Source organism: Ixodes scapularis, unplaced genomic scaffold (genome assembly GCF_016920785.2).
Source record: "Ixodes scapularis isolate PalLabHiFi unplaced genomic scaffold, ASM1692078v2 PGA_scaffold2__306_contigs__length_199485367, whole genome shotgun sequence".
NCBI classification, from domain to species: Eukaryota; Metazoa; Arthropoda; class Arachnida; order Ixodida; family Ixodidae; genus Ixodes; species Ixodes scapularis.
Window position 1 is genome coordinate 125804519 of NW_024609857.1, and position 144179 is coordinate 125948697.

General features: G+C 46.6%; 5 protein-coding genes across 6 annotated transcripts; 3 read left to right on the forward strand and 2 right to left on the reverse strand.

The window, feature by feature from the left end:
• The first annotated feature begins 18332 nt into the window (after positions 1 to 18332).
• Positions 18333 to 80595, forward strand: LOC8039194 (membrane metallo-endopeptidase-like 1). Of its 2 annotated transcripts, XM_040207928.3 has the most exons (4): positions 18333 to 18459; positions 21331 to 21455; positions 30301 to 30363; positions 75827 to 80595. In XM_040207928.3, exons 2-4 carry the CDS (start codon positions 21372 to 21374, stop codon positions 77948 to 77950), a joined length of 2271 nt encoding a protein of 756 aa, XP_040063862.1. In that variant the 5' UTR covers positions 18333 to 18459; positions 21331 to 21371; the 3' UTR covers positions 77951 to 80595. The 2 variants fall into 2 exon arrangements, with proteins under 2 accessions (XP_040063862.1, XP_029822350.2); XM_029966490.4 differs by lacking the exon at positions 18333 to 18459 and having other exon boundaries at positions 21237 to 21455.
• A 9206-nt stretch (positions 80596 to 89801) lies between these two features.
• Positions 89802 to 95466, reverse strand: LOC115317305. The gene is made up of 5 exons (XM_040207932.1): positions 95314 to 95466; positions 93621 to 94785; positions 92760 to 92795; positions 90994 to 91097; positions 89802 to 89888 (listed from the first exon to the last, which is right to left on the reverse strand). The coding sequence occupies exons 1-5, from the start codon at positions 95464 to 95466 to the stop codon at positions 89802 to 89804; spliced, it is 1545 nt and encodes a 514-aa protein (XP_040063866.1).
• Positions 95467 to 104959: 9493 nt separating this feature from the next.
• On the forward strand, positions 104960 to 105903 carry LOC120838160 (the record flags this gene model as incomplete). Its single annotated transcript, XM_040207934.3, has 2 exons — positions 104960 to 105267; positions 105681 to 105903. Coding segments are annotated over 2 exons (531 nt in total), but the record flags the coding sequence as incomplete, so codon positions are not given.
• A 7331-nt stretch (positions 105904 to 113234) lies between these two features.
• On the forward strand, positions 113235 to 115754 carry LOC120838159. The gene is made up of 2 exons (XM_040207931.3): positions 113235 to 113641; positions 114353 to 115754. Exons 1-2 carry the CDS (start codon positions 113356 to 113358, stop codon positions 114922 to 114924), a joined length of 858 nt encoding a protein of 285 aa, XP_040063865.1. The 5' UTR covers positions 113235 to 113355; the 3' UTR covers positions 114925 to 115754.
• Positions 115755 to 122508: 6754 nt separating this feature from the next.
• On the reverse strand, positions 122509 to 123960 carry LOC120838158. The gene is made up of 2 exons (XM_040207930.1): positions 123939 to 123960; positions 122509 to 123802 (listed from the first exon to the last, which is right to left on the reverse strand). Exon 2 carries the CDS (start codon positions 123650 to 123652, stop codon positions 122738 to 122740), a length of 915 nt encoding a protein of 304 aa, XP_040063864.1. The 5' UTR covers positions 123653 to 123802; positions 123939 to 123960; the 3' UTR covers positions 122509 to 122737.
• Positions 123961 to 144179: the final 20219 nt, after the last annotated feature.

Below are 144179 nucleotides of genomic sequence, written 5' to 3' on the forward strand. Positions count from 1 at the left end.
GGTTTAAGAAAAAATTTACCTATGAAAAAAATGCCCTTCTCCAGGTTAGGTACGCGAGGTTCTTTTGCACTACGTATAAGGTGGCAAGTTTATTTCGGCAGAGCTTTTGGTAAAACGGAGTCACAAAAGTAGCTATACTTGGCGTCAACTATTTTGTGCTGCATTATAAAGCCAGAGTAGATTCCACAGTGCGTGCTTCAGCAGAGCACTGTTTGTTGTGAGAGCATATGTGGTTTAGTGTTGCATCCCATTTGCATAATCTAGAGAAACTAGCGCTGACAGAGTTGGAGCACTCCAAATATTAACAGCCGACTGTAGAAGCATTGAGAGATGCACACATGCGAACTGTGCATTTCTTAAAGGTGGGTTCGAGCAAAGGTAAAAACAATATCTATACTTACGGCGGCCATACTTGCCTTTCCCAAGCACGACCACTTTTCCCTCGGTAGCACCATCCAGTAAGAAGCACCAGCAACACGCCCATGAGACGCCGCCGCCTCCTGGATTGAATGACGACCCGCCTGAGGTCTTGGAAGGAGATCCGGAACACTGCTTTAGGCCAGATGTTGTATCTGGTGGGGCAGAGACTAAAAGCAAAAATTAACGAATTTATCTGAAGCGCTACATTCCTATAGGACAGCAGTATTTTTTTAGGCCAGTGATTCGCTTTAATTAAACACAAATGGTTGGTTTATATTATGAACCATCAGCCCCTATTTTTCTTAAGTGTAACGCAGTGTCTAACGTTACGTCCGACGGAACCCGAAATAAAAATTAAAGTTACGCCCAACGTAACTGTCAAGCATTCGAGTTACGTCCGACGTAACCCAAAATAAAAATTAAAGTTACCGTATTTACTCGAAAATAGGTCGAACTCTATTTGTTGGACCCACCGAGAATAAAAAAAAACAATTCAAATATAGGTCGACTTTTTTTTTATTTTTAAGAACAGGGGAAATTTTGGGCAAAAGAAAGAAACCTTTATTTACATCACTTCACAGCTTGGTAGACATCCTCGCAAATCCGCCACAATACTTCACTGACACCGTTGTAAAATGACGACAAGAAACGAAAGAAGGTGCGAAGCAACGAAAGACAAACTACAAAGACGCAAACGAAGCCGCCGTGTCGCCATGAGCAACACGCGAGCCGAGCCGCCTCAAGCAACTAACAAAAGTAACATCTTTTTTTTTTTTTTTTTTTTTTGTGCGCGTTTGCGAGGATGGAGGACAAAGTGCATGGCGCATCGCGTTCCTCTCCTTCCCCATTGCCCAGCAAGGGGAACGCTAGAGGTGCGATGGCGAAATCTAATGCCCCAAGAGGTGCGCGCGATAGCGGCACCAGCCACCGCTGTTGTTTTCGGTTGTTTAACAAAAGCTTTTGGAAACAAGAAGCGGCGCAGCTCTACGGCAACGCCGGCTCGGTGACTCGATAGCTTCATGCCTCCGGTACGGTCGCAAAATTTGGTCGCGAATGTAGGTCGACATTCTTTAGTCACGATTTCCGGAAAAAAAAAAAAAAAAGGTCGACATATATTTGAATAAACACGGTAGTCAGCTAGGCGACGAGACACACATTATGAAAGCGATTGGTGCGAGCGATCAAGGTGATGAGCGACGTTTTCTAGAAGCCCAGGAACCGAGCGGCGCAAGCAGCGAGAGTGAGAAATCTTCGTCGCTCGGCGCCGGCACTCGTACCTTCTCGTCGTCGCTCGTCTCGTTGATCGCTATATTGCTTACATGCTGTTCAGAAAGGTGCTCTAAGTGGTTACCATTGCATTGGGACCAGCCTCGCATCCAACCGTAACCAGTCTTGACTTTTTTTTAAGCCGCCCAGGTAGAAGTTAACATCGTACATACATCGTTTTCAAGCATGGCTCCTCGTTCATTGCTCGATTTACTTTTTCGTAAATGACAAACCGCAATGAAGCACAATTATTCTAGTTCAAAATTGTCACGAACACTTGGCTCGCATGCTTACACTGTAGCGCACCTAACGTAATTTAAAAGTAGAACGAAAACGGGGCGAGATTCGCTTACCGCTTCACGGAAACAGAGTCCTTCGGATCCTAGGCCTAACGGCCGAAATCGGAAGTCGCCTGCGGTCCGGCGATCGGACGAGTTGAGCCGGCCGCGCTGTGCTGACCCCGGCTGACCACGCCTGGTTGAACCATGAGAGGCGTCGTCGAGTTGAGAGCCAGAGACGCAGTAGAAACGGACCGTAAAACGCAGGAGCCAGCGCCAAAACCGCTACGTCTGGCTGCGTCGCCATCTCCGCGACGACCGGAAGCGTGTAAACCGGGACTGGCCGGGAAGTTAGAAAAGGCGCGGCAGCGGAAGCCACTGGGCGGAAGCTTTACGTTTCGGTTTCGCTTTTCTCCGACATCGGCCACGGTCGCGGGCTGGTATGTTTGCGGCTGGTTACGACGACGCGAGGGGCCACGAAAAGACGCCGAGTTGGCCGAGTACGAGTCACGGCCCACGATACGAGCAACGGGCCATTTGCCCCTGTCGACCGGCGATGCGGTATCCGCGGCTTAGTGTCACGATCGGTTTGTTGCCGTGCACGTTGACTCAAAGCTCGAAGTTATGCAGTTCCGTCAGTTCCGTTCCGGCACCAGCCGCACCACGTTTTCCGGTGCATCGCACGTGGAGGCCTTTCGACGCATTCAGTGAACGTAAAGATCGCGCCCGCTGTCTTCGGTGCTGTGGAAGAAGTTGGGAGACGGAAGAAGCATCAAAACCAAGGCGTTTAGGACTCCAGTCCGGGCCGCCGGTCCACTCTGAACGAGAGGCGACGTGTGTGTGCACGCTTTGAGGAAGCCTCCATGTTTCGCCGCGCCAGACCTCGCCGATCGCGACCAGACCCCGAGTCCGAGAGGCTCTTGCGCAGCCAGGAACGGCAGCGAGGTAGGAGCTGCTCGTTCTGCGCAACCATGCAGTGCTCTACAGTGCTCGGAGCTCTCGTTGTCATGCGTGCTTGCTCCGAAGCCTTTGTGACCCCTTCGGACGCGCAAGTCGTACTTCGCAAAGGTTTGGACGGGGCCGCCCTCACCGAGCAGCTCCGCTAAATTCCGCTTACTTATGATCGCAATAAAAGCTTGCGTTTGTTCTCGGGAAAAAAATTGTGGGACCGCTCTCCGCGCCGCCGACGAGGTTGGCCGCCGCCATGTTCTCAGCTGTTCACTCGCTCCCGCAGCGAGCGCCTTCCGATGATCCTCCCCGTTCCAAAATGCGATGCGATCTTCGTTTACATGGGCTGAATGAATGCGCCCTCGCCATCTCGATCCACCTCTGTCTAGCGACTTTAATGCGATGCGCTTTGCGCATTATGCCGTTTACATGACCGCATATTGAATGCGGCAACTGGATTCAATGCGACTAAGTCGCATTCATAAACGCGGCTTGTGGTATTTTTCGACATGTATGATGTATGTAACGATACCGGTGGTAAACGATGGACGTTTTTGTTGGAAGATGGCGGTCGTCTTTCTGCATGTATGGTTTAGTTATACCGGTGGTCTTGTGGTATAGGCGTTTCGTTGGAAAGATGGCGGTCGCCTACGTCATCGGACGCAAAATCATACCAGCCATACCGAGTCATATCGGCGAGCAAACCGGCTGCCACTATAGACAGACCCGGAGCCATAGCGGTGCCGGTATCTCCAGTTATGGAGAACGCAAAACCAAACTAGCAGCATGTATAATAACAATAAATTATGGTGGTGTCATACCAGGACTGTACAAGCAGCAGGTTTGTTTCTTGTACGTTTTTCCAATAGGGTGCTGTCTGTTCCTTCCTCGCGCCGGAAGGCACACGGCAATTTGAACGATCGCTCACCCGATGGCGCTGCGTGTCCGCGAGGCAGCGATTCCACTGTTCCACACCCAAGGTCAGCGCGTTGTACGCCGCAGATTAAAAAAGGAAGTGAAGAGCGGCATGCCTGCTTTCGCATTCACAATTCATAAGAAGTGCTTAGGTGCACCTCGAGCCTTTTTTTTTCCTAACTCCTTCTGATCCCACCTTTTCCGACGGGAGCAAGTACTGGCTCTTTTCAAACAAGCCGGTCTTCAACTCAATTCCCCAAAGTGCAGATTCGCTAACTCCCAAACCAAGGACCTCGGTCATCTAGTCGACATGCAAGGCATACAACGCGACCCCGACAAGATAAAAGCGGTCCAAGATTTCCCGACGCCTTAATCACCAGAGGATGTGCGCACTTTTCTTGGACTTTGTCCATACTCCTGACGTTTTATACACCAATTCACCCAGATTGCTCCCCTCATGACAAATTTGCTCAAGAAAAACCAACCTTTCCTGTGGCAAACAGCTCATCAGGCTGCTTTCTCTCATTTGAAGGATACTTTAACTTTAGGCCCCGCTCTAGGTCACTTTGACGGCTCTGCCCCAGCTGAACTATACACAGACGCAAGCGGCCATGGAATCGGTGCCATCTCAGCTCAGCAGTAATCAGGCCAAGAATGCTTTATCCCCTATGCCAGTCGCACTCTCTTGCCATCTGAGCAGAACCACAGGGTAACAGAGCGCAAGTGTCTAGAAGTTGTGTGGCTTATAACAAAAGTTCTTCCACACCTTTTTGGTACGGGGAACTTCTTAATGCGATAGCATTCTTTAGCTACCCCCCCCCCCCCCCCCCCCTCCCCGGTTTCGTGGACCTTTCTGGCCTCCTATTGCGCAGTAGGTTCCCCGCGGAATTCAGCGGAGAAATATAGACTTCACGTGACCTATGCAGCAATTTAGTTTCCACGCTAAATTTGGCTACAAAGTTAATGTAAAGTGACCTTTGCACCAAATCAGTTTCCCACTAAATTTGTCGGGAAAATTGATATCATGTGACCTGACGTCATGATGTCTACAGAAAAATTCAGGTTCCCCGCTAAACATAGCTGAAAATTTACGTGACGTGACCCATTCACCAATACAGTTTCTCTGCGAAATTTAGCGGAAAAATTGACGTCCCGTAACCTATTCACCAATTTAGTTTCCCTGCTAAATTTGGCGGGGAAATTGATATCACGTTACCTAGCGTCCCGGAACATACAGACAAATTCAGGTTACCCGCTAAATTTAGCGGGAGAGTTGACGTCACGTGACGTATGCACCAATTCAGTTTTCCCGCTAAATTTGGCGGAAAAACACATCACGACCTTAAAATCATTTATTCACCAACAACGCATCGATGTTCTCGACGTCGTCCTTGTGGTGGTACTAGAGTTCGCCTTAGAGGTCGTCCTTGAGGCCACCTTAGAGGTAGTCCAAGAGGTCGTTTTTGACGCCGTCCTCGACGTTGTCCTAGACGTTGTCCTTGAGGTCGTCCTAGACATTGTTTTTAACGTAGTCCTTTAAAACGTCGTCCTCAACGTCATCCTAGACGTCACCCTTGATGTTGTCCACCGCCTCGTAACAAAAAAAGGAGGTAAACATGACGAGTGCTATCGGAATTTGTAGACAACCAACAACGGTAGTTTCCGCAGCCATTTTTTTTGTCATTACCGATCACCATGCTCTGTTGGTTGTCGTCGTTAAGAAACCATGTAGGCCGCCTTAGACGCTGGGCCATCCATCTCCAGAGGTACAAGGTTAAGATCATTTACGAGTCGGAAAAACTCCGCCAAGACGCCGACTTCCGTTGACCCTATTGATCAAACGGCGGACGACACCGACGTTCCTATTCTTCATATCTCTCCCTTTCTAAACATTGCGAACGAACAGCGTCGTGAAGTGGCTCTGCAAACCATCATCAGTCAAATTACAGCTCGTTCTAATTCCCAATCATCTGGATTTTAGACGGTTGAAAATGGTGTTCTTTGCAGACATAATTTTCGACCAAGACAGTCAGGCCTTCTTTTTTCTTGGTCATCCCTAAACAACTCAAATGCACAGTTCTTGACGAATTGCTGATTGCCCCAACATCTAGTCATTGAGACGTTGTTCGCACGTATGCACGAGCTAAGCATCGATTCTACTGGCCTGATATGCATAGAACCATCAAGAGATAAGTTTCGTCTTCGGACTCCTGCCAAGGACGCAAAACTCCCCCTTCCAAGCCTGCTCGTCTTCTACATATTCCGGCGCGGATCTTCTTGGTCCGTTTCATGCCTCTTCTTTCCGCAACGGCAGGATTGTGATTGCTGTTGATTACGCTAAACAATACGCGATCACTAGGCCCCTGTTGACAACTACAGCTGTCAAGGTAACACACTTTATCCTAAGAGACGTCATACTCAGGTAACTCCCGCAATCGTGGTTGCCCATCTGTATCACGAATCGTCGTCGAAATGTTATATGTGTGTGCTACCCACCACAAGAGAACCCACCGGCTATCACCCGCCAACAAACGGGCTCAAGGAACGCCCAAACAGGTCGCTTGCTGATATGCTGACAATGTATATCTCGGTCGATTATCGCCATTGGAACGCAGTGCTTCCTTACGTCACATTTGCTTGCAACTCCTCCCGCCAAGACACTGCCGCTCTTTTTTACCTACTTTTTTGTTATGAACTTAACCTAATGATAGATACCCTCCTCCCGCTGCCAACTACCCCTACCCTCACAGACCACGCGTCCGATGCCGTATGCCGCGCAGAAGAGGCACGCCAACTGGCACGCCTTCGTACACTAGAGTTTCAGCAGCGTCAGTGTGCCCGCTACACTCCCAGAACAAAGGGTGAAGTCTTAATCCCTTTGTCCCATATAATACATCCCAAAGCTTCAGTTCGACGTACAGCACACCGACGTCGAACTGGTGCCTCCTACCTTTACGAGGGTCTTGATAGCAATCCGATATAACTCATTAAACAGCAGGAAAGGGGGGGGGGGGGGGGGGGGGGACGCGGGCTTGAGCACCCGCTGTCATTTTCCAGGGGTTGCTGGGCAATATGCTGAGCCCCCGTGCATTTGGCTCAAGGCCTCCCTCTACCCCGTACGGGCTAAGGGGGCTGCAATTCTAGTCCCCTAAAATTTGAAAAAAAAAAAAAAAAATGCTAGTCGGTTTTAGTTTAGAACAGCTCAGACCTAGAGGTGGAACAAAACTCAGTGGAGCCTCTGGGTCCTGGCTTTCTGACGTCGTGCCGATCCCCACAACCCCACCCCCCTTATCTTTTTTTCTTCGAAGGGGAAGCGGTTTTTCTAGACGAGCTGTTGTTTGTGAGCTCGTTGTAAAAAAACTGTGCCAGAGCAACAAAGTGTAAGCGTTGCCTCCCACCCTCCTTGTCGGAGGGAGCAAACAGCTGTTGACGTTGGCGGTCCCTTTGAGGTCGCTTCTAATTGAAACCAGACGGAAGGACGGCCACGGGGTTCTGTATTGTACTGGGGCACCCTCGACGCGTTGTACAGACAATCGTTAGTTGGAACGCACGCAAGTGTTGCCGAAGGCTACACGAGCAACATACATGCTACACATTATTGTTTGTATATTTTTGGTCTTTTAACGCATTTCCATTTGGAAACTTTCTTCCGAAACGACAAGTTTAAAACAAGCAAAAATAAATATCGGTGAACCTCCCGAAGCTTTTTTTTTCTAACCACTAACAGGCGTTTCAAGGAGCCGGCTCTTGAGATGTCCCCCAAAAGTTTTCGAGAGGCAGTGACTGCAAGCAACTGCTCTGGAGCCCGTGTCTGATCTGCCAGTGCGAGACACCTTTTCTGCCATCGAGGGATATGATCACTGCAATTCTTTTTACGAGCCTCTGAGGTATGACTTTTTATTCTTAGCTAGAAGCAGTGTGGCCAAGCTGCGGCTCTTTGCGTGTTAAAGTGCGGCTCGTGGCTCCTCAGTATTCCTAACACGCCAACCCCTTCCTTTCCCGCGTCCCTCCTGTCACATGAGCACTTCCCCAAGAAGTGGAAAGGAACGAGTTTTAAATCGAGACAGGTTGCGGTTTCGTCCTGTGCTACCACTACCATATTTACGTGCAGTTGGACTGCTTTTGACTTCGATAGACCTAAAGTAGTTCAAGTTTCATTTATTGGTCTAAAAAAAGTTTGGACCCCCCCCCCAAACCAACCCTCTTTTTTTTTCTCCTGCTTTTTCTCTTTCTGGCGGCCCTTGGAAGTTTAGTGGTTTTGTTTGCGGCTCTTAGGCCGGGTTAGCCTGGCCACCCATGTCCCATGGCTTAGAGTAATACGTCTAAATGGCTGCGAAGTTCTAAATTACTGAACTTAGAAGAAACAAGACCATTTCCAAAACTAATGGAAATATTTTACCCCTAAAACAGAGCATGTAGGAGAGGAGTTTGAAAATACCTCCTTGATCCTTATAAGAGATGCCCGTGAATGTGCCCAAAATGATAGAGTTTGCTATATTACAATCACATTTAGTCTTAATTACTTCTTGCATTATTTGTATGCAGAAGTCTGTTAGTTTGGGACACGAGAGTTCGGTTATTAGAAGAGGGTGGACGAGGCGGTTTGAGCCCTAAATACTTTAACCACCAAGATTACTTTGTTGTATGTTTTGCTTTATTGTTCAAGTCCCCATATGTAAGATATGAGTAAATAAATGAATTGAAAAAAAAATCAGTAATTAAGGGGTCATGAAACGATACAGGTGTACTCGTCCTAGTCTGAATGTATGGGCACACGGTATAGGTAGTGATAATAAACCTTCCATAAACTGTAAAATATTAATGTTTCTTTTTTCACTCCACACCCCCTTTTTTTCGATCACTAGCCCCCGCCCCCGCCCCCCCCCCCCCCCCATGTAAAATACACTTCCGGGGTCGCTGTTAAACAGCCAAAGTACGTATCAAAGTCAACAGAAAGAAACAGGTTTTCCTGTAGGGTCAAGAAAACCCCGATTATCTATTTTTGCAGACTGTAACACGTGCATTAGCTATTTTAATAAGTTGTACTACTTGGCTATTCATTCGATCGTGAAAGTTAGTACTGGCGGTTGGAGATCAGTGTGCTTTACGTCGAACTGAAGTTTTGGGGTGTATTTTATGAAACAAAAGGTGTAACACAATACTTTTTTTTTTTTAGAGTACGACCAATTGCAAACACTTCTCCAAATGAGATGTCATCCCATCTATTTTCTGTCTTCTACGTTTTGATGTTTCTTCTCTACCCCAGCCTCAGGGTAATTGAACATACAAACCTTCGTTTCTTATTCACCGGGTGACCTTGTTCTAGTATGGACACCAGAACGACCAGTAGGACTCTGCCAGAAGATGTTTCCACGATACGGCTGCCCATATCGCATCCTTGCACGAGCTAGCGACGTAACTTACGTTGTTGAACCTTTGTCATCGTCTCAAAAGTAAGATAGAAGGCGATCACAAGTCGGCAGCGTACATGTTATGCGACTCCCCCTACAAAAATATGTATGGACGTCCTATGTCCATACTTTTACCGTTCTATTACCCCTTTGTCCATCCTATGGATTCCTGTAGACAGTTCTTAGACCGTCTATGTACCACTGGTTTGCCACAGAATGGACACAACAACGCTATAGAGATCTTCGCGAAAGAAAACGTTTTTCATTCCTTCCTATTTCCGTTCTATGGTCCTGGTGAGTCTATGGACATCCTATTGCCTCTCTATGGTGGGAGCTATATATTGGTACATTAGTGAAGTGATGCCGGGTAGACGTTTTCTTTAGGTGTAGCGAGGTGTCCGAGTTAAAGAGTTGTTAATTAAGTTTCGGGTATCAATATGTTACATTGATGTCTGGAGGCATATCCCACCTCAGGGTATATTCATTGTGGAGATGGAAGTGTTTAGTATGTGCCGGAATAATGTTTTTACTTTCTCAGTGGGAGGTAGATAGATATATGTGGGTCGCTGTGGCCCCCGTAGATATTCGCAACTTTCACAACCCATAGGGGGCGCACTGGTGCCTATCAAAATTGCGGTCATTTGGATGATCGTCGTAAAACAGCGGTATACTAGGCTGGGTCTGCGCGCGACGCGTAAGTAATTCTAGTTGTGCTGTATACGCGCAGTATCAAAACCCTACTCTATGTTTTTTTTTTCTTTTTTTCACGCTAGGAAAGTGTAGGCAAGCCATTTTATTATGAGGCCAATCATCCAGGAGCTAGGGAGTGCGATTCTCACACCGCGGTACCACCATCGGTTAAAGTGGCTTCTCTATGGACCCCGTAGGGACTCTGTGCAGACCCTGTATGGCTTCTCTGCAGACTCCACAAGGAGCCCGTGTAGACCCTGTATGTCTTCCCTGTGGACCCTGTATGGCTCCCTGTGAACCCCGTACGTACTCCCTATAGACCTTGTATGGCTTCTTTGCAGACCCCTAAGGACCCTACACTCTTTAAAATAACTTTTACAGAGCACGTTTTTGCGTAAAAACAAATGGGAAAAAGCTCTTTTTGTAGAAACTTTTATTGGAGATATTACAAAATGACGAGGGCGTGATGTTTGCATACACTTTTAGCTTACAGGGTCTTGCGGCACAATTACTATTTCTTTTTACAGCCATGCCTCACCGGCGACTTCAGGTAGCGCGTCCCGACTTGGGTGCGTCCTAACTTCGGTTGCAATTCGCGGCGCGTCCGCCTGGGAGGCGGGGGTTGGCATCCCACTTCTACCGTATATGTTTCGGCGCCGAAGTGGCCGATTAAAGCCAAAGCAGAAAACAGTCACATGCTGTCGAATATCGACAGTCCCAAACCAACACACGCGGTCGTGGAGTTATCCGAGTGGCCGCTGCGGGTAGAATGGTGGCGTTGCGGTGCTATTAGTTCGGTTTTCGAGTACAGATCGGTGCTCTTTTTCAGAGCAAGCTCTTTAGCGTTTCTCAACTGACTTGCTCTAGAAACGTTGGTCGGTGCGGACCCCGTAGCAGACCCACTGCAAACTGAGTGGCTTCTCTGCGGACCCTGTAGGCACTCCCTGTAGACCTTGTATGGCTTCTCTGCAGACCCCATGAGGACCCTGTGTAGGCCTTGTATGGCTTTCCCGTGGACTCCCTAGGGACTCCTTGTAGACTTCGTATGGGTTTTCTGCAGGCACGCTATAGACACCGTAAAGACCCTGTGTAGACACCCTATAGAGTCCCTATGGGCTTTATATGGCGTCTTACCATAGAGAGGGTATAGGATGACCACACATCGTCCATAGAATAGGACGTCCATAGAACGTCCGTTGGCCAATATTCTATAGGGCAGCCATAGGACGACTTCACGGAGGCAACAAAGGTCGTGGTCTGCCTATAGACGCCTTTTGTTCTGCCTATGGACGCTGCTCTATAGAACGTCCTAGAAGTGTCCATACATATTAGAGCGCAGCTCTTAGGGGCCCGTTTCCGGCTTGAGCGGCGTCGCCGTCGGCGTCGGCGTCGCCGTCGGCGTAACCGCGAGGTCACGTGACCCCCCCGAGGTCACGTGACCCCCCCAGGTCACGTGACCTCAAGATGGTCACGTAAACCACCCAGGTCACGTGACCCCCTGAGGTCACGTGACCTCAAGATGGTCACGTGAACCACCCAGGTGACGTGACCCCCTGAGGTCACGTGACCCCCTGAAGTGACGTGACCCCCTTGAGGTCACGTGACCCCCCTAAGGTCATGTGACCCCTTCAGGTCACGTGACCCCCTGAGGTCACGTGACACCCCTAGATCACGTGACCCCCTGAAGTCACGTGACTTCCTGAAGGTCATGTGACCCCTTCAGGTCACGTGACCCCCTGAGGTCACGTGACACCCCTAGGTCACGTGACCCCCTGAAGTCACGTGACCCCCTTGAAATTACGTGACCCCCTGAAGTCACGTGACCCCCTTGAGGTCACGTGACCCCCTAAGGTCATGTGATCCCTTCAGGTCACGTGACCCCTGAGGTCACGTGACCTCAAGGAGTCACCTATCCCTCAGTACGCTTTCATCTTCCTCCTCAAGAGCTGCGCTCTAACCGGCGTTACAGGGAATTGTAAACGGCTTTCATTTTTTTGTAAGGGTCAAACCTTATCTGCTTGCACCAAACGACTAGACGCCGTTTTCGTCCGGAGTGGAATAATTTACGAAGAGGAAAACCACCGGACGAGGGTAAAGTAAAGAGGACGAAGTTGGAAACTTTGTGTTCCGGGAAATAACGATTATTTTTCTATGGTTCCTTTCTCTCAGTGCATAATAAATCTTTTTCATTTTCACTGTAACAATATGAATTTGTTTAACAAACATAGGCGCCTATTTAAAATAATAAATAAAAATAGAACGTTAACTGATTTTTTTTCTACTGCCAAACTTGCCGATGTAATGAGGGCGTTGAACATGATTTAGATCAGGGCTGCAGAACTCAAAAATGACGCGGGCCAAAGAAACGTCTATTGGGGACTACGCAGGTTTTTAATAAATGAGAGACAGGTTTTCAATATCTGGCATCATCGCACTGGTTGCCGTCTTGAGCATATCTCGCAGTGCCATGTCATCGGGCCGCAGAGGAAGTGCCCACGAGCATGACGCACCCCGCGGCCCGCATGTTGTGCACCCCTGATTTAGATGAAGCCTCATATCGAAGCGCCACCAATATGTGCCCAGTATTGGCTAAGATTGGTATTCAAATCTTATGTGATTATGACATAAAAAACACCAACAAAGACGTGGCCTCGCTAGGCTTGCTTTTTAGCATCGTTGGTACGAGCCGTGATCTGGACGATTCCTGGCCGGTTTGGCGATCACCGATTTGAAGGCCCGAATTTTATTGCGAATGGCACAAGGGGAATTCAGTATTTAAATCCTTGTTTGGCGATGCAACAGGTGGGCCTGTTGCCGAGGTACAACCTTTAAAGGGCCTCATCTGACTGGTGCTATCACAATCATAAAGTCGTAATTACTCAGGACCACGTCTGTAACACGTTTTGTTCACACCCACTACGTTGCTTTAACTGTCGTCGGCTTCCCACATCCGCAGCCCTAATGATTAAGTCTTCTTACTTTAAGAATGCCGCAAAAGGACTGATTCAGCCACCTTAATAATTTTTTGTTGGTATGCCATATTCTTTTACATGGATAAAGCTTTGTACGCGATATCTTAGTACTAAAAATATACCAACAAATAAATAAATAAAACTAATCTCAGCCATGTCAGCTTGAGCAGTGGGGTCCCGTATTTTCTTGAGCGTCTACAGGTAGTGATGAAAGTTGGCCAACAAAATGGAACCACTGAAATCACTGCAACGCAGCTCAACTCAAGATGCGCGATTATGTTTTACTGGATAAAAAGATTGCGCCACGTATTACACCACTATCGCTCCAGAACAGTGATTAGGGTGACCCTTTTCCTCGAGGTAAAAAACGAGATATTCCAGCGAAAAAAATGGGGGGGGGGGGGGGGGGGGGGGGTGTACTAAAGCCTTAGATTGGGTGAAAACATTTAATGAAATTCTATATGCGTGCTATTTCTACATGGTTATGCATCCGTGTTATATCCAGTAACTAAAAAAAAAAGAATCCTACACACGCGATTTTGCGAGAGAAAAGGTGTTTGTGGGCAAGAACAGTTCTAAATTTTACTCTCTGGGTAAATATTTAAAAGTACCTACGGTTATTAGAGCGCAGCTCTTAGGCGCCCGTTTCCGTCTTGAGCGGCGTCGCCGTCGTCATCGCCGTCGGCGTAACCGCGTGGTGCATTATGAGAAATATCCCATCGTGCACTGCGCCGGATTCTCGTGACGTCACGTGTGGAGGAAGGAGGACGAGGAGGAAGGAGGACGAGATTCTGAGTGAAAAGGTCCAACGCGTCAAAAGGTCCAACGAGTCAAGAGGTTCAATATTGGACCTCTTGACGCGTTGGACCTCCTGACGCGTTGGACATCTTGACTCGCCGTCGATCTCTTGACCCATATTGGATCTCTTGACTCGTGCCTCGATGTTTCAAGAGGTCCAACGCGTCAAGAGGTCCAATACTCCCAGAGTTTGTTTTTATTAATATTATGTTGGATTGTCTTGGACAAGTCAAGGATTTTGACGACGGATTTTGCCGACGGCTTTTTCGCTGACTGAGCCAGGTAATGCTCACGCATTAAAAAAGCAGACAGCAGAGATGCTAACAATAAAGGCGGAGAAGAAAATGTCGAAAAAAAAGCAAAACGTTGAGCTTTGAAGTCGTTTACACGGCAGGGGGGATCTCACGAACACGGCTTTGATACATCGTTTCTGGCCGGTGATGTAATCTGTTCGTGCGTATGACCCGTGATTTGCTTGGTTTCTGAAGCGACTGCTGGGCTGTGGTGTTTGCATGCTGGGCACTGGATTTGTAAACACCGGAAATCATTGCTGTTATAAACTGTCAAGCTTATAGCACCATTCGTGTGTTGGGGACCTGTGTGCCTTCTTTCTTCTACCCCTGACCACAAAGTCGCAAATCTGCATCTCCCGTGTTGCTCTCCCCCGCGAATATCGAGATTTGAGATGAATTTTTTTAGGAAGTGACTACTCGACATTCGGTTCGAAATAATTGTAAAACTTTTTTGAACACATCTTTCGTCACACACAAAAGGTATGTCCATAGTTATTTCCTATTTCGACGTCTACCATCACACCAAAGCACTATTACGTTGTTTGACATCAGGATAACTGAACGTAGTTCTTTTTTTTATTTCTGTGACATCATTTTCAAAAGTTGTAATAATTGTTTAAATTTGTTCACATCTCGTCAAAATAGCTTCCTTTATATTTTGAAGTGCTTGGTCTTCAAAGAACTTGAAGAGACAGTTCGCCCTGGCGCAGCATGGCATGCAAAGTTAGTCATTTTTAGCCATGGCCTAGCACTGGACAAAGTAGAGATCTATCGGCTTCAGAGATCGACCTGCTTTCCGACACGAACAGTTCTTTAATCGACTTAAATCTCTATGACCAAATTTTCTAAAAATAATTGAGCAAGTAACCCACCATCTTACAATTCCAACCGACTAACACATTGCGTAATTTCAACTAAAAGTAAATGCATATGATATCGACAAACCGGTGTTAGGTAATTCGTGTCAAGAATGCTAAATCATGAAACGTTCAGTTTCATGGTTTATTTCACAGCATTCTTAAAAATAAAGATCAGTAAAGGAGTTACATATCGCTAGCATAAGTATTTGTGAATGATTTCTGCTTTTAAGTAAGCCAACGGCTCAAATTAACCTGCTATAGCTTGCACCGGTCATAACGTTTCAAGGAGACAATGCTCGCATTCATTAGCAACACTCTATTGGACACCAAGTGGCATAATTTGGGTTCGTTTAGAGACGCCCTCCATTGATATTTGAGCTTCTTCCCATGTTGTGTTATTTGCCTCTTTAGTGAATCGGTGAACTCAGTGAATAAAAACTAAAGCATTAAATAGTAGTGCATCATATTTTTAATAAAACATACAAAAGCCCGGGACTGGACAAAGTTACCCAACGAAGTATTTGCGTTTACAAATACTGAGATACATGAAAGGGAAGGCTAAATGCGAGATGGGGGGCTGAGGTACATTTGTATTTTATATCTCGGGAATATGAGAGACACTTCCGTAGAAATGGTATAAATAAGTCCTAGAACAGAGGTACTAGAACAGAGATATGAAGTTCTACAAGTCCAAAATGTGTCGCCAGGCACTATCCATGATTTAACACTGAAATACATATACATTGTGACAAATAGTATTTGTCTACTTGTCTCCAATGGCTATGTAGTACTTGTAAGCTCCAAAATGATTAAAATAGGTGAAACAGTCAGTAACCGTCACACGCAGTCCCCCCCCCCCCCCCCCCCCCCATTTATAGCAATATCATTATAAACAGAGAAGATAAAAATAAGACTCGATGGACCTCTTGACGCATTGGACCAGTTGATGCGTTGGACCTCTTGACTCGATGGACCCCTTGACGCGTTGGACCTCTTGACACAAATTGGACATTTTGACTCGTTGGACCTCTTGACGCGTTGGACTTCTTGACTCGAATTGGACCTTTTGACTCGTTGGACCTCTTGACTCGGCTGTCACGTGGCTATTGGACATCTTGACTCGTTGGAGCTCTTGACCATAAGCGGGAGGACGAGGCGGAGGGGAGGAGGAGGAGGGGCAGGAGGGGAAGGGGGAGGAGGAAGGAGGAGGGATGAGGAGGAGAGAAGGGAGGGGTAGGAGGGGAGGAGGAGCATGAAGGATGAGGGGAGGAGGAGGAAGAGGAGGGAGGAGTAGCAGGTAGGATGAGTAAGGAGGGGTATACCTTCCCCTCAGTACCCTTCCCTCCTCCTCCTCAAGAGCTGCGCTCTAATTCGGCTTTACAAGGTGTTGTAATCGGCTTTCATTTTTTTTTTTGTAAAATATATTTGTAGCGAGAGGCATAGTATCGGTCTGCTTCTACTCGCTTGGTGCCGATTTCGAAGCTATGGACTCCTGCGAAAATGGTACATGATTCTATATAGGGACAAAAAGACGGGGCGGCAGAAGTGGGCCTCAAAAACAGGACTGTCCCGGCCAAAACGGGACGTCTGGTCACCCTAACAGTGAGGCACATGTGAACTGGTCGGTAAACGTCCCTAAATAAACGTTTGTGAGTTCACCTTCCCGCTGTACACAAAAATAACCGATCACGGTGAGCAATATAATTCAAGCGAATAATCTAGCACATTATTAGGAGAAAAATAAGCATGACGTTTTATTTTGCTCATTGTCCCAATGCAGATCTTTTTTTTGCCTAATTTTATTTTCAGATTTATGATTTGATGGAATCCCATTATTCTTCGCCGTAACTGCTCATCTCCGGGTTTTGCAGGAAACTCACATAAGGTTTTCAAAGTGTTCCTCGCGGAGCAGTTGACGTCCATATCTAGAATAAAGAAAGAACCCATCGCTCCTACGTGTGGCCCAGGCGTTAAGTTTAATCTCGAGAGTGAACAACAAACGCAATACGTCGGACCAGTTTCTTTCCCAATAAAAGAGAGAGAAAAATCGGAAAAAAAATGGCTGTCATTATGGCATTTTTTAAAAGCGTTCTGAATGCAAAGCATGTAGAAAGTCTTTTCTCAGATCCACTCGAAATCACAGTTTGTTGGCCATTCGGGGGAAAAAAATGAACAAAAACTAAAGCCGGTAGCACTGAATTTCAGCACGTCACCAGAAGAGGCAAACGCAGAACATGTATTGCAAAGGAGTACTGCATCTCATCATTTGGTTGGGACTCGTCTTCAGTCAGTGAGGAAACCAGCCGAACGTTGACTCGTGTCAAATTCATGCCCCGAATTGGCCTCTTCAAATGACGCAGAAAAATTCAACCCTCTGGCCTTGTTGTTTAGGAGGCGTTGGCCGAGCAGCGAAAGTCGGTGGAATCGCGTGCAATCGGGGATTGCACGCTCTGCTCTCCAAGCTCCATGGAGCTTAGATTCCAGACTCGGATACGAAGTCTCCGAGCTGGACTTCTGGATATAACACATTAGAATATAAATCAGTAGTCACGCAGTTTGTTAGTTACTTCGGTTCGAAGACTGAACATGTCCTTATATTAGGGTGCGTTCATACACACGCTTCTGCTACTCGGAGGAATTCGTGCTTTTGTTTCCTTTGAATGTTCTTCTTGTTTTTGTTTTTTAGACACTTTTAATAGTTTTGGCGACAGCTGGTTAGCGTCGACGCCACCCGCGTCAGTGTCCTTTATTGTTCTAGAATTTAATAGTTACTAAAATTAATTGCCGGTATATGTTGGCGGCCCTTGATGCAACGTAGACTGCGTCATTCTGTACTAGAAGGAAAAAAGTAATTAAAGCTCCCAATCTTTTATGTTCTCCTCTCTACGGGCACCGATATAGATATGATACTTCGCTCCGCCGACGCAGATGTTAGTGAAAAAACTGATTACTCTTAAGCGCCGTTCACACTCTTGCAACCGAGTACGACCGAGAGAGACAAGACCGGTTTTTAATCCTCTTGCGACTTCTTAGGACCGGATGCGATGTAGCGGAGCTGGTCCTAAGAGATCGCAAGAGGCTTAAAAACCGGTCTTGTCTCTCTCGGTCGTACTCGGTTGCAAGAGTGTGAACGGGCCTTTATGGGAAGTGTTAAAACGATATGGCGAAAAACCCCGTGACTGACCGGACGAATGATGTCCAACGTGGCGTAAGCTGTCACGTCATGAGGACATAAATACTGTGTCCGATATACCTGACCGATGACGAGAACGGGGTTCCCCGTGTAGCGGAACTTACGTGCCTCCTGCTTCGACTATTTGAAGAATGTCTGGACAATTCGTCGCGTCGATGACGTCTCCTCAATGGCCCGCGAGCTTCGTATCTTATCGCGCAGTTGTAAATGCGTGGCCAGGTTGAACGCTGGGCGATAAAAGCTTGCAGACGTACCCAACTTCGGCCACCTATAGAACTGAGACGTAACGCAGCGTTGGTGGAACTCAGCAATGACTCTTGCTTCGTGCGAACAGTCTTGCTCTTGCCTACAGAGCAACCAAGGTACATCGAAAAGCACGGAGGAATACGCGCCTATGCAAGATTTTTAAAATCCGGTAAGAAACAATTATATTCATTACGTTTGACACACCCAGGGAAATAGCGGTTAATAACTACATTGAAACGCCACCTATATGAACTTCAAGAATCTGCGTGAGTTCTCGAAACTTCACGTGCGCTGACATGCTAGCGCCTACCAAATTGAATTAATAATAAAAGAAGTTTATTCTGAATTTTTGTAACTAATAGCACATTACAGCAGTGACTGAAACGAATGCGGAGAGTAGGTCGTCTGCTTCTTGCTAAGGGGTTGCCGTGGCGTCAGGACGGCGCCGAGTTCTGATTGACTTTGCTTAGAAGGGTAGTGGGTAGATCTCCATGCTAGATACCTTGAGGTCTGCCCACTATTTAGTTTCAATTAGCCTATACGAGCTCGGCGTTCTGACCGAGACATCGAGGAGAAAGGCATAACATCACTTCAAAATGCAACTGGCGTTGATGTGGACCCCCTTTTAGAACTATTAGGCGTGTGTCTGAAGGCGACAATGGTAGCACACCAAGGACATCAAACAAAAAATCTACAAAAAAAAAATGTTTGCACACCGCATAGGAGCCCTTAACGGTGCAAGATTTGTGGCAGCCTAAGGGTCAACGTTTGACAAAATACCATTATAATCTGTCAAAAGTTAACCCGAGGCTGTTACATATCTTAATCAATTAGTCCGCAATTAATTTATTAGTCGGTAGTTTGATCGATCAATTTCACGACTCTAATTAATGGGCTCCACTCGCACAGAAAGGGCTAGGAATGACAGATGTACGGCAATCTGCTTATTCAATTATTTTTTTTTTCCAACGGGCTCTATTGGCGATTGCAACGCAGCTGTTTCGCGACAAGCAGACAAATGACCTCCTATTTCAAATACTCATCGCTAAAATAATAATAAAACAAAATATATGTGCCAAAATAGTAATTGACAAGAGGCTTACCTAATGATGTACAAGAATTATAGTTACTGGCCGACTAAGAAAAGCAGGGCCCGACAACTCTTAAGCATCTCATTATCGCTCCGCACCCAATCACATCGCGGGATTAGCCGATAGGAACGTCGAAGAACCAATCACAATGAAAGACGCGCGATAAAAATAGGCCGCACAGTGAGCCCTGTCAGCCACTAGAAAAGCATTTTCACGTTTAGTTTTCCCCATCGTTACTATACCTCGTTTCAGCTTAGGTCCGAGCGCGGCCGATGTTACGAGCCGAAAGGCTAATCAAACAGCGCAGAAAACGCAACGCCATGGCGTGCTCTCCGCGCCTGATAGGACTAGCCGGCGAAGGAGCACGCACAGAGAGACGGCGAATACCGGCTGGTCCTATCAACTGCAGAGAGCACGCCATGACTTTGTGCCTCTTTCGCTCTTTGATTGGCCCTTCGGCTCATAACATCGGCCGCGCTCGGACCGAAGCTGAAACGAAGTATAAGTTAGCTCAGATACGAAACGGCCCATAGAAACGGCCCATAGAAGCGGCCCACGAGCAGTACCCTCATCGCCTCCCCCCTCCCTCTCTCCTTATGGACCGCTTCCCGTCGATCGACGCGCCACCGTTTTGCGGACGGCTGCTGTGGACGGCTGCTGTGGAAACTGCAGTGTATTCAGTGGAACGTACATGTTTTGAAGCACAGCGTCTAGATGGCGCTTCACCGTACTCTCTATGGAATATACGCAGTTTTGAAACAAAAATCTAGATGGCGCTTTAAACGACGGGAGGGGAGTGAGGGGGTTAGCACACTACGCGGGAGTTCCACAACTGAGCTAATCTAGTAACATTAGTTTTTCCTCAGAGAACGCAGTAGGCCGCTCACCGCGGTCTAAGGGGTACCCCCGCAAACGACAAAGCGTATAAGACGACTTACCCAAAACCAACTAAAATATTGCGTGAGAATAAATCGACATGTTCATGAAAACGGAGCCCATCTCGCGCCCCGTAGGCGACTGGTGGTAAATGAAAAAATCCGCTCGGTCCGGGTTTCGATTCACGGCCCACTAAGGTAACCATTTACTCTACTGATTGCTAGCTCCTGCTTAGCTAAGTAAGTCGAACGCTCTGCTGGTCTTGGAGAGGCCCTGGGATCAAAAGCCGGACCAGGCGGATTTTCTCAGCGGTCAATAAAGCAATATGAACATCCAGCATGACGAGTTATCTCTGCGTTACTGAAAGGACGCTAATTGAAAGAAAAAAGGATGGATATATAGAACCCAAACAATGCAATATAATTTTTCTCAAGTGGCATGACCATCTTTGTTTAAACAAAAATGCTAAATCCAAACGGGCAGTTTTAGATGGCATCGCGCACTACAATCGGTGTTCACACAAAGATACTTGCGAGCCTGTTGGCCCAGTGCCCCCTCTTTGTTGTTGATCATGAAGCGACAACCTCTCTCGAAGCGTTGCACGGTTGTTTCCCGCATCGGATGAGATGCCGTTTTTGTGACCAGCTTGGTTCTAAAAGTGAGGCAATTTAAAATGACCAGCGCCGTCCACAGAGAATCACGCGTGGAGTTCCCAGGCAAATTACGCTCGGAAGATACCGGAAATGAAACCAAAACCATCTCCGCGTATCTCAAAGCACCGAGGTCTACAAAAGTTCGCCCCACAAGGAGCCCCGGTGCGACGTTCACCTGTTATCGGGCTCCCCGTCGTCGTCATCGCATATTTCCGAGCTCGCCATTTGAAATGCAGTGCCGAGAGAGATGCGCGAGGAGGACGTGGAGAAGGTAGCAGGGAGGGAGGCTCCCGTATCTAATCTTCCCGGGTCCCAATGCTCTACACACGCGCACGATACATAGAGATACGGACGAATGGCCTGGCAATTGCAGCCCTCTCGTCATTCGCGCTCTTTTATTTGTTTTGTTGTTTGGTGCAGGTTGAGCGGCGTTCAGAAGACCGCGACCGCGAGCGTCACGGATGCACGGGAGCTATCGACGCGATGTCGATTCTTTGACGTCGCCAGGGGCGAGGCCCGAGCCCGCGATGCCACCCACATCACAGGTAAGATGTCCGGCGATGCATCATTTCCAAGAATGAGGTTCTCGCAGTGGAAAGGCTTAGGTCTTGGATTTGCGGTGGCTCGTTTCTTCGCGCCTTTTTTGGTGGCTTTGGAAGGGGGTAGGTGGATTGCATAATACGAAGCCTAAGCGTGGCGGCAGTGTAAAACGGTCCCCGGTTTGGAGTGTATGTCGGAAGTGCACGCGAGGGAGACTCAAGGTCCGAACGTCTTTGAAGCGTTCAGGCCTTGAGTCGATTTGCTGGAACGGAACGGAGCGGAACGATCGCGGTTTTCCCGTTTTATTATTTCGGCGGAAGGCGCGGTTTGATGGGTGCGCGCGCGCCCCAGTCGGGGTTTAGGAAATCACGGACGTTTACGGTAGGCTGCAGTGGTAGAAAGTAAACTCGAGAAACGTGAAACATAAAACAAACTCGAAAAATTCGACGATAGTCAACGGACCTGTCGTGGAATGCAAGTTGGTGCCGTCTGTCGAACGATAAGGTATCGTCACGCTTATCGTATGCTTATGTAATATTTCCGATCTAAAACCAAATTAGGGCAGGAAGTCCTTAATAACAAAGAACGCGCAAAATAATGACATTTTAACCTTTCTGATTTACTCACCTTGTAAGCTTTTACGACAATTTTAAATGCTACGTGACGCCAGCGTGGCATTATATCTTACTACCTCGACAGCGTGCAAGGAACTCAGGGTTACGATAACATATCTGTGGTATGTTGAAATGGCGTTCTAGCGAAATGAAAACTACTTTGGCGCTTTGACATTTATTTAGAAAAAAAAGAGAAAACTACATGCGATTGCTTTAGTATGAATATGATACAGCTCTAAAGATCGATGATTAAGAATGAAGGCCACACTTCTCAATTTTTTTAAAGCTCACGGAGCAATAAGAATAATAGTTCCGTAATGGTTAGAGCACAATTTATTTATTTTATTTGATATAAGAAATCGATTAGGTAGTCTCATAACACTGCTATGTAATATTGCACTTGAAACAATTATTTTTTAGCGTCTCTGAAATTATAGTGTCGGTGAAAGCAGCGTGAATGGCAAATTTATAATATATTAGAATGTGTTAAAATTTTTATATAAAGAATCATTTATTTGCAGACCATCAGTGGCAGAGCAGTGAGTAGTATGATGCTATTGCCTTGGCATACACAAAAAAAAAAAGTAGTAAGCTTAACGGCAGATAGTCTAGTTTAATTAAATTGTTCTTCCCCTCTCCAGAAGGCTCCGAGACGGATGATCTGCCCTGCTCGGTTTTTATTATAATATTGCTGGTGACATTCACGTGCCATTCTATCATATTAAAGACAATTAGAATTAAAATATTTGTATACTATACAACTTAATGGGGGGTACGTAATAAGCAGTTTTTGACCTCGTCAAGAATTATGAATTATATACTGACTGGAAGATTGATTTTATTATCTCGAATGCCAGAAGGCAATATACGCTCAACTTTACTCGGAAAAAAATCACGCAAAATCATTTTAATAAGAGTCTCATAACTTATAAAAAGAAAATAAAGTGATATAGGTTTTAAGTGAGTTTCCATGAGTTTATTGAACATAGTAAAAACAATTTGTTTTCTCACAAGGGCATTATTTTAAATATTGCTCGGGTTCACATCGCGTGAGAAATAAACCCTTGATCGGTTCAGGGCTTCAAGTCTCCCTCCTGCCGGGGGGGGGGGGGGTCTCACCTCACATACCTTGGGGGGGGGGGGGGGGGGGCATTGTGGCAAACTTAAAAATACAGTATGTATTTGTAAATAAAAAATACAATAAGTATTGCCGTATGACAAAGTGATGTAATTAAAAAATACAGCGCTTACACTAATACCACGATCCACGCAACCTATTAATTCCTAACAGACGCTTGAGACTAAGTGCTGACAACATGGTCCGACTCCGCCACTACATACATTTTAAATATTTGTGGGCTTGTGATGCGAAAATATCTGGCACCTAAAAATAGATAAAGTTTGCGCGCTCATTACTGTTTTTCGCCAATTCGGGAGAACCACTCTTTCCCTGGCTGTCTGGTATGGTGTTGAGGCCGCAGACCAGTTTAGCACGATGTATCTGAGCTACCTCCACGGGCTGGTGTGATGGAGAGATAGTGGGGGTCTTTTAGTTTCCATGTTCAGGTTGCGATACCTGACAACGTCACGATTCATCGGAAAATGTACTGCAAAGTGTCTGGTACCGTAAACGGCACGTTAAACTCAAACTCTTTACTGTGAAAGTATGGGCTTCTGGAAGACAACTTTTACAAAATAATGTTCTGTATATACTTTTATTTACTTAGTTCAGTTGCTGTTGACCCTGCTCGGCCGCAAAGGGAGAAATACCGTATAAATTATTCATTAAAAGATTACCATCGTCATGGGCACGATTTCAACTTGTCGTCATTGAACGTAAATACACAGTACAAAATGTGCCCAGAGTACGCAGAGAGGCACGCACAAAATAAAAACGAGTTAAGATGTATAAGTACAAAGCACAACACTGTTACCACAAAAAAGCTATCGCCGTTTTTGCAGTTTTTCTTTTAGAATCGAAAGGCTGTCATCAAAACTACTAATATCGTTGGAAGTGCATTAACCTAAGCGGTGAAATTTGTTGCCCACCAATAGCGTTTCGAAGTAATAATCGAAAGAGCTCCAATGTCGTATTCGCCCTAACGGCGTCGCGCAGTTTACATCCTGAAAAGCATGGCAACGTTGTGAAGGTTACATAAATGTATAGCAACAACCAAGCGTACATATATATAAAACAAAAATTAAATAATATGCAACTAATTAACAAAAGTATGAGTTCTTAAAGACGTATTGTTGGCGGCTCGTTATACAGCACATGCAATTGATATAGCATTCATCCTAAGATGACATCTACCCGACATCAGCAGCGACAAAAGAAACTATATATATACCGCACAGGGTCACTGAAGAATTTTCCAGAACTTCTCCTGGCCTTCCGTCTAACTGCATGCTTTGCGGGCTGGTGCTCTAACCTGAAGCGCAGAATGTCTGTCTGACAAAAGCCACGACGTCACGCACGAATCTGGGCAAAAACGTTGCAGTGGTGGACCGTTCACCTTAATAAACAGCAGTGTCGATAGCCTCGTTATACACAGCGATGACCTCATTGGCGTCATGATAATGCTCATCACGCTGAACCCTCGTTCACAGTCAGTAGTTGACACGGGAATACAGTTCACAGCCGTCACAACCCCTCGGAGTTTCTCAGGGACATTTTTGCCCCCGTTTTCAACATACTCTCTGAAGCCGTGTTGAGTTTTTTTCTCCTCTGTGCTAAGCGAGTTATTCTGTCCTTCCCGTAAAGCACGTCCAGCTCACCGGGCCAGGTTGAGGGATCTAACAGCCGAATGTCTTCAATCAGCTCTCTGTAGACTGTCACATGGTGGTCGACACTGCTGCTGCTGCTACGAGAAGACTGAGTGGTGAGAAGTCGTGTCCTCATGTTGTCGGCCAGGCTCTGGTAGAACTGCGTCGAGTTAATAGCTCGATCGCACTTTCGACAGGGATGCAGTTTTATATCTTTAAAGCACTTAGCCTTCACTGCGTCGTTGACCTGCACTGACATTTTCCCGGGGCGGACTTTTCTTGCTTCAAAAACTGCAATCTGCCTTGGCACCAAGTTGTGCGCCGCTGGCAATGTTATGGCACGCACCTGAAAGTTCAAAGGAAGTTCTGAGATCTCGGCCAAGCTGTCATGGAGCAGTGCCAAGTTCTGGACAAACTCAACTGACGACAGACTTTCTGCAAGCCCTAAATACTGTGCCTTCTCTTTGGTGTCTCGCTTGGGGTCCTCGGAACACTTAATGAAGTGAGCGTACAGTGAAGGGTATGATGTCATGAGAGCATTCACAGTCCTGAAGCTTGACACCACCCACCTTGTATCCAGGACTCTCCCCACACACAAAAGGGAGGCGTTCAAGTCCTTTGCACAGCTTTCGAGTTCTCTGCGGTTTTTTTTGAGAACTGCTGCACAAGCAGCAGAGTTTGTCCATGAAAATTTTGAAGTGATTGATACCTTGCACGTCGCCGACTGTATCTCCGACTGCCAGCTCAAGCCGGTGCGCCGAGCAGTGCCATGTGATTAGGTTAGGAAATGTATCCTCTAGAAGCTTCGCAACTCCTGAATGTTTCCCAAGCAGCACCGATGCTCCGTCGCAAGCAAAAGTAACTAGCTTGTCCTTTAGCACGTTCATACTCAAACCGTGCGAACTCAGGAAAGTCAACAGGGCCTCCTTTATACCATGCAGCCGCCGTCCCACCTGTCACTTCCACAAGGTCCAGAAAGACAGTAACTGGCTGTAGGTGACCGAAGTCGGAGCGCAGATATACAATCAGCGTGGAATGCTCACTGACTGTAGTGCTCTCGTCAATCAGCGCAGAGAACTTTGCGCCGTCTTCTATAAGAGCTCTGCACATGCTCTTCTGCATTTCATTTCCAATATGATCAACAATGTTTGCACATGAGACATTTGTGTGCAAAACCCTGCCTAGATCCATACCATTCGCAGTCTGCACGTCGATTTCATCACTGAAGTCACTGAATGGGCGGCAGTTTTTCGCTTGTTTGTACGCGATTCGGAATATTTTTTTTGTGGCTTCCTGATGTTCATTTAGCTGCTCAGAGAATGCTTCTTCAAGCTTTCTTTTCTTGGCTGTCCTGTCAATCTCCAGAGCCTTGATGTGGGCATCCGATTCCCTGTGCTGGTAAATTGTTTTCCGCAGAGCTCTTTGTTGCTTCTGTTTGCTGTCACCGGGTGCCTTGACTCCCCCCTCTGCCCATTCGAGGGAATTTCGACCAAGACTGCCTAAATGCTCAACTCTTGAGCATGACAGGCGTTTTAATTTTCCGTCCACGAAGCTCAACCACTCATTTTCTTTCTTGAAGAACACGCTCTGCTCCAGGTTCCAGCACTCGGGCAGGTTTGAAATGTTAGCGTCGCTAAGGTGATCACAATTCGTTTCGGAGGAAGGATGCGCACCCTCATTAGTTGCAGTCGTAGGCACTTGATTACTGTCCTCGGCAGCACGATTTACAGAAACAGCGCGTGGCACAGGGCTAAAAAAGCTGGTTAGCTTCTTGCTGGCTTTCGTAGTCATGATATTAAAAGTTCAGCATAGCAAAATTTAGAGATAAAGTCACGTTGCCGATGGTCTTGAGGTAGACGGGTATCCAACAAAATCTTTTAAAGTGTCTTGGTATGCGAAGGCAAAAGGGGAAAACAAGGTACACATAAAAACACGTCAGACACTGACAGCGTCAGCCCTGGATTAAGGGGGTGGGGGCTAGGGACGCTGGAGCCCAGGGCCACACCTGAAGAAAAAATGGGTGGGGGCCTCGCTCGGCTCTCGGGGCGGGGCCAAGAGGAGGTCCTCGTAGGGTGCGAAAGACACCCCAGAAAAGAGGTATTATTGCCTTTTTTGTGTGTTTGTTGCTGGCGTGTCAAAGAATCGCTTTGGTCGTAAATCAATTTGACCTGTGAAAGTTGCCACTCGTTACCAGCGCGTCCGAAGTACTAGTGGCATCAATTTCCTGTCGGCTTTTTTAAAGGCTTTTTCCTCTACAGGGTCATTTTACTTTTCCGGCGCCAGCCATACTTCGTTTTATCTCCTGTTGAACCACAACGGAAGGCTAGGGATCCTCCAGAGTCAATCAAGCGCCAGTCCAGAGGTGTCGTCACGCACTAATACACGGCCGACCTCGAGGAGCCAGGCGACGTCGCTTCTGAACTTGCGCTTGATTGGCTGTGGAGGCCCCTCGTCTTCCGCTGAGGTTCGACACAGGAGAAAACGAAGTGGGCAACAAAACTTTTTTTTTTCTTGTTTGCGGGTCATTAAAAACCGATATTTCGAAGGGGGGGGGGGGGGGGGGGGGATCATACTAAACGTCTGTACTTTCTGGGTGGCAGTGGGGTGTATTCAAGCCTCAATCTTTGGCTTAACAACAGAAAACGCTTTACGGTGGCCGATAGTTGAGGGGTCCCTTTTAGTTCGAGCGTCTGTAAGCACTCTATATTTTCTTTTTGCTTGCCATTTCGCTTTTCGGATAGCGGCACGTTGACAATCGCCTAATCCACATTCTTTCTTTTTTTTTTTTAAATACACCAGACATGGACAACTGCAACTGCGAAAACGCGTGTCCCGCTTGGCGCACGTGAATGTATCATTTGTTTCAGATAAAATTGCCTCTTTCGAGAAAGCATCCCAGGCGAAAATTTTCAACTGGGACCAGCTGGTCCCAGTTGCAACTGGTTTATGGAACAATTCCCAGTTGCAACTGGTCCCAGTTGGAGTCGTTCAACTGGGACCAGTTGGTCCCAGTTGCAACTGGTTTATGGAACAATTCCCAGTTGCAGCTGGTCCCAGTTGGAGTTGGTCCCAGCTGGAATTGGTCTCAGTTACAACTGGTCCCAGTTGGAGTTGGTACCAACTCTAGCAACAACACGGCACAAAATGGAAGGTTGACAATACTTTATTGTTAAAAACTTGGAGAATGAAACTAAATAGGTTTGGTGACGTACACGCTCCGGGTTTAGCCACTTGCTTGCGACGGTTGAATCGCTTTTTCAGAGGTGGTATTCATGAGATGAAGGGAGATCGGCCGCTGGCGTCTGTTAGTGAAGACGGCCTCAGCTTCTCTTCCCATTGCGTGAAGAAAGGTGCTCACCCGTGATCCTGCGTTGCGCAGGTGAAGTCCAGATAAGATGCGGTAGCGCTCCCACCTTGCAATCTCTGTCACAACAGTCGAACATTTTCGAGGTAGACCTCCCGCCATTTTCGCCATTGTGCTCTCCGCGGCGTGTTCTCTTCCGTCCGGTCTTTCCTGGGTGCCCTCCGATCCCTGAACTGCATCTTTCCATCCTCGAAGTTCACCGCCGCCATCGTGGTGTGTGTACAGTTAGGTCCAAAGAAGCGCAGCTGTAGTTTTGACATTTTCATAACGACGCCAACATGGGCGATGGTGACCCTTCTCGACCGCGTCCGTCCGACTCCGGCGTCAGCATAGGCAGCGCCATCTGTCGACAGCGCGTACCACTAATCCGCACCCGCGTGCCACGGCGGCCGGCTAGCTCTGATTAGTCAAAAGATAAATTTATTTATTAAAAGAAAAAAAAATAGTGTAGGTATTTAAATAAATGTTTTAATATATTTTAATAATGCACTAAATGTTCATTTAGGTGAACACATTTTGTCACTAATTATATTTTCCAATTAAAAATTATTTAGTTAATTGAAATTTTTATATTATTTTTAGAAATATATAAATTTACCCCAGTAATTAAAACTCCCTATTTGTATAAATCTAAAAATTTTAGTGTTTTTAGTTTTCTTCATTAGCAAAGGTCAATACACCCCCAACTTGTCCAAATTGTTGCCCAGTGTGAACTGGGAACGGGAAAGGGATTTGAAGTCCGACTGGGAATCGCTCCAACCAGTTACTTTCCTAACTGGTTCCAGTTCACTCCATTCCCAACTGGGAGTCAAACCAGTTGACTCCCAACTGGGAATGGTTCAAACCAGTTGACTCCCAACTGGGAATGGTTCAAACCAGTTGACCCCTCAGCTGGCCCCAGTTGGACTCCTATTGGTCCCAGTTGGGACCAGTTAGTCCCAGTTGATTCCCAGTTGGGACCAGTTAGTCCCAGTTAAAACCAGTTGAGGTGCCAACTGGTCCCAGTTAGAAATTTTCGCCTGGGATATTCTATGCGGCCTACCCCAGAGCACGGCCCTGCCTAGAGAGAACACATCTGGCAATCATTCTCAAGAGCCACTTGCTGCGCGGAACGTCTATGGTGGCAGGAGTCACAAACAGGGATTTCTGCGCATAGCCTCTTGATTGCTTCTCCTGGGTTGAAGGCGTGCACATACGCACGGATAACGCAGTGACGTAGCGTGTTTTTTTTTTTTTTTAGAATTGATTGGACTAGCTCATTTTCAAGCCTTAGTGTCATTCACGTGCAAAGGGGGATTTCTTTTGTTCAAGTTTTCTTGGGAAGGGAGGCGCGCTTGCCTCGAGCGCCCGCGGCCGTCATTTCCGGGAGATAATTTTCCCGCTGTTTTGCGGCGCGGCGAGGCAGCGGGAGGGAAGCCCAGCTCCTGCCAAACCAAACCGGCATCTCCATCTCTGGCTGGTGGGGTGGGACAGAAGGGCCGGCTGTCGTCTGCTTCTCCGGTACATGCGCAGTGTCGCGCTCCCGGAGGCCGCGCCGACTGGCACCGCGATGTTACAGTGTAGGGATGTGGTAGGACCGTAGGAGAAAAGGGTCTGTCGTCTGCCTGGACAGCATGCGCGCAGCCTTTTTTCACCCCTTTTCCCCAACCTCCACAGTGCACACCAAGTCAAACCACCAAGCCAGGCGTGTTGATAACCAAAAAAAAAAAAAAAAAAAAAAAACAAATGGTGGGAGGTTTTGGACCTCCCGCCAAAATTGCTGGGGGTCCGGGATCCCCCGAGACCCCCCTGACTTTAAGCCCTGGATCGGTTTCCTGACATTTATTTTACATACGCGCTCATAGACGCGCAGTAAAATATTGACGACACGTGAAACAAAAAGGATCTAATTGAATTTAGCGACATTGAGATCAAGGCCTATTCCGCATATGGTCTATGTCTTAGCAAGAATATATATATATATAGCATCAACTTGCCCCGTGAAATAATATGCTAGACGATTGAAAAGATATTTTGGGTGACCAACACAGTGTCCTTTGTGTTGATGTTGATGTCTTCTGAAAAGTGTGTAATCCTTCTTGGTTTTACTTCCTTCCCACACCGCAGTCGCCGGCTCACGTCACCAACGGACGGCCGACTGTGTTCACCGTCAGCGGAAACCTTCCAGAGGTGAGTGACCGACATTTTTACCCGATGGAATAGGTCATGTAACAATGAGGGTTCGCGACTGAAGTTGGAATTTCTGCTTGAAAATATATATAAAGTGCGCGTTTGGGATTGTTTTTGAAGAAACATGAATGAATAAGACATATAGAGTATTATATTACAGATGACGCCCAGGACGTTGTTATTGATATATTTGATTCTGGAAAATACCGTTTTTGGAGGATGAAGCGGTGATTCTAGGAAGCCACCTGGGAAAACTGCAGATACTCTTTCTCATTCCCAACATTTCAGGTGCAATCCAAATAAAAGCACGCGTATATATAGCCTGGAAAAACAGTTAGCTTGAGCAGGGCATTCGCTGTTTTTCACACTTTACACTTGCGGTTTAGTGTTGGATCACACATTTTCCAGCCTACGTTTGAATCCTTCAGTTACGAATGGGTCGTTGATGATGATGAAGTTCGGCCGCTTGCAACAAGGGTCCTGATGGCGAACACGTTGCGAAGTGAAGTTCAGTCAGGTGGTATTAGACTTTAACTTAGATAGATTTATTTAACATAGTAAGTTCACAGTAGTGGGCGCGACCAGACGTCGCCGCCCGGCACTTTCCGTCCTCCAAACCCCCGACAAGGAACCCAACCACCACCCAGCTCAATCAGTCTCAAAAAACCTCTCCTCATAAAAAAAAAAAAAAAAAAAAAATTGGTTTGCTCTGTATGTTTATGCAGCCTTGATGGAGATACGCCACAACGGGTAATCGGTCTCTTAGCTGTAGATGAGAAATTTAGCCAGTGCAGCACAACCGCTAACCTTGGATTTTTAACTTGCATCACGCAGTAGTGATCACACGAACGCGTGCCGGTACGAAACTCATCCAGATCGAAACGAGCGGGGGCGGCAGGGAATCGAACCCAGGAGGCTCCCAGCGCAAGCTTTCGCTCCACGCTCCGAGCTGAGACGCGTTAGCCCACTCGGCCACTTCCTCCTTTTTTTTTAAATTGATCTTTATGTACATGTTCAAAAAAATCGTTCACACTTCCTCATGCAATCGAAGTGCAGAAAAAGCACAAAAGAGCATAACACAGAGTGCAGCGTGCAAAGTAACACAAAGCGACACAACAGTTCGCGTGTCTAATCCGCAGTTCAAAGGCCGCAAATGCATAGGCAGTACTGACCCTGGAGACCGCCGCAAGGCAAATGGCGTGCCTCACTCGGTGATGGCAGAGAACCCGCGCACCCGAGCCGAGCTTTCAGTACGTGTTTCCCAACACTCAAGCCCCTCCTGCTCTGTCGTCGCAATCAGCGAGCTGGCATACACAAAACCATCCAAAAAATGCCTCCACGCAGGTTTCCCTCCTTCGACAACATGAAGGTGGTCCGTTCTTGACCTCCACAGCCCGTGCAAACCAAGGATGGTCAGAACCTCAAAGGCTCGACTATCTCTTCCCGTCCCACACTCAAGAAACATTGTACTTCGCCACAACACATACAGATCAACTCCTAGCGCCGCCCGCAGCTGTGCCCAAAAAAGTTCAGCATTTGGGCAAAATAGGATAACATTTTCCAGAGTCTTTGGAAAAGGACAAAGCGCGCAATTCGTGGACCACGGTACGAAAAAACCCTTTTGCACCAACCATGTTTTTACCGGGAGAACTCTCAGATGTAGACGCACGGCCACTTCCTCCCCCGCCTCTCCTCATCATTCGCCCCTCCGTTTTAGAGTCGGAGTCAGGTTCCCTCTCCCAATCGTCCGAACCAAAAGCACACAAGCAGAACAACAACATGCTGTCGTCTCAAACGAATAACCAAAATAAAACACACAAAGACCCCACGTTTTCTTCGACGGTCATTACAAGAAGGTGCCGTGAAGATGGGCGCACCCACGAACCCGGCCCGCTTATACAATGAAAGCAAAGCCGACATGTTCGGCAACGTTTACTACCCCAGACGCCCCATCCGGCAGCCACCCGTGGTAAAGCGTCCCCTTGTCCCGGCTCCCCAATTAGGGAGGCGCCCGCTCGAAGCACCCCTGAAAGCGACATTCCTGCGACGCTCCCCCATTCCTGGTCAGGCGGCCGTCTTCCCCCGCCGCCCAAGGTGATCCTTCCCACCGCAGCTGCGCTTTGACCCAAATCGACCAAAAAAAGATAGAATAATATGCCTGTACCTAACTCCTTCATAAACACTTTTCGTTACATCAAACTCCTAAGAAAAGAAAAAAAAAACAAAAAAAAAACGCGTGTGTTCACTTTTTTTGGAAGAAAACAATAGATGGATCACTGTAAATCTCGTAACTCAGAATACAATTAGACCCATTGATGAAAGTCAAAATTGGTGCTTACGCGCCAAACCAACAAAAGGCATCAGGGACACTCCAGCGGAGGACTGACGATTAATTTCGACTACCTGGGGAGCTTTTTTCATGGCACCGAATCGTCGGTAGCACGTGAACATGCAATTTAATTCACAATTACATGGTACCTTCTTCGCAAAACACCTCCGTCAGATCGAGGAATTTGAGCTGGCCACCTGGGGATTTCCAGGCCAGCACTTTGCTTCGGAGTAAGCGAGGTGGTTGTACTATTAAGCTCGAAAGCAGCTATGTGCTCAGGGACAACGATCTTGTTGTTTTGTTTTCTTATCTTTTGCTGATATTTTATGCAAGTGAAACGCTATGTTCATTGCCTCGGCGAACATCGCATGTTGTTGGTCTCATCGCATTCTGAGCTACGGCATCCGCCAGCAGTGTATTTTACGTGGGGGGTGCTCAAGGTCGAAATAAAGGGTGAAGTGGAGGGGGGGGGGGGGGGGGGTACAGGAGGTGAAAAAAAGAAATAAAAATTAAAAAAACAGTTATTACCAAGATTTCACTGCTTATAGAGGGTTAATTATCATTTCCTATACCGTGTGTCCCTACATTATCCAAGATTCTTGCCACGAAGCAATGAAATGTTGACACAATCAGATCCAATAGTAGCAGCTACACGGTGGCACCGATCTACCGTGTCAATCTAAAATGCACTGTAAAATCGGGCGCCTGCATGTAGAGAGCTCACATTTTTAGCGAAGGTGTACTTTAATCCTGGACGCTTTCCTGTGAAATTTCTAGGCGTTGCTCCATTCTTGTGAAAAGTTATGACAATCTTGAAAATTTCAAAAATGCTTACCACCGGTGGACGCGGTCGTCAGCTCTTAATTATAATGGAACCGAAAAAAAGCTCGATAACATGAATTAATTTTTTTGGATTGGGCTAGTCGGTTCACGTTCATTAAAAGGTTTAAAAGCGAAAAAAAAAACACACACACACACACGGCCAAAGAAGTTGAAAGTTAACGGCCGTCTGTGATTTACCTGTTGCTTTTCGTACGTTTGTTTTTTGCACTTTTCACCCTTTTAACGTACTCGATAACATCTTTGCGCTTTAGATCATTGGCTAGCATCTAGAAGCGTTTTGACAAGACAGAAATCTGTACCACACCAACGAGGTTCAATGGAAGACTGATTTTGCCTGTTACAATTATTATCAATTTTACAGCCTGTGCTCAATAAATTGCAGAGGATAAACAACACTGAACTTTAAATATGCTCTCTTAATCGATTTGGGCCATGTCGGTAACTAAAAAATAGTCGACAAGGGCCGCCATTGGTCTTATTGGGCGATAGCGTTGAAGAATCTACATTAGTCGAATGCGAATTTATGCGCGCGGTAGTGCCGAGGCTACAGCCCTCTACAACAATCTTTCCTCTTAAAAAAATAAATGAGCTTTTTTTTTTTTTTTTTTTTTTTTTTTGTCATTTAATTGGGATAAAACTACGACGCACCGGGGCAAACGCACAACTATTTTTCTATGTTAAGAGAAAGGCGGCTTTCTTTAGAACACGTCCCAACAATGCAATGCTTTTGGTGGCTCCGAGGCAAAGCGCCGGCTTACGGATCCCCGGGTGGTGGGTTCGAATTCCCGCAATCTGACGGGAGCTTATTGCAGAGAAGGCACCGTGTAACCCAGCTTTCGGTGTTTGCAGTTCAGAAGATCCCCAGGGGGTCGAGAGGAATCGCCAGTCCTCCGCTGGGGCGTGTGAGGTGCCCGTCGTTAGTTTGGCACGTAGAACCCCCCAAATTTGACTTTTAAAACCAATGCCCACCAAATGCGGTCAGGGGATATGACATACTTTACCGGGAGTTCACGTACGATGTTTCGTTAGCCATTTGAAGTGACCGCGCAAATTGGCTTGTTAACGTGCGTGCTACGATTTACTACAGAGGTGCCCGAACGTGGTGGATTTATTATTTTTTTTTTTGAAGAATGAAGAAATAAATATTTTTAGCGAAAGAAAAAAAAAAGTAGTTTTTTATGGGTGAATTTTCGCGAAATCTCTTTTTTGCGAAACTATCAAATATTTTTCTGGGAAACTGAGGCGTTTATTATGATTGAAAAAATGGGTGGAATAAAAATAAAATACAATACATCATAACATAGCCTTCATTTCGCCAGAATTAACGCCAGAGTTGTCCAAACTATTATTTTGAGTTTAAACGCAAAATAAAAAAAAAAGTAATATTTTTTTGCTTAGCGAACTAATTTTATTGACATTTTACTGATTACTTCCACTATCTAACTACGTCTGTGTGCTAAATACCTTCGCAATCTATTACAAAACTGTTTTATGCGGTTATTTCATAGAACACCAAAACATTGTGAACTCCCTCCAATGCAGTTTATGCAACCTAAAATTCGACAATTCCCTCTTGCTTCGCTACGCACGCACACACACAAAATTGAAACAAAACCTTAAACCTACCAGATATTTGTAAATTCTGGGTGACTCTTGGTATGATATGGTCCGCTGCTGCCGTGCCGACGTTTTGGATATTTCCCTGACAAACTGCCAATTTCTTGGGTCCCCGCAACCACGCATCAAGGAGCGTCCTTCTGGTAGCCATAATGATTAAAAGTGTAAAACTTTAAATACTGTTTTTTCTTAGCGGTGCACTTGTAAAAAAAAAAAGAATAAGAAAAAAAAAAAAAACGTACATCTTTTGATGTTGAGATGTCCAAAGAAACCGTCCGCGGATTTCACAGTGACAAATCTACAACTGCAGTTTCAGTGGAGTGACAGGGCGAGGAGAAGGAAGGCTCGGGAGGAGGAAGCAGATGGACTCTGGGAGACGAGGAAAAAACATCCCTCTCGTTCCAGTACCTTCTGTGGCGATGCCCTTTTCTATTTCAGCATGTTTCCTGTTTTTATGGTCGTCTTTGAAAATAGCCTGAAACCGTCTGGGTGTATAATAGGGCCCCGCCTGAACATAGCAGGCTGGCTCGCCAAGACCCAAAATGGTGCTTCGAAAACAAAGACGCAGAAATACCGGCGAAGATGCCGCGATTCTTTGATGTCTCCGACGACCACCGTGGTAGCAGCGCTTCAACACAGACTGCAGTGCGATGTCTCCCTTTACAACCTGTGTCGCCGTTCTCTTGCCTTGGGAGTTGGGAAACTTTTCCCCCTCAACTCGCTATATCTGTAGGCAGTCTCGGTTCAAGAAGGGCTTTTTTTTTCGCGCAGACCATCTCCCCGCCTCGCGATCGGCTCTCCACGCGGAAGCAATTACCCGACACATAAGGGACGATGCAGACAGGACAATCTTTCAACTTCAACAACATTTAATTTTCGCCTTCAAGCCCAAAGCCCGCCCGCTCCTTAGGAGTGCGGGAAAAGGAAATCGTGGGGGAAGGAGAGGAGGTGGAGGAAGTTGCCAAACGAGGAAGGGAGGGGAGGGAACGCTTCTGGTCAAGAGATCCAACGAGTCAAAAGATCCAACGAGTCAAAAGGTCCAATAATGGATCTTTTGACTCGTTGGATCTTTTGACTCGCCAGACACGAGTCAAAAGATCCAATGTGGGTCAAAAGGTCCAACGAGCCAAGAGATCCAACGAGTCAAAAGATCCACGGCGAGTCAAGAGGTCCAACGAGTCAAAAGGTCCAACGAGTCAGAAGGTCCAATAATGGATCGCTTGACCCGGCAGACGCGAGTCAAGAGGTCGCATGCGGGTCAAAAGGTACAATTAATCGAGAACTGCCGCGTCATATGGCAAGGGAGTTAGGGAAGGCCCCTCACCACTCCTGTCCTAGGCGCGGCCCGCGGGGAGGCATTGTAGGGTGATTTCAGATAAGATCGACCAAAGGATGGCTAGTCGACATTTTCAAATCAACTGATGTTTTTATATGTTATTGTCTAGTGTCTGGTATGAACGAATCCAAACTTAGTTTTGACTAGAAAAAATACTTGGGGACTGGAAAAATCGTAAGGCATGAGGTGGTGGACAGTTGCATTAACGCGCACTGATGGAGGGGGCCCGTTTGAGAGTGAATAACTAAAGCGATAACATTAGGAGAACTCTAATACGTTTTACGCGCAAACTATGGGTATAGCTTGCTTGTAATATAGAGTAATCATATTTATTTAAAATTTATTTATTTTTCTAAAAATTGACAAACATGCGTGCTCGAACGACAAATGGCAAACTTTAAAGGTATGTATCTCATGAAATAATTTAATCATTATGATATAATTTGCAGATATTATTCTACTAATATATAGCTAATATTTAAAAAATAACTAAGGTATCTGTGTGATACAATAGTTAGGATATATTTAGTCAAACATGAAAAAAAAATCAAACAAAAAAAAATTCCGATGCGAATAAAAAAAAACAACACCACCCTCGATTTTTTTTAAATTTAGGCAACCTGTTATACTCTATTTCGGCATTCATTTCCATTAAAAACATGTTGCATCATTTTATTGAGAAAGAAGATACAACTCCCCAAAGTAGGGTCCTTTTTCAAAGCCTACACTTATCAGTGTTTTATACAAGAACTGACTCTGAGTTCCAGTTTCATGAAACCAACACACATCTTTTATATATTTTTATTCAGATGAGGCCAATGATAACTAAAGAAATCGTTCACACACTTAAATTAAGGAGAAACTACTGTGTACAAAGAGGTATCATATTACGGACTAGTGATCCGAGAAAAGATCATGCAGCCATCGGCCACTAGGAACTTTGTTTACTTTATTCTCCTGCGACACTATATGCTATTCCCTCTTCCGCTCTACCTTCATCTCTCTCTCTCTCTCATATATATCCCTGATATATATCCAGAACAAAAACATGTTCAAGCATTCCCTTTCTGCGTGGTAGTGTTCTGTGGCTAGCAAAAATCATTTCCTCGCTAAGCTCACGATTATGGCAAAATAGTTGCCGGAAACCGCAGACGACACTCGTCGCTAGTTCTGGCAAAACGGCCGATACAATCTTTTTTTCGCATTTCCCCGCTCGCTGTCAAGGACAAGGGGGTTCGCTTCAACCAGCAAAACATGGCCGCCGACGCCTGTTTACTGAGCCGTCATGCCTGTCGCCATCTCACTCGCTGGCGTCACGGGCGATAATATCAGGCACAAAGGGGCACACCAACCGGCAGCATTATCCCCAAATACTCGAGCCTCGCGTAAATACATAGACTGTAAGCGCTGTCGCCATGTTATCGTAGTAAGACCGCCCCCCCCCCCCCCTCCCCCAACGGGGGACTGCAGTACGCGACGGCGTACTAACACAACGGCGACGATATCGACATCGCGGGCTCCGAATTTTCCCATAAAACTACTCCACGGGTATTTCTCGAAACGCTTGATATTGTGTACGCCCGCCTGGAAGGATTTCAGGCGCGTAGTTAAGATAAGGCGGTTCTCCGCGGCAAAAGAAAGCAATTTCACAAAAGCTTAAAAGCGGCGGCGACGTGTGTGCAGTGAACGCTAGTAGTTTTGGTGTAGACAGGGTGTGTGTGTTCTCGTTGCTGACACCAGCCGGCGATAAGGCACTGCAGGTGGTAGCTCAGTACAGCAGGGGCTAATCCGAGTGACCATCAAGGTAACCCCACCGCCAACCCCTCGCGAACCGGTCGCCGACATGGCTCAGGCTGTGTCATGAACCACGTGGTAGAAGCTCGGGTGCTTTCATATCAGCGCGTGGAGGGACGACAGTGCGATTCCGGAAAGTCTTTTTCGAAGGCCGCTGACCACAATTTTTTGTCTGGAGACTTTCCCTCTTTCTTCCTTTGACGTGGATCAAGCTTTGCCGACAGCCTCAGTTGTGACCTCTCTTTTCAAATGTACGTTTGCAGTGAGTGAGCTCCTCAGCCTCGGACTTGTCACTTGTGCACCCAGTAGTTCTTTCACTTGGCAATTATATGCCATCAGTTGGGGTTTAATTTCTATTATTTATGTATACATTATGAAGACGTCCTGGAGCTCCGAACGAGTGTTTTGTGCAGATTACTTTTGCAAACACAAAAAGACTATACCAAAGGAGCGGAATTTTCGAAGTGTTGGCGAGTTGGACCTAAACTCGTTAAAGCAAATTCTTCCGCCTGACTGTTCCACCAAAGTGAGTGCGACGGACTACCTGTGCTACCATTGCTTCATGCACATCACTAAGGAGATCTCGATGCGAAGCTCAGAGCAGTGCCCTGACATATTTGTGCCAGCTGAAGAAGCAATTGAAGATCTAAATCGCAGCATACTACCTACAGATGTGTCGCCGCTGAGACAACCAAGCGTCGTAAGAAGTCGGGACAGGCCTGCCTATGTCAAGAGAAAGCAGACAGAACTAGAGCAGGTTGCTGTCAAGAATATACGCTCAAGGCTACGTATTGCGTACGACAGGGACGCACCATCGGGGTCGTCCGAACCAACATGCTCCACATGCACTGAGTGGGTGGACAACTTTCGGCAGGCCTTTGAAACCGCCACCTCTCTCCGGGAACGTTGTCAACTGCTTACACTCCTGCCGTCAACACTGACGAAGAATGAGGTTCAAAAGATGATTCCACAGGCCTCAATGTACCTCATCAGTAAATCCTGAAAACTCAAGGAAAAGCATGGCGTGTGGTATGAGCCGGATCCTTACACGAGGTGCAAGGTGAGCCCTGAGAACCTGTCTGCTGCCCTAGAGTACTTCACGAAAGACGAGCTACAATGTTCGCGCCAAAGTCCCAACCAGAAGGACGTCATCTCTGTCATGCTCAACGGAGAGAAAACGTTCGTGCCAAAGCGCTTCATGACACGCTCAATACGAGAGGCCTTCCGTATATACAAAGACAAGCATCCCGATTCCGGCGTTGGGCTAACGAAATTTTATTCGTTGCGCCCTAGATGGGTCCAATGTATTCCACACCAGAAAGTGTGCGTTTGTGTGCGCTGCGCCAATTATTATCTTTGTATTGCCGCTCTAGAGAACGTTACAGGCTCAACATTCAACACTGGTGAAATGAACTGGGCATTTCTGTGCGACCCAGCAACAGAACTGTGCCTTCAAGGAGACTGTGATCACTGCCCAAAAGGCCAGTTTCTTACACTCCAGGAACTTAATATCCCGGAGGATGAAGAGATTGTGCTTGCAACATGGGAGTCCGGCGACCTTGTGAAAAAAACTTTGGAACCTGAGACTTTCCTAAAAGTCATCCAAGTGACGGTTGGAAGTTGGGTACTTCACAACCATATCCGGCAAACGCAAGGTATAGCGATCTACGATGAAAAACAGTGCATGCAACGCGGGAGCATTGTCTTTCATTTTGACTTTGCTGAAAACTGGACCATCGTGCTTCCTGACGAAGTGCAAGCATATCACTGGAAAAAAAAAAAAAAAAACAAGTTTCGATATTTACATGTGTAGTGACGACAAGAAAATCTACAAACAGCTTTGCCATCATCAGTGAGGACCTGTGTCACGACGCCGCTCACGCTTGCTTGGCTCTAGAAAAAGTGAAGGAGTGGGTTGAAGACAACGTTGCGGTATACTCGTACGTGACGTACGTAAGTGACGGCGCCGCCAGTCATTTCAAGAATCGCTACCAGCTTCACCAATTTGCCAAGGACGATTGCCCACAAGCCCAGTGGTTATTTTCTGCATCTGGACATGGGAAAAATGCATGTGACGGAGTTGGCGGACTCGTGAAGCACCAGGCCACGCTGAACAACCTGAGAGAACGTTCAGTAAGCGCAATTCAGACGGCCAGGACAATGGTGAGCGTTCTATCAAAGAAACTGAAAGGCGTGCATCTTGTATATCTGGACGAAAATGAGGTTGTTCGGTATCGTGAACAAAAAAAAGAAGAGTGGCTGACGGTGCGCGCCTTCCCCGGCATTCAGTCTTGGCACGCGTGGCGGCTCAGCAAGTCATCAACAGAAGGGACCTGTGACGTATATGTAGCACGGACAGTCGGATCTGCTTGGAAGCAACTTTATTAAATGGGTACAGCGAAGAAAACCTTAGCGTAAAGTGCCGAATTTGATTTCCCAAGGACTGCTCATTTTGAATGCAGGGACATCTTATTTATCACATTTTTCTTCACGGGGTATTTAACCTACTGTTTTTGTTGGTGGTTACTAATAATTTTTATCTGATCACTATAAAAAAAAAATCCCAAAATGTTATCCTCGAGCAGGATAAAATATATCGGCTTGCCACGATTCATTCATACATCGAGAGCATCGAAGCTGCTCCAGTTAGGCACTATGGCATCCGTCACCTGAAATTGTTTGTAATCGTAAATACACAGCCAACCTAAATATCTTACTATTATATCTTTGTTTTTGTGTGTGAACGTAAAGTTATTTATTTTACTCTAGATGTAAAATATACCGGAAGGTACAACTTCACACTGCATCATCTTTTCTCAAATCATTAGTCTCTAATATGATACCACTTTGTACGCTTATGTAAAATGCTGTATATAGTTTCTCCTCCCTTTTACTGTGTGACCGATCGCTCTTTTTATCAATGACCTCATCTGAATAAATGTATATAAAAGACTTGTGCAAGTTTCATGAAACTGGAACTCAGAGTCACTTCTTGTATAGGACACTGCTAAGTGTACACGCTTTGAAAAAGGACCCTACTTTGGGGAGTTGTTTCTTCTTTCACAGTGCAATGATGCAACATGTTTTTAATAGAAATGAATGCCGAAATAGAGTATAACAGGGTACCCAAATTTTAAAAAAATCGAAGGTGGTGTTTTTTTTTTATTCGCATTGGAATTTTTCTTTGTTTGATTTTTTTCCCATGTTTGCCTAAATATATTGTAACTATTGTGTCACTCAGATACCTTATTTATTTTTTCAATAATAGCCATATATTAGTAAAATAATGTCTGCAAGTTATGTAATAATGATTAAATTATTTCATGAGAGACAGATTTCCAAAGTTTGCCATTTGTCGTTCGAGCAGGCATGTTTGGCAATTTTTAGAAAACTAAATAAATTTTTAATAAATATTATTACTTTATATTACAAGCAAGTTGTACCCATAGTTTGTTTGTAAAAAGTTTTAAAATTCTCCTAATTTTATTGTTTTAATTATTCACTTTCAAACTTGCCCCCTCCATCAGTGCGCGTTATTGCAACTGTCCACCTCTCCCTGCCTTACGATTTTTCTTGTCTCCAAATTTTTTTTCTGGTCAAAACTAAGTGTGGATTCGTTTATACCAGACACTAGACAATGTCATATAAAAACATCAGTTGATTTAAAAATGTCGACCAGCCACCCTTTGGTCGATCTTATCTGAAATCACCCTGTACAATAATATTAAGAAAAAAAATTTTGACTATACCCGTTTTCACCTCAAGGAACGTAGTAAAAAAAAGTCCGGCTTCTCGCGGAACACTGCTGGTTTCCGCATTCATGTAAAGAATTAAGATATAAGTAGGTGAATTTTAGATTAGATATATGTTATCCTTATTAAGACGTACACGTTCCGAACGCCAAAAGCATCGCTTTTCCCTCCGACAACCAAATCTCGTAAGAACTACTTCACGCCGCGTATGAATATTACGCAAAGCTTGCATTTTTCTTAGGGGTGAAAATGGGTATAGGTGCCTTAATTTTTGTTACAGAAAAAAAGTTAGACATTTAAATTTGACGCGCCGTTTAACTCCTCACAATTTTCCGGTTTGCGGACGGAAAACGTGCCCGAGCTAGGGGGGCAGAGTACAGGTTGTGATAGGGTGTGTTTTTGTTTGCAAACTAGTTCGTACAAGAAGGCCGATACAGAGTGCGTGTATATTTTTCAATGATAAATGATTTGATCGATTTTGTCTGTTCGTTACAAAAAAAGGCCCCACCACGACCATAAAAGATGACGCCCTTCGCACTTTATTGAAACGCGATTGTGTCGCGTTCACGCTCGCTAGAAATATGTACTAAAGAGCACCTTGTAGGTGACGTATGACTTGTCCGAAATGTGTTTCTCTTGTGCGAAAAGCTAATTAAATGAGCGCCGCAAAAAGAAAAAAACGGGAAAAAAATGACGGTCGTGCGTGTTTGAGGTCTGAATCTATTCTCTCAGACACTTCATTTGACAGACACGTTCGTCGCTGTTAAGGTTTCATTGTACAACCAACTACGAGATTCCCCGGTTGGAATTTTATCATTACACAAGAAAAATGACAAAGAAAATGAAGATGATGAACCATACACAGTCAACGCAAATCTCAGTGGTATTTGTGGATATTGAGGCATCGCAATGCTTGTCAGCCATCCAAGGGGCGACATATTTCTAAACCGTAAATGAGCAATTTAGCCGGGACCGTACGACGTTGTACTCTGTTTCATCTTGAAGGCTAGTTCACACTGTTGCGACCGACCACGACCAAGTCTGACGGAACGAGTTTTTAAGCCCCTCTTACTACCACACCGCGCAGCAGCAATGGCGGCCGTAAGCGGCCTAAAACTTCGTTGCCATAGCAACCCATAAAAGAGAATAACGACACGAACAGTTGCAGGCGCACACGGTCGGACTCATGCATGGGAGTGAATCAGCCAGCGCATCTGATCCTGCGCCGACAGTGTGTCACGTGACCTTCCGGTTCGGCGCGGCGTCGCACGGAGCGAGATGTGCCACGACGCTGTCGACTTCTAGCAGAGGCTGCAGTGAATCCTTAAGTGAAACGGAGTATAGCCTTGGGTCTTTATGTGCACCACGCAGTAGTCGTTACATGAACGCACGCCGATGATGGTTCTCCGTACAGCGTGGTGCCAGTTAGCAGCCATGCTGCACTGGCCATATTGGCAATATACTGCGGAAAGGCATGTTGACCCTCTGGATGGCTGTCAAACATTATGCTGTCCAAATCCAAAGCCATAAATGTTCTGCCTGTTCAGCTCATGCTACGTATACACGTCTCGTAATTAAGTCACCGACTAATTGTTCGTTGGTTTCTAAATTCAAGAAACAACCTGCGTCCCCGCGACCGTACAGCAGGCGCAACTCTCTGGAAATTTCTCTGATAATCAAGCATTGCCGACGAAGAAATGGCGTTGGTTACTAGCCCATTGAAATAGAAAACGCACCAACGCCGTGACACAGCCAGCCATTCAGGATCCCAAAACCTCTGGTCCCCGAGGGCACTGCATCATTTTCTCCCATCTCCCTCTTTTTTGTTGCTTTTTTATTAGACGCGGGATCCCACCCCGCTGCAGTGCAGTGACCGTCACGCCATTCCTTGCCACCAGAAAACCTTCATTAATCGTAGTTTTGCTTTTCTTTCTTTCCTACTCTTCTTCAAAGCCCTTCCTCCCCTTTCCCGTCAAGAGTCAAGAGGTCTAACAAGTCAAAAGGTACAACAATGGATCTTTTGACTCGCTGGATCTTTTGACTCGTCAGACACGAGTCAAAAGATCCAATGTGGGTCAGGAGGTCCAAGGAGTCAAGAGATCCAACGAGTCAAAAGATCCACGGCGAGTCAAGAGGTCCAACGAGTCAAAAGGTCCAACGAGTCAGAAGGTCCAATAATGGATCTTTTGACTCGTTGGATCTTTTGACTCGATGGACCCCTTGACTCGGAATCGGGAGGGAAGGGGGCTCGAAGACTGGATGTGCGGGATAACGGAATGAAATGAAAGGCCACTTCTGCCGGTAACCTTGTCGCCTCGTCTAGTCTGTCAGCGATCGGCTTCCATTGTGGGCTTCAGAAAGATAATATCCTTTCTTGAGAGCGAAATGGAAGGGGTGCTTATGGTATTCGGGCTTGTGGAAATCCGATAGGCCTCAATTATTTCTCTCCCGACTCGCTCTCTGTGGCGATTCCGAGTCAAGAGGTCCAACGAGTCAAAAGATCCAACGCGTCAAAAGATCCATTATTGGACCTTCTGACTCGTTGGACCTTTTGACTCGTTGGACCTCTTGACTCGCCGTGGATCTTTTGACTCGATGGATCTCTTGACTCGTTGGACCTCTTGACCCACATTGGATCTCTTGACTCGTGTTTGGCGAGTCAAAAGATCCAACGAGTCCAAAAATCCATTATTGGACCTTTTTACTCGTTGAACCTCTTGACTCCCTGCCCGATCACAGGGAAAGGGGAGGAAGGACTTTGAAGAAAAGCAGGAAAGAAAGAAAAGCAAAACTACGATGAATGACGACTTTCGAATGGCAAAGAGGGGCGTGACGGTCACTGCACTGCAGCGGGGTCGGATCCCGCGACTAATAACAAAGCAACAAAAAAGAGGGAGATAAGAGAAGAGGATACAGTGGCCTCGGGGATGAAAAGTTTCGGGATCCTGAATGGCTGGCTGTGTCACGGCGTTGTGCATTTTCCATATCAATCGGCTGGTGGCCAACGCCATTTATTCGTGCGGTATGCTTGACTAACTCAGGAATTTCCCGAGAGTTATGCACGCTACACGGTCGTAGGGACGCAGAATGTTTCTCGAATTTAGAAATCAACGAACTGTTAATCGGTGACTGAATTACGAGGCACGTATAGACCAACACGCGGTGCTGACGTCCTATCCCTGCGGTGGTGCTGCTATCGGTATTGCGCACACACAAACGGTCCACTTGACGCGCTTCCTGCGCACGTGCAGTACCCACATCTCGTGCAGAAACTGCGCATTTCCCCACAGCTCGTGAGAGCTTGTATGGAAACAGCGCATTCGTCTTATACGCAGCATGAGCTCAACTGGGAGGAAGAGTTATGTGAATCATTTGGACAGCATAACGTTTGGCAGCCATCCAGAGGGTCAACATGTAGCAGTATCCTGCTGGTCAGCGCAGCATGACTGCTGACTGGCACCACGCTGTACGGAGAACCAGCATCGGCGTGCGATCGTATAACCACTACGGCGTGGTGCACCTAAAGACCCCAGGCTATACTCCTTTTCACCTAAGGATTCACCGCAGCCTTGCTAGAAGCCGAGAGCGTCATGGGACATCTCGCTCCGCGCGACGCCTTGAACACCTTTGTGTTCGAGGCATATTAGAGTAAAAAAAAAAACCCTAGTACCCCTTGTCTTGTGCATGCACACGCTTCACTGGCTCGTGTCCAGATTGAGCAGCATTGATCGAAATAAATGCACACTTTTATTCGTCTTTCGATGTATCGCAACAGTACGTGTTATATATTATTTCATTTTTTGGTTTGCATAAACACGTAAATCATATATTACTTCTCCTTTTCATATACGGCACCTAGACAATTTTGTCCTTGCGAACTGAATTATTTTATTCGCACGTAATAAAGCCGAGGAAAAAACAACATTGTACCTTCCGTATTTTCGCGATATTTTTGGAACTTTGCATCCCATGATTCATTACTGCAACCGCTTATCAAATGCTAATGTAAATTTTGATATATCTTATATCGAACCTGAAAGTTCATTAGAAGGGAAAAGTTTACCATATTATCATCCCGCCTTAAAAAATACAAATATATATATTTTTTAATATTTTTTAAATTATTTTTTTGCCATATTGCCATCCCATTGGCCAAGTTCGATATCTTACTTGCACGAAAAGAACCGGTGAATTATCGAAAGTTACTTTCTTCGAAGTGGCCATCTAAGGTCACTTTGAAGAGATATGTTTCTCTTCGAAGTAGAAAAATCTAACAATTTTTCTACTTTTGCTTAATACTACTTAGAATCGCTCCCTAAGGTTAATAACTGAATAAACTTGCCTAGGTAGTTTTTCCTAGGCAATGGCAGTCGCCAATAAAATTCGAGAAATATGAGCATCGTTTATCCCCTCAACTCGGAGCCAGAACAAGCGGCCAGGTGGCATGGTGCCTATATCCTATACCTTCAACGTTAATCATGCCCACGTTCTGGGGTTGACAAAGTAGAAAACGCGTGCTGAGCTCCGGGCATTGTTAGAGTTCAGCTATCCTCATCACCGCAGTGGTTGGACACGAGCCACTACCCGAGTGTCCGCCGAGGCATTCATTGTTACGAGCTGAAGTCGAGTGCTCGCGCAGTTCTCGTGCCCAATCCATGCATGAGCAGCGGTCGAGTGTCGTCAGTCAAGTGGTTTCGATTCCACAATCACGTCACCCAGCTTTGCAAAGGCAAGACTGAAAGAAATAGTGCCCTTTTATCTTCGCAATTCCACAATTTCCCCACGACAAAGGAGTTTCTGAATCAGTGGCGGTCTGTGCGAGCATACTTGTGCCAGACTGGGACCAGTATGAACCGGCAAGGTCAGGAACGTTCCAACCCGACAACGTTTCGTGGCCCATTCAAAGGGGCCGTGGAATGATTTTAATGTTCAAAGAATCTGGTGCGTGTCACTTTCGCTTAACTTTCGGTTAGTAAAACAAAACAAAAAAAAAAAAAGAAAGAAAGAAAGCACGCTTTGAGTTTTCTAAATGTCGCGAGTGTGCGGAGAAATCGCGAAGAGGAAAGGGGACTATTTTCCATACTGCAGCCGCTTGTGCCGGCCGAGAAAACTACGCGCGTGACGTGAACTGGTTGAAAGTGTATTGAGTTAGCAAGCTCAGTAAGTGTCTGCTCGATTTGAGGCTAATTTTTTCAAATGTTAATTGTCGTGAAAACGTGAAGAGACGCGTCAAAAGCCTGATAGTCTTGATTTTTTTTTACGCAAAGTTTTACGGCGTCATCTACCCGAAGCCAAGAAAAGCGCTCCCTCCCTAGTTCCCATAGCCAGCGACACGAAACTGGATGTCTTCGTGGGTGCCCCCCTTGAGTCGGTTTTTCGGCCGCAAACCGGAAAACGGTGCGTATTTGAGCGGCGCATCAAACTTAAATCTGTTTCGCTTTTTTTAAGGCGCCAAGTCAAAAATCGTTTACGAATCTTTATTGTGCAACGCCTCCCCGCTACTAGGGATGAGTGGTGAGGGGCCTTTTGTGACCCCTTTGCAATATTAAGCGGCAGTTCTCGAGTTCTTGTAACTCTCGACATACAATGGATCTCTTGACTCGTGTCTGCCGAGTTAAGTGATCCAACGCGTAAAGATTCATTATTGAACCTTCTGACTCGTTGGACCTTTTGACTCGTTGGACCTCTTGACTCGCCGTGGATCTTTTGACTCGTTGGATCTCTTGGCTCGTTGGATCTCTTGACCCACATTGGATCTTTTGACACGGGTCTGGCGAGTCAAAAGATCCAACGAGTCAAGAGATCCATTATTGGACCTTTTGACTCGTTGGATCTTTTGACTCGTTGGATCTCTTGACCAGAAGCGCTCTGTGGCCTCCCATGGCTGTCGTGCCGGCGAATTTAGGAGCGCCAGCCGGGGCATTTTCTCCCGTGAATGACGATCGGGTGCCCCTTCCCTCCTCTCCCTTCCTCGTTTGGCAACTTCCTCCACCTCCTCTCCCCCCCCCCCCCCCCGATTTCCCTTTCCCGCACTCCCAAGGAGCGGGCGGGTTTTGGGCTTGAAGGCGAAAATTAATGTTGTTGAAGTTGGAGGATTGTCCTGTCTGTATCGTCCCTTATGTGTCTCCACTTTCTAAATGTTTAAAACGCACCAACACGCTCAAATAGTACAAATTACCCAACCTTCGTGGTTACACAGACCCCCCCCCCCCCCCCCCCCCCCCGAAAAAAAACAACAACAACAACAACAACAACAGAAACGCAGCTGAAAAAAATAGAAGAAATTTTTGTATTTTTTGGGAAACGTCGTTGCTCAAAATAGAAGCAACACGAAGAAGCCGGCTGGCTGTGTGGACAAAAACAGTGCGCTGCGCGTTCCCCTCATGGCCAACCCGCGTGCGGAGTAGGGGAAGGCCCCAGTCCCTCCCTGTGCTATGCAAGCCGCAGGCGCCGGCTCTTTTTCTTTTTTCTCTTTCCGATTTTTTGAAGCTGTCGCGTCGTCCGCGGTTTACTAACACTTTGCTTTGCTTCGTAATTTTTTTTCTGGAATTTTGTGGGCGAGGGTTGTGTTGTGGGTGCGCAACCAGCCGTAACAACACAGAGCCACATGCTTGCCCTTAGCCAAATAGGTGGCTTGGCGGAGCTGAGCAACAAGGGGAACACGGAGGGGAGGGGGGAAGCGGTGCAGGCATTGTTCAGTACGCCTCCAGCACCGTGGCCTCCAGCCAAACGCACGGGGGCTCATCATATTGCCCAGCACCGCCTGGAAAATGTCAGCGGGTGCTCAAGCCCCCGTTGCCCCCCCGGTTCCGGGGTCCCTGTCCGCCAGGGTCCTCATATTGTACGCCGTGAATGGCTCCCTCCGTGTTCTGCACGAGAGTGATCTCAAGGAATCTTTTTTAAGGTGTAGTTTTGCAGCCATGTCACAAGCCGAATGTCACTTTATAGCCCCTCGCGTATGCACATCAATACATGAGGAGTCCCCGACTCGAGCAAGTGTTTCGGCTATTCCTCTATCCGAAGCAGACGGGAAATAGCGGCCAGAAAACGGTCGTTATCGTCTGTCTCCCGGAGAAAAGAGAAGGCAGAGGCGAAGCATTTTACACGGCCCATCCGGCGGGCACGCGCACGTTCGCTTCGGATCACCGTGCCCGCCTTGTCAGCGAATGGTTTGAATGCTCGCCAGCAGAGAAGCTCTCCTCAGAGGTGGGCGTACGATCGCGCGAAACGGACGGACCTGCGAACTTCTGTCGCGTTGAAACAAACATCCAGCCGTTTTAGAAAAAGAAGGCACAGCTTTAAAAACAACGTAAAAATATACCTTCTATCTTGTCTAATAAAATAAATGTTCAAATATGTCATTTACTTTGTCTTCTTTATTTCAAGGATGTACCTCATGCTTTATTGTTTTAATAATCCTGTAAAACTATTTAATTAACCATTGCATATAGTATATATGGTTGCGTTTTTGTTGCGTATTGTTGTTTTATTGTTTTTGTTTGTTGTTGCACTTGCACTCCTCTTGTTTCGTTGCTGTTGCCCGCTGAGTAACGTAAACAGGGAAGAGGGCCTCATCGGGATGCGCCAATCTGCCCTTTGCCTTTGTACCCTATACCCTGATAAACATATAAACAAAACAAAAATAAACAGAAAAAATGCTCGTCAATGGGAAGGGGACGTGTTTTTTTTTTTCACGCTGGTCATCAGAGTCAACAGAATGAGACTCGAAAACAAGGAGGCGCGGATTATTCACACAATTCAAAGTTGCTGTTTCTTTCATGGTCACAATGTGTGAATCTCATTATTCATGTTTCCCAAAGAAGTTTCTTTTTTCCCCTTACGATTGTATTGGGGTTTCGTGTGTTGATGTCATAAAAGAATGAAAGCCGTTTACAACTCCCTGTAACGCCGAATTAGAGCGCAGCTCTTGAGGAGGAGGAGGGAAGGATACTGAGGTTCACGTGTTCTCGGGGGGGGGGGGGGTTGGTCACGTGACCTGAGGTCACGTGACCTTAGTGGGGCCACATGACCCCTCCCCAAGGTCACGTGGGGGTCACGTGACCTTCGGGGTCACGTGACCCGGGGGTGCCACGTGACCACGGGGGTCACGTGACCTCGGGGGGTCACGCGACCCCCAGAGAAATTTTTCCGTTAGATTTAGCGGGGAAATTTTCCCGCTAGATTTAGCGGGGAAATTTTTCCGCCAGATTTAGCGGGGAAATTTTTCCGCTAGCGGGGAAATCTTTTCGCTAGATTTAGCGGGGAAATCTTTCCGTTAGATTTAGCGGGGAAATTTTTCCGCTAGATTTAGCGGGGAAGTTTACCCATAATGCACCGCGCGGTTACGCCGACGGCGACGCCGCTGAAGCCGGAAACGGGCGCCTAAGAGCTGCGCTCTAAAAGCAGTTTACAGCTGAGGGCTTTACTGATCTGGATGGTACGTACGACATCTTGTAAATGTCCTCCGGTCTTCGCCTAGTTGTCTTGCCTTGGTATTGTAAGGGCCTTAGGAGGTACTTAAAGGAATGAGTGCGTGAAAACATGTTGATTGCCTTAAAACACTAGGGACCCTTTATAGATCGTATGCGGGAGATTCGCGTTGTTAGCGTGAAGTTTTGCCTTCGCGTTGAGTGCGGAGCGAGCAGGCGACCGCGCTAACCGCAATCCGCAATGCGAGATCTGCGAAAGGTTCTTATAGCTGGCCTTCGGCATTGGAGAGTTCAAAGTATTCTGCATAAATTACAGATGTGATTATAAATTCTTGAACTTATAACCTTTTACGGAATTTGCGAATAAAGTATATTAGCCAAAAGTGTATCGATTAGAAATATATAAAGATGCGTTATGGTACATTATTCACTTGCAGTATTTACTGAATATTGACAGGCAGCCGTACTGCGGCATTACCGAATCGCCGAATTCGTGTGCGTTAGGTTGTTCTTTCTACAGCCACAGCTGATAGTGAACCTTTCCGGCAAAAAATGCTCATGTACGAACGCAAAAACACAGTCTACAGCAGATGCAGTGCTCTCCCTCTCCTCATCGTTCCTTAGACACAGCAATATTCTCTCTCGCTCCCCCCTCCACTCCACTCTGTAAGCCGCCGCTGTTCTTGCTCCGACGACACTCTTCCTACATGACATATGAAAGCCCAACTACCTAGAACAGAATTTGCGGCTCAAAATTAGTTTTCTTTCCGCTCAAAAACCGCAGATCAAGAACTGGCCAGTTTGAGTCGCACCCATTTCCTTCTCTGTAGTCACGTGCCGTCTTCTATGGTTTAGACACAGCCAACAAAGATAATTAAAGTCGTGGGTCATCGAAGGCACACACTCCATACTAGAAATGGACAAAAGATATGATACCCATTTTTGGAGGGTTCTAAAAAACTGCAAATACGTTGATTGAAAAAAAAAAAAAAAAGTTGCACAGCTTCTACTTTTTTCCCCTCCCCAGTCCCGTTTGGTTTCGAGCAGTTGCGTTTTTGACTTTATTAAAGATATACGTGATACTGTAGCACAACTTTGATTGGGTAGTATTTTGACACCATACAAAATCGCCTGACAAAAACAAACAAAAAAAATTGTTTGGGGGGTGTCAGTATCCCTTTAACGACAAGCATATGCAACAAGTTAGTTATGACGAACTACGTTGCCGTCGACAACAGTCGGAGGAAGCACTGCAAGCCCTGGCAACAGACGTCGAGTGCCTTGCCCGAAAAGCGTTTGTGGGAGTTACATTGGATATTCTTCACCTTCTCAGCACTACTGCCTTCGTCGATAGCATTGCGGACACTGAAGTTCAAAAGTTTGTTTGAGTTAAGGACCGAAGACTGTTCGAGAGGTTCTGCAAATGCGTTAGAGACGTCATTCATTCAAAAAGCGACAGAAGATGCCAAATCTTCTAGCCTGGTACTGTTACAGCCTACTACTCATCTGAAGACGCCTGAAGCACTTCAGCGACCTGAAGGCTACCACGAAGTTCACATTAACAGGCGACAAGAACACTTGGCTACGGAGTGTAGAATGTCGTCGAGAAACCAATTTCCCGGTCCACGGAGGCACGATCGGGAATAGCAGATCAAGCCCCCTTGTCTCCCTTTCAAGTCATTTTACCGATTTACCAGAAAGCGCATCAACTTTTCACAACCAACGACACCAGGATTCCCACGGAGCACAAGCGAAGTTGCCGGTCACTGCGTTTGGTGAGACGTCGTTAGTGGACTTCGTCATTTTTTCGAAGGCCATATCTCCAATCATTTTTGGTTATGAGTGGTTTAACCCCAAGCAAAACATTGCCGAGAAAACTCCGTGCACGCCTGTGAGAACATCAGTGGCCAGTATTTCACCATGCATAGGTATCTTTGTGTGGGTTGGGCACGTCATTCGCTGCGTTTTCGTCGTCGCCATGGAAAAGTGTCACCTACTTCTACAGTTTCTTTCTCAATATAGCAAACCGTATACACTCAAGTACAAGTGTCCGATGACTTAAACGTATTTATTTATTTATTTCATTTTGAGTGACCCACCAACAGTTTAACGCCTCCTCAGTGGTGCACCTATCAATGAGTCAATTAGTAGTAGCATTTTAAACAGGATAAAAACGAAACGTTAGGACAAAACACTAGTCTCAACACATTTTCGAAGTTTACGCTCTTCATCAAAAATATCAAGACTAACAAATCTGGACTGAATGGTTATTCGTCAGTTGTAGGCATGTCATGGGTGCAGCATGGTAAAAATCGGTAGGGTAAAATAAAGTATACAATTTACAATACCTAAGAGGAACGTGCAAGTAGATGGGACTGAGTAGCTCTGGTGAATCAATTATACCATTTACAATCTTACACAAATATGTAAGTCCACGAATTGTTCTCCTGTTGTGCAACCAGTCTCACCTCACGAGTTCACAAATGTTCTCATAACTATAGAAATAATTCGGTTGAAAATAATGATCAAACAAAACACGAACGAATCTACGTTGAACACTCTCAATTACACTTGAATTTGTCACTCCAGTACAGTTACATACAACTGAGGCATATTCAACACGACTACGGAGCAGTGAAGAAAACAAACGTAAAATACAAAAGTGGGTTAGAAAAACCGCGTGCCACTCGCGTAATGGCTCCCAGCACACTAATGGAAGCATTCGTAATTGTAGTCACGTGATGATTGAAATTAATTGCAGGATCCATAAAACACCTATATTTCGAGAAACCTCAGCGCGAGTAATATCGGTGGAATCTAATACACAAGGAACGCTCAGAATTTCACGCTTCCCAAAAAAGGAGATAACCTTCGTTATGCAATTTTCTCGCGTATGCGTGAGAGACATTGTAACCATACATGTATAGTCTGCTTCATGGGTACAAATTACAACGAAGCGAACTCTGAAGCTGTTTACAACTCGTGGCTTTGTGCTAAACGAGGGAAAGAGCTAGATTTGCCTGTACTGTTATAACGGAGACTTTTTTGAACAGGTCATCAACCTGGGTACCTACGACATCACTCTTAATCCGGGAAATCGGGTTGGCGAAAGACGAGACCTCGGTACTTGCGAGTGTTTACCTCGGTCAAAGTGCCATTCTTATATTTCGAAGAATTCTTTACCACGGGAATAATTAAATTTCGGGCCAAACTTGAGTAGCAATGAAGAAACTGAAATTAAAAGGGTATTATTGTCACATCGACGTTGCATTGCCCCCAGCTCAGACGAACTTCGATGTACGCCGTATGCAAACCATACCATCTCGACTGGAAATAGCCGACCGATTCACCAACCACCACGCCGCCTAGCTCAAAGCGAAAACGATGTGGTTAGTCCATCGACGAGCTGATCATCGTCCCCAGTGGTGATAGTGAGAAAAAAAAAAAAAAGAATGGCACTGTGCGGTTTTCTATGGACTATAGGAAAACCAATTTTACTACGACGCTTGATGTCTACCCTCTATTACGTCTTAGTGACACCCTTGACCGACTCCAGGGAGCGGAATACTTTACAACACTAGATTTTATGACGGGATACTGGCAAGCGCCACTCGAGAAAAAGGAGGTCGAAAAGTAAGCCTTCATCACACCAAATGGTCTCTAAAAATTTAGCAGCATCCCCTTTGACCTTCGCGATGCAACAGCGACATCCCAAAGACTCATTGACAGGGTGTTGCACAATCTGAAGGGGACAATGGTGCTACTCTATTTGGACGACATCGTTATCTACGCAAACACGTTTGAAGAACACGCTCGGATGCTTTTCTGTTTTCGTTATTGAACAACGTTTTTAATATTAATATAGTTAAATACCTAAAACGAAGATTGACCCGCACAGCTAGAGGTGTCAACAGTAAGTCGTTGATGCCCCTTTTTCTGTCGTTCAGAATGTTTCAAACAATCGTTTTTTTTTTCGATTTCAATTGGTAATTGGAACAAGCTTCCGCTAGCGGACACAAAACGTGACAGCAGAGAGAGGTTTCTAAATGCTTTATAGAACACTATTTAGAACCCCTACGTACTACGCTTTGGTCTTGTTATAACTGCCACTAATTTCATTTATCACAGCATTTATGCAACTGCGTGTGCTTTGTCATGAAATATAATTTCTGTACTTTTTCCCCAAAGTGTACATTGCTGTTTTATTGGCATTCTGTACAATCTACTTCAAAATGTTTTTTTTTGTTTTTACCTATTTATTTAACACCCACACCTGATGAAGCTCTGAACTGTGAGTCAACAGTAGGTATAAATGAAATAATTTCAAAATCTACGAAGACTGTCCCACGTTCTTTTCGCTCTAAGTGATACTAACCTTTGCTTGAAGCCCCAGAAGAATTTTTTCGGCTTCAAAGAAATAAAATGCCTGGAACATGTGATGAACAAGAACAGTATTATGCCTAATCTTTCGAAGCTTGGGGCGTTATTTGAAAGCCGACGTCAACGAATATAAATTACGTATGACGTTTCTTAGGATTGACATCCTATTTCCGCCGTTTTATCGCTAACTTCGCCGCCCGTGCTGGCCCCTTAAATACTTTGCTCACGACGAACGGGCCGTGGCATTGGGGCAGCGGTAAACAATTCCTAATTTCAAGACTTAAAGACGGCCATTCTAGACGTTCCCGTGCTTACTCACTTCGACCCTTCCTTGTCAAAGACAATCGTACACGCGGATGCCAGCGCACAAGGACTTGGCTCTGTGCTACTCCTAAAAAAGTCCAAACGACATTCAAAGAGTAATTTCGAATGCAAGCTGCCGGCTTACGCAACAAGAAGAAAAATACCATTCACCCGAATTGGAATGTTTGGCTCTTGTCTGGTCGGCCCAGAAATTTCGACCTTACTTTTATTGTCGCAATTTCATTCCTATGACAGATAATTCAGCGTTTACTTGGCTTCAAAGCAAACGAGCTTGACAGCAATGCTGGCACGTTGTGCCATTCTATTGCGAGATTACAATTTAAAGGGATACATCGTAGCGGATGCGGTTATCAGGATGCAGACTTTTTGTTTGGCAATCCGTTAGACAAGACCCCTCAGGCTCCGAAGCATGAAACTTATCGTTGCGGAGCCGCTTTTGCTTTACATCACACCCAAAATCAACATAACGAAGTGCAATATATTGTACAACGCTTCGCTTCACCCGTCTCTTCAGGCGTTTCACGGCGGCTGGGTCGAGCAGACCACGTTGAAAACAGCATATTATGTCACAGCAACCCCGATAATCGACAATGGCTACCGGTAAGTTTAACTTTTCTGAGGAGCACCTCGCCGAAGCTCTGTCATGACGACCCTACAGCTGGTCATCTTGCTCGAGAGAAGACTGCAGCCAAACTCTCTGAACGATATTGGCGGCGCAGACTCCGGACAGACGTTTCCGCGTGTGTCGCCTCTCGGGAATCATGGCAAAGAAGGAAATTGTCCAATATTTTGCCTATCACCGATATTTATCCCATTTAACCACAACAAGTTGCTTTCGAGCTTATTCAACTTGATTATTTAGGCCATTGCCTAAATCTCAAAGCGACTACCGATTTATTATCGTTGCTGTTGACCACCTAGCAAGATGGACTGAGCTGCGTGCCGTGCCTACAATGTCAGCCAATCACGTTGTGGAGTTTGTGTATGAGCAAATAGTAATCCACCACGGCGTACCACGAACTATACTTTCTGACCGTGAACTACATTGAGCTCTCGTCTTTTCAAGCACGAGATGGTGGCTTATGGAATATACCACGCTCAGGCAGCTCCCTACCGACCCCAAATCAACGGGCTCGCCGAGCGTGCCAATCGCACTATCGTTGATATATTGTACGCGTATGTAAATGCTTCCCACGACTACTGGGATGTGTAGGAACCATACTCATCGTTGACTTTAAACACGCCACGACAAACCACTAGTACCGCGACAACGCCATTTAAGCTGCTGTATGGCAGAACTCCGGTTATTCTATAAGAGTCGACGTCATGCACCACCAGGACGCCGAGAAGGCAAGAGTACCTATCTTGAGAACCGACTCGACGAGGCCCGACGCCGTGCTCGCGTCGCCACAACCAGAGCCCAGCAGGGGATGCTAGCCAGTCTTGGGCAGTAACTAGTTACCAGTAACGCGTTACCGGTAACTAGTTACTTTTTTCAGTAACTTGTCACTGTAACGCGTTACTGCTTAGTGGAAATAACTTGTAACTGTAACAGAGTTACTATTTTCGAAAGCAACGGTAAAATGTAACGTCGTTACAGTTACTTCTCAGATTTATGGGAACACGACCACCAAATCGCCTTGCAACTCGTGAGAGAGTCCCAAGCCCTGGTGCGGGAAGAACACAGCAAAAACTGCTGCAGGGAACGTCTGGAGCAGGAGGGGAAAAAATATACAAAGAAACAAAATTTTGTTTGACACTGCACGGCCAAGCTAGTCCCGCCAACTGGGAGGATGGGGACGTTTGTGTCCGTACCAGCCATGTATGCCCACAGCGCACGGAGATGTAACAAAGCGCGGCATCTTTAAAGCATTTCTCTTTTCTTCGTCCCGCGGAGGGAGCGAGTGCTTTTTGCAGAGGACAGTTTTTGGTGATGGTCGCCCCAAACGCCCGCAGGCTTACGGGCGTCTTCTTGCCGCCAAGCATACGTTTCCTTCCCCTCTAATTTGAATCGTCCACCTCCCAGATGCATTCTTGCGGGGTCTCGACTTCAGGCCCGTTTTCTCTCCCTTCCTTTTTTTTTTTTTTTTACAACCCAATTACCGGCTTTGCCTCCCGTCACCCACTTCTCCCTTCTCGGGTCCTTTCACTTGAGAAAGAGTATCTGCTCGAAACGGCTGTGTCGTTCTGCTTGTTTGTGTGTGTTTTTGTAATTGAAAGACCGCCCTTAGCTGGGACCAGGGGCACTTGGCATCAGTTGACTTATAGATATATATTCAAGTCGTGGGCTTTCCGGGTGGTCTCTTCTATTTCGGGTGGTAAGATAGAGGAGCAAGTTCGATTTGGTTAGGAAGCGACGGAGGAAAGGCAACAGACGTTTGGAATTCCACGCGCAGTGGTCGTTTGTACCTCGATCAGTGCTTATTTTGACGGAGGAATGTAGCCGCAACGTTGCTCTTCAAGTTTTCAAGAAAAGCTTCGTGTTTCATGAGATATTGTGGGCACGCAGTAGAAAACGATTTGACCGACGAGTGGATTAGAGCGGCATAAGAAGACATCTACGAAGCTGATTGCAAGGTAGGACATATTATTATTGACTTCACATTTGCACGATTTATATTGCTTCAGTTCAATTTCGCCTCATATAAAAAATAAATCCGAAATTAGAATTGACCGATTGTAAACTGGCACCATGATTGTAGATACACGAGATCTGGACGCCTGCCGTTGTGTTCGTGTATACCTTATGGTGGTCGCTCTTATTTTAAAGTTCTTTATAGACCAGCTATCTGCTACGCCAAGAGACTCCAATTCTTTATCATATAGTGAATTTACTCGGATACTGCCTTAAATTATAATCTGAGCTATTCACAGTAAAAATTGAAACAGGAAGAACCAAATATAGTAATATATATTATTAAGAAAATCTTAGTTTCTCTAAATAATCAGATTCACTACCGTGAACAACACAATGTCTAGTAAGGTACGTTGTTGGGCTAGTTGGTTCATCTTAGTAAAACATATAAAATAGCGCAACAGAAACAAGGCGCCAGTCCTGTTTACTTCTTGTCCTTGTTTCTGTTGCGCTATTTTATATGTTTTACTAACACAATGTCTTATAAGAAATCTATGCTAACTTAAGGGCATATAAAAGAACGTCTATTTTGAATGCTTTCTCATGTTTCTTTGTAAAGTAACGACGAAGTAACGGCGTTACTTGAGAGAAGTAACTGTAACAAGTTACTCTTTCAATTTCGTAACTGTAACTGTAACAGGGTTACTTTTTTACCTGAGTAGCTGTAACTATAACACTGTTGCATTTTAGCAGTAACGTGCCCATGACTGATGCTAACCACACCAACAGGACGGTCAAATGCCTCCCATAGTACAGTGTTGTACACGTTCCTCAAAAAAAGGAACGAAAGCTCGTTCCTCGTTCCTTCTGATTTTTGGAACGCGTTCCCGTTACAAGTTCCATCTGGGAGAAAGGAACTCGTTCCCGTTACAGTTTAAAAAATGGAACGTATCGTTACATATACGTTACATTTGTATTTTTTGCTAATCACCATATTTAGATAAATCAAGCAGAGTTTTTTTTTCTTTTATCTATCCGATTAATGGTCAGCATACGAGTTTGTATGTCGTAATGGAAGGGCACCAGGAGAAGAAAACACGCGGAAGCAGGGTTTCATTTGTTGATATATTCGTGTTAAACATCTCAGCTATTAACGATGTCCATAGTGGACAATTCAGACGAGCCAGATGTACTTTTACCCCAGATTGCACGAACGTTTTACAACAACCTCACACGCTTCAATTTAACAGAGTCCCGTGTTAGAACTTAACAACAGTTGCTTCTCGATGTTGCTGTCCGCAAGACAAGCGAGTTAACAGGAGGGTGGGGCTTTTGGAAAGCCAGTCTTGAAACCCACTAATACTTCGTTGTGAAGGTTGGATTTGTTGTTCACTGTGAAGGTGGAGGACAAGAGAAGGAATGAAGGTTATTTTTTTTGTGTATCTTTTAAGGGAATATTGTTCGGGATACAAGGGTGAGTCCGATATCTGGAAATCTGTGATTTGTTGTAAATGTAGGTCTCGTTATTGAAGTTCAAAAATGGCTGGAGTCGGAATAAGATTTCTGTGTGTATGAGGATTCGTAAAACCAAACAAAGTAGCTGAGTTTAAAACAACCCTCTTTCTTTCTCTTTTCCTACGACTAAAAGTTTTGCTTTTTGTATAGCAGTTTCGGGCACTCAAAAAGTATCAATGCCCACCAGCTCTCCTGCATCTGAAACTGTTAGCAATAGAGGACCACACAAAATAATCCATAAGATTAGTAGCCAAAAAGTTAGAGATCCTACACTTCGTAAAGATATTGTTTTTGTACTTTTATACTTTCCCTGTTAGAAATGAAATGAAAATTAGCCCACTCGACAAAAAAGGAACGCCGTTACTCTTTCCGTTCCAGTAAAAATGTAACGCGTTCCCGTTCCAGTTCCAGCGATGCAAAATGGAACGGCGGCGTTCCTTCGTTACTCCTAAAAGGAACGCGTTCCAGGAACGCCGTTCCTTGGAACGCCGTTCCGTACAACACTGCCATAGTACTGGGCAACTTCGTTCTCGTACGCCGTTCGGTCAGAAGGAAAGGAAGAGCAACGAAGCTACTTCCAAAATACATGGGACCCTGCCAAGTGCTTCGACAGGCATGCCCCGTGTGCTACCGGCTACAAGATATCAATGCACATCGAGAAGCATCCCAGACTTTCTCAGCTCACCGTAGTCAACTAAAGCTGTTTGTGTTGAGGCAGACACTCAATCGAGACTAGCACGTGGTGCAGACTGCCGAGGACCGACAGAGTTTTTGAGTGAAAAATAAAAGAAATTGAGGATTACTGTTAACGAATGACACAAATATAATTGTCCAAGAAACTAACACCTCCCAATGGAGGAGGGAGTCCCTCAGGAATAAAAATTACTATCTGGAGGAGCATCGAAAAAGAAAGGGCGGGGGGGAGGGGGGGGGGGGGGGAGGGGGAGGGAGAAGGAGGGGGGGTGTTAAAGCATACTTTGTTGTGAAGGTTTTTCTGCTCCACATTTTCGGCAGAAACCAGAAATCGTGGTCCAGAAAACTACTTTGCTTGCAAAAACGCTCCTGCCAGAAAGCGCGTTTTTGTGGTGCCAGACGCTCACGCCGTTACTCACGACACTGCACCAAGCAATAATAATTCGTGTCTCTCGAATACATGACTTGCACTGAGCGCGAATCTTCTGCAGCGTGCATTTTGCTCCACCGGATTTGATTTGTTCAACCAGAACAATTTGCAATGACCACCAGCTGATAGTGCGGTTATGTCACGTGCACACAATGTTAAACAGTTCAGTGTTTTGGAGAAATGCCATGTTCTCAACATTAGCAAAAGTGAATGTCTAAATTTTAACGTTGTGCAGTATATATTGCAGTCTCGCGATGATATGCGGCAGCATAATAAAATGTTATGGCTCGCATGACTGATAAAGTAAAGGGTTGCAAACTGAGGGCACAGAACAAGTGCACGTAAAATCGAATATAACATTAACCTCCTGAGAGAGTATTTTGCAAAATTTCTAGCTCGTGCAAGACGATTTCCAGATGAGATTTATATTGTAAATATATTTTCTGTCTTTCGCGCTCTTTATGTGTACTTAGGAATATCATTGCATGCGTCTCTTGCATTTCTTTTTGCAGTAGGGCGTCGTGAATTAGAATATTTAGAAGAATACCATTTATTATGTCTCGTTCTGCACACCTCGTCACTCTAAGAAATAGGGGATCTACAGGGGTACTTTCCTTGTTCCATATGTAACTCCCCAAAACTGAATTTCGTTGTTCGGTCCACTGACATCGAGCGGGCGATACCAACTTTTATGAGAGGCTTGATAGTCGAGCGATACAGCTCACTAAAATAGCTAACGTACTCATTAAAGGCTCCATTAAGACAATCAAGGTTTTATTGGCCCTGCTTCAAAACCTCAGTGTTTTTTTTTTTGTAGTCTGATCCGCACATTAGTTATTTAGTACGTTATATCCAACAGCTAAGCTATCAAGCCGCTTGTGAAAGTTGATATCACCAGCTCGACGTTATTGGACAGAACGACGAAACGTAGTTTTGGGGAGTTACACATGAGACAAGGGGAGTACCCCTCTACACCCCTATTTTTTAGAGAGTGTATTTATCCTAAGATCTATATTGTGAGCACACAGTCCTTTATGGCATACTCCACAACGTGGTGTTTGACACTGCGAAACAACGACCAAAAAAGAACGTTTCCGCAGGCTCATCAACTGGCGTATTTTCGAGTATCGCCCTCCCGTGTCGGTCTCGAGCGGTTATCTGTTCTTCATACAGTCAAATTTGTAATGATAACAAAATGTATTTAATTACTGCCTGAAGATTTGACAACACAAATAAAGTGCTGATCACCCTAAAGATATACACCATAAGTAAATGCACCCCCAAATTATCTGAAATATGCTCTGTAAACCTTTTCCGGCGTTTTTATCCTCAATAGGCGCGTCTATAAGTGATTCGGGAGGGCCCTAAACAAATTTCAGATTTTGAAGCTGATATAAATAACTATGCGTTGATGACAAGTATTTCGCTTCTCGAAAGTATAAAAGCCTGTTATCGCCTTTTTATGGGATGAACAACAATTTTACTTGTCTGTGTGCTGGACAGAAACAAAGTATACAGGGGCGCGTGGCGGAATTATGAAGATTGCGGACGCGGTCCGTCAGAAGGTAACGAATTAAGTAGGCGCAATATCGAGTAGAGTATAAAATACTGCTTTGTTTTGTTTGACAAAGATCCCCAAGTAGTAAAGGTGATCTTATTAGCAAATTGAATTGACCGGCATGTTGTCAAGAACAAACCTCAAACACCAAGCTATTTCAAAAGTGTTCACTTGGGTACGCGCTACTTCAGGCCAGATTCGATCGGAGTACGAAGGTGTGCATAGATTAGAGTGTACAATTTTAATCACGTTCTTCTGCATGATCAGTTGCATGCATCACGCTGCTGAGTGTAAACAATGTTGGTCAGGAAAACAAGCGTTGTGATTGTCGCCCAGTGTATCTATAAAAGGTAGACTGAAAGGGCTCGTCCTAATATTTTCGTGGCATTTTTTAAGATCATTGCTTTTAGGTCAGTTGCGTTGTCATTCTACATATTTTGAAACGTATGCGGTAAACTAGATTTTACACTATATATGGCGAGAACGTGCCCATTTTATTATGTTATGCGCTGTAATTAATTCCTAAGTTCAAGAGCAGAACTATAGGATTCAACTTATAATACTGCGACTCAAAGTTGTGCCGATCACGAGTATTTTAGGCGACCTACCAGACAGATAACTTCTATATTCAGGTAAAATATATGCGACTGAGGTAAACAAATAGGTGTTGAGTCGTATAAACGTCACGTTTTGTTAACCTAGCTTATCTTTTACGGTTTAGACGTAATGAAATAACACAATTTCTTATTTTTGTTACCTGAAAATAAAAGTGGATTGTACGAGTGATAGAAAGCTTTATAGTTACTCGTTTCATGGCTGAAATAGTACCTATTGCCAAAACAACACGGAAAATATGTTCTTAAGTTAGCGGTTCAAACCGGTTCGAACGGCTTGAACCGTTATTTTTTCTCCCCGGAACTCAACCGGAACTGAACCGAAAGCCGTGAGCCCGAACCTGCACCGAACCAATAAAACGTTTGATTCGACACACTGCAGGAGACTGACAAAGGGTAGCCTCGGTTTCGGTTTCGCCGGGTTGTCCACGTCCGCTATCGTCTCCACATCGCCATTGCTCACGCCGTCGAGGATTGCCACACATACGCGCGATGCAGGAAGTACCCTTTTTTTTTTCTCGTCGCTACATATCAGACAGAGGGAATGACGAAACAAGCATGATTTTGCTGGCACGTGGAGCGGGCGAAAACGCCAGAACGGCGAAGTCAAGTGAATGCTGATTGACGTACGCCGAACTCCGTATCAGCTCACTGCGTGCCTTTTTTTGCATCCTCGAGAAGAGTCACTGATACCTGTACTCCAAATTTATAGCATCCTTTTCCCCGTGGCCAATTCCCACACAAAGACGTAGCAAGAGGTGCATTTTTGCACTTGAACGCATTCTCGTAAAGCGAGGTTAGTCATGTGCCGCGTTAGCCCGATTGAAAATAACGATCGGTCAAGCAAGGGCGTTATAAAACTAGAGTACTATACTGAGTGGCCGCTGTCGAGGTTGCAAGCTGGCACGGCGTTCGGCGTACGTCGTTCTGCGTGCACTTTACTTCGCCGTTGCAGCGTTTTCGCTCACTCCACGTGCCAGCAAAATCGATATTGTTTCGTTTTTCGCTGTGTCAGATATGTAGCGACAAAAAAAAAAAAAGAGAAAAAAAAGAAAAAAAAAAGAAACAGGGGTATTTGCTGCAATGCGCGTAAGTGTGCAGCAACACACGACGACGTGTGTAATGGCGGTGCGTAGACGATAGCAGACGACGGATACGCGACCCGCTGACAATCTTCTGGACCCAGAGTGCACCTGAACCACTAGGGGCGCTGCTACTTTGCGTATTGCCCATTGTTACGCACAAAACGTCTGTGCTCGCTTGCTTTGTTAATAAAACAGCGACCTGACTCGCATATGTATAGTCGCCCATAGCTAAGAGGTATCTCGTAGGTAACATTAGATACGCAATCAGTACACCGATTTACGCGCTCCTTGGGACAGAGCGCTTTCTTCTGTCTTGTCCGATGATGATGAGTAGCAAATACTTTGTATAAAATGTATTTGTAAGACATCAAATTATCATCAAAGCACTTGAATACAATATTTTGGGTACGATATAGGAGATAGGCCCAAGTCTGCTCGAGCCTCGAAGTCCGCCATTGGCATGCCGGCTCCTTAGAGATTCGTCTGGCGATACGTGCATACCTAGACCAAATCAGGTTTTTTCTAGGGCTCCTATTTTCTAGGTTGTCTGTCTTGTCGAACAAAAAGCAAACACATGCTTCGTGACGAAAATAATCCCTGGAGAAGGGGAACAAGACGGACAAAGAACAAACACAAATCTCCAAACACAGCCAGGTGCGGTGTGCGACTAAAAAAATCCGCCTGGTCCGAGTATCGAACCCGGGACCTCTCCATTACGGGTTCGATACCCGGACCTGCCGGATTTTTTCAGTCGCGAACGAGTCACCAAGCTGTGTTTGGAGATTTGTGTTTGTCCTTTGTCACTCTTGCTCCCCTTCTCCAGGGATTATTTTCGTCATTCTGGTGCAGCTCGCTTGCACCTTTGCATTTAATTGCATTATAATTATAACCTTAAGTTGCAAGCTTCACCCTTGTTGGTGTTAGACTGGTGGCAGCCGATAAAACCAGTTTGCTCTACTGACGTCTAACCCCTGGTTAGCTCAGTTGGTGGAGCGCTCCACTTACGGGTTCAAAACCAGGACCTGGCGGATTTTTTAAGTCGCGCACTATAGTCACCTAGCTGTGTTTGGGGATTTGTGTTTGTCCTTTGTCCCTCTTGTTCCCCTTCTCCAGGGATTCTTTTCGTCATTCTTGTCCAGCTCGCTTGCACCTTTGCATTTAATTGCATTATAATTGTAACCTTAAGTTGAAAGCTTCACCCTTGTTGGTGTTAGACTGGTGGCGGCTGATAAAACCCCTTTGCTCTACTGTCGTCTAACCCCTGGTTAGCTCAGTTGGTGGAGCACTCCGCTTACGGGTTCGATACCAGGACCAGGCGGATTTTTTCTGTCGCTCACTAGTCACCTAGCTGTGTTTGGAGATTTGTGTTTGTCCTTTGTCCCTCTTGTTCCCCTTCTCGATCCAGGGATTATTTTCGTCATTCTTGTCCAGCTCGCTTGCACCTTTGCATTTAATTGCATTATAATTATAAGCTTAAGTTGCAGGCTTCAGCCTTGTTGGTGTTAGACTGGTGGCGGCTGATAAAACCCCTTTGCTCTACTGACGTCTAACCCCTGGTTAGCTCAGTTGGTGGAGCACTCCGCTTACGGGTTCGATACCCGGACCAGGCGGATTTTTTCAGTCGCTCACTAGTCACCTAGCTGTGTTTGGAGATTTGTGTTTGTCCTTTGTCCCTTTTGTTCCCCTTCTCAATCCAGGGATTATTTTCGTCATTCTTGTCCAGCTCGCTTGCACCTTTGCATTTAATTGCATTATACTACTTGCTTCATGCTGGGAGGTTGTTGGTGCTTTGTAGTGCACCATTTTTTTCACTTTTAATTGATTGCAGCTCTTTTAATTTTTAAATGCTTCTAGGCGTTGTTGAACAGCCGACATCTATTGATTTCTTTTTTATAATCTCATACTATTTTATACACAAGGGAGAGGCCCGAGCACCTTATTATCGCCCCGCAGTTAAACAAACTGCGGCATTAGATGATAAGACCGCCGAATAACGAATCACAAAGCAAGGTACGCGAACATATTAGGCCACATTCTGCGTGCTTAAGAAATATAGAGCGAGACTTATACCCCGGTCAGACGGGCTAATTTAGTGCACTTCAATGGAGTGCTCTTCGCCTTTAGTGTTATTTGTGTAGTGTGCCATACGGTTTTTTTTCTGAAGAACACACTCGGCTTCAAATGAGTTTGCTTCTTCTTTATCTTCTTTTTATTTTTTTTGGCTTGTAATGATTGATCAGAAGTATCTAATTGGCGTAAATATTGTCAATTGACGTAACGTTGTATTGCAACTTGCCTTTATTAAAATATACTAAATATACTGGTGAGACATGCATTCCCTTTACTTTAACATTTAAGGTGTCTAATAGTACTTTAACCGATCGTTATTGTCATCATTTCCAAGTGACACTAATTTATCCCGTGTGGCAGGAAACTACTTGAAGCGACATTCGGCGAGCTGAAGTGCACTTGGTTTAAGTGTACTAAGTTAGCCCGTCTGACAGGGTTATTACTACGTCCACGATTCTTGCTTGGTGCTTCGCTCTTCCGAGTTTTTATCGCTTCATGTCACAATCTTATTGTCTGCAAAGCACTATAACGATTCTCAGGATCCGCCACACCCTGGCTTTCTGAAGCTGGGAGTGACTGCTCATATGTGTTGATCCTTATAGGTATGGCGCCAGAATTATAATGAATGAAGAACTGGAACTTTTCGGATTCGTAGCTTTCTTCGCAGAACCGGTGGAGGTAAACAATGAACACTCTAATGAATCTCTGGGAGTGACGAGGCAGAGATAACGTTTCAATTACGATGTTATGTGAAAAAAGAGTGACTTGTTTTGCATATGGATTTGGTCCACAACTGAGGTAGTACTTACACGTGTAATGGTTAGCAGGCATTATGAAAGTTGCACTTTCGTACTTCAAAAAGCCATTATAGGAACCTACGCTGACCTAATGCGTATTCGCGTAAAATACAGCAAATAATTGAGGAAACAAAAATCCTCGTATCAAAGAACCAAAACGTTTAAGTTAAAGTACGGACACAATATTCCGAGGTAACATTTTGTTTTACAATGAAGTTGTTTCTATTCTCTCATTTTGGGATTGCAAAGAAAACAACGGGAAATGGTGCGTGAGGAAAAAATAGATTTATTTTAAAGAAAACCTTTCACTCTAGATTTCATGACTAATAGTGGTATTTCTTTTATTTATTTAAGTATCTCTAAAGGCCCCGGTGGGGCGGCACATGTAGGGGGCATCGTGAGAATCAGTTGAATAATTATGCCAAATTTATCAATACAAAATCTAGAAAAAAGATCACTTCAAACTTATAATAAAAAGCTAGTCGTAGACAAGAGCCGAAAAATAGACAGGGACAAGAAGTTGACGTAAACGCTGGTCAGTGTTTACGTCAGCTCCTTTCCCCTGTTCATTTTTTCGGCGCTTGGCTACGATCATAAACCAGCTGGCCGAAATTGCCACACCAAAAACTAAACTTCGCAATCAATAATTACAGGCACCAACGCACACACACACACCCACACACACAAAAATAATTACAACACAAATTTGTAAGTCACGGTTACCAACGCAGAGGCATTGAAAAGATGCGCAAAAAATTCAAAAGTGTTACCGTCACGTCAGCGGTAAACATTCTTAAAAGAGGTGGGCCGTCATGAATTACGCAAGAGTAACATAAAGTTATCGTGATTTCTGATCAGAGCTATATCACTGGCCAACTCATTCCAGTCAATCGTGGCAAGAACAAAGAGGGACAATTTAAACAAGTTAGCCTTCGCGAAAGGAATATGAACTTTGTTAGGGTGGTCATGACGGGGGAAAATACGTGCACCTGTTAGGATGTATGATTGAAGAAATTCCGATGATCTATGAAAAATCTTTCTGAAGAGGAACAACCTCGCGAGATACCTACTTTAATGCAGCGCAAATAAGCCGATGGAATCTTTACACTGTTTAACACTTACATGTGAATAAGGGTTTGGTATGGGGGAAATGCGTGCACCTGTTAGGACGTAGTATTGGCGAAATTCAGATGGCCTATAAAAATATTTTTGAAAAGGAACAACCTCGCGAAATACCTACTCGAATTCAGCGCCAATAAACCGGTGTAATCTTTAAACTGTTTAACAGTCTCAGGTGTATGTTTTTCGTATGAACCGAGTTCTGTTTTGTATAGATTCAAGGTTGTCCATTAAATATTTTTGAATCGGGTTCCAAATAACAGATGCATATTCTAACTTAGGCCTAATGAGAATATTGTACGCAAGAAGTTTAGTTTCCAAAGTTGCCATAAACAAATGTATTCGCAAGAAACCTAATGTTTGATTAGCACTCTTGCTGATGTGTTCTATAAGGGTATTCCAGGATAAGTTTGGAGTCAGGTGAACTCATAAATTATTTTATGAGCTTAGTTTTTTAGGTTTCAGTCTATAACTTTGTAATCGTAATGAAGCCTTGAACGACGGCTAGTAAATGTTACAGTTTTCGTTTCTTTTTACATTTCTTTGCATCTGCCAGGAAAGTATGCTGTCCAAGTCTTTCTGAAGTGCAAAAGAGTCATCTTGATCAGACATTTCTCGGTAGACTACGCAATTGTCTGCGAATAGGTGGATTGTAGAAAAAATGTCTTTTGGGAGGTCATTTATATACACTAAAACAAATCGGTCCAAAAAGTGATTTTTGGGGCACTCCTACGGGGTTTGAGCTGACGTTGTTTACAATAACTGATTGTTTTCTATTTTTCAGGAACTTCGCAATTCCGTAATTATTAGACACTGCAATTTTGAATGAGACGAGCGTAAGGGACACTTTTAAATTCTTTTCAAAAATTTAATAAAAACTATGTCAGTCTTTGAAAATGAATGAATGTGGCTTGCAAATCAGTTGCCAGTTAAAAAAGTTAATTCACATGAAAAGCTACGTTGAAAACCATATTATTTAGAAACAAGTATATTATTAGAAACCAAGTATTTTATTTTAGAGGAATAAACTATATGTTATAAAAGTTTGCAAAGCACATATGCCAGTTAAATAGGCGTATATTTTGATACCCAGTTGCAATTTCCAGACTTATATATAACACAATCTGTTAGGCCCCCTAGCTTGATTTAGTCAGTAAATGGTCAATGGCACTGATAAGTCCGTCGATACTAATAATATTTACTTCCGCACTCACAAGCGTATAGACAGTACGATTTTTTTTGGTAAAGGCAGCGAGTTAGTAAACACTTTACAAAAAATGCATTAAGTGCCAGAGCTGACTCAGATGCAGACCAATTTAAGTTATCTTCTTATATTTGATTAAATGATGTTCTTTCTCTAGGACTAACAAGTTGCCAGAACTTCTTGGGATGTTTTTAAATATGTTTGACAAATCAGGTTTAAAAAATGACAGGAAGATCTATTGGTGGATTATTCGGGAATGCGTTAGCATGACCCTTGGAAAAATATACAGAGGTCCCCCTTTGGAAAACTCTAACGCTGACCCCATCACTTTTCTGTTTTGGTTTTCTTTTTTGTTTTGTGTACGTTTTTGCTGCCACTTTTTGGCCTCGTAACGAGGTCAGTGTTAGCGTTTCCCAAAGGGGGACGTGTGTGGCGTCTCCCAAGGGTCATGCTAACGCCTTCCCCAAGAATCCAATTCCTGTAACTTTTGTCATCCTTTTTTTATACTCTGCCTGTCAGAGTACGTCGACGCCCTTGGATTCGGTCATCTATATCACTCGTGGAGTGATCCATATTAATCGCAATAACTACACACACAGATCACAGCCCATGCACCACTACTACGGAAACGAAGAGCGAAGAACAACCGGCGACAGTAGAGGGGCAACTGAGCACGCCCGCATTCCGGTGCTCCCTGGCGCAAAACCTCCTAGATAACAAAACCGTAGTGCTGAACGAGTTGGCGTCATCAGAGAAGGCCAACACTGGGCAGAGATATTGGACACGACGATTGCGTCAACGTACTCCTCAAACTTGACTTAAGGTCGAGCGCTAAGCAGCTCTAGTTTCCAATCAGTGTCCGGCATTGGACATTTCCGAGTAAGACATCTCATTCAGCTTTTCGGCTTTGTAACCGAGGAGGTGTTGCGCGGCGCCTCTTCTCTGGCTCCACGCCAGCTGTGCGTATGACTTTCCCAAAAACGAAATTGCTCGTTTTGACGAAAACCCGGTGTGTCTGTCAGTTTGTCAGCGCCGCGAAAGGGGGAAAGGTTTACGAGTGCTTACGTCAATGCTTCGGACCAATGGGAGCGTTGTAGCGGCAACGGACAAACGAAAGACACCGCCGGGTTTCGTTAAAACGAGTGGCCTAATGCTAACGCATTAAAAACGTCGCTTTGCTTTCCTAATGCCATTCTGGCACAATCGCGCACAGTCATCGTACGATTACCAGTCACGCTCCACGTCAATATATTTGACTCTTCTGAATAGTCTTTTTTAAGATAACACGCTTCACACCTTTGGAAAATTAGGGACCGCCGAGTCTCGGGATGATGACCAACTTATAAATACAAATTTCGTGCACGAAAATATTTTTTTTGTTAAATGTCCAGTTTTTGTCGACGGAGCGAACCCGCAATGGCTTTCATAATTTACCACAACATCAGACAATGGTGCTACTATTGCAGTAAAATCCACTTTTGAGAAATCCTATTCGACCTTGTTTAAATCAACTCTCGAAGTATAAATAGAAATATACTGAAAATAACGAAGTCTATGATCAATAATTTCGTCAAGCACACAAACAGACATGTTTTCTGAGTGCGGAAAAGACCAGGTCAAAAACAGCATTTCCCCGTGTAGCTTCACTAAGCAGTTGTTTAACTGAAAAAAAAAAAATATATATATTTATAAATCTTCAACTAGCATCTTCCCGTTGACAAGTACTATGCAAGTCAAACCTAGACCTGTTAATGCCCGGATAATTAGGATCTTCCGCCAGAATCATTGGTGCACGAGGATACTTGCACTGAATAAATTTGAGAACATTTGTTATGCTATTAACAAATTCACTAGTTGAATCTGGAGGCAATAACATAGTCTCACTACAACACTAGTAAATGATACACTGCAAATGCGCACCCAAAATGTTTTAAGAGGCGAATCAACGGGCATCATTTTCCAAATTATATAATTTCGAACCACGGTGAACCACGCCACCACAACGTTTGGATGCTCAATCCTAAATGAGGAAGGTTCGTTATGTTTTTAGATAAATAGAAGCTACGAATATCAACCGTGTGTCAAGTTTCTTATGTATCACGGGAAAGTAATTTGCTAACTCGAAAAAAACATGCATTCTAATATTCTGCGAAACTTGACGTTGCCAAGAAAAAAAAAAAGACACAGAAGGATAACGTTGTAGAGAAAGACAGACGAAAAGCGACTACGTCTGACGCATTCCAAAATCGAACTGATCTCCTCGTTTTTATTTGCACGCGATCTTCTTCTTTTCTCAGTGGCTATCGCCACATAGCCCCCCTTTGGAGACGGAGTGGTCCCAGTGAACTGTCCTGGAGTGTTTGATGCGGGTCGCGGGTGCTACTGTTGAGCTCGAGGTGGCTTGCACGCTGGAAAGATCAGTCGGCTGAGCGATCGTATCGCTCTCAACAAATGCTGGCTTGAGGCGGTCAACGGACACGACCATGTCGCGGCCATTAACTCGCAGCGTGAATGTTTTTTCACCACGTGCCACGACGAGGTGGGGACCAGTGTAAGGTTGCTGGAGCGAACGGCGGACGCTGTCGACGCGCAAAAACACGTAGCCACTGTTGTGCAGGTCGCGATGGAAGAAAGGAGGCTTGCTCTGGCGTGTCCGCGTCGGTGTAGCGCGCACGTCACCGAACAGACGGGCTAAGTCCTCCACGTAAGGCAATCCTGCAGTCATCGTAGGGCCGCCGTGGATCGGAGTGGTAGGGCTGACCAATTCAGCTGGGAGGCGCAGCAATGTTCCATAAACTAGATGTGATGCGGCACATCCGAGGTCTTCCTTTATGGCTGTGCGCAACCCTAGGAGGACGATGGGTAGAGACATGGCCCATTTATCTGGTGTGGAGTGGGCCATGAGGGAGGCCTTGAGATGGCGATGGAACCGCTCAACCAAACCATTTGCCTGAGGGTGGTAGGCTGTGGTCTTCAAGTGAGCGATGCCAAGAAGAGTTGTCAAGCTTCGGAAAAGGGCCGATTCAAATTGGCGTCCGCGATCGGTCACGATTTCGGCGGGAACCCCAAAGCGGGAGATCCAGGTGGACAGAAGCGCAGAGGCGACAGTCTCGGCAGTGATGTCTTTGATGGGACAAGCCTCCGGCCAGCGCGTGAACCTGTCGATGACGGTTAGGAGGTACCAGTAGCCCTGCGATGACGGTAGGGGTCCGATGAGGTCCACGTGAATGGTGGCAAAGCGCGTGTCGGAGAGTGCAAACTTTGCCAGAGGCGTGATGGTGTGCCGGGACACCTTACTCTGCTGACAAGCAATGCATGCTCGTGCCCACGCGCGGACATCAGTGTTCATGCCAGGCCAGACAAATCGTTTCGCGATTAGATTTTGAGAAGCGCGGATGCCTGGGCGTGAGAGAGCATGAAGGCTGTTGAAGATCCGACGCCGAAGTGGTAAGGGTAGACAAGGCCGTTTCCGTCCGGTCGCCGGGTCGACGTCGCAAACGATGTTTGTGCCCAAGTCGGAGAAGTAAACGTCCTCAATATGGAGAGAGGAGGTTGGGGAAGAGCGAAGGTTGCGGAGCTCTTCGTCACTCTCCTGTAGAGCAGGGAGTTGTCTAAGGTCACACCCGCGGTACTGAACTGCGGAGATGCGGCTGAGGGTGTCGGCGGGGATGTTGTGGACGCCCTTGATATGCTGAATGTCGGTAGAAAACTCAGCTAGGAATGCCAAGTGTCGCGTCTCTCTCGGAGATTATGTGACCTTAGATGATCTGAAGGCATTGGTTAGTGGCTTGTGATCTGTAAAGATCACAAACGATCGTCCTTCCAGGAAGAATCTGAAGTGCTTGATGGTAAGGTAAGCCGCGAGGAGTTCACGGCCGAAGGCACTATATCGTTGCTCGGTTGGTGTAAGTTTCTTGGAGAAGAAACCAAGCGGGAGCCACTCGTTGTTGATGCGTTGTTGCAGCACCCCTCCCACTGCGTATCCAGAGGCATCAACCATCACGCTCGTGGGGGCGTCGTGCTCTGGATGAACTAAGAGGGTAGCAGAAGCGAGACGCTCCTTGATGGTAGTGAAAGCGTTGTCTGCAGCGTCAGACCAGTCAACAGTGGCTGTTGTACCCTTCGTAGTTTGAAGGAGCGCTTCTAGGGGAAGTAATATTGCCGCGCAACCTGGGATGAACCGCCTGTAGGAATTCACCAGGCCCAGAAAACGGCGGAGCTGGCGGAGCGACTCTGGACGTGGGAAATCGGTGATCGCTTTCACCTTGTCGGGAAGAGGTCGGATGCCATTGGAGTCTACCACGTGGCCCAGGAATTTCAAGGACGGGACGCCGAACGCACATTTTTCTGCGTTGATGATCAGGCCATGTTCAGCAAAACGCTCGAATACTAGGCGCAGGTGGCGTAGATGTTCCTCCGGCGACGAGCTGGCGACAAGAACGTCATCGACGTAGGCGAAAACGAAAGGTGGTCCGCGGAGAATGGCGTCGATGAAGCGTTGGAAGCTTTGCGCGGCATTTCGCAAACCGAAAGGCATCCGGGTGAACTCGAAAAGTCCAAACGGTGTGACGATTGCGGTTTTCTTTACGTCTTCGGGAGCGACCGGGATCTGATGGTACGCTTTCTGTAGGTCGAGTTTCGAGAATATGGTACATCCGTTCAGGTTGGTGGTGAAGTCCTGAATGTTGGGGATGGGGTAACGGTCGGGGACTGTAGCCACGTTCAAGCTGCGATAGTCACCGCAGGGCCGCCAGTCGCCTGTTTTCTTCGGGACTAGGTGGAGTGCAGAGGACCAACTACTCGAGGATGGGCGAGCAATGTCGATCTCCACCATGTGTTGGAACTCTTGCTGAGCGACGCGAAGCTTTTCGGGAGCTAGCCGACGAGACCTCGCGTGTGTAGGTTGACCGCTGGTGATGATGCGGTGGACGACATCATGCCTGACCGGTTTGTTCCAGTCGGGAGCTGCCGTTAACGATGGGAATTCGCTCAGCAAGTCCCCGTAGGGCGACTGTATTGGTTGGCGAAGTGTGAAAGCAAACGGCTGGAGTGTGGAGGTTTGGCCGGTGACGAAAAGGCCTGTGGTTGAGTCATGAATTTTCTTTTGGGCCATGTCTACTAGGAGAGAGAAGTGGGACAAGAAATCCGCTCCTAGAATAGCGTGACTGACCTTGGCTACAAGAAAGATCCAACGAAACGTCCTTCGCAAGCCAAGGTTGATCGAGATTGACCTCTTCCTGTAGACGGGGATGTTGGAGCTGTTGACTGCTTGCAGGTGGCAGATAGGAGTAAGTGTGCAGTCAAAAGAATTTGCGGGTAGCACACTCACTTCAGCTCCTGTGTCGACCAGGAACTTCAGTCCACTGGTAGCGTCCGTAATGTAGAACAGGCGACCTTGCTTATTTGGGGGAGCGCTCGTCGCCACTAGCGATCCCGCGTCTTGTTTTCCGACCAGCTGCAAGTCCTGGTGCAGCGTTCCGCAGCAGCTCCAAAGCGCTGGTGATACCAGCAGTGCTGTTGCTCTTGCCGCTGTTGGTTATGCCTTGGCTGGTGGTTCGCCTGTGGCGAGGGAGAACGACGGCGGGAGCTTCTGGTCTGTGAGGATCGCCTAGGGCTGCGAGGTCGTGAAAGGCGCAATGTGCTTGTGACAAGCTCCTGTAGTTGTTGCACGTCTTCTCGCAGTGCTGCGATTTCATCCCGAGTAACCGCGGCCGCTATGGGTGCTCGAGTCGCTGGAGTTGCGGGCTCGGGGCGCTGTACTGATGAGACGGTAGATGTTGACGGGTGTTGGCTTGCAACCTCCATGATCTTATCGGCGTGGAGAGCCAAGGCAGGCAAGGACAAGTCGGATGCAGTCGCCAGGATCATTTGCACCGACGGTGGGAGTCGCTGCAAGAACAGCTCTTTCAAAAACTGGCTGTCGAACGTCGCGGCACGGTCGCCGAGAAGCGCCTGCATCTGGCGCAGAAGTTGCGATGGGCGACGGTCGCCCAGTTCTTCTGCTGAGACTAACTGCTGCAGGCGTTTTTGTTCCGAAAGCATTGTGCGTTCTAAAATGGCAGTCTTGAGCGCATCGTACGGGTTCGTCGCAGGTGGTCGTGCGAGGATGTCGTAGACCTCCAGCGCCACTTCGCACGGCAGCGAAGCCTGGACATGGCTGAACCGTACCTCTTGGGATATTATGTTGGCCAGTCGGAAGCTTCCCTCGACTTGAAGAAACCAAACTTCTGGGTACTGTGCCCAGAATGGAGGCAGGCGAACAGCGTAGGCGCCGACGGTCGCAGCGGAGGTTGCAGGAAGCCCAGCATCCGCTCGGGGAACGTTTTGACGTTCCATGCTGGGACGTCCGGGTCACCAATGTAGAGAAAGACAGACGAAAAGCGACTACGTCTGACGCATTCCAAAATCGAACTGATCTCCTCGTTTTTATTTGCACGCGATCTTCTTCTTCTTTTCTCAGTGGCTATCGCCACAACGTCATAACGTTCTTCTTTTTCTGTTACTTCTCCTCTAGTCTCGTGCTTTCTTACCACAGTCCTCATTTTTGCACGATATGTCTAGATACCATCAGCTTATTACTCTCACTCTTTCTCTTTGACGTGATAGAATTTCAGCAAGTCACATTACGTCGTCTTCTATCTTTGGAAGCAGGCGTTTGTTGTGAGCACAAATTATATATCATTTTATAACCTTCTTCTACGTCCACTATGTTAAAGAACTGGTTACAAATTAAGTATAGTGTTATCCTCGTCACGACGTCATACAGCCCTACAACTCTATTATAAATGCTTGGAGTCTATCAGTAGTCGTAGAGAATAAACGGCCGGATGGTTAGTAAATTAAATATTACATACGTTGTTACCACAATTGAATCTGATAAAATTAATAATATTTTACGTACATATTGCTACATAATTTGAGGTATGGGGAAACAATGGCGATAAAAAGTTAAAGCTTTTGTTGTACATTTTTTAATTATTGTTTTTTTTTTCTTTTTAGGAAAGACGACCAGAGAGGCCTGCCTCTAAAAAAAGATGGACCACTGCCATGATTGCTGGAAGTGTCATCCTAGCCGTTGTCGTGTTAGCTGCCGCCGTCATTGGGACTTTGTTTTCGCTTGGATTTGTGACCGTTCTTTCCGATGAACCAAAATCGGAACATTTGGCCGATGATGGGAATGTATCGAGGACGTGCAAGACTCAACAATGCACAGACGTGTCCAGCGCCTTACAGCAGACACTCACGGGAATGTACGACCCTTGCGACAACTTCTACAAGTACGTTTGCAGCGGTTGGAAGGCAGCGCCGAGCTCCAAGGTGACCAGCGTGTTTGGTCAGCATCAAACGAATTTAACAGCGTCCGTGGTTCAAGCCCTGAAATACACCAAGGTTCCGGCGGAAAATCAGAGTCCCTACCAGAAAGCAGCGGGTCTGTTTCAGTCATGTTTAAGCATTCTGGACGCCGACAATTCCGATATAGACGCAAGAAAAAGCATCTTAGAATTCCTGCGCGCACGGAAAGCTCCATTTGTCATCTACTCCGACGTGGACCCGGCGGCTTTGATGTTGGACTTTACGCTAAACTATGGCCTTTCGGTCCTGTTCGACCTGAAAGTGGACGAGGCGCACACCATCTCCGGAAGCCGCTACTTGAAGTTGCATATGCGTTCGTCTCTTTGCCGAAGACAAAAGGCCTCGACTGAGCAAGTCATGGAGCATCTAACCTGGCTGGGAATTGAAAACGAGCAAGAAAAACATAACATGACCACCATAATTACGACCGTGAATGAGTTTCTGATTAAACTTTGCCAAAAGGTAGTGGAGGATAAAGGGCAACCGGAGATGCCCATCTTCCTTCTGAGAACGTTTGAGAAAGTCGTCATGCATGCTTCAGGTGATCTTTGGAATAGCTACATGAGGGGCCTCACTGAGGGCGCTCTTCCGGGAGAGCACTACGTGGCGTTTCCAGGCAACTATGTAAACAGGTTTCTCAGAACCGTGTTTGACAAGTTAGAACGGGATCATCTGCGGCTTTGGATGAGCTGGGACGTGTCCATACAGCTAAGGCAGATGGTAGTACATAGCGCACCGGGGTCTTTCAAAATAAACAGCCTACAAGAACAGTGGGAGCAGCGGTGTCTCAAGCACACGTTTGAGGTGTTGCAGTATGCGGCGTATTCTGTATATCTCCACATCGCAGTTACAAACAAGACAGTGTCTAACGCTAGGGCGATGGTTGAAAAGATCACTCATTCGATCGGTCGCCGAATTGAAGAGTCATCTTGGCTCGAAGATACCACGAAAAAAGTTGCACTCAGAAAGTTCACCAAGATGGAGAGGATCGTCGGTTATCCCGAACCGGCTGAGTCCGCCCAAACGCTTCAAGAATACTACGCAAACTTGAAAGACGTTGGCCCTTCGTTCATCGAGAACTGGCTGCAGGCATCACATGTTTCCGCCCGGAAGGTATTGGACCGCTTAGCAGAGAATCCCCCGGTCATCAAGGTGAACACCGACATGAGCCTGGTCAACGCTCTTTACCAACCGATGCTAAACACCATGCTTGTACCCGCAGCCCTTTTGACACCACCATTCTTCGGAACCATACCAGCGGTCGACTTCGGCTCCGTGGGTCACCTTGCTGCTCACGAAATGATGCACGCCTTTGATGTAAACAGCAAAAAGCGTGACGACAACTTGAATTCGAGGGACTGGTGGACTCCTCGATCGATGGAAGAGTACAATAAGCGTGTTTTATGCCTCCGCAACTCGGCCAAGGGGGGCGGAGCGGCACCCGACCTCTCGGAACCGGATGATGACAAGGATTCCGAGATGATGAGCGACGTCCTCGGCCTACCTGGATTATTGGACGCGTACGCAGCGGAAACGTCGCTTCCCGAATCTCTGCTTCATCTCGGCGGATTGGAGAAATACACCAGCGACCAGCTCTTCTTCGTTGCCTTCTGCTACAAGTGGTGCTCCAATAAGCGTCCGGGTCGTCGCTACCCCGACTTCAGCGTGAGGTGTAACATGCCCCTGAAAAATACGCCAGAGTTTGCGAGTGCATTCAGCTGCAGTGAGGACTCTCCGATGAATCCGAGAGAAAAGTGTAGCTTCTGGTGAGAAGGACGAGGAATGTCTCCACAGTCTATACCGTAAACGGGTGCTCGCTCTGTGAAAAAAACAAAGACAAAAACAAAAACACAAATGTGGTTGGAAGGACACTGCAGATGTGGGTAACTCCACCTGTCTATTCTGCACACCACATAACTTTCCATCATCTTAAAGCTCTTTCAGAGACAAGTCATTTTATAGTGAGTAGAAAATATGTTGTGAAGACTCAAGTCTTTTGACTTGGAAATGTCTGATTATGCTATTTTTTATTGCTTCACTCATCTGTAATAGTATTTTATGTTTGCGAAAAAACTTGTCTGGCATAATTTAAAATACTCTTTTTAAATAGTGTTAATTCCCCTATGTAAAAAGTACTTAAAGACTGTCGGGCTGCTCCTGGATGTTTGCTCTCACAATTTGTTTTGCGAATAGTTTCTGTTTTTGTTTACAAAAACAACAGCTGTAGTGCGGTATAGTTCTTATGTTTATTAGGTTGGCGCAATGTTTCGAGTCATCGGGGCTGAGAGTCACCAGTTCAGGGAATAAGTACAAGTCACGATGTAAATCTATGATATTTAAGCAGGAAGTCAATATAGAATATATTATTACTGTGACGAATGTGTGAATAGTAGCGGAATATTGCGGCGTGCGAATGACATGCATCTGGTCAATGGTCTCCCTCTGTTTTTTTCAATGTGCTGCGATCTGTGGTTGTCCTAACACGAGGTCGGAAGTTTGCTGAGACGGAGATGAATAACTTAAAAATACCGTCTCTGATGCTTAGACCCACAATTTTAGTTTTCGCCAGGAGCCTTCCCTTATCACAATGGCATGAGTTCAACACCTGAGACAAAACCAAAACATTAACGAAGAACTAAGTAAACGTGTTCAATAGCTTTGCAAAGGTTGTTCCCAGCAAAAATGTTTAGAACAAATTCGCAAATTAAGTTTGTCGGCGCGGCTTCTTATATTTTCCTTTCCTACAGGGTCGCATATACATTCTAAACACAGCGAAACAATATAGAAGAGTTGGTTTCTGCATTGAACAGTTAGAAGTTTATGTTAGAGATCGGATATTTTTGTACATTTTTAAGGTGTACTATTGTTTCTGCCAGAAAGGAATTAGCATAGAATTCCTAAAAATCTAAACTCCCGACTCAGACGCATATGCCTGACTTTCATGCCATTTAGTGAGATATGGCTTCTGCTTTTAATGACCGCATGTCATTGAATGCAGAAAACGAATGACACTTAGGAATACGACTCTGGTAGCTGGAACGTCCTTTTTGTTTAAAGGGATGCTAAACCGAAATCTGGATTCCACAGAACACGGCGGCAAATGCGTGCAACGAGATGCTACAAACACCAAAACATCACTCATACAGCGATATCTCGAACGGATGTCCGTATTTTTAATAAAAAGGTGGCGCATTCGACAGATACGTTTACGTCTTGTTTTTCCAAGAAGGAGGGGGAACGGTCTCGCGTCTTTTCCGCTTCGCCGCCTTGAGGGGGCGAAACGAAGAGAGAAGGAAACGATATATTTTTACGTCATGCACCTCGTCGGCCTGGTTCAATCTCGACCACTTTTTCCAAAAATACGGCCGTCCATCCAAGATATCGCATTACGTGTAGTGTTGTAGGGATCGTAGCGTTCCGCCTACATCTCCTGCATTGTTTTTTGAAATCCAAATTTCGGTTCACCATCCCTTTAAGCGCCTTTGTCGCTGTTTTTGTAACGTTCAGCGTTTAACTTGTAGGTTAATTGCTGCACGAAAATCATTCTTATATTTAAAACTACCCCAACATGGCACTTTTTTAATGCGGATTTTTGCGTTATCATTTGAAAGGAGCCCTAACATGGAGGTCGGCCTTCTCATTCTTGTACAACCCTTTAGCGTACAGGGGTTCTATTCTAATTTATTGTCAGTGAAGTTGATCGCCATAAACTTACAAAAGCTAAAATTGACGATAAAACACACCATTGACTACACGTCAAGCTTGTTAAGTTGAAATACCGATTGTGCGGAGCATTCTAGAGTGGTCAAACTGTTGACGCCACTATCCTTACAGTACGAATTTAAGTAAAACTGGACTGAACTCACATTATTATACGTGGCTAATCGAAATATTCAAGGATATTTTATAATTTAGTTTTCTATCAAGGAAGTATTTATTTTTTTACTTTATTGTTAAAAAGCTGATTGGTATCTTTTAATCTCCGGTGCTAATATTTCAACAAATAAATGTCAAAATACCAAAAGCCGTATGACGACAGATACCCTAGATACGTTTCTTGACAAAGCGAACTATTTTACAATTTCGACCTAAATTACATTCCAACTACAATTGTTGTTGCTTAATCACTTTACTCCGATTTTGTTCCTTTTGCAGTGACATATTGTTGCAAACCGGCTTTCTTTTTCAGTAAAAGGTGTTTGTTTCGTGCTCCCATTTATTTGTAACTTTCAGCTTTATAACGGTTCTCATCACGTAATACAGCAATTTGCCACCGATGTCGGTGCACTCTTTGTTGACGTTTTTGTTGTCTCGCTATTGTTTGTAGTCGCGATAGATTCAAGTTTCGGGAAAAATATATGATTGTTTTGTATTTTAATCTACCGGTCAGAAATAAATGTTTACCTGTAATTTTATTACGATTGCCTTATTTTGGAGGAAAAGAGGGCACTAGAAGTGTTAACACAATTGTAGACACTCCATTTACATTTCATCACGAGGGTAAAAATTTCCCGCCAAATTTAGTGGGAACATTTTACCCTCGTGACGTCACACGTGACGTTATTATGGGAAAGATCTCATATTGCAACGCGTGGTTACGCCGACGCCCCTGAACCCGGAAACGGGCGCCTAAGAGCTGCGCTCTGTAGGAATTCGCGTACCGCCGCCAATACGCCAGATCCCACGCGGACCGTCAACAAACCGAGTCCAGCCTGGTTCTTTCACGGGAGCGGGATTCCGTTCCTCGTTTATTGGTACAATAAAACACAACGCTACAAAACACTGAATTTAAACTACAAATACACGCGACATCACACGCAAACCAGGGCCCCCAGGCCTCGTGTCCCGCGATTACCCTAGATCCGGTCGCCCTACACTTGCCTGGGCTCGGTAGCGCCCGAAGTTCTAAGAGGCCCTTCGCCCCCTGCTTACCGAGTATATATCAATCGATGGGCGAGGAGGTTTCTCCTCACCCGCCACGGCCTCTGCAGCGCCATCCAGTGGCAACACTAAAAAAAAAAAAGAGTCGCTATGACTCTTTTTGGGGGTATTGGTGCGCCGCAGAATTGACTCCTCCACGACTCCAGTTCGTAGAGTCCCTCGACTCTTTCTTTAAAGAGAGAGGGGGGGGGGGGGTCTTTGCGCGCTACAGATTTGACTCCTCCACGACTCCAGTTTGCATAGTCACTTGACTCTTATTTAAAAAAGAGTCCTGCGACTCTCATCACACTGGAGTCATGGTAGTGTATGGGCGACTCCAGGTGACGTAGTGAAATGCGACTCTTTAACAACTCTTATTCAACGGAGAAAGTGTGACACGACTCCTTTCTGGTAATCCCCGTGACTCTGTAACAAGAGTTGTGAAGACCATCTTTTTATGAAGAGTCCCCCGACCCCTATCGCAAAAAGAGTCATGGGAGTGTATGAGCGACTCTCCGAAAGATAGTCAGTGCTGACTCACTTTATCTGGAGTATAGCAGCCCCAGTCAAGGATCAGTTTGTTGAACAAAGGGAGGCATTAGGGAGTTTTAGAATAACGTACGTAATTTTAGCGCACGCTAGCGCTAAATTTAGCGCTTGTATTAGCGCACGCGATGCGAGAGTGTTTTAGAATAGCGTTTCTCCGTCGCGACGCAAAAGCCCAAGCATCTCGCGCTTGCGACACCATCAAGATACAGTCACAATTTTTATTTCACTCACGAAATATTGTACTTTAGGAAAAAAAAATAAGCTTTTTGGTCCAGAGTACCATTTTAGATTTGTTTAAACATGAGAATTCGACGCGAGCGGTTGGCCGGTCGTGTCCGCTTGCGTCGCCTCGGCAAGAGAGGTCTCATGTACCGACCTTCGCACATCGTACCTTCGCCGAGAAATGTTCGTGCGTCACAAGCATCAAGTTGCCGGTGATCGTTGCCAAACCGAGTAGAATGTCGTCCTGTATTGAAGATCGTATTCACGAGGATGCCGCCGACGTCGCACTCACAACGCCGCCAAAGCAGCCGCCGACATAATCCTGGAAGCCGCCATTTTTTTTAACTGTGCTCGTCTTGGCTTTAGCCAACCTCTCATCACGAATCCTCCTTGGAGAAGCGCAACGACTCATCGCGTATGCACGCTATTTCCGAGAAATAGCGCGCGCTAAACTTGTGCACGCAAAGCGCAAACCCTGGTTTGCGTTCGGAGCATGCGCAGTGGCGATGACGCTATTTTTTGCGTACGCAAAGCTTTAGCGTTCGCTATTCTAAAACTCTCTATTGTGATCGTTAGGAGATTTCTTGCCGCCTGCGAGGTTCAACTTGAATTTTGCTAAAACAAGGGTAGTAACATCAACAGTGTGAAAGTATAAAAGTTGAAATGGAAACTTCGATTCCACCTAAAAGAAGCGGTAACATCCATTGTCTGCAAGTGTAAACGTCGAAATGCAGAACTGATATCTTACAATTTCCTGTAACGAAACTTGGAAAAATGAACGATGATGGTCTTAACGATGCTGAACTGAATGCTGCTCTAACATTTATCGTGAAACACAACAGAAGCTTTCAGGATAGCATTGTTTTGTTACATTGGAATTTGCACACAACAAAAAAAAGTAAGTTTTTTTTTAATCGGCAGCTTAACTTTCTATTAGTTTGAATGTACTTATCATTTACAATAGGTTGTATATCTTCTTTATCACATGTCTGGACTATTGGCAGGAGCTGGTGTGAACGAGCATGTTCTGTTGCTTCGTGCCCGCTTGGAGTGGACAGATGGGTGGCAATAAATTGCAGGAATCTTCAAATTTAACAATAAAGATAGCTGTTTTCTCTCAGCTCATATCACTGCCATTTGTGCAAACGCAACTTCATGAGTCTTTCCATGCATGTACGCCAAACAAACCAAAAGTAATTAAAACAATTACTTTATTAGAAACTAATGTGATACATATTGGCTCAAAAGCCTCGTTCGGCTTATCACAGGTATTTTATCACAATAACTAAACAAATAACATCATAAGAAATAATACTAATACACAAAACTGGTATAACTATTAGACAAGAACGAAAATAAATTACAACGACAAGTTTTGTGAAGGCTTGCTTTGCCTGGTTGGTGTTGAGGATTTAATTAGAATAAAAATATGGCAGAAAGTTTTATAAAAGCTTTGTTTGCCTACTTGGTGTTTTTTCAAAGCTTTGTTTTTCTTTTTGCAGTTTCTTCTCTTATGGTTTGGATCCTCAGATCAACAGATGCACAAAAAAGAAAAGAAATCTAACAGAACTTTGGATACACAATGGAACACACAAACCTTTGTATTAGAGCTGGAATTTTCACCAAATACATATGGAAAACATTAAAACAGTAACCGTTATTGGTAATTCTTTTTCCCTATTCTAAGGATGTGCTCCGAGTGCTGTCACAACTTTCACAGCTCTTACCGAAATCTTTGTATTTTTTTACCCATGAGGTGCTCAAGCACAAAAAGTGTGCCTCGTCGATTCTCCCCCACATACTGACCTTTCTACGCTCAGTACATGGCTAATACCCGAGAGATTCCTGTTGAAAAGTCGAGGACGTCGATTCATAGGTCCTCACAGACAACGCACATGCAGTTCGATGTCCATGGTGCCTTCCAGTGAAAAGTAACGTTGGGTTCACGAAAGTCTTTACTGGGTCCTGGCAAAAAAAAAAGCCAATGATAAGAAATGAGTTCTGGAAATCAGACGAAGTTGTAGGTGAGCAAGGTAAAATTGTCGATGCCATGTTAAGTGCCCACAGTGTCATAGATGGGAAGTCCATGCAGCAGAGTGAAGGCAAGTGGGGCAGGTGCCCATTGCTGCCTTTCTATATTTCGCTTTCCCCAATTCTCACTTGATTGTGAAGCGTTTCGTACGGTGGAACCGGTGCATCAGGCTGTCTACCGAATTACTGATTTCAAATTCCTTGACTTCTTTAGAATTTCCGTTGACAATTTTGATAAAAACTTCCTGACCACTTCTGGGTCGAAGGATCATAATTCGGAAACGTTATTCAGCATAGTCGTGCCCCTGCGCAACCGTCAAGCGTTGTTCCGTATCGCCGTTCCACTTTCAGTGGTCAGTTTCCCTGATGAAGTATCATTTTTGACGATTTCCCTGAGAATTTCAGGTTGGTAGACACCCTGATGATGTATCAGGTTACAAATGGACACCATAAAAATGCAGACCATTGCATTCAAAATTTTTTTGCCATCAGGAGGAACCTAAAATATTCCCATGGAGAGAAAGAGAGGTGGAGGGGCGGAGGAGGCTGCTGCTGCAATTCTACTTTTTTTCTTTTAAAAGAATATCAATTTAAGGCTCAAAGGGAACGTAAGTAATAAATAAGTAAGTGCACTGAGAGCACTTGAAGCACAAGAGGCACGGTCCCTACTGAGGAAAGAGGGGAGGGTACCAAGTCTAGCTGTACCTGTTCTGCAGCACCCTGCATAAGCTAGGTGCTAGGCAAGACTGGGGCTCATCTACTGAGAGCAGGCACTTAGCCAGGAATTTGTTTCGGGGGGGGGGGGGGGGGGGGGGGGGGCGCCTATGACAAAATGCTGTATGAGGGGGAGGGGCGAGAGGAGGTCCCAGCGAAATCGAAGATTTGGGGGGGGGGGGGGGCCGGCCCCATGGGCCGCCCCCCTGGCTACGTGCCTGACTGAGAGTGTTTAGTGCAGTCAAAGAAAGCCTTAAAAATCTTTGCTGGGCAAGCTGCTTCGTGGCTGCAATGAAAGAAAGGGTACATTAAGACAGGGACAAGGAAGGAAGGGAAGCCTTTTTCTGAATAAACTAGTTGGTAGTGAGTGCTTGTTTCTTCCTTTCTCGTCCTCGTCTTATTGTGCTCCCTTTTTAGTTGTAACGAAAGCAAGCCACGATGGAATTTAGAGAGGGCTAAAAACTTGCTTTAACATCTGTGTGCATGTGAGGGAACGCTTCATGTACAAGGCCTACTACAAGGTAGTAATCATCACAATTTTCCATCTGAGTAACAAAAAAATGTATCTCTGCATTACAAAATATCCTTTAACTTTTTGTGTGCTGTACCGATATAGGCATCTTTTGCATGCAGAAATGGTGGGACACTAAAATTAATAGTAATTTGTTTATCATCTTTGCTTAGATAAATGTTTCTCAAGTTTGGCAGGAAAGAACCGCCTTCGAACATAAGCCCAAAATCTTGTCTGTGGTTTGTTTTAAGTCATGGCCAAGTACTCCTAATAAAATATTGAAATAACCAGTTGAGAAGACAACGGATGATACTTATCTCACTTGGTCTCCAGCTTAAAAAAAATGTTTACAGATTGGCATAGCGAAGACACCCTTTCAAACAGATTTATCTTAAACAACCATAGTTACATGTGATCTATCTTTAGAATGAGTAGTTACATCGACCACGCAAACGGCACGGCTTGCCTCCGCTCTTGTCCCTTCCCCTATCTTGTTTTCTTTTGCGAGGATCGGCATTGATAACAATAGCGTAGGTCTTGACGACAGCGAAAGTAGCTTGTAAGTGGTTGTCTGCACCAATTTAATAATAACAGTCTAACCCTCTTATTTAAGAAGGCAAACAAGGCGATGCTCTCCCCCTGAAAAAAAAAAGGAGCGAAGTAGGTTAGAGTAAGACCATAGCACCTCTATACTCACAAAGCCTGCCAGTTCGACGACGGAGTCATAGAGTGCCTGGTCACAGATTTGGAGCGTGAGGATTTGATAGCACAGAGCATTAAAGAGCCATTCCTCGGGGAACCTGGACGTCAGCACACAGCTTTTGCAGTGGTGAGGACCCAAAACAAATGTTTTTCGTGTTTCGAGTCCGCTGCGGCGAGACTCTTCTCTGTTGTATGCCACTCCACCTTTTCCATTTCGGCGACCGCTTCTCGTGGCAATCTGCCAGGTTTTGTCAGTATAAAGGAGGCTATAGTACGACATATGCTGGTGCTCTGTAGCCATCCTGCTGCGTAATCTTTGGGCAGCCCCTTACACTCTAAAAAAAAGGGAATCAACGATGACTCCCTTTGAGGGAGTCAAAGTCTGTCCCTGTGGTGGCTCCTTTAAGAGACTCAAATCACTCTAGCGCCCAGTGGAGTCATCAGACGCCCTCTCCACTAGAGTCCGCTGACTCTCTCAGCTGGTGGTGTCACGTGACGACTTCCCTCTCTGGAGTCAACTGATCCCCTCTCACAAGGAGTCAGTGGATTCTCTCGGTAGAATTATGGCACTCCAGTATTGCAGGAGTCAGGCGACCCTTTCACTAGAATCACGAGACTCCAATATCCAAAGGAATCAGGCTACCCCCCTACGGGAATCACTGGATTCTTTTTCTTCTGGAATCACGTGACTCTCTATCGGGAATTGTTAGATTCCGTTCCTGGTTTCCCACGATTCCCCCGAAGGGAATTACTTGAATCCTTTTTTCCTAGACTTACCTGACTCCTGCACAGGACTCTCTGGATTCTGTTTTCAATGGAATAATTTTCATGCTATAAAGAACCGTAGTGAAATGACGTGATTTTATTTAAAACCACATGCCCCTCCAAATACACCACGCAGGAATGTGGTGGATAGTGGTGGGGGAGCTTTTCATGGAATTACATGAGGTGCAATATCACAGTTTTATTTCATAAACAAAATATTTTTACAATTTCACTCCAACTGCTCACATGTTGTTGACAGCAATGGGCTACTTGCAGCCCATTGCAGTAAACAGCACGCGGCTAACAACGAATAGCTGTTGCCGCCTTCATCGCAGCCACGGATGGCAGAGACTGCTTCATGTTACACAGGTTTTCTAAAAGCAGAAACGTGTTTTTCACGTGTGGGCCATACTCCACATTAAACGCCCGATACGCGCAAAAGGCCAGCTCGATAGCCCCCGGGATATCCAGAGCTGGAAGCTTGAGACTCTCAAACGTCATTCTTGCAGCGTCAGAAGTTGTGGGATGACGCCCGCTGTAAGTCACGGCCGGGTAGACTGACGTCTTTGTGGGATCCTGAAAGATAAAAATATCTAGTTGAGAGAGCGCTAAACATTGTTGATTAATATAATGGTGCCATATTACTAAACGTAGCGTTTAAGTCATGATCTAAGGTGATGCCAGAAATGCCATGAGACGCAATAAGACGGTGGTTTGTATGGGTGACTTAAGATTCAGTCGCCAGTTTGGAAACTTGCCTCTTACTGCAGCCCTTAATACATCCGCATGAAAAAATTAACGTAAAATGAATGTTTTACATGTCGAAATGTATACATGAAAGGAACTATGTGTGACCTCTCTTTTATTGGAATGTATAGACGACTTTGGATTAAAGTTCTCAGGAACATTGGGGAGATAAAAATTCCCGCTAACTCTTCAAATTGTAAGAGTACAGAAAAATCTAAATAAAGATACGAAGCACAAGCAATTTTCAAAATTGAAAGAAAACAACATACATGAAAATACAAATAGATTTTTAGCCGTAAGTGCACTTTCAAATCAAGGCTTCTTTATCCTGCAGCGGACATCAGTCGAAGTGATAAAACTTCCGCAAGAGGTTCATTCAGCGCGCTAGCAGCTGAATGTGCCTCTATACTTCATTTCAGCTTCCGTGCGACCGAAGTCGACGGTTGCCACACTGCGCGAGCCAAGCTGCGAGTCGGGAACGCACAGAGCATTGGGCTCGTGCCTAAGCTTTGACTTCGACCAAAACTAGATTACTCTTTTTTTTTTTTTTTATGGAGTTGACGTTAACGATATTCCGGCATATTGTGCAAGATGCCGGGGTACCTTGCAAAATAATTGATAGAAAGGCTGTAAAATTTTCTCTCGAATATATTTTGGACAGTTTTCGCGAGCGTTTTGTATTTTCTTGAAATTCTGGCGAAGGTGTTTAACCATTTGAATCAATGGCATTTGGTAGTGAGAAAAGACATACACAGAAGCTGCGCGAACACATGCGTCAAATCACCTTTTATAACTGGCACCTCGCGCTTGCACCGCTTACATTATTTTTATTAGCTGTCCCGGTGTAAATTGATTTGCGACAAACAGGCGTACGGTAGCGCGTCGCGGCTCAGGGCACGTGGAGCGTAAGCTCGCGGCTCGGAATACTGGGTTCAGCCCCAGCCCCCTGGCCTTTCTTATCTGGATGAGCAATGTACCGTCACCCGTTTGTATAATTAGTGATCTCTACACCGTGTTACTTCTAAGAAGCCTAGGCTAGCAGTTGTGCTGCACTAACTCAATTTCTCGTCTACTGCGTGAACCACTGTCGCTATGACGTAGACAGACTTCGCTATATATAAAACTCAGCACAAAATAACTTTGCTTGGCTTTGATGTTGAACAATAGAATGCGACAATGAACTGCAGGTTACCTTGGGAGGGATTTTTTTTTTGCAAGTTTTAAATATAGCATTGAATAAGAAAATTGTAACATATTGCCACTTACATTGTATATGTGCACAGGTCGTAGTACAGCAACTCGATGATACGATGCCGAAGTGGATCAAGAATGTTGCCCTTGGTCAGGGTAACCAGCCTAGCTCGAATGTCAACAGGACCTCCGGTAGCCTGTACGCCTTCGGGTCCCTACTGGAGCAGAGCAGAGCCCTGCGTTGCCACTGGGGAAATTATCGGTGTAATTGCTGTGGTCACCGCCGTCAGGACACCTGACGACTGTGCTACTGGCTCCACGACAGCAGTGCAGGTCCTAGAATAAAACAGAGATTTTCCTTTTTGTTTAAACATGTTGAGTTTCCAAATAAACTGAGGGCAACGCGTGATGCAGTGTCCCATTCTCATTTGTTGCCGCCAAATTGGTAAATTTTAGAGCAGGTGAGAGATCAAAAATGAAAATATATTAGACTCAACCATGCTTCTGTTGAATGGCTTACATATTTTACTCTTCAGGATTAGCAGCCCGGGAAAACCGGAGCACTAAATTTCTTTGCAGTCGGTTTTGCTGTAATTTACAGGCGAACGTTATAAACAGCTCGTCGCCTAGGCAAACGTATCTGAACATAAATTTAAACAAATTTTTGTGGCTAAAATGCGGCATGGGAAGGAAAATATTTATATCTAAACTTTGCACCATTAATATTATTATAATCGGGTTATATTGCTGTTCTCACAGCAAAGATCTCCGACGCCAAATGTTTTGGCGATAAGAGCTGAGGGTCTAGTAACTTCAGAAGTGCTTTCGTATCAAGTTGAGACAACCAGTGAAAACCTTTTTTTGATCAAATTTATTTCCGTTTTAAATCTCGGGATGGGCATTAAAAAGAATAAAAATGCCTCGATCTTTCTAAAGGCAGTGCTGCTTAGTTTTACACTTATATGGAGGAAATGCTGAGGGATTACAGAATATAAACTAACATAAAACACCTAATTACGCGGAATATTAAAGGAAAAATGAAATTCCTACCTATAACTGTAATATTTGATTAAAAAACATTAATATAAGTTTTAAGTACACTTAAGTGCTCTTAATGTATATCAGCAGTGCTAAATTCCGTCAACACTTATATCAGGCAGCTTCAGCACATAAATTAGTATCTTGAGTGAACTAGCCAAAAAACCAAATTTTCTACATGAAACAACAACAAACTTACTTGTCATTCAAATTCCCCGCTTGAGTCACCATTCATTGAGGATAAATGATCTTGGATTTATCATCCAGAATCCTGTTGTCCTCAATGTCCACATGCTCGTCGAAGTCTTTGTCCTTAATCTGAAATGAGAAGGAAATTGAATATTGTAAAATAAAAGCTTGAAATGTACCCGGAGTCTGTGCGCAACGGTACATCGCGTTTGCCGAAAGGTCAAAGAAAGGCTGCATGTTTGAAAATGAATTCCATTATTTACAACTTCGACAGTAAACTAGAAATATTGAAGCAGCTGTGGGGATACCTAAAAGACGCAACTAATGTGTCCTATTGTAAACTACAGTGTGGGCGTCGCCTTAATGTGCCATGGAATTTCAGGATGTCTCTTATACTATGTGCAGAAGTGAACTGAATAGGGCTTACTTTGTCACAAATATTATCCACGTTGGTCTATTTATTTATTTTTTCGTATTCGCTTTGGAGCTATCCCTAAAATCTAACCTGAAAAGATTGGCCTTCACTTCGACGCGTTTCTGCATTATAGTTTACATATTGATATCTCGCAAAATAAAGAGGATGCGCTGTATTAATCCGTCTTGACTGAAGTTTGTCGAAGCTGTTTGTGGTGTAGACCGGCGAACGCGGCCGGAAGGCCGCAGAACAAGAACTGACACGAGGCAGGCACTGGACGCTGACTGATCTTTATGCCGATGGTGATGCTCCTATATACAATTGGTAATGCATGAGTTCAGCGCCCTCTATACACAACATATTTCCCCCCTTTAAACAAACAAAACCCCAGTAACTAGAACACAACTTTCACCAATAATTACAGTTATTCACATAGCTCTGGAACCACTATAACAGATAATTCTAGTGTAAAACATAATCATTGTATTTTCCGGGCATTCTTCTTTGTCGCTGAGGCCTGCTGTACGACGGTGCCGTGGTCAACAACTCCTGTTGGCCGGAGATGTCCTGCGCTTCGACTTGCTCTGGAGCTGGCGCCGACTCTGCTGGTGTCGACAAGATTTCAGTCTCCTGAAGTGTAGCGTCTGGAAGTGTCTCAGCACCCCGTGCAGCTTCCGCTCCGTGCGTAGCGACGGTAGCGCTGTCGTCACCTGGCGATAATGTCTCTGGGGTTCTGGCAGTTGCGACGTCCCGTGGTGATGGTAGTTGTGATGCCCCCTCTTCAGTGGGCAAATCCAGGTCGCATAACTGGTCTCTTACCGCTCCACGTCGTTCCCTAACTTTTTCTACCAAGTTCCGGGCACCTGGTGCTCCTCCTTTGGCCACTACTGTCAATTTGGCAGCGTTCCATTTCTTCCCATTGTCTAAAAGGAAGGAATTTTTTCCCACGCGTTTTTTTACTTCTATTGGCAAAGAAAACCTCTGCTGTCCTTTTGGTCCTCCCCACCTCTTTATTTTTACGAAGTCGCCGGGTTCAATGATGGAGTGCCTGGCACCCCGTCTTTCATCGGTGTATTTCTTTGTCCTCTGCTGTCGCTCTTTGACACGGCGTTGCAGTTCGGCGACGTGAGGCCGCGGTTCATCGAAAAACCCTCTCTCCGGTAGTCCCACGACGTCCAGTCTTGTTCGTGGCCGCCGTCCGTGTAGCAAAAACGCCGGAGACATGCCGGTGGTCGCATGGGGAGTTGCCCTGTAAATACTCAGGTATTCCAGAATCGCCTCCTTAAGTGGTCTCCGCTCCAGCGCCGCCACCTGAATATACTCTTTTAAGACGCGGTTAAATCGTTCTATTTGACCGTTGCACTGCGGGTAGTACAGCGAGGCCACACAGTGTTCAATTCCTCTGTCTTGTAGGAACCCTTCAAACTGTGTCGACATAAATTGTCTGCCATTGTCAGTGACAACACTCTTTGGGTATCCTTCCCTCGCGAATAGCTCCAGTAACACTTTCGTCACCGACTGAGAAGTTATCGACGACACAAAAAAAACCTCCGGCCACTTACTGTGATAATCAATCACAGTTACTGCAAATCTGCACTCTGGAGGGGCTCGTTCCATCGGGCCCACAATATCCATGCCCAGCTTTTCCCAGGGCTTTTCGGGCCATTGCACTGGTTGTAGAAGGGCCACCGCGGTCTTTGCAGACTTGTCTGATGCCTTGCACACAGCGCAGCTTCTAATGCAGTTTTCCACGTCTTCGTCCATCCCAGGCCACCAATACTGCTCCCGGAGTCGCTGCTTTGTCCTGACGATGCCCGGATGCGATTCGTGGGCCATCATGATGAATCTGGACACCAATGTCGATGGAGGCACCACCCGCTCTGCACGAAACAGCACCCCCTCCAGAACAGAAAGCTCTTCTTGAATCCGCCAAAATGATAGTAGCTTTCCTGACAGACATTTCTTTTCTGGCCAACTAGATGTGACATACTGCATCACCTCCCGTAACACGCCGTCCTTCTCTGTCTCCACTTGCAATTGGTTCTTTGTTACCACGCTTGACACCACAGCAATGACCTCCTCTACTGGGTCGCACTCTGTGGACAGCAAGGGCAACCGGGAGAGTGCGTCAGCGACTACATTATCTTTTCCTTTCGTGTATTGTACAGTAAAATTGTACCTCATCAGCCTTGCACACCACCGCTCTATCCGAAGTGGCCGCCTTCCGGTGCCATTAGTAGAGAGCAATGTTACCAATGCCTGGTGGTCCGTTCGCAGCACAAAATTTCTGCCCCACAAGTACACATGCCAGTGCTCGCAAACCCACAGACATGCCAGGGCTTCTCATTCTCCCGTAGAGTATTTGCGTTCCTGTGGCGTCAACGTCCTTGATGCAAATGCTATCGTACGCGTCTCACCGTCGATCACCTGTTGCAGTACCGCTCCCAGCCCATATGCCGATGCATCAGTCGTTACCTGTACAGGTAAGGACCGGTCAAACATGGATACTGCGCTGCACGACGCTAGTAGGTTCTTAGCCTTGCCGAAGCTTTCCTCAGCGTTCTGGTCCCAGATGAAATCCTGGCCCTTGCGAAGAAGGCGCCGCAGTGGCTCCACCACTTCTGCATAATGAGGGAGGCAATGAGAGTAGTATCCCATGAGCCCAAGAAAAGAACGCAACCCCACCAAATCCGTTGGCGTCTGTGCATTGATAATCGCGTCCACTTTTGATTTGAGGGGTGCGAGACCCCTTGCGCTCACATGGTGACCCAAGAACGACAATTCCTCTACCCCGAAGACACATTTCGTGTTCAGTTGCAGGCCAGCGGCCGCTATTCGCTGCAAGACCTCGCGCAGATGACTGTTGTGTTCTTTCTTATTTTTGCCAAAGACAATAATATCGTCAATATACAATAGGACGCCCTTGCAACCTTTCAATATTTCTTCCATCATCCGCTGAAACGCGGCGGGCGCCGAAGCAAGGCCAAAACAGACTCTACGGAACTGAAACAGTCCCTCATGTGTGGCAAACGTCGTCAGTGCCCGGCTGTCTTCTGACAACTCGACCTGGTGATAGGCTGACGCCACGTCCAGTTTAGAGAACCATGCTGCTCCGTTCAAAGCGTGCAAAAGCTCCTCCGTGTGCGGCAACGGGAAGCCGTCAACGACAATGGCCTTGTTTGGCTCCCGTAAATCTACGCAGAGTCGGATGCTCCCGTCTTTTTTTTTTACCACCACTATTGGAGACACCCACTCAGAAGCGTTTACCCGTTCGATAATGCTTTCACGCTCTAATCTTAACAACTCAGCAGAGACTTGTTCTCGCAACATCAACGGTAATCGCCTAGCTTTTGCTGATACTGGTTTGACGTTGGGGCGCAGTTTAACTTCGTGTACCACGTTTTTAGCAAGTCCCAGTTTCCCCGCAAAGAGGAATGAAAACTCACTAAGTTCAGGAGGCAGAGGTTGTGGCCCCGCCGTTGTCTGTAGGCACGCCAGCGATGCGCCGTCGATATGCAGTCGTAGTTGTTGCACCGCATCCAGTCCCAGCAACGCCATGCCCCTTGACACCACATAGAAGCGAATGTTTGACGACACGCCTCCACGTGCCGCTTGAGCCACAAAACATCCCAAGACTGGAATTCTTTGCTGTGAAAAGTCCCGCAGAGTCACCGTTGCTGGAGCCAAGGCGAACCGTCTTGCAAATTTTTCTTGATAGATGTTTGCTGGCAAGATAGACACTGACGAGCCTGTGTCCACGACAAGCTGAATCACTTCGCCCTCGACGCAAACGTCGACTATCAGAGTGGTTCGCTCGTTCTGTGTGACTGTTAGGACACCCAACTCTTCGTTTCCGTCCGTGTCCTGAACCGCTTGCACCCGCGCTTGCCCGGTACTTCTACATACCGCTTGAAAATGTCCCACCTTGTGACACCTCGAACACCGCCTATCTCGCGCTCTGCATTCCCGTGCACTGGCTAGGTGTCCTGAAGCACCGCATCTGTAACACCTGCGGTCCGGAACTGTTGAAGAACCGCTGACTCCTGTTCCTGAACGATTTCTTGCCCTCTCGACTTGCTGAACCATGGCAGCGTCACGCCCCTCCTCGTAGACACGGGCACCTTCCGCTGCCTGCTCGAACGTCTGTAGGATGTCCATGGCCTGGCCCAACGTAAGCTGTGAACCTTTCATGAGCAGCTTCTGTCTTAGCTCCACGCTCCGTACTCCGTCGACGACTTTATCCCGCAGCGCTGCCTCAAGAAAGTCCCCGAAGTCGCAAGTACTCGCGAGCTGTCGCAGGGCACTGACGTACGCGCGTATCGGTTCTTCCTGAAGCTGTCGCCGCAACATGAATCGCCGTCGTTCGACAAGCACATTCAGAGTGTTCGTGAAATGTCGTTCCAACAACCGAAGTGCATCGGTGTAGTCGTCCGGCTCACCCCCTTTTGATGTGGTCTTCTCCGGCGTACTTCCAGTTGCAGCAGCAGTTATCGGTGGTGCAGCCGAAGGCTCTGGAACCAACGTGCGAAACACTCTTCGACCTTCCACCCCCAAACACTGTAGAAGTATCGCCTTTCGTTGTGCTGGCGGTTTCGCGTCCATTTCCGTCGCCTGCAGAAAGATCTCGAAGTCCTCTCGCCATTGCCGCCATGGCACTGCCGGGTCTCCCGGCGCCTCCAAAAACGGGGCTAACGATGGCAGCCCAAACGTATTCATCTTTGCGTTAATGGGTAACGCCCCTCGCGTACTAGTTGCGAAAAACGGCTGTCATCTTGACTGCTGCCGAGGTTGTGCTTTTGTCGACTGCGCCAATGTGGTGTAGACCGGCGAACGCGGCCGGAAGGCCGCAGAACAAGAACTGACACGAGGCAGGCACTGGACGCTGACTGATCTTTATGCCGATGGTGATGCTCCTATATACAATTGGTAATGCATGAGTTCAGCGCCCTCTATACACAACACTGTTCCTTGTCTACGATCAGCCACATTTAAGCTCGAAAGTGGCAGTAGAAGTGAGGATTCGGCTGACCGCGCTAGAAAGTTGGAACCAGGCGCGAAAACAAACAAACGCAATTAAGGTGAGAAACAAACGGTGTAATATCTTCAAACATAATGCGCTCAAGCCTGTCGGCGACTTACCTGCAGAATGGCGTCGTCTCTGATGTCATTGAAATCCGGGTGAGCTTTCAAGACTATCCTTAAATCAGCGAGCTTCAAGCTTCCGGGAACTAGAACCTTTTTAGCAGACAAGCCACAGAAAGTCAGGCACGTGATTGTCTCGTCAGCTAACATTTTTCCGTTTACAAGAGCAAAATGTGAAGCCACCAGACCAAGAGTTTAAGACTGCCGCCAGAGCAACGTGTCGGAGAAGCGAGACGCTGTCCCTGCAAGCAATGCTTCTTCTTTGGTAGGTACTGGTCGTGGTTCGTTCCTACGGTTTGGCCCTTACAATTAGTCTTCCTCCTTACACAGACAACCGCTCTCTCCCCTCAGAGGGGAGAAAAGAAGCTTCCAAAATGGTAAACGAAGCCGTATGCGTGGCTCTCAGAGGATGTGGCTAGAACGCTGGAGCGCCTGTCCCCATTCCCGTTCGCACCCCGTAAAAAAAAAAAAATACTAACAAAAAAAAATATAAATGTATACCCCTGCTTCTCGCAGGGCCAGACCTCTTGGGAGAACTAACAGAGGCAAGGACAAAAAGTGACTTTTTCAGCAGATCTTGGCTCGTGTTTTGCTTTTGCGTGGCTCTTTTTTTAAGGGGAGGGGAGAGGGGGGGGGGGTTACTGCGTGACCTTAGTCTTTAGAACGTACGTGCACACGTGCATCCATAGGCAATGGACAAACTGTGGGACAGATGTATGCATCAAGATGGGTGCTCAAGGCTCAGACCACATTGAATACGCTCTTTGGCCGGTAGTACGTTACGAATTGAAGCAGTTTGATCCTCGTAGACGGAGCACAGTTTGCAATCAGGCAATTACAGTTCAAATTGTTTGCACGTTCAGCAACACCAGCCTGAAGGAAGGGGAGCGTGGCAGTAAAAGGCGGCTTCCGACAGATTCCAAAAACATGCCCTCGAGCGCTTCGGGCGCCGGCGAGTGACAAAAGGAACCCCCGTCCCTCGCTCTTCCCTAAATGGACGAAGGAAGGCGGAGGGGGACATTCTTGTGACGCTTCCCGCATTGTACACAGATGTTTCGGACTATTTCAGCAAAACGAAAAGAACGAGTGTGTGCCGGCCGGCTGTAAGGGTGCCGTAAAGCCGACCGAAAAAGGAACAAAGGAAACAAAGAATGCGGGGAGGCCCTCGCTACGACTATGAGCCCCAATAGCAGTAAAAAAGAGTATCACGTGACCCGCCCGTTGGGCGCGGCGACACGTGCAGCTTGGGGTCACGTGATGCTCACTCGACGCTTGATTGGCTGGGACGTCTCGTAGCATCCACGCCGGTCTGTTCCTTGGATGGAGCCTTAGCGCTTTTGACGTTTTCCCCCCTTTCACAGCCTGTTACCTATTTTCCTCTGCATGTTTTTTTCTTTTTTTTTTTTACGTTTGAATATTTGGTGTATACTGTTTTTAAAAGGTCGATGCCGTCCCCTTCGATGCCTTGTACATATGTCACCCGGGGACGTGCATAATTAGAAAAGAAAACCTGCACTGCCTACACAAAATCGGTAAGGTGGAGGCTGTTAACGCATCGAGGTGAGCGTGATGATGAAGGAAAGGGATTCGGGAAAAACTGTCTTTGCTGCGGTGACGTGAAGACCGTCGGCCGCGTCGGGCGCAGCTCACGCTGTAGCAATGCGCGTCTCAAGGTAGTGAGCGCGGTGAGTCAAGGTGTGGCCTCTTTATGACGCAGAGACCGTAACAGTACACAGCGCCAGAAGATGGAGGAACAGCGTGTGCACTTCCATTGCCCAAGATGAGAGTTCTTCGCAGCGAGATTTCTTACAGCTCTTCCTCCTTTTGCGGGATGTCCACAGCTGCGAGGGGGACTTAAGGTGCTTTGCAACATCGATGGGTGCCCAAGAATGTACGCAAGTGTTGATTCCTACAAGAAACATGTTTATCGGAACCACAGGCACGTTATAGGGGATGTGGAAACCGCACTGCCGGAGGAGGCACCTGATCATTTGAATGAACCAAACCCTGATGAAGTCATGCGCCACGAAGGAGGAAACGAATCTGTCGGGATGTGGTGGTACAAATATGCACAACCTGTTCTTAGGCGGTCCAGAATTTTAACGGGAGGAAACTTGCGTTAGGACACTTTTAATTTTGCAATTAGCCTGCTTGACATGGCGGAGAACGAGCTTGTTTGTGCAAATAAGCGGATAATTATCATACAGTTCTTAATTAAAATTTTAATAAGTAACAGTAGACATATATTTCTAAGCAAAAGATTGCTGGGCATCATCAAAAACCAGTAAATCCGTAAATTTCATAAATATCTAGGGCATCTATGTAGCGTAATGCTGTGCGCAAGCTATTACTTGTGGAACGGGCGGAACGCTGGTGGAGCTAAAAAGGGTGTGATAACAAACTTTAAAAAAGCGCTGGCGTGGCGCTTTTTGACATATTTACGGGACCCAGAAAGCGACGCACATGCATCCAATCTTTCTAGAATTTACAGACTTCGTAGTTTTCGATTATTCCAAGCAACATTCTAATTAGAACTATATGCATATCGTGACTATTTAGAAATACGGTCGAATCTCGTTAATTCAAACTCGAGGGGTACTGAAAATTTGTTTGAATAAAGCAAAGTTTGAATTACCTGGAGTTTCCTCCCATGAAGACGCATAGGATAGGACCTGCATGCTAGTTTGAATTATCTGCAAGTTTTAATTAAGAAATTTTGAATTAACGAGATTCGACTGTATATCTTAATTTTCCGCCTAATTGCACGAGTAACCTCGTTCATAGAGGCCTTCAAGAGAAATAAACTAATGAGAACATTAAAGTCTCCTAACGCAAGTTTTCTTTACTAAGAATGCTGGATCTTTAAAAACCACCCATACATCGCGTTATGCAATGCCATGTTAGAGATGAGTTAATGTATTACTGCTGATGGCAGCGAGCTTGTATCTGAGTAAGAAGATAGTATAGTTAACTAATCTCTAATTCCTCATTTCTTACTTTAAAGGGGCACTAAGAGGGTTCTGCAAACCGTCTTTACATGGTCACAGCTAATTCTGCGGGCCCTAAGCATCCTGAAAATCCAAAAATTACCATCATGAGCCGCCTTTTTCTCTAATAAAAATATAATAAAAAAAATATTTTTTTTTTGCGAATATCGCAGTACCCGAATTATTGCCGAACATGGCCGAACGACGAACGGCACTTGTCGGCCAACCGCGAGCAATGGTTTGCTGCGTGGAGTGTTCCGCACGCGCGCTGCCTCTCGGATCGTTTTAGCTCCTTCCACAGTTGTTGCCTCAGCTGCGCCGTCGTAAATACCTAATGTCGCATCGTGGGTGTTGGAAATACTACAAAGCATAATCGCGTCCCAGAGATGACAACAAATCGCAGAATGTGTGTTATGTGAGCATGTGATCGAAACAAAAAAGGATTTCGCGAGCATCGTAAGCGCACGCTCCGGGAAGCAGGCGAGCGCACACATCACTCGCGCAGAAGAATGCAAAGGAAAATATAGCTCGCGCGTATTTCTAGGGTAACGGGCTCATTAAGCGCCTTTGCCGTCTTAAACTTGCAGTGGATATTATTGGGCGGCTACAAGATTATACATGAGCACAAATACACGTCATCAAACACCTATTACGCGCCCTTTAAAAGATGTGCGCGCTGCTGACATGATTATGCTCAAACTGTAGTTGCTGCAAGAAGTTGGTCAATAAAATGGTATCTAAGAAACATGTTGTTAGTAATCGATTTCACCGGCGTTTGCCGTTGGTCAATAGAAATAAAAAGGTGGACTAAAATGAATGAAAATTGGGGTTTCATAAACATATTTTGTTTTTTTGCTATATCAGGTATCATAATCATTCTCTCCGATTATGCAATCCGCGAGGCGGCTGCCTTGCCGATTATGAGTTCCAAGGAAGGCTCACAATGTTTAACCGAATAAGGACGTAACAAAAAAAAAGTCACACTCTGACAGTTGTTTCATCCAGTTATCTGTTATGTATCTGCAGAAGCGAATTCGGGTGTCCACACTACTGTTCTTGCCTCCGCTTATACAGGTTAGCATCTGAGTGTATTCTAGCTTCACTTGCAGATAGCTTACTTCTTAGTATCTGTATCACGAGGAAAAGGAACCTTTTTATGAAAAAGAGTTCTATAAAAGAGGATCTGGAGATGTTGTGTTTCTACAGAAACACAAATGTGATTGAGGTAACTTTCAAAGAAAGTGTCGCTTGCCGGTTAAAATCGCCTGTGAATTGCATGCATACGTACGCCTCGGACAATAAATACAACACTTGGTCTAGTTTTTGCTGCTCCTGAGATTCCGGTAAGCTGCACTATCTTTCTATTTGCAAAATAGTTCGAATAACAACGTCCAAACTTTGCATTCTAGCCCTAGTCTGGACCAAAACCTCTTGCTAGTAGATGCTCTATATAAGCACGCGTGGCTGTTGTAGCTCATATTGTCAGCAATGGCGATGCTAGTTTGACAAGAATCCCTTCTTACGGAACGCGCTGTGCATGTTTTTATTTTTCATGACTTATGAAATAGAAAGTATGGACAATACCAGACAGGGGACGGTTGGCAAGTTCGGTCGTCGGGGGCAGACCAAAGAAAACAGAGATCCCACGGGTTCCAGAAGCGATGTTTTCTTTTTGGCTATAGCTTTTCGGAATACACTGTGGACAAAAGTCATAATGCGATACATCGACACGCCGTAGGCCAAATAACGCTAGGTTCTTTCACAACATATGTTCTTGATTGGTTTAAAACAATTTTCACGATAGAAAAATTCACAAAGTGAATTCGCGGACCAAAGAAATCGCAAAAGCATTCCGCTTGGGTACTTGATAAAAAATTGCACAATAAATATGGAGCGTCTCACAAAGGAAATACTGATATTTAGTTTTTATTATTTAGTCAGAGAAATTTCGTATAGTCGGAGAAATTTCCTATGTACTGTGAAGGAATTCCCACAACTGAATACCCAATTTTCACATGGTTTCCCGGGTGCGTGTCCGCACTTAGCATTTGTGTCACGCAAGGGTTTATCAAGGACCGATTCTAATGTTAGTTACGCGTCTGTTGCAAGTTCACATATCACTATTGCGAATTATAAAGACAACGTGTAATCTTTCTAAAGTTTTGTAATGCAACCAAGGCAAGCGAGTGTGTTCCCTAAATCGAGCCTGACGTTGGAGGACGATTTTCGCAGTTTCCTATAGTTGATGAGAAAGCACCACCAACATTTATATTTAGGAGTTGGCCATAAGTTGTAGCAATGGAAGTTTCCATACTATTTTCTCACAATGTTTTTTTTTTTTTTCGTAGTTGCGCATTATTTAGTTTTTCTTTTCTTGAGATAACGCTCACGAATGTTATGATTAACCAAATTTCACGGGTGTCCTCTTGTCACAGCTATTGGCTTAGCGTAAACTGACCTAATTGAGAAATTGCACTTCAGGCAGCTGGCCGTTTGAGGAATTGTCTGAAGACAAATCGGCAGTTTGATACTTTAGACCCATGTTACGGATAAAAAAACAGGACGCGGAATTGTCTGAAGACTAATCGGCACTTTGGTACTTTAGACCCATGTTACGGATAAAAAAAAAAAAAAACAGGATCAACCGCGCTCGGCTTTGGCTAGCAGACGGCGTTCGTAAAATGGCGTCAGCTGTTGCTGGCTTCACGCAGTGGTACCGTGCTTGCTTCTATTCATTCGGCGTTCGTTGCCATGGTGACGGCGAGAAAGACAGACGAACTTTATGTTGCGGAAGAACGCTGCGGCGCAGCGATACCAGGTGCGTTCTAAGGCCCTTCCCGTATGCTTTTCAAAGGGCGGAAGGCGAACAAAAAGAGTTCGAAATGAGGACTCAATGCAGAATGCTGCATTTCTCCAGCGTCTCATGATTTGACGAGCCTTGCTTGAAAAGCATGTTTTTCTGGCCATCCCGCGCCCTGATTATTTATCCGTAACATGGGTCTAAAGTATCAAACTGCCCATCACGTATAGAAGTTTTGCAGCAGCTGTGCATGGGCACCGCCATAACTGACCTTCAGTTTTTCCCCCTTATTACGTTTACTTCACTTCATTATTACCACAGCAGGCCATGTTATCGCCATCTTAGATTTTATTCTGCCTTTCTCCCCAGCACTGGCTTTCGTGGAGGCTCTTCCACACCAATTTCAGTGGGTCGGTATCTCGGTAAAACAAGAGAAGGTCAGCAATGGCGGCTGTATTCTGGCGCGTGTGTAAAGCGTCTATAGGCTCGAAATATTATAAAAATAGAAGATCCCTTCGAAGCCAGCAAGAAAAGAAAACGAAAAAAAAAAATACAAATGAATGTTTATGTTCCAACAACAAGCGCAGGAGGGAGCAAAATTTAACCTACCAGTGACGGCGCCTGTAAGATTGGCAGAGCATTGCTTGGTGAACGCAAGGTCGGCCATTTTTTACATATCCCGAAGCATTTTAGCGACCCTCCAGCGCCACCAACAAACCAATTTTTTTTTTCTTTTTTTTTTGACGGCTCGGAAAATTCCACTGGGGAACACAAAAGGGACGAGTACGGCAAGAGGAGAGGGCATAAGTCAAGGAGAGGAGGAGGCTTCCGACAGAATTCGGGGAGACAGTGTACAACATCTGCGGCATTGTCGGGATGTTTTTACTTTCTCGGGAAGACAGGGCATGAAACTGAGAACGGGACATGCATGGGCAGAGTTTACAGCGTTTCCTCCACCTCTGCTTGTTGCTTGAAGCTGCCGAATGTGACATGCCGATGAATACGCAATGCTCTCCTAAGCGTAGGCTCCCGCGCTTCCGCCAATCTCGGGCCTTCGTTTCATCGGCTTTGCGCGCGCCCCAGAAGCAGTCATTGATACCGAAGAGATCTTCAACGACCGCATTCACCACCGGACCTCCGGGGGATTCGTGTGCTGTGTGTGGTGTCATGCGCTTAGGCAAAGCATGGGCGACAGCGGAATAACTGTGACATAGTGCGTGCTCTTAAATGTGTACAGACATCAGCAAACATCTTCCGGGATTGATTTCAGAATGAAGTTGCGGTGAGCTGACCCCCGATTTATCCGTTACAAATTAGTGTCTCCTAATAATTCATATGCCTTTTATGCGGATTTCTGGCCATAGAGCACAGCGCTACCATTTACCTTGTGCATTGGGCCGGCTTTCTTGGAGCGAGCCGCAAACATTTACCTGAGTAAATATGAGAGAAGAAAAAAAGACAAAGGCGCGTGTGGGTAATGTAATTAAGGCATGTCGAATAAAATGCCTATGCCACGCTGGTTTCTTTCTTCTGTCTAAACAAACATTGGGAGTTGTATGTGACTGGAGTGCATGGAAATACCTTGCCCTAAAAGGTGATATCGTTTTTGCAAACACGTCAAATTGTCTAATATTCACGCGACGTGAAAACGGGGTCATTTGACTCTGGTGGCGAGACTCTGTCACGCTGACTCTACCAACCTCATAGAATCAGATGACTCCCTGCGTGCCAAGTGGGGTCACTTGAGTTTAGGCATTTACTATTCTCATTTGACTCCAGTGCTTTTGAGGGAGTCCGAACCGCATCAGACTCCTTTTTGCTGCCAGATGGAGTACCTCGACGCCATCACGCGAAAATGGGGAGTCAAAAGCGCATTTGACCCCACCTGACTCCCTTTTTTTCTAAGAGTGTAGTCCACAGAACTTTGAGAATGTAGAGGTTATCTATCCTACCTGTGACACTATCTGCAACTCGCAAATTTCAGTGCTGCGTTGGATTGTTTACAGCAAGGCATGCAAGTGAGTCATGTTTTTCTTTTATCCGCAAAACTTTCAAAACGCCGAATTGTTTACCTCGGCAAAAACTGCACGGTTCGGGGCACAGCCACGCAGGCGACAAGGCATTGACACCAAGAGGTCCCGTTCTCTTTCCCTCGCTGGCTCTTGTAGTACCCTTGTCTCCGTCGACTGAAAGGAAAGTCCCTTCAGTGTCGTGCATACTTTAGCCTCCACTGAAGCAAAAATGATTCCATATGAACCTAATTGCCATTAAAGACCAAAGTTCACTTCTTCACTCTTATTTTCTACCCACCTAATACAATGGTTTGTTAACAGGAACACACTGTTAACTAGAAAACTCATTCGTAATGCAAGTAATCCGTAGTAATGAATCATGTTCAAGGTCTAATTAAACAAGCATGAGCACTAAAGACACCCTCTTCCATGGGTGAGTGTTAGTGGACCCGATTCGGCTAACATGCGAGGCCTAGCTTGACAACATAATAAATGACATTGTTTCTGGTCACATTTTTTTAGATGCCTTGGCATTAGTTCTGACCTTGGACTGGTTTTGAGCGCACCGATATAATGTTTGCAACTTCGTCATGGGAGCCACGAAGTTCTTTTAAAACTAAATTGCAAGCTTTAAAATAAAATAACAAAAAAAGTTGTACAAATGCACGAATATAATTACCATTGTCTATGCCCGTACCTGCTGGCACCTGTTTCCAGAAAAATCAACAAATACCAAAGTAATGCACGAATTATTATACATCGTGAAGAGGCCTGCCGACAACCTGGTGAACAGCGTATTGAATGCCAAGAACGCATTGCTAAATATAAGTGACAATTTTAGAAATAATATAAAAATTGGGTAGCGTTAGATGGGTGTGTACGTGTTGATGGCTACCTTGTGGAACGATCTGTTCACAAAATTTATTAGCAGTGGAATACCTAAAAAATAAATTAAAAAAGTGAAAGCCGTTTACAACTCCCTGTAACACCGAATTAGAGCGCAGCTCTTGAGGAGGAGGAGGGAAGGGTACTGGGGGGTGAAGTGACCTGGGGGGGTCACGTGACCTTGGGGAGTCACGTGACCATGCCGATGATGTCATCAGTGACGTCACTGATGACGTCATCACTGACGATGACGATGCGGACTCCGATGACGTCATCAGCGATGATGACGATGACAATGCGGATGTCGGTGACGTCATCAGTGACGTCACTGATGACGTCATCTGTGATGATGACGATGACGATGCGGATGCCCCCCGAAGTCACGTGACACCCCCAGGTCACGTGACTTCGGGGGGGGGCGTCACGTGACTTCAGGGGGTCACGTGACTTTGGGTGTCACGTGACCTTGGGGTGACATTGGAGGTCACGTGACCTTGGGATGACCTTGGGGCCACGTGACCTTGGTTACGCCGACGCAGACGCCGCTCAAGCCGGGAACGGGCCCCTAAGAGCTGCGCTCTAAAAACGAATACTATGCGCCATGGCGCATAGTATATTCGTCTTCTAATTTATTCAACATATTGTATCCAACATATCCATTCAACATATTGTTATAAAAGTGATGTCTTGGGGTTTGTATCTTCCAGTTGAACACTCCCATTGCATTTTTAGATGAAATACAGATTTCGAATCAGTATCCCTTTAAGCACACTACATAATGTGCTCTTTCATTATAGGGCACACAGTACGTGCTACCCTCTTTCCCCGTATCACTCTGTTGGCAGCTCCAAGAAAGTAAACATGTCAGCCAATTCGCGACTCCAAATCACTATAGGGGGCGCCGCTGCATTTTCAAAATGGCCGAGTTAGTGAGGGTCGGTTGGACGGAGAGAGCCCTGCTCCTTACGAGTATTTTGGAATATGCTAACGCTACGAAATATTCGCGGTGCTACGAGGAAGCGGACCTCCTGTTACAGGCCGGGCATTTGTTTCTTTGCGGCAAAACATCGTCGTCCGAGGACAACGTTGAAATATTGGCGTTGTGCCTCGCAACGAGCAGCGTCCGAGGCGATCCGCATGAGATCACCGTAAAACTTGTCGCGGGAGATGGCCCAAAGTTCCGTGTGGACAGTGCCGTCTGCTCGTGCGTGGCGGGATCATCAGAATGCTGCAAGCACGCTGTCGCCACGCTTCTTCACTGCAACAGGTAGGCACCTAGCAACCTGCACAACACGGTACGACTGGCGCGAGTTCGGTGTAGTTTTTCGGCGGCTCTGATTAATGCTCGCTCGTATCTCTTGAGCGCAGGCGCGTCGCATACTGATATCGCACGCAGGTGTCGCGCTTTGAAACACGATAACTATTTTCACAATGGTGGTTAAAATGCGTGCGTAGGGTAGCCCCTAAGTGTTTCTCTGTTGCCGGCGCCAGGTTTCATAGGCGCACAGAGCGTCGGCGCGATCGTAGCACGGTCCCATTTTTAAACCAACGAACCTGTTTCTAACATGATAGTATTTCGCTCATGTGATGTACTGTATTGCATACTCAAAGCACAGTACAAACGCGTCGCTGATTACCTGTAAGCCATGCGAGCTTTATAGTTTCGGTTTCATTTTACAGAAAGGGAATCCAGCATCTCGAAGATCTAAGCTGCACCGACAAGGAGTGCGCGTGGAAAAAGACCCCTGGAAAGGAGTTGTATGGCGATCCTGTGCCGTACAAGATGTTCTGCCATGTAAAGAGGCTCCGACCTACGCTGGAGCCTTCACCCGAGGCGCAGGCAGCTATCCTCAAGCAGCTGACAGGCGCCTGCTTTAATTCTGCGCTCGCCAAGCATAGGTAGGGACAAATTCATCTTATAAGTGTCTTTTGTTCTGTGCGCCCGTCCTGAGACACAGGTAGGTGTCCCCTGCCTAGGCTTGAGTGTTGCTAAGTGACAAAAACAAACCATATTGATTACATTTTTTTTCGTCACATATTGATTATTTAGATGTTGGTAAGCACATCGTATCTTATCAGCATATTCGTCTTGTGTCAAACTGTGATCCCTGGTGGCAGTAGCTCCGACTTAACCGCATCGAATCCAGTTGTCGCATTGAATCCAGTCATGTAAACGGCATAATGCGCTAGGGAAGCATATTGCATTCAAGTTGCTAGACAGAGGTGGATTGAGACGGCAAATGCCCATTCATTCAACCCATGTAAACGGAGGTTACACCGCATTTTGGAACGGAAAGGATTATGGGAAGGCTCTGGCTGCGGAGAGCGGTCCTGTGTGGTTGCCTGCAGTTTTCTCCTGATAAGAAACGCAAACTTTTATTGCTATGCTAAGTGAGCGGAATATAGTTGAGCTGCTCGGTGAGGGTGCCACCTCTTCAAGCCTTGCAAGATGCAACTTGCACGATCGAGGGAGTCCCTAGAGGCTTCAGCACAAGCACGAGCTCCGAGCACTGCATGGTAGCGCAGAACGAGTAGCTCCTGCCTCGGTGCCATTCCTGGCTGCACCAGAGCTTTTCGGCTTTGGGGTCCGGTCGCAGTTCGCAAGGTTTGGCAAGGAGAAGCAAGGTTGCGTCCTTGGAGCGGTTGGAAAAGATCTCGCTCGCCAGGCCGTGTGCACGCACATCACCTCTGACCCAAACTGGCCCGGTGGCCCGACCCAGAGCCCAAAACCTTTGTGTTTTAATGCTTCTTCCGTTTCGTAACTTCTTGTACAGCATCGAAGACAGCTGGCACAGTCTTTACGTTCGCCGAAAGCGTCGAAAGGCCTTCACATGCGATGCACCAGAAAAGTTGGTTACGGGGTGTGGCCGGTGCCAGAAACGCAGCTTTAACTTTGAACTTTGACACGGCGTGGCACCACCTTTGCATAGGGCTTGGTGCACATTCATGTAAACATTGCTGTGTCGGCTTCATTCGAAGGACGATTGGGGCCGATGTGCTGAAGTCGTATTCATGTAAACGCGGCTATGAATGTTACTTAGTTGCACCGATTCAGGTTGTCGCATTCGATGTGGTCATGTTCACAGAATAATGCGCTAAGGAAGTGATTCGCATTCAAGTCGATAGACGAAGGTAGATCGAGGTGGCAGATGCGCATTCATTCAGCCCATGTAAACGGAGGTCGCGTCGCATTTTGGAAAGGGGAGGCTTATGGGAAGGCGTCCGCTGCGAGAACGAGTGAACAGCTGAGAACACGGCGGCGGCCAACCTCTTTGGCGGCGCGGAGAGCGGTGCTGTGTTGTTGTCCGCAGTTTTCTCCCAGGGAAAAACGCAAGCTTTTATTGCCTTCATAAGTGAGCGGAGATAGCTGAGCTACTCGGTGAGGGCAGCCCCCGTCCAAGCCTCGCGAAGTATGACTTACGCGTCGGAGGGGGTCCCTGAAGGGTTCAGCGCAAGCACGAACTACGCCGAGAGCTCCGAGCACTGCATGGTAGCGCAGAACGAGCAGCTCCTACCGCGGTGCCATTCCTGGCTGCGCCGGAGCCTTTCAGCCTCCGGTTTGTCTGGTCGCAGCTAGCGGGACGATGCGCTGTAGATTCCTCAGCGCGTTTGGAAACGATTTTGCTCGCCACAGCGTGTGCATGTGCGTCTCCTCTGGTCCAGAGTGGCACGACGGCCTGGAGACCAAAACGCTTGGGTTTTGATGTCTTTCCGTCTCACAACTTCTTCCACAGCATCAAAGACAGCGGGCATAATCTTTATCTCTGATGTTTACGTTCACCAAAAGCGTCGAAAGGCCTTCACGTGCAATGCACCGGAAAACGTGGTCATGTGGTACGGCTGGTGCCGGAAACTCAGCTTTAACGTTGAGCTTTCACACGGTGTGGCACCACCTTTGCGTAGGGCTTGGTGTGCATTCATGTAAACATTGCCGTATCGGTTCCATTTGAAGAACGATTGGAGTTGATATGCTCAAGTCGCATTCATGTCAAAGCGGCTAGTAATAGCCTTTAAAGCTGGTGATTGGGAGCAATGTCAGAGCTTTGTGCTGAATGGGCACACTTGGCCAATGCAAAGCCGTATTTGCTGTTTGTGAGCCTCGACAGGACAATATTTTGGTCAGAACTTCTCACATGCGGACAGATGATGACAGGATCCTTGAGGCTACATAAGTGCTTGTTCCACGTGCTCATTCATTCATTGGTGGATGTCAGATTACCGTAAAATACCAAGAAAGCGCCTCCTCAAAATGTGAAAATAATAGCAGAAATTAAGGGATGAGCACTTGTTAGATCAGTTTTACCTACCGTAAAATACCGAGCAAAAATGCCCACTCAAAATTTGGAGATTTTGGAGATAATCAAGAAAAGCATGGGGATGGGCGCTTGTTAGGTGATCAGTTCTACATATATATGTACCGGGCAAGCTCGCAGTCTTCTGCCCATTGAACAACCACCTAGGCGCCGCCGCACCTGTCATCAGCTGGCTCGTGGGGCAGCATCACATTGAGCATAGTCGTCACCATCCGGCCCTGAACCAGCTGGAAGAGCGTCACACCAGTCGTCTTTTTCAACGCCGTGTTGTAGGCAGACGTGACTTAGGGTAACACCTCGTTCCACGTCTTGTGCTCCACATCGACATACATGGAAGTCATGTTGGCTATGGTCTTGTTCAAACGCTCTTTCGGCCCGTTGGTTTGCAGGTGGTACGCAGTGGTGCGACGATGGCTGGTGTGGCTGAGCCGAAGGATTCCTTGAGTTAGCTGCGCCACAAACGAGGATCCTCAGTCTGTGAACAGATCCTCGGGGACACTGTGTCTGAAGACACTGCACTTGACAAAGCATTTGGCGACTTTCACAGCAGTTTCCAATGGGAGGATTCTCTTCGCGGCATATCATGCAACGTAATCTATTGCGACGATTATCCACCTGTTTCCTTGCATTAGTGGTGCGAATAGGCCAAGCAAATTCATTCCAATCGGCTTGAATAGTGTTGTCAGCGGCAATCAGTTCCGAGCGCTTTGTCTTTTGTCGTGGTACAAATTTGCCAGTAAACTTTAGTTTCTTCAGTTCTACCCCGTTACTTTACCAAATTGCCACGTATGACAAGTTACAAGGCAGTGAAGAACTGAAGAAACTAAAGTTTCCTGGCGAACCTGTGCCACAACAGACAGCAGGCATTGCGGGTGTTGATGTCGGCGAAAAGGCTGGCTGGAGCGCTTGCAATAGGCTGACTCCATACATCGTACCGCGGCTTTTTTTGAGTCTTCCCTGGCAGCCTAAAACATTCTACCTCTATCGTTCGGGAACTATGCACTCTGAACATGAACAAACTACACGTTTCCCCAACCTTCGAAACCGTCCTCTTATGGTAAAAAAAGATAAGATGTTATGCAGTGGTGGGAGACATACCCGAGCGACATGCGCGTGAGGCCATTAAGAGCGCTGCCGACTCTGCTGGGTATGATCGCGGCAATATGTCGAGAAGGCCATACCTACCGACCTCCGGCAAAAAGTAAGGTTTTAATCAATATTCCCCTCGTATGTCTTAACCTTCCTCGTTGCTTTCTGTCTCCTTTCACAACAATTTAAGGAAGTGTATCCTTCAGGTTGTTGAACTTTTCATGTCATTTTATTAAATTTTATGTATGGAAACTTTACGAATATGGTGTCGCAATATTATGAGGGCCTAATAAGCCGTTCTATCAAAGGTAATGGGTGGCATTACTCAATGATGAGTAGTGACTGTTGCCATGTCTATTTATTTTATTGCTTAATATTCAGCCACATGTTTTGGTTGAATTTAACTTTTGTCTATGTATCAGAAACGTCGGGATTTGACTTACTGTGGCCTTCAAACATTGTTTGCTGAACCTTCAATACATAGATGCAAGATTTAGAGTATTGTTTACATACTAAATCCAATTGTTTGTTGTTTTTTTCTTTTTACAGGAGGAAAAGGCGGGCTGATCGGTCATGCAGGTGAGCTAAAAATGTATTTGCTTATCCTTTGTCGACTATGTACAGTACAAAGGCTGTTTCACACAGTTAAGATTGAGTGAGACTGCAACTGTTTACGACTAGGTGTGACTACCTAGCTTCCTTCTACCGAAGTAGGAAAGCTGTCCTAGCTTTCCTTCACTCACTGTAAGGATGGGATTATGCTGAAATGCTGCTTTGTTGCTTTGTTTACATCCCTGTCTGTGTGTGTGCTGCAATCCAGTGCAAGAATTTGCACCTAGGATGTGTGTGTGTGTGTTCGACTCTTCGAGAATGGCATTCATAAGTGACTGAAAATACCGACAGGACAAGTATTTTCCGCTTTACTTCTTTTTATCATACCATTGGCCACTTGTTGAAGGGGTGGCTAAGCTTGATAGGTCGGGTGATGATCCCGTAAGCATAAGGGGGAAGCTTGCTCTGCTTGGTTGTGCTGTGTGGAATGATGTCGCTGATCACGCGGGGATACCGGGGTTGGGGGAGCGGCAAATGGGTGATGTGATTGCTGCGCCATTTGCGCAAAAGTGCTTACCCTGCTACATTTGACCAAAATGTGAGGAATTTGCGCCAGAACTTAAGTTCAATTAAAAAATACTGAAAATATAACAGTTGCAGGCCTTGCTACCGGGCCGGATCGTTACGGTAGGCTCGTGCGGGTTTTCAGGACTTTCGATAATCGCCTCAAATAACTTACTGTTCGATTTGATTTTGCACCAAGCACTGACAGTACTCGGAAGTTTCGCAATAACTCTCCTGGTCTGTTCTGGAGGGTTACTTAGCTCTGTTGAGTGCGCTTCTCACTGCATACTGGTGTGCTGCAGTGAAACGACGATTGCGAACTAGGCATCGTGATGTTGTGTGTCTTGCTTCGCCGCAGCGCGCCTGCGTGTTAAGGGGACAGGTACTCCTCCAGAGCGAGACGTGGCCCATGCTTTTGTAGGTTTATTTTTTATGCTTTGTTCTTTGTTTCTTGTCTGAATTATAAATTGCAGCTTTGTTCCAACCCCCCTCCCCCCAGAACTTGTAGGACAGATAAAGCTAAGTGTCCAAAATGATTGTATTTCAACATTTGTTCAGTGGGATTTCATACCTAAAATAATCACTCACGGCAGTTTGCACTGTCCTTCATCAGTCACCGTCTTGTTACCATGTCCAGTGCTTCCACACACAACTAAACAGCTAGTGTTTGTTTTAATATTTGCCGTCTCCTCGTCACATTTGCAGTGATATAGATGAAAATGAAGTGTGCGGTTATCAGAGCTGGCAGTAATGCAATTACTGTAATGAAATTACAGTAATTTAATTACTTGTTCCAGTAATTAGTAATGTAATTCATTACATTTTGTAGCAGGTAATTTAGTAATGTAATGAATTACTCCAGCGACGGTAATTGTAATTAAATTACCTAATTACTTTTTCGCACCAGGCATATTTTTGTGTCCACAATACACAAGAGCGCTTTTCTTTTTATTTTACTTTTTCTTTTTCCTCTACACCTTTCCAAAAAACGCTCTTTGGCCGCCGCTATGTTGCTGATGCTAATGCGGCTGGTGCGACTCTCGCGCCCGCTATCAGCTAGACATTTTCTGCCACTCTCTTGAACTGTGAAAACCCGCTCAGCGCGATTCTCTACCTATGTTTTGCGGTTTTGCATTCGACGTTTTCTGGCCCCTCTTGAAAGTTTCCGCTTACTTTTTCTGATGCATACTGCGTACCCTCTATGTGTTTTCTTCCACTGTGAGAAATAGGGCTGGTAAGTGCCTTCCATTTGAGCTTTTCTGCTCGACATTCTAGGGAAACGAAGGAGGGGAAGTAGGTCGAACTAAGGCCCCTGGTGGAACGGCCCTCGACGTGATTTTGCGAACAATGACAATTGTTGATGCATCTAATTGCATTATAATTATGACAATTGTTCTCCCCCCTCCCAGAGATAATCCGCGTAGGGTCCGCAGTCATCTCCAAAAATAGTTGCCCGGGTTGGGGTGGGAAACGGATCAGTCGCGTGCGTTCCTCTGTCCATCGGTAAACATGCAACAGAGAGTTCTAGCTGTGTGCCATGAACTGTGTAAATAATGTAACTAAAGTTAGCTGTAAAAGGAAGTTATCAATAGCTCCTTTATATTTAAAAGTATACAAAAGTAATGCAAAAGTAATGTCATTACTTTTAAAAGTAATTTGTAATGGTAATTAATTACTTTCTGGCTGTGGTAATTTGTAATGTAATTTAATTACATTTCAGCAATTTTCAGCAAAGTAATTAGTAATGTAATTTAATTACAAAATATGAGTAATTTGGCCAGCTCTGGCGGTTATGCTCCATGAGCTCTTTTTGCTTCTCCAAAATGAACTTTTGGCTGCTCCAATAGCTGCTCCAAAATGACTACGACCAATCGCATCTCTGCAAATGCTTTGGTCTTTCAGTCCCAATTTCCGAGGTAAAAAGAATTTAGCACAAATGTTTTGTCGTGGTACTCGACAAAGCCAGCTGTCGCTATGATCGCAATAATACATGTTGATTCAACACTGTTTTTTTGCTTTCCTCCCTGCTTTGTAATCACATAATTCGCCAAACACACTGGATCTGTTGAAAAATAGGGGCCGTTTGTTATCAGCAATTTTTATTTCAACGAGGGTTTGAAATGTGGAGCCTCTAGCTTGGGACTTCTTAACTGTCTTCCGAATTACACGGGGAGAGCTTTAACCAAACTTCGGCCGCATATGAAGCACAATTTTCATTACAACCCATTGGCCGTCGCCTTTGTTTGGGTAATGTTCTAACTAAAACTCATTACTTGTTAGGTGCCTGATTATTGCAACTAGGTTCGCTGGTGTACCGCCGGCACAACTTTCGCTTCACCAAGAGAGGCCGCATGCACCACACAACAGTTTGTTGCTCGTTTTGTTTTGCCGAAAGCTGTAATTCCTACCCATGGATGATAGGGTGCGCAAGGTAGAGACTTCTCGTGTTTCCCCAGCTTCCCTATGATGGGTTCCGCACGTCGTAGTGAGCGGTCGTAGTCACACTCGCTCACAACTATGGGAACGAGCCTTAACCTTGGACTAGTATGTGCAGTATGTATGAATTAGAATGTAGCAGGTGCAGTAAGTAAGATAATCTCAGATTTAACAATAGATCAGCATTTGGTGGACTGTACAAACATCTCTCTCATAGTAGCTTGGTGTTTCATATCCCATTACTATACATGCAAACTGGAACGGTGTGGGGTTTGCATAAGACAAGAATTTGAATAAAATTTATACTAGACATGAGCTTTGTCTGTGTTTTATAGTAAAGAAAAACAAGCAAAGTTAACGTTGCAGAATCTCTATGCATTACTTTCGCTTGAGCCACTGTCATGAGGCTCTATTTGATCATGTTCACTGTACAGATTGGCTTGTGGTCTATTTCCAGTGTCCCGGAACCGTCAAGGCTGGACGAGAAGTACAGGCAGGTCATAGAGTGCGCCGAAGGCAGGGATCTTTTGGCAAGGCTTGCCGCAGTTCCGGCCTCTCCTCCGGAAGGCTGCTCTTCTTTCTACGATCAACAAGTCGCTGTCTCTGTTGAAACAGCCGCTGTCATGCTTCGGGACACAAAAGAGAACAAGGCAGCCTGGATGATGGAACGTCGCTGCCGGATCACAGGCAAGTCTATTGTGTATTAATAACTAGTAATGGGACGAAACTTTATCTAGATAAGGATTCAAAGGAACAACCAAACATCGAGTCGTGGAAAGGTTCGGGTAGCTTCCATACTGTAATTGCACGCGTTTCAACCGTTTATAATGTGAAACATTAAAAATGTTAAAAATAATTGAAGTTTTAAGATAAATATTTTATTTTGAAACTACCATTCCTCTAGTTGCATTTGGACACGGTAGGTGCAGCTCGCTTTCAAAAAAGGTTTTCGGAGTATGGAAAGTTCAAGAACTCCCTTGTTCCCTCGCAGTTGTGCCTAGTCATGGTGAATTTGCCTGCATTTTTCTCCTGTGCCCACACCATGCAGACAGCAAAAGGATTAATAATTCAAACCAAAGCAGAAGAGCATTCATTTACTTGGTTCGCTTGATGAACGAATATTTACCGAGTTATCAGAGAAGCGACATTGGTCTTATTTAATCAGGATGTACACCAGGGAGCAAAAGCCTGGCTACCGTGCAAGTGCTTCGGTGCCGGCTTTTGTAGTTTCCACTCATGTTCCTGGGCGTGTCATGCATGACCTAAGAAGCATGGCTGGTGCATTAAATTAGTGCTGCCTGTAACCTGACTTGCAAGAGAGGCAGATTTTGTTACGTTATGTGCTGTATTTACTGGAATGTAAGCCAGGAACCACCTGCTTGCTACATTTTATTGCAGGAACAACATGCTACCCCCTCTCTACCTACAAGTTGGGAAACTGGGAAAAGAAGGTGCGGTCCACAATGCAGCCATCATTCCGTGGCAATGCCGCAACTGCCCATGGTCTACGATACGAGCCAAAGGCACGGGAGAAGTATGCAAAGACCCGACGAGTTGACATTTTTACGTGTGGACTCGTTGTTTCGCCACAAAACCCCTGGCTCGGCTGCTCCCCTGATGGCGTTGTGTTCGAGGGGTCACGACCAGGCAAGTTGATCGAAATCAAGTGTCCCAAGAAGGGAGAAATGATGACTGCAAAGGCACTCTTGGCCACCTGTGATTTTCTGGAGACTGACGAGGCTGGTACCTACAGCCAAAAGAAGCGCCACACCTTCTATGGGCAGATGCAGCTGGGGATGGTTCTTCTTGATGTGAAGACCTGTGATCTCGTTATTTATGCTAGCATGGATGATTCAATCGAGGTCATATGCGTGGATTTCGATGAAGCTTTCGTTTGGCCTCTCCTGACAACCGTAAAGAGAATTTACTTTGAGCGTGTACTTCCAGTCCTATGTTCGTCGGTAGAGTGAAAAACACGACTAGTCTGATACTTGGTGCGGCAGCTGGTGTACTGTGTTGGACCGCTAGAGTGCAGTACTTTTCTTTGTTGTTTTTTTAGAGTGGGCTACAGGACAGATTCATTTTTTTTCTTTTTGCCATCTTTTTTTGTGAGCAGTAGCATATTTGCAGTGAAGCAACAGTTTTGCCTCGTTAAATATTTTTCCTGTTGGCTTTGTCTCAAGAGTTGGTCACCTCCTGCATTCTTCAGTAGGAAACTATGTGTGCGAGTATAGTTGGGAAAGAACTTGGCGCTTATTTTTACTTTGAGGTCAGAATGCAGAATTCGCTCAATACTGTCCTTTTAGAAGCTCTCAAACTTCTAGTTATTTCTTCGGATTGATTATTCCTCAGTATTTATTTCTGCTAACTTCAGAAGGAACTGTTGATGTGGCACATGAAGGCGTATGCATGTGCTTGTTATGTGATAAAATAATTATTTATGAGATATACTACTAGCTCAATTACGTTCATGCTATAATTTAAAACTAAAGTGAATGTTCTACGCTCATCACCATCTCGAGAAAACGGAAGTTTTGTGGTCATACGCTGTTCCTACCTTTTTCTAGATTTAACTTTCAAAGGAGAACCGGTGCTTTCACATTCTAAACATGCATGTTGAACAAAATTACAAAAATTTATCCTAAACTCTTAAACAGGCATCTTCATTCACCGTGTAAATTGTAGAATTAGTACCTGTCTTCAACAAGTTGAAATTTCCTTACTGTGATGCTTGCATGAAAGCAACTGTATAGAAGTGTGCAATATTTTATTAATAATAAATCTACACAAAGAAACTCAAGTTTCACTCAAAAACTTGTGTCCCTCAGAGACCAGCTTCCTCTGCGACTCGTGTAACTTGTACTGCAATGCCTTTGTACCAAAACATTGCTACCTAGTGTTTGTTCCTTGGCATTTGCTGCCATCTCCTCGCATTGGGCACTACCAGACAAGTGTGAAGGCCAAATGGATCACGAAAGTGCTTGAAGCTGGCCTAAGATGTTACAGAAGAATGTCCTACTCTCAGAGTGAGAGCCGATATTTCACCAAGAAACATTTCACTGCCTGCACAAGGCAAGTCTCTCAGCTTACCGGCCCCCCCCAAAAAAAAAAAAAAAAAAAAACAATCCTGGCTACGTGCCTGGCAGGATTGCTTCACGGTGACACAAGGTAATGCAACGAGTGAGGTAGAGAGGTCAACCATTGATATAATATTGCCGCGCGCAAGGCTGAGTAAGCAACGCTCGGTCACGGTCCTCCAGAAAGTTCCCGTTTATTCATGTACCGCACGTAACTTCTATCATTTATCCCTGCTTTTGTTTTCTAGAAAGTGCGTGTTCATTCTCGCCCCGATCACGCGACGCTCGAACCGCTTTCGCCGAATCTTCGAGATAGCGGCGCACTCTAGATAAGAGGCCGCCCGCGACCTTGTCGAGTCAGTCTCGCCTTAGCGCTCGATTCTGCTGACACGCCGACTTCGACGCCCGCGACGCTCTGCTTTCTTCTGTTTCCTTCTTTATTTTTTTGGCACAAGTTCGCCACATTAAACGTTTATTTCTTTCTGTTTATTTCCTGTTTTTTTGTTTGGTCACCACCCGTGACATTTGGTGGAGGTGCTGGGTACCGCATGCCCCTGCCGCGTACCCCTCCGAGGGCCCACAGTGCAAGTCCGACGCCTAGCCCACGAAGAACCGACGAAAGCACTTCCGAGATCCGGTTCAGTCGTCGCACCCAAGGTCTACACCCGGAATTCGGACCTCTACCGCCCAAGACTAAGCAGCCAACGAGGCCAACGATGGACAGCCAGTCGTCCCAGAACCCGCCCACCGCCAGCGTCGTATACCTGCCCGTCGCACCCAAAACTCCGACGCCTTTCCACCGAGACACCCACGAGGACATCGAGGACTGGCTGCAACATTATGAACGTGTGGCCCGACATAACGGGTGGTCAGCTGAGCACTGCTTGCAGAACCTTTACTTCTCGCTGGAAGGTACTGCAAGGTACTGGCTGGAGAACCACGAGGCTTCTTTAACCTCGTGGGAGGTGTGCAAGCAAGAGCTAGTGAAGACGTTTACCAGCCAACACCGACGCGAGAGGGCCGAAGACATCCTTCGAACAAGGACCCAAGGTCTGAATGAAAGCATCACCAGCTTCGTTGAGGATGTTCTTCGCCTGAGCGCCCGCGCCGATCCTCAGGCTACAGAGGAGAAGAAGCTGCGACACCTGATGAGGGGTGTCAAAAGCGAGATATTCGGAGGTCTTATTCGCAATCCTCCGACAACTGTCGACGGGTTCGTCACGGAGGCGACGAATATGGAGCGTGCGCTACTAGAACGCGCCAGACACTACGAGCGGCACCCTGGCGTGACTACTCTGGCGACATCCGGATACGACCTTGGTACCGACCTCCCAGGCATCCGTGACATCATCCGAGAAGTCGTCCGGGAAGAAATCCGCAAGATGCTCCCCGCTACGGATCGCTCGTCCTCCCTGTCGCTCGCCGAGGTCGTCCGAGAGGAAGTCCACCGAGCCTTCCAACCTGAGATTCCGATCAAAACGACGACGCCAGAGGAGCCTACTTTGAGCTACGCCGCCATGGCCCGAAGATCGCCGCAAGCTAACCGCCAGACCACGGCGCCACCCCGACGAGACCCTCCGATGCCACAGTATCCTCGACGCCAGGAAGGACAAGTCCACGACGTTCGCCCGGAGCAACCCTCGTCGAGGAAGACCGACGTGTGGCGAACGGCCGACCGACGCCCGCTCTGCTACCACTGCGGGGAAGCCGACCATGTGTACCGCCGATGCCCGTACCGACGACTCGGGCTGCGCGGATTCCACCCAAACGACCCGCGCCCCCGGTGTGGTGAACGCCCTCGGGAGATCGACGAGTACCTGCGACGACCCCAGTCCCCCGAGCCTGCGTCCCGCCGAGAGTTCCGGTCGCCATCGCCACGACGTCCAGCTTCGCCGATGCACCGACCCCGACGTGAAAGCCTGTCGCCCCTCGCTCCTCGCCGGGGAAACTAGGCGCGGCAACCCCTGGAGGTGGAGTTGCCGAAGACGACCGACGTAAAGAGCCTCCAAGAACGCCGGAGCGCTCCCACTCTCCCGACGCCACGCATCGCTACGACGCCCCTGCAACGGTGTCCAACAACCTAAACGTCGTCATCGACGGTCGCGACGCATCAGCACTCGTGGACACCGGAGCAGACTACTCAGTCTTGAGTGGGAGGCTCTCCCGCCGCCTTCGAAAAGTCATGACGCCGTGGGAAGGACTTCAAATACGAACCGCCGGAGGACATCTCATCACACCAGTCGGGAGATGCACTGCTCGCGTCGAGATCCACGGTGAAACGTGCCCTGTCAAGTTCGTCGTTCTGCAAGACTGTTCGAGGGACGTTATCCTCGGAATGGACTTTCTCTGCGAGTATGGCGCCGTCATCGACCTCGGAACAAACCGGCTGACGCTACGAAAACCTGCTCCACCAGCGGAGGAACCCGAAGCGACGTCACCCACGGTCCGAGTCCTCGCAAACCACGTAAACCTACCACCGCGGTCGAGTGTTTTCGTACTTGTCGGGATCGATGAAGCTTCCTGTGGCGAAGTTCTTCTCGAGGGAAGCCTCCAATTGCTCCTGGGAAGAGGCATAGGCGTCGCAAGGGGAGTGGCTGAACTTCAGGATGGGCGGACTGTGGCCCTCGTGACGAACTTCCGAAACGAAACGCAACACCTCACGAAAGGTGCAGCCGTGGGCCACGTCGAGAAACTCCGAAACCCCGCCGAAATCACTGCGATCACTAACGAATCCTTGCCGCCCCAGCAAGACAGTACGTCGCCAGTGCAGCTCGACATTGACCCTAAGCTTCCGGACCCTGAACGGCGTCAGCTGGTTAACCTCCTCGCCGAATACCGCGACTGCTTTGCGACGTCGTCGAAGGTGCGCCAGACCGCGGTTGCCAAGCACCGCATCGTTACTGAGGACGACGCGCGCCCTGTGCATCGATCGCCGTACAGAGTCTCCGCTAAGGAAAGGGAGGTGATCCATCAGCAAGTTCAAGAGATGCTGAATGACGACATAATCCAACCTTCAAGCAGTCCATGGGCCTCTCCAGTCGTGCTGGTTAAGAAGAAGGACGGAACTCTTCGGTTCTGCGTGGACTACCGGCAGCTCAACACGGTTACGAAGAAAGACGTCTACCCACTCCCCCGCATCGACGACACTCTAGACCGGCTGCGCCACTCTCGATACTTTTCATCGATGGACCTGAAGAGCGGCTACTGGCAAATCGAGGTCGACGAACGGGACCGAGAGAAGACAGCCTTCGTCACGCCGGATGGACTGTACGAGTTCAAGGTGATGCCCTTCGGACTATGCACAGCGCCAGCAACTTTCCAGCGTGTCAAGGACACCGTACTGGCAGGGCTGAAGTGGCAGAGTTGTCTCGTCTACCTTGACGACGTCGTAGTATTTTCAGCTGACTTCGACGAGCACTTGAGACGACTCCGAGCTGTTCTTCAAGCCATTCAGACCGCCGGACTCACACTCAAGCCGTCAAAGTGCCGGTTCGCCTATGACGAACTGAAGTTCCTTGGCCACATGGTTAGTAACGAAGGCGTCCGCCCAGACCCCGAGAAGACTCGCGCCGTCGCGGCATTTCCAGCGCCGACAGATAAGAAGGCCGTGCGAAGATTCCTTGGACTTTGTGCCTATTATCGACGCTTCGTTCGGGATTTCGCAAGGATTTCCGCACCACTTACGAATCTCACGAAGGACGCCAAGAAGTTCGAATGGGCCGAGGAGCAACAGCAGGCATTCGACGAACTGAAACGACGACTCCAGACTCCTCCTGTGCTTGGACATTTCGACCAGGATGCGGAAACAGAAATTCACACGGACGCAAGTAACGCGGGACTGGGCGCAGTACTAGTCCAAGTGCAAGAAGGCATCGAGCGAGTCATCGCCTACGCAAGTCGGACATTGTCCAAGGCGGAGAAAAATTACTCCACAACTGAGAAAGAATGCCTTGCGGTCGTCTGGGCAATAACGAAGTTTCGTCCGTACTTGTACGGCAGCCCGTTCCGTGTAGTCACGGACCACCACTCGCTCTGCTGGCTTGCGAAGCTGAAGGACCCGTCAGGACGCCTCGCTCGATGGAGTCTTCGACTACAAGAGTTCAACATGACAGTGGTCTATAAGTCAGGCCGCAAGCACAGCGACGCCGACTGCCTGTCCAGAGCCCCCGTCGAAACCCCTTCCGGCTGCAGCGACGACAATGACGACGAGTGCTTTCTAGGAGCAGTGAACACCGACGATATGGCACGACGGCAACGGGACGATCCTGAGCTGCGCGCATTAATCGAGCACCTGGAAGGGGGCAGGAGTACCGTGCCACGTGTCTTCTCACGAGTACTGCCGACCTTCGCCATCCGACAAGGTGTACTCTACAAAGAGAACTTCGGCAACAACAACACGCCTTGGTTGCTGGTAATCCCGAGTGACCTTCGAGAGGAGATCTTCCAAGCCTGCCACGACGACCCAACATCCGGACACCTCGGTTACAGCCGGACACTGGCCCGTATTCGTGAAAAGTATTACTGGCCGAAGCTCCCCAAGACCGTCCACCTATACACACGATCATGCCACGAGTGCCAGCGACGCAAGAAACCGCCGACGAGGCCGGCCGGACATCTGCAGCCCATTTCTCCTCCAACTACACCCTTCCAGCAGATCGGAATGGATCTACTTGGTCCTTTTCCGCCTTCGACGTCGGGGAACCGCTGGATCATCGTCGCCACAGATTATCTCACGCGGTACGCCGAAACGAAAGCTCTTCCTTCAGGGACTGCTGTGGAAGTCGCCAAGTTTTTCATCGAGTCCATCGTCCTCCGGCACGGCGCTCCCGAGGTTCTGATTACAGATCGCGGATCTTCGTTCATGGCCCAGCTGACGCAAGAGATCCTTCGTCTCAGTGGCACCGACCATCGTCGAACCACTGCACACCACCCGCAGACCAACGGACTGACCGAGCGACTCAACAAGACAATCGCCGATATGATCTCTATGTACGTCGACGTAGAGCACAAGACGTGGGACGAGGTGCTGCCCTACGTCACGTTCGCCTACAATACGGCGGTTCAAGAGACCACTGGATTCACCCCTTTCCAGCTGGTACATGGTCGGAAGGTAACGACCATGTTGGACGCCATGCTGCCCCATGAGCCATCTGACAACGAGAGCGACGACGCCCAGGCGGTTGCTCAACGCGCCGAAGAAGTTCGCCAGCTCGCCCGACTCCTTATTCAAGACCAGCAACGCGTCGACGCCGGCCGCTACAACCTTCGTCGCAGGGACGTCCACTTCCAGCCCGGAGATAGGGTGTGGGTATGGACGCCCATCCGTCGCCGCGGCCTCAGTGAGAAACTGCTGAAACGGTACTTTGGACCATACAAGGTACTTCGTCGCCTCGGCGAGCTGAACTACGAGGTGATGCCCGACGGAACACGAACATCGTCACGCCGCCCACCACGACCTGAGGTCGTCCACGTCGTGCGCCTGAAGCCGTACTACGCTCAATAAGACTGTGGACCTTTTGTGCTCCAAAAGACTCTTTGGGTTATCGTTCTTTTTTATTTTGATTTGTTTTACACTGCATCGGGGCGATGCACTTTTAAAGGGGGGAGTAATGCCGCGCGCAAGGCTGAGTAAGCAACGCTCGGTCACGGTCCTCCAGAAAGTTCCCGTTTATTCATGTACCGCACGTAACTTCTATCATTTATCCCTGCTTTTGTTTTCTAGGAAGTGCGTGTTCATTCTCGCCCCGATCACGCGACGCTCGAACCGCTTTCGCCGAATCTTCGAGATAGCGGCGCACTCTAGATAAGAGGCCGCCCGCGACCTTGTCGAGTCAGTCTCGCCCTAGCGCTCGATTCTGCTGACACGCCGACTTCGACGCCCGCGACGCTCTGCTTTCTTCTGTTTCCTTCTTTATTTTTTTGGCACAAGTTCGCCACATTAAACGTTTATTTCTTTCTGTTTATTTCCTGTTTTTTTGTTTGGTCACCACCCGTGACAATATCACTATGGTGATAATAAAACATGTTAACATAGACATGCAGGCCACACATAACAAAATATGGAGTCAATATGAAGCTCTGAAAGTGAAGTCTTGAAAGGCTACACCAACAAAGCAGCGTTTTGCAGAATCGCTTCAGGGTGACAGAAGCAAGTGCGATAAAGTACTAACAATTGTAGCAGGGATGATTCAATTCAATTCAGTGTTTATTTTCGCGTGCTTACAAACAGCTCACAGGCCTTGGCGGTAAAGCACGAAGCATAGAATACATATTTATCACAAATTGACATACTTCAAATTATACACATTTTAAAACTTTAAGCTATACTTTACATTAATAGACATGCAAACAGTTTTGGCAATTTTGCGGCAATCCAATACAAACAAGGGGCAATTTTGTGCAGGGGTTCAAAACTAAATTGTTCACAGTACACCACCTTCATACTGAAGACGTCATCTTGCAGAAAAACTCATGACATTCTTACCTTGATAGCAATGCTGCAGAACAGCCAAAAGACACACAGTTTTGGTTTAGCCTGTTATACTTTAAATTAATAAAAAATATATATATCCAAAAATGTCCCCAGGTGATGTAAATTAAACCTCAATTCTTTTGAGGAAAAAAAAAAGGTTTTATTTCTGATCTCGACTGAAAAGTGCGTGCTTACCTCTTAAGCTAACCAAAGCCCCGTCCCTTTATGAAAAGCTTAAAGAAACCTGCTGTCTGCGAGAACTGGTGGAGACAAATTGGTTAAGGCACATGCAATGGTAAGAATGTCATCTGCTAGTGGCACCATGTGCCAGGGCATCTTTTGAGATGCAATCTTGAGCAGCTTGATTCTTTGAATCACCCTCTCCACGTGAACCCTTGCTGCTGCTATGCGCTTTGTTGCAAGGGCTTCACCCTTTGAGAGCTGCTTTTTTGCATGTAGGAATGGGGGCCTCACCACAGCTATCAGCCTTGTTTCGCATGTGCTGTCAATGAGAAACCCCTTGTCCACCATTATGTGGTCTATTCCCGGCAAGAGCATATCTACCAAACCACTTTGGTCGAAGATAGCCTTGTCCGAGGCTCGACCTCCGTAACCACTACTGACGTAGGTGACTAAACCACCAGGTGAAACACCTACCATATATTTTATGGTGTGTCCCTTTTTGTAATGGGAGTATGTGCTGATGCGACACCTCAAACACTTCGGAGTGCCCACAGGAATTTCCGTGCAGTCGAGCACAACACGAACATGCGAAAACTTCTCAAAACAGACCGGCAAGTTATGCAGAACTTCATCCTTGGATGGCCAAGTTATGGCAGTCTTAAGAAATGCCGCAAGGACCCTTGTTGTCTTCCGTACAGTGGTGCTCACTGTGGTCGGACACACTCCAAAGATCTGAGACAGGAAGTCAAATGTTAGAGCATGTTTCAAGGCCATCATAGTCATGACTATTTTGTCTTTTGCTGACAGGTAAGCTCGTGTTGATGTGGGCGTCGTATCAGACACGAGCTTCTCTAGAACAGTGAGAAGCTCCATGTTGGGAAGGCCGGTAAAGGAACACACATTTTCCTTATTTACCACACGAGAAAAGTTCTCGCCAAAGTCCCCACTTGACACCTGTACACCCATGTCAAGGAGGACCACTGGCGACGCAACAGGCAGGGGCACTGTGCTGCTTTCACCATCCTCGGCCGACTCTGCCCTGTCTTCATGATCTTCAACCGACTCTGCGTTGTCGTCCACTTGATTGCAGGACTTCTCAGCTTCGCAGAGTGCAACCTGGAATAAAGTTTAGGCATATTTATACACACTTTCTGAGTCACAGATGTTAAGGTGTGCACATCAACCTGAACTTTTTATGAGAAACTGAATTGATAGGAAAGTAAAATAAAGACTGTGCGAGACATGCATTTACCTTGGCTAACAGAGGCTCTACTGCTGCTCTTTATCGCGTCGCTTCTGGCGGCCTTCGCTCACTTCCCGCAACCTCTTCCTCTTCTCCTTGTTTTCAGTTGAAAGAACAGGGAGGTTCTGGGAGGGTACCACTCCTCTCTTAAGACGGCGTCTTTGAGTTGCATGTCCTGGAGGAAATAAAGAACGATATGATAATCACATAATGGGGACTGAAGTAGTTTGAAGAGTGACTCATTTCAGAAAGCAAACAAAACATTTTGGCCTTCTGATTCGAAACTTTACTCTAAAATGAGCAAATTCCAGAAAATGAAATTAAGCCCATTTTTGCTGGGACTCTGAGTAGGTGTGTATCGCTTGCAAAAGCAATCAAACTGAAATCGGTCATTTTAGGAGAGAAAAACTACTGCACGCGCATTGTGAGGGTACAGGGCTCAAAAGTAATCAGAACTAAGAGCAGAAGAGAAACCTCCGTTTCACTTCTGGCAAATTTGGATCAGTTAGAAGAAAAGCTCTTCAGATTAAAGAAGTGCACTGCTAATTGTGCCGGAATAATCTCGCGCCCGATTCCACATCGAGCGTGCTGTACCGAAGACTGCTCCAGGCTGACGAGCGCGATTCTCTTCTACGCGCTCCACTTCGCCGTACGTAACGATGATCGAGTGCAAAGAACTAAAACGAAAAATGTTCTCGATCATAGGCGCGTTCAAGAAAACTAGTTGAATCAGCGTGAAGAGTTCTACTGCGCTACAGAATGGGCAAAATATTCAATGGAAGATGTGTTGTTTCGTATTGTGTACGCCGCCGCACAAAGTCCCCGAACCATCTAAAGCCAAAAAGCGAGATATATATACATCTCCACAAATCCGCACACTCTTACCTGGCAATAAAAAGTCGCTCGCAGAGAAATGCCGCGAGCACACCGTCATCGCTTCGGTGACGGTCTTCCCTGTCCGAAGAACTCGCGCTTACTCTTCGCGTCGGTTGACGATGTCGGAGCCTCTTCTGCACGTTTCCTTGAGGTTGGGGAAGCGGTGAAACGATTCACCGTTATCTTTCCATACCGCAGCGGTACACTGGGGCACCGAACAGTGCCGTTTGGATTTAGAAGCAGTTCTTTTCGACGGACGAACGCAATTATCGCTGGGATCCGCCATACCAGCCTTCCGGGGACCCTCGCTATCGTGGTTCCGGTTTCCGCCGCGAGCAAAAAGCTGGAGTCGCGAAGTTCAAAATCAGCTGTGATCGATAAAATTTAAAAGTGGGTAATTTTTTCGGCAGTGACTGCTGCCAAGACAGAGGTATACACTCAAAGATGATGTCTGAAAATAATGTTTAAATATTTTAATAGCATGTTTATCACTAAAACAAAACTTCCTAGTTGAAGGAAATAGTGACTGGCAAGTGTTTCTTTTTTTGTTTCTTCGCCGAATTAAAAAAAGAAGATGGCTACTTGAATGCCAACTGAATTCACTGTATGTTCGTGAGGCTCAAGAAACAGTAGGTGGGTGAACAACAATTGTTAGCCGTGCCAGCTAAAAGTGCAAGCTAAATGCTTTGTATCACGCGTCAGCGGTATTACGACTGGCTTCCTTGGCTCCGTCCTGGAGTTAGTCTTCACATGTTGCCAATGGCGCTGGACAGTCACGTTCAGATTCCCGAGATCGGCCGTTGAGTCGTCGGGCCGGTGGTGGCCTTCAAGGAGGGCTCTAAACAGAAAAAGAACGTCTCCCGGAGGCCACGAGACCATCTGAGACCGCCAGCCTTCGCAAGGAGAAACACCGGCGTGCGTGTGCGTGCCTGTGTGTGTGTGGGTCTGTCGGTGTTGGGTTTTAGCAAACACGTCGACTCCTTACATCAGCCACCGGAGCGCAGCAAGAACGTCGAGGGATTACATCATCTGCCCCTCGCTGAAAGAACACCCGGAAATTGCATCAGCCGCCCCCGCACTTCGGACACCTCGTGAACACTCAAACACCGGGGAAGGCACCTCTCTCGCTCCGCGGACCTTCTCGCCCTCGGAGGGTTATATAACATGGGCTCAGAGAGCCCGAAGTTGCCGACTGCCGACTGCCGATTAATCAGTCGACCATGCTACTTGTATATTCACTGTATATAAAAGTTCTACTCCAGTACTCCCAATCCAGGCCCGTTTCCTCGGGGCCATGCTAGCAGCGAGCCACAGCCCCGACTCTTGGTTCCGCGCCTGAGGTCGTTACCCTCCTGAACCGCAACAGCGGCTGCTCCAGTCAAGACTACCCGCATGCGCTTGCAAAGATAGATTTTAAGGGTTTATGGCGCAATAGCTACGAGGCCATCTGCGCCAAACTAATTGAAGGTTCGTGCTATAAAACGGGTTTTACAAAACGGATAACCAAAAAGATATAATCGGTGTAAAAGGCCAATACTACCGAGAAATTCAATTACTCGTTCAAAAGAGACCAGAGGATTCTCTCCCAGAAGGAGAGCAGGATGAAATGGGATATGATGTTGAAAAAATTCAGGGAAATGAATGCGGCGCTTGGGCTCAAGGCCAGGGCACAATCACAAGATATGCAAAACAGTGAGCCTATCAACACACTGATCGCAGACTGGCGGATCTTCTCCTGAAAGCAGAGACCTATCGGTTATAAAAGAGTGTCCGATTCTCAGACGGCACAACAACGTTTCATGAAGTCGGCTCTTGCATGAAGAGCTTTCCCAAACTCCCAAAGCCGGTTTGGTAACATGAAGCTTGTTACCGCACTCCATGTCCCATTCCAATTGCCAAGAAGGAAGAATCGAGGACTTCACCAAGGGCTTAATATCTTGATAGGGTAAACAGGACAGAGATTGTGGAAGGTTACCGGCAGACCCTGCAAGCTTGTCGGCTTCTTCATTGCCTTGTATGCCAATGTGACTGGGTACCCAACAAAATTTTATATGTTGACCTCCGTGCAAAGCAGTGTTAAGTTTATATTGAATCTGTTGTACAAGCAAATTTTTAGTATCTTTAAGAGAGCAAACTGCAAGAATCACACTTTGAGAGTCAACAAACAGGACCGCCCTCAGTGTTTTCCTATTGATAATGCATTCGATCGCCATTGATACCGCATAGAGCTCCGCAGTAAAAATGCTGGCGACACAATCGAGTCGTTGAACCTTGGAGAAGCATTCAGAATACACAGCGCAACCGACAAAAGAAAAGGTCTTGGCACCATCTGTATAAACATGGGGATACCCATCATACTTAGTTTGCAATTCACCAAACTCTTGCTTAATTACAGCATGGGAAATGCCGTGCTTGTTGAACTTCGCAAGTAACCAGTCGGATTCAACTCGCTGTGCTTTCTAAGGTGGAATACCGTTGACTCTCCTAACGAGGCTGAACTGGTCCAGAGGAAGGTGCAGAGAAGTGCGAAGATGTTCAATACGGAAGCTTAACGGTGTCACAATGCTTGGTTTATTTTCAAAAAGGCGAAAGAACCTTGACCTTGTAAGTGAAGAGTACCTCGGATGCTAGGGGTCGGCCGGAATCTTGTAAGCGTATGTTAGACTAAGATATGTACGTCGTTTGTTCAGGGACAGCTGATTGGATTCTGCATACAAACTGAGGACGGGCGACGTCCGGAAGGCTCCTGTTGCCAGTCGCAAGACGAGAAGGTGAACTGGGTCCAACATTTTAAGGGCAGAGGGCCGAGCCGATTCATACACTACTGCACCGTAGTCAAGACGGGATCGTACAAGGGCGTTGTATAACTGCAGGATACATTTTCTATCAGACCCCCTAGACTTGTGAGATAAAACTTTCAAAAAGTTTGTGGACTGAAGGCATTTTTGCTTCAGAGCTTTAAGGTGGGAAATAAAGTTAAGTTTTTTTATCGATTATTACACCAAGAAATCGGTACTCCTTTCTAACTGGAATAGGTGTTCCATTTCATTCCAGGGATAGATCCAAAGACAGCCGACGTTGCAAAGAAAAAGGAACACAGACCATTTTTGAAGCAGAGAACTTGAACCCACTTTCGTCGGCCCACTTGGACAGTTTGTTTATGGCTAACTGCAACTGGTGCTCACAACTAGAAAGGTTACATGACGATGATGAAATCTGTATATCATCAGCATAAAGAGAATATGCAATAGAAGGTGGCAGCAGTCGTGCGAGTGAATTCATTGTTAGCAAAAACAAAGTTACACTTAAAACACCCCCTTGAGGGACTCCATTTTCTTGAATAAAGGAATCAGATAGGGCTGAGCCAAGACGTACTTGGAAAGTCCTGTCTGTCAGATATTCCTTTATGCTTTGCAGCATACGGCCCCGGATATTACAGGCATACAGGTTTCGGAGAATCCCGTACCTCCACGCTGTGTCATATGCCCTTTCTAAGTCGAAAAAAAAAAACCGCAACACAGTGCTGCCCGTTTACAAATGCCTCACGTATCACAGTTTCCAGGCGAACTAAGTGGTCGAGGGTAGATTGACCTTGGCGGAATCCACATTGATAGTTATCAAAGACCCTCTGTCTTTCTAACATGTAGACCAGTCGCCAGTTTATAAGCCTTTCATATGTTTTCCCAAGGCAGCTTGTGAGTGCAATTGGGCGATAGCTTGATGGTTGCGAGGGGTCTTCGTTAGGCTTTAGGAGGGGGATGGTATGTGCGTGTTTCCAAGCCTGAGGGAAACATCCCTTTTCCCACAAAAGATGAAAAAACAGGAGAAGGTTTTCAAGGGATTCTGGGGAAAGGCGGCGCAGCATTTCATAATGAATTCCATCGGGACCAGGGGCAGAGAGCTTTGTCACATTAAGAGCCATCTCAAGGTCGCATCGCGTAAATAGTTGGTTATAGGATGCTGAGTTTCCTCATGACATGACACGCTTTTGTCGTTCCGCACGAGCTTTTAACTGTCCGAAGGTAACATTGTAGTTGGCCGAACTAGATGAGTTATAAAAATGTTCCCTGAGTATGTTCCCAATATCTTTCAGTGACAAAGAAGGAGCATTAAACGTTGGAATGGCAAAGCACCTGTAATCCCCATTTACTTTCCTGTATCTGTCCCAGGCCTCCTTGGCTGGGACAAAGCTGGTTAAAGAAGAAAGATACTTCATCCACGACTTCCGCTTTGCCTGCTTCCTAGTCCAACGAGCCTTGGATTTTCGTCGCTTGAACTAAAAAAGGTTGCTTGAAGTGGGGTATCTGCGAAATCTGCCCCACGCTCTATTTTGGTCCGCCCGGGTTGTGGCACACTCCTTATTCCACCAAGGTTTATAGTTTTTGGGTATATTACCAGATGTTTGTGGAATGGACTGCTGAGCAGCCTTTAGTATCTGCTCAGTAACATGAAGTGTAGCGTTCTCGGGTGACATAGAAGAAAGAATCGAAGGATCTAAAGTGGAGCTAAGATTAAAAACCGTCCAGTCAGCCTTGTCTTATTTCCACCTAGGGGCACGCTTTAAAAGATTAGGCAATGGAACAGTACTTTCTAAAACAATAGGATAATGATCACTTCCAAAAGGGTTATGGAGAACCTTCCATGAAAAGCAAGGAAGTAATGAAGGTGAAGCGATAGAAAGATCAATAGATGTGAATGAGTTGTGTGCCGCACTAAAAAAGTTGGTTCTTTCCCGTTAAGAAGACACAGCCCAGAAGACAATAAAAGACGTTCAATCACACCGCCACGGGAGTCCGGACGGGTACTACCCCACATGGGATCATGAGCGTTAAAATCATCCAAAATAAAAAACGGTTGAGGAAGCTGTCCTACAAGTCCCTGCAGCTCTTAAACATTCAAAGGAACATTTGGTGGTAAGTATAAAGAAACAAGCGTTACAAGGCGGTCCACGAGGAGACGCACTGCAACAGCCTCCAGAGGTGTGCGGAGTGGAACTTGAGAGCAAGCGACTCCACTCTGCACAACTACTGCAACGCCACCAGAATTAGCGGAAGCGGGACGGTCTTTACTAAAAATCTGATGACGTCTTAAAATGTTAAAAGAATTAGAGTGAAGATGGGTTTCTTGCAAGGCAAGAGCGATGGGTCGAAGCTCGTCCATGAAATGATTGACGTCATCAATATCCTTAAAATACCGCGACAGTTCCATTGCATGAAATGTAACTTCGTCATTTATTAAAAAAGCGTGTAAATATGTAAATATAAGGAGATAAAACCTAGCAAAACAAATAAAGCTATGGAGAGCCAACTCGAGCTAGGCGGAAAATGTGACCACAATACGTCAGCTATTGGGGTCATCACTTGGGCGCTACTACAGGTTGCTTTTTAGATTTACGAGAAGGTGTCTCCCATTCCATACCATCCTGGTCGGACCCAGGAGTAGACTGACTGTCAGAATCAGTTGGTATCTCTATGTCCTGGGAAGTGTCCGATGGATGGAGTACGACGGAGCTGGTCCGGCCTGGCACGCGCGGAGGAAAACCCCCGCCACGACCGAATGGAGGAGTGGCGGACGAGCTGGGCGAGGGGTCACCCAAGCTCGTCTTGACACCTCCTTTCACAGAAGCTGCATGGGTACCATGCTGCTCCTTCAATAGGGGGACCCTCTCCACCGAGCAGGAGCGAGAAGCTCGCTCCTCCCTAGGAGGGGACCTAGGAGAGGGGAAGGCGCGACTGCTGCCGGCCTGTCCTTGGATGGAAGGGCAGCACGCGTGCTACCACGAGGGACTGGGGGAAGCTGCTGCTGCCTCTGTTGGGGAGCTGGGGCCCTGCGGTCGGCCGCCAAGATCTCAGGAGAGACCTGGGTGGCCCTCGACTCCGAGCGTGGTGCTGGGCCCCTGCGCACCACGTCGGCAAAACGATCCCCTTTGACACAAAGGAGAATCGCTTCTTTGCTTCTGAATACGATAGGTTCTCCTTCACTTTAATGGTAAGGACGTCTTTTCTTGTTTCCAGGAGGGACAGGTATGATAGTAAGTGGGGTATGGTCCACCGCAATGAACACAGTGGGCCACAGCCTCCTCACGAATGTCAGAAACATGGCCCTGATTGCCACACTTTGCTCATGTCTCCTTCCCTCGGCAGCTGCGTGCTCCATGACCAAAACGTTGGCAACGGAAGCACCGCTGGGGGTTGGGGACGTAAATGCGAATGCGGCAGTTCAGATATCCTGCCTTGACGGCTTCTGGGAGTGTGTGCTTTTCAAAGGTCAGAATAATATGTTTCGAAGGAACCTGTTCACCATTTTTCCAAAACATGATGCGTTTAACAGCGACAACGCCGGAACTTTTGAGTCCCTCGAGGAGTCCTTCTTCACTTGTGTCCAAAAAGTCGTCCTCAGAGAGGACTCCACGAATGGTGTTAAGTGTGCGATGAGGACTCACCGACACCTTTACGTCAACAATGGTGGTCAAATTGAGGAGTGCTTCGCTTTGTTTTTTTGTGTTTACCTCCACAAGGGGGTCTCCAGAGTACAGTTTTTTTGCCTTGTAGGAAAACCCTACAAGGTGCTCTAGAACTTTGGCTACAATGAAAGGTGACATCTTTGCAACTGACTTCTGTTCATCAAGAGAGTGAACAACAAAAAACTTTATGAAGGATTCTATCTCAGGATCTTTGTCAATGGTTTTCTATTAATATTATAATGGACGTGTATGTGGGAGCTTCTTCTTTTCTTATGATTCGTTTGGTTTGTTTAAACTCGTAGAAAGAGTTAAAACTGTACAAAATCTGGTTGTTAGCCACCTGCCGCGTCCCACACACAAGCCTTCTTGGCTTACGTGGGTACAGAGCGAAATGTATTCAAAAAAGAAAAATAAATTGTATTGTATTGTATTCAAGACAACGCCTTTTAAAGGCGTGCCCTGAACGGGGTTTAGAGAGGTGGGGCGCCATAGGTGGGCAAAGAGTGTTAAGAATCCGCGGTGCACCGCCCGCCACCGAGCCCAACAAGGGGTTAGGTAACGCACCATAACAAGAAGGGCTTGGCTGGAGACGTTACGCTAACAGTGCTGCCGGGAAACTATACCCAAGTGTGGGTCAAGACAGAGGTCTGTTACCATTTGCCACCCAAGGTTAGCCCTTGCCGCCAAAGAGAGGTGAAAAAGGAGTAAGAAAATGAGAGAGAAGTAAAAGAAGCAGGAAAGGTAAAGGTGAAAGATTGGAATGGATAGTAGAAGAGAAGGCGACTAGACTGAATCATCCTGGGCCTTACCAGGATTCCCGTCTACGAGAAGCGGGGGCCGAAGTGGCGTATTGCCTCACCCGGGGGGCCCCGAAGGGTCCAAACCTACCCCGGGCTCAGCTCATGCAACCACCAAGATTTCCTTTTCCCCGGACACGGGAAAGCCACGCACAGCCAGACGTGGGCGGGCGAACCCGCATGGCTCGGGGTCCGTGGAGGCGCCACTCTCCAAACACCTGTTTCCACAGGTGCCCCCTCCCACGGCGCCATACTTCGTCACGCCTGGAAGGTTGGCCTGTCACACTCCTATTAACCAGGTCCTCACCCTTGTAGAGGTACCGGGCCAACAGGATCAGCAGCGCGAGTCGAACTTGGCCTTACCTATGGCCCAGTCAAATTCTTCTTCTGGTAGGGAAACCCCGCCTCCGAGGTAATGCTGCAAGTGTAAACATAATCTTAAATAAACAGGTGCTCAACCAAGTTTTAGTACAGGTATAGTGCCTGGACGTATTCCCCACTGGTGCAATTGCCACTTTGTTCCCCCCATGTACTAAGAGTTGTCCCAAGGAAGCAACAATGATGTTGCGAAACCGAAAGTGTCATGCTGTCGAAAGTCTGCAGTTGGTCTTCAAACCGCTGGTGAATAAGACAAGCAGGCACAAGTGCCGCTGTCGTCATGGCGTCCCAACTTGTGACTGTGAAGTGACTGTGGACTGTCGAGGCACCGAAAAGAATGGTGCGGCAAACACACCGGATGGCTAACCCCGCCTAAAACCCCTTGATGAGTTTATGCTAGTTTCGTAAGTGGCATCAAAGTGCCTGAGCAGGAGGCCCGTGCAGCACTTCGAAGCAAATGGCAGTGTAGCCCTGAAATGAGAGGCACTTGGAAGTGAGTGGCAGCACAGCACTCAGTCGTGGCAGGTGTCTATTGCTTTCAGACAATTAAGGCTGGACCGCATGTAAGCGATATAGCGAGCAACGAGACGAGCATCGGCGACAGCGACGGAGATTTCTCACTGTCGCTTGTAACACTGCTCGGTTCTTGAATCACTAGAAAACGTCGCTCATCGCATTGATCGCTTGTTCCTGTCGCTTTCATGCCGTGTGCCTCGTCGTGCGGCTGAGCGATAGAAAAAAGGGTCGCCCTCGCTTGTCTCTTCGCACCCTTCATGGCCGTCGGCGCTTGCAAAAATGTGAAGTGTGAATTTTATGTAGGGCTTTGTCTATGCCGGCTCTCAGACTGCTGGCAGAACTTTCAGTGAAATACGACCACATGATTTCTCACTTTGCTTATGTACTGAGGAGGAATGCTGAGAAGGAAGTAGTTGAAAAATGAGTTCACGATCTGTTCAAGAAAGCTCTTCGAAACACCTTTCTGTTGTTTTTTGGCTGTCTTGCCGTCCGACGGCACTCCACCCGCGCCTACAAGTGCCGTTCGAAAGAAAGTCGAACAGCACGTGTATCCCTGGGGAGCTCGTTAACCAACCCCCCGCTTGCATTCATGGCGCCTCGCGGCGACAGTATGCGGCTGCTAATTAAAACTATTAACCTACTTGGCCCCGTTGCACATGCCGCTTCGCAGCGTCCAGCCCCTCTGTCCCATACCAAGCCCCGCTGTCCCCCACGTACCCCCGAAAAGGGATGCCCATACCATTTTGTTAAGCAAAATTTCGTCGACAACATTCGTTTTTTTTGTTCCAGTGTTAATGGTAAAAAAGAAATGTCCTAAATATCACCAAATGACTTGACGAAACAAAATGTTTGAGAAAGATTTAAAAAAGTAAGCCCACTCTGTGGATCGAACCCGGGTCCGCTGCCTATGAGGTGAGCTATGCTACAATTTCCACTAAGCTAAGCTACAACTTCGAAAAAACTCGTTTTGACAATTCGCTTTACAAAAGACATTCGGACGGCACTTGAAGGCGTGAGTGGAGTGCCATTGCACGGCACGTGAACGTTCCGCAAGAGTGCCGTTGGACGGTACTCGACACTACATTATATATATATATATATATATATATATATATATATATATATATATATATATATATATATTTGTAACTACTCAATGCGCGTTTTTTTCCACAACCTTCACAATAAACTACAGCCAGAGGGCTAGCGAATAAGTGCAACATATACAGCATTTTGTATAAAAAGTATGTGCCCTAGTAAAAAAAAAACTCTTTATACTCTTCGCAAGCAGCATCATCAATGCAGAGAATCGAACCTCAATTCGAACACCCGCAGTGAATAAAAACGGGGTGCAAATACGAGCACCTGCACGTAATGAGTACCTTTAGCAGTCACGGTTCCACGAAACACACCGCGTATACTTCGTTTCAGCTTCCGTCCGAGCGCAGCCAAAGCTACGTGTGGCCGAAGCCACACACGCCGGTTATAGGTCACGCGATCTCGCCTGCACTTTTGTATCACTCCGCTGCGCCGCCGGTCGGCCGCGCTGCCCGCGCTCACCGAATATTTCGTCTGCTACGGGTGTATCAACGATATCGTTTGCTACAGGTTTAAAAAGTGCCCTTTCACGGTCTGAAACTTTGTCACAGGGGATGTCAGTACGTAGGCTGGCCGCTGGCCTCTGTGTCCGAGCTTTCCACCTGTTAGGCATAGTTTCGAGTTGTAAGTACACGTTGCAAGGTCCCCGATGACCCGGCCGTTGATGTTTCCTTGTATTGTTTGGATATACCAGGGCTCGAGGCGCAGTCCTTTCCACCACCTTCTCGGCGTTCCATGTGATCGGCAGGCAAAGGGGTGCCCTGATTTCGCCGCGTATCTGAGTTGTAGTGGCCCGGACGCTTTGCTTGTTTAGAACGCATTCGCGGTACGACGCGGCCGGAGTCTCCTGCCGAATTTGAAAGCAGACATTCATCACGACTTCTCGCGGATGACGCCCAAACGTGCCTTCGCGAAAGGGCGTTTTGAAGCGACTCGGTGAGAAAAGCAGCGGGGCACATGATTCGGCGATTACGGGAACGAAATGCAAAAGACATTCGGACACGGAAAAACCAAGCGCTGCAGCCTTCTTGCCAGCGGATATACATGTTTTCACCAAACCACATGCATTTACATATATTAAAAAAAACATAAACTTCAGAGATGTGATTCCTTTAGTTGCAAATCATGCTCAGCAGTACACATCTGAAATATTGTGCAGTTTTTACGCACAAAACAGTTTTTTTAAAAGAAATTACTTTTGTGAACTACTTTGTGGTGCGTGAAATGCTCTTCTCGAAGTTGCGAACCGTCCCTCAGCCTTCGGCTGCGCTCGGACGGAAGCTGAAACGAAGTATAGTTAGGTGGTCCCAAGGCGCCACCCGATTTGTAGAACTCGTCTTGTACACCGATTCACGAGATAAAGCTCCCGATACACTTACGAAGTCCCGTCCCCCCTCCGGCTACGGTGGGAACTTCGCCTCTGTGTGCGTTCCCGCAATCTGACTGCTCGCTCAGTGACAGGTCGGTTGAGGGACTTCCTTGGGAAAAGCTCGAAGGACATCCAATACGCAAAGCACGTGTGCGACAAGGAGCCCCACACGTTCGCCTTCACGCTTCCTGCACACAAACACAAGGACACTTCACGAACGCTCCGAAAAGAAAGCACTGAAAAAGTCAAACGAATAGGCGAGTACTCACCAAATAGACTCAAACTCACAGCTGGTTCCATGGGCACGTTGGCACCTGGGACACTTTTTGTTTTTCGGAGAACGTTCTTTGATGTTTTTTTTGAAAGCCTAAAGACTTGAAACCACCCGAAAGTTTGCAGCTTGCTTAGTTTTTGATTTGAGTAAAGCTATACGCACTCCGGAGTGCACTTCGGGCGGAAATGGCTATACGCACTCCTCCGAGAGATCATGCCGCTCAGGCCACCCTTTTCGAACGGCGCGTGAATCACTGGGGAGCTCGTTAACACTCGTCTCGTACACCGATCCACGAGATAAAGCTCCCGATACACTTACGAAGTCCCGTCCCCCCCTCCGGCTTCGGTGGGAACTTCGCCTCTGTGTGCGTTCCCGCAATCTGACTGCTCGCTCAGTGGCAGGTCGGTTGCGGGACTTCCTTGGGAAAAGCTCGAAGGACATCCAATGCGCAAAGCACGTGTGCAACAAGGAGCCCCACACGTTCGCCTTCCCGCTTCCTGCACACAAACACAAGGACACTTCACAAACGCTCCGAAAATAAAGCACTGAAAAAGTCAAACGAATAGGCGAGTACTCACCAGATAGACTCAAACTCACAGCTGGTTCCATGGGCACGCCGGCACCTGGGACACTTTTTGTTTTTCGGAGAACGTTCTTTGATGTTTTTTTGAAAGCCTAAAGACTTGAAACCACCCGAAAGTTTGCAGCTTGCTTAGTTTTTGATTTGAGCAAAGCTATACGCACTCCGGAGTGCACTTCGGGCGGAAATGGCTATACGCACTCCTCCGAGAGATCATGCCGCTCAGGCCACCCTTTTCGAACGGCGCGTGAATCACTGGGGAGCTCGTTAACACAGCCCCCCGCCTGCGTTCATGCCGCTTCGCGGCGACAGTATCGGCTGCTAATTACAAAACGTAACCAGTACACGCCGCTTCGCGACGTCCAGCCGGTAATCCAAGCCCCGCTGTCCCCGATCGCACCTCCGGAAAGGGAGTCCCATACCATTTAGTTCTGCGAAGTTTCTCGACAGCATTCGATTTTTTTTTCTTACTGTTCATCGCAAAAAAAAGAAATGTCGTTAATATCGCCAAATGCCCCGAAAAAACAAAATGTTTAAGAAAAAAAAAAAAAAAAAAAAAAACGTACGGCCCTTGCGGATTGATCCCGCGTCCACTTGCGTATGAAGCGGACTCCTTGACCCCTATGCCATGCCACCGCTTAGAAAACTGGTTGTGACCACTCGTTTGATACGAGAAAAGCGGAGTGCGTATAGCCATTTCCGTCCGAAGTGCACTCCGGAGTGCGTGGAGCTTTACTCTTTTGATTTTGGCACTGATCTCTATGACAATTGCTGGATCGCGCTTCCCCGCTTGTTCGCTGCAGCGCAAGTGAAGCCACAGGACTTCACTCGCTTGGGATACGATTTGCCGTTTTTGCTAGCCTTTGCTGCGGTTTTCCAGCATGCTGTAGACACGTTTTCTACTCGTTCGTCGTCATTCGCCGAAGAAGTTTTTTGAAGACTCTGTGTATTGTTGAGACTTGCCGTTGTGAACACGTGGAAAATTTTACGAAAATGCAGTGTCGCAGGAAAAAGGCAGAACGCGTCGAAAGGAAGGGCTGGCGGCGTGTTCAAAGCTTCCTTGGTACGCCGAAGTGCCGTGTCTCTGTGCCTTCGCACGCTTGGATACCGACCAAGAACCGACGCCGTGTGTATGTGTTTAGCGAGTGCAATGTGCGTGAAGCTGTTCGTGCCTCTGGATCAGCGTCTTTTCCCCTCGCGGTTTAGGAACGAGCTTAATTCAGCGTCCACTAGCGACAGAAGATGGGGGGAAGGTACGTCTTTTTTTCGTCCTTAGACGATTTACACAATACCGTGCGCAACAGCTCCTCATCACTGATCAGTGCTGGCTTATTATCAACCTACTTAATTGCACTTGACGTTTGAGCGCGGCTCACCTAATTGTAATTGGTCAACAGATTGCACACGACCATATCGGCCGCGCTTCAAAGATTTTCATTCTCGCCGTCTTGTACTTTTGCTTTCGAAAACCCCCCTGGCTCCACAACGTTGCCCTATTCGTGCTCCCACGGAATATATTAGAGTAGATTTGGGACATAGCCATGGTTAATATAGTACATAAGGACACGTACAGATCTCCCCCTTTTATTGATAGCAACTCACCGGAACAGCTGGACGATCCAGAACTCCGTGGCCGATATATATAAATGATCTAAAGGCATCTACGCGCGACACCGTTCAGAACTTTGGCGCGGCGTCAATTCTTGACCGGTATCCAAGCGTGCGAAGGCACAAAGACGCATATTTCGGCGTGCCAAGGAAGCTTTGATCAAGCCGCGAGACCGGCGACACGTTTTCGACGAGTTGTACCTTTTGATACGGCTTCACGCACATTGCACTCGCAAAACACATTCACACGGCGTCGGTTCTTGGTCGGTATCCAAGCGCGCGAAGGCATAGAGACACGGCACTTCGGCGTGCCAAGGAAGCTTTCAACACGCCGCCAGTCTTTCCTTGCGACGCGTTGTGCCTTTTCCCTGCGACACTGCACTTTCGTAAAATTTTCCACGTGTTCACAACGGCAAGTCTCAACAATACACAGAGTCTCAAAAAACTTCCTCGGCGAATGACGACAAACGAGTAGAAAACGTGTCTACAGCACGCTGGAAAACCGCAGCAAAACGCTAGCAAAACGGGAAATCGTATCCCAGCGGGGTTGCGTCCGGTGGCTTCACTTGCGGGAGCGGCAAGCGCGATTTAGCCATGGAGAATAGAAGGGTAGGAGAGGGCATGACGTCGGCCGCGTAGCCTCCACAAGCCATGCTCCCTTGACGCCTTGCCTCTTTCTCATTTTCCTCCTTACTCTCCTCACTTACCATGCCAACGTGACCACATCACGTGACCATAGCTAGACTTCGTCTTGCTGTGGGGTACTAGAATACACCACAGTCTAGACTTCGACCTGATAAAACCTACCGGACGGAGCGCGCGCAAGCCTGCAAGGAGTCCTTCTACAATCAACCATCCATCTCACACGTGACATGTCACGCGCACCAATCGCCAGAGAGATCTGCGGTCACGCTGGGCACAAAATCGTTTAAACTTTTTATGACTAGGCTTCACCAATATTGCAACGTGCCCCCTCCTAGTACTTCTAACCTCCTTGGATCCAGCAATTGTCATTGAGATCAGTGAATTTTGGTAACGGTGGCGATGGCAATGCGGCGACGTTCGCTGGTTCCGACAGGGGGGTAAAGGTGGGTGAGGAGGACTGGCAAATCCCGTGCGCCGACACCCGGGGTCCCGAGTGAACGATCGCAAAAGAGAGCGACAGAACACGAGAGAAAGAAAGCAACGTTGCCATGGTAAACGCGAAGAGTGAAAACTCTCAGCAATATAAACAGTGATAATTTAACGTTGTAAACTAAATTCTGAGCCATTCCAACGCTTGTAAAAAGCAATAAAGTCATTACGCTGCATTAACTTCCATTCTGTCGAAATCTCGGAAATCTGGTGGTTGCCCAGTTTCGTATTCCTCAACCGCGCTTACCCGCGCCGCACTGGCGAAGCCGGGTATATGGTTTAGTTTAGCGTTAACGCGAGGCCGTACATCTGCGCGTTATGCAAAAAGAAAGCTTCGAAAGGAACGCGAATATCTTTCCACCGGTAAGTTCGTTGATTGTTGAAGTTCACGAAACTGCTCTGATGATGTAACCGTGTTTGGGACCCCGAGGGTCTGCCTGCATGATCCGCCGCTTGCGGCAGCCAGAATGTATGGGAAAATGGCGGACCTTTTCCTCTAGAGTTAGTATGTATGATCTCTATGGGTTCCAACGACAGTGGTTACGACGAAACTCATTTGACGCAACGTGAACGTTCCTCTTTCAGTCGACATACGTTAGAACTTTTAAACGTAAAAAAATTTGTTTTAACATTTATCTAATTTTTTCTAATGAAGTATGTTGGTTGTGTACTAAACTGAAGCTTGGCCTGTCTCAGCTTCGCTGTGTACTAAACTGTAGCTTGGCCTGGCTCAGCTTGGTTTTATTTCAACATGGCGGCGACAATCGTTCTCTGTGCGTGCTGTGTCGTGCTCAACTATATATTTTCTGTGCAATAGTTGTCCTGTTATCCACCTCCTGCAATCCACATCAGCCACAAGCATGCTGTCGAAGTATTGTGTGCCCGCCGGAAAGAATATCCAGTCTTCTCGGAAGCAAGGCTGCTACTAGGGCTGCTCGGATCGTGGCTTGGACGTTGTCGGCTCCCACGAACCGCGTCCGCGAGCCTCACGTTGTTTGCTTGGTTCCTTTACGTTTCCGTCGATGAATCCCCCAGCCTTGGCCTTGGCCTCATCCCTACAGGACCTAGCTGGTGAAATAGAACCTACGACAACGCGGTGTCTTTGGAATGCGCTTACTACGATCAGTGGCTCTTAAAACCTCAGTGGCCCCCTTCAATTGTGAGCTCTCTCTGTGTGTGTAGGCGTTGTAAAGAGTGCTCTTCGGTGTGAATGCTCTTACCTTCGCAGTGTGCAAACCACAGTTTATCATAGACAGTTTGCATACTGGAGAATAAGCCTGTGGTAATCGCAAACCACGTGGTCGAGGGCGTTGTGTGAATAAAAGTGCATTGTAGAACTTAACTCATGAAGTATTATTCCCACAATATAAATTATATTGATAACCAAATAATTCAAAAAGGGCGAAAGTTTCTCAAACATTTATTTAAACTCGTAAAAGCGCCCTCTCACCATGGATGGGGTAACTAACCACATTTTATGCTTCGTTTTTATTGTTTTGCTTTTTAAGATGGCGGCCCCCCATGGCATTTTGTTTACCCGCTCCTCGCGTCCGCTTGCGTTGCGTTTTCGCTTTATCGTGACGGGCGCACCGCTGGACGACGGGTATTAGCGAACAGAGACGGTAGTGCAAACAGTTTGAATGTTAGCCTTCAAGCTATGTGCATAAAAAATGATAAACCTAAGATCAACAAACATAGTTTAAACAGGTAGAGGTTAAGTCGCGGTAAAGGTATTTCAAAACAGCTATTCATAAACCATGCATAAACAAGACAAAACCTGCATAGAGGCGACAGTTTTACATAACGAGTGCGATTACAAACCATATGCTTTAACAGTAACTACAGGCTAATGTGGTAAAGAATAAAGTTGTGTTTGGAGGTGCATTTGACCTGCCCGTCCTTTTCCCCCCCAAGATGAATGTTCAACACACCTGGGGGGCTATGTTCGACAAATGTTTCGTTTCTCCTAAAAAGGAACGGAAGTGATGGAAGTGACGATATTGCGTCTGATTGGTTAGAGGCTCAAATGATGAAAGTTCTCTCTTTCGTTATTTGAGCCTCTAACCAATCAGACGCGATATCGTCACTTCCATCACTTCCCTTACTTCTTAGGAGAGACAAGACATTTGTCGAACATTGCCGCCCTGGTCAGTTTTCTATGAGATATGTTGGATCTAGCCAGTCAATTTCTTCAGCACAATGTTTACCTGAGGTTCAATGACAGCGCGCCTTTACAACTCTCAGTCTCCTGATCTGCCTAACGGGGCTACTGGCCCTTCGATAGAAATATCACCTACCTTCGACAAACCGTAAGCACCTAGAATGGCACTTTCTGACTGCAGCATCACCATCGAACATTGTCGTCCATGGAAGCAACCTCCTGGCTGAGCATTCTTCACTCGTCGCCCTTGCCAACAACCTCACCTAATCCCGTTATTGCTGATCACTGGCTATATGAAGGTGAACACATACCTGGATTCTTGCCTGTTTTACGGCTCCCTAAAGCTATATTAACTCTCAACGTCTCAAATGGTACGTGGCTTGGGGTCTAAACTTTGCGTTCTAGCCCTCTTCTGGAACAGAGCTTTTTCCAAAACTTGCAGGAGCGTCAAAAACAAGAAGAGGGCTGTTCCCTTTCATATCGCTCATGGGTGTACCTTCAAACACTGGCTCACGTCCCACCTGCCCCTGCTGTTCCCCGTCTGTGTTCGACAATGTCGCTACTCTCCATTGCGACGTTTGTGATTTGTGGTTCCACCAGAAGCGTGAAGATCTACTCTCGCTTTGTATAGAAGCCTCTCCTCATTATCAACTGAGTGGCTCTGTGCGGCGTGCCAGCTCCCACCCCTGGCCGATGACCTCTGTCCATCCCCTAAGCAGCACGGAGCCCCTGCGTACCCCACCATCATCGCCAGCTCTACCAAGTAGATCTCCGACCCACCTCCGGCGAGCGACATCGGCAGCGTTCAGCGTTCGCACGACAACTTCGCGTTTGGCATAGTTGTCGCGTGAAAAGTGCGCGATCGGAGTCTACAGACTCCAATCACATTTGGTTTTCCAACGTTTGCTTCCTAAAGAACAATCTTCCTGACTTTAAAGCGCTGAAGTAATCTTTCCCGAATACAATATTCGCTGTGTGAGACATGGCTGGACGCCTGTCTTCGGTGGGTAATTAATGGCGAATTAATCAATCTTGCACAATTCTCTTTATTCCAGCAAGACTGTCCCTCTTTGGGGCGAAGGCGTCCGTCCTTGCATGCCAAAACACCCGCCCTGCCAACGTCTCGACTACCTCACCCCTTCGGGTCTAGAAGCCATCTTTGTCGAGGTATTTTGCAAACATGGAAAGCTTCTTCTGGTGTCTACCTACTGCCCACCCTCCCTCCGTGAACAATCGTACGCCCTCCTCCAAGAGAGCCTACAGCGCGTCGACCCCAGCAAGTTCTCTGCACTGTTCATCTGATCCACTTGATGACATGCTGTTAGATGTATTGGAAACTGCTTGCCTCACCCAACTTCATGACGCCTCATTCTACATTTCTCAAAACAGCAACGCTACATTCCTCGACCTCGTCCGCACCAATAATCCCACCTTATCCTATTGCTGCACAGTGAAATCCAGCCTACCAGGCAGTGATGATCGCAGTGCTCTCCTCACCAATATCCATTGCTCAGCCCCTAAGCGAGGTCATCAGGCCAAGAAGTTCCAGCAGTTCTAAAAAATCGATTCCATTCATGTCAATCAGCTCATCCACCTCGCTCCCAGGTTCATCGTGTTTGATCACCCATCGGCTGACGAGGCCGACGACCTCTCACTCAACATATCAGCAATTCAGCACAAATACGTTCACCCTAAGGATCATCAGGAGGCACGGCAGCCTTCCATGGATGACAAAGGAGATTGCAGTCTTAATCAGACGTAAACACTAACTTCTCAAAAAGTGCCTCTAAATCCCACTTATCTTAACCAAGCCCACCAGGCACGTACCGAAGTCAAGCATCTCATTCATATCTCCCATAACGATTACCTACAGCAACTAGGAGCAAAAGCAACCTGCCAGCCCAAACTCTTGGCCATGTTTTCACTATAAAAAAATGTTCCATGCACCGGTCTTCACACATCACGGCAGGCCCCATTCTAATCTTGACGACATAGCAGAGTTATTCTTACCACTTTTCTCAGGCTGCAGCATTACTTGACCCTACCGCACCTAACCTTTGTCCCACCCAACCCACAAATCTGCCAGTCAAAGCCACACCAGTCAAACCACACTCTCTTCCATAGTCATTCTTCAAAGTGAAACCTACGAAGCCCTTGCCTGTGTCAACTCCTCTCAACACCCTGGACCAGACAGCCTCCACCCTGCATTGCTTAAATCCTGTGCTGGCGGTATCTCCCCCGTCCTCACTCGCCTCTTCAACGATTTTCTCTCCCACAGCTATGTTCCTAAATCCTGGAAAGTTGCGTCAGTATAACTCCTCTCAAAAAGGGACACAGTGCCCCCTCAAGTCTAACATCCACTCAAACTGACCAATCTCCATAACCTCCATCGTATGTCTAACATCCACTCAAACTGACCAATCTCCATAACCTCCATCGTATGCCAAACAATGGAGCCCCCCCCCCCCCCCCAATACGGTTTCCGCCCGGCAGGAGCTACGAATCGGCCCTTGCAGCTTTCACCCATGCACTCAGCACCAGCCTTGACAACCAAAATCCGTGCGAGATTGTCCAGTTAGACTTCAGAAAGGCTTTTAATAGTGCAGACCACAGCTTGCTCCTATCCAAACTCCAACAGATGGGAATCTCCGGAATGAGGAATTAAACATTTACTTTTTCACAGCACTACCTTATTCTTCAAGGGCTCTTTTCGTGATTTAGCACAAACTGGAAACACTACTAACAGGGAGGGTGTCCACTGAGCTAGGTTATGTGTGCCATTGCGTGTCAAAGGGGCTTTGAGAAAACTAATTGACGAACACTTTGTCCAAGCGAAAAAATCTTGCTCTTGACCACTGTCTAACACAACATGATGGCAGCAACTGGTTATTGTTTTTTTTTCCGGTGACTTCAGAACGAGGTTTACTGGCACGACAGCCAGCTGTGGTTGTCGTGCTGATGGGAACAGTTCCAGTATCCAGGAGCTCGAAGTTACA

Excerpts from the sequence above, each read along its gene's own strand:
- LOC8039194 (XM_040207928.3), top strand. The coding sequence starts at position 21,372 with ATGCACGGGAGCTATCGACGCGATGTCGATTCTTTGACGTCGCCAGGG. Across the intron at positions 21,456-30,300 it reads CGATGCCACCCACATCACAG|TCGCCGGCTCACGTCACCAA; the intron begins GTAAGATGTCCG and ends CCCACACCGCAG. Across the intron at positions 30,364-75,826 it reads TCAGCGGAAACCTTCCAGAG|GAAAGACGACCAGAGAGGCC; the intron begins GTGAGTGACCGA and ends TTTTCTTTTTAG.
- LOC115317305 (XM_040207932.1), bottom strand. The coding sequence starts at position 95,466 with ATGTTAGCTGACGAGACAATCACGTGCCTGACTTTCTGTGGCTTGTCT. Across the intron at positions 94,786-95,313 it reads GAGACGACGCCATTCTGCAG|GCGACGGAAATGGACGCGAA; the intron begins GTAAGTCGCCGA and ends ATCTTTCTGCAG. Across the intron at positions 91,098-92,759 it reads GCGGCGCCTTCTTCGCAAGG|ACAATGGGAAGAAATGGAAC; the intron begins GCCAGGATTTCA and ends CCTTCCTTTTAG.
- LOC120838159 (XM_040207931.3), top strand. The coding sequence starts at position 113,356 with ATGAGGCTCTATTTGATCATGTTCACTGTACAGATTGGCTTGTGGTCT. Across the intron at positions 113,642-114,352 it reads ACGTCGCTGCCGGATCACAG|GAACAACATGCTACCCCCTC; the intron begins GCAAGTCTATTG and ends ATTTTATTGCAG.
- LOC120838158 (XM_040207930.1), bottom strand. The coding sequence starts at position 123,652 with ATGGGTGTACAGGTGTCAAGTGGGGACTTTGGCGAGAACTTTTCTCGT.